The sequence below is a fragment of the Tursiops truncatus genome, chromosome 13 (assembly GCF_011762595.2).
Source record: "Tursiops truncatus isolate mTurTru1 chromosome 13, mTurTru1.mat.Y, whole genome shotgun sequence".
In the NCBI taxonomy this organism is placed as follows: domain Eukaryota; kingdom Metazoa; phylum Chordata; class Mammalia; order Artiodactyla; family Delphinidae; genus Tursiops; species Tursiops truncatus.
In genome coordinates, this window is record NC_047046.1 from 69,003,863 (window position 1) to 69,148,041 (window position 144,179).

Consider the following 144,179-nt stretch of genomic DNA (forward strand, 5'->3'; position numbering starts at 1 on the left):
ACAAGGATATATTGTACAACAGGAGAAATATATCCAATATTTTATAACTATAAATGAAGTATAACCTTTAAAAATTGTGGTTCACTATATTGTACCCCTGTAATATATAATATTGTACGGCAACTATACTTCAATTAAAAAATAATTTAAAAAATTTTTTTAAGAAAAAAATCATCCTAGCTAAAACGGAAAAATACCTGCCACCCACACATGACTCGCCCTACGCATTCTTGCCTGTGGCTATGCATAGTGAGCGGAATTTCCAGAGAGAGACCTGCGGGAGGAGCTCTTGGAACTCTCGCGAGAGCCAAACCCCAAACGGTGCGCCGGAAGTCCACGTCGCTCCCTGTTCCCTGGCCCGCGGTGCGAAAGCAGCACGATGCTTAGTGACTCTGAGAGGCCCGCGGAAGTCCGTCAGAGCCCTAGCAGCCTTCCTGAAGGTCCAGGAGGCCGAAAGTGCCTGAATGGGTGGGCGCTGTCAGCCGGCCAGGCCTAAAGCGCTTGCTCCCGACCATGAGAACTGGTTCTGCACACCGCGTGTCACCTGTCCCTCCGGGGCAGCGCTGGGGCGGGTCCGTGACCGAGTTGCAGCGGGGCGGCCGCAGGGAGGCGGCGTCCTGCCTCAGCCCAGGCTCCAAGAGCGTGGCCTGTGGTCCTCCCAGCCCCGGAGGCGCCGAAAATGGTGGAAAAGGCCCGAGGTGGGGTCTGCAGACTGACATCGCGGGAACAGAGAGGTCTGGATGGGCTCGCCGGGTAAGGTGATGGCTGACGACAAGGAGCATTCCGGTAAGTGATGCTGGGTTAGTAAATTGCCTTATTCGTTAAAAAAAAAAGAGAAAAGAAAAAGAAGGAATAGCTGGGTTCAAGTATATGTCCTTAAATTTTTGCCAGCTATTGCCAAACTACCATCCAGAAAGATTCTTCTAGTTCACAGTTTCACCAACAGTGTGTTAATTTCTTTCTCCAAACCCTTGATAACACTGTCTTATTAAAAAAAATATCTTTGCCACTCCTATAGGCCAACAATTATGTTATTACCGTTTTAGCTTATGTATCTTTGGTTACTGTTGAGGATGAACATCTTTATTGATAATCTGTGATTTTTACTTTTATGAATTGTTCTTTGTTTTTTTAAATTGGCAAATTATGAAAACTCTTTATGCATTAACCATTTCCTAGCGTTTCACGTTGCACCCGGTTTACTTTTTATCTTTTTTTATGGTGTTTTTCTGGTCATGTGAAAATTTTAAGTGTTTAGAGAGTTAATTCTATCCACCTTTTCTTTTATGGGATCTAGTTTTGCTTAAAAAAGTATCTCTCCCTCCTCTTCATATGAATATTTATCCGTATTTTCATCTAAGTTTTCTGTGGTTTTATCATTTCACAGAGATCATTATATATTCTGGAGTTTATTCAGGTTTAATAGGTGTGATAGGTCGCAAAAATAGCTACAGTTCTCCATGCTTCTCAGTACCACCCCTCTCTGCAATGTCAAGTTGAGCTCTGCCCGTGAGGAGGTGGAATCTGTTTCCCTACCTCTGAAGTCTGGCCTTGTGACTTGCTTTGACCAATAGAATGGAATGGGAGTGACAATGTGTATCCAAAGCTAGACCTTAAGAAACCCTTTGTGCTCCTGCTTGCTCTCTGGGAACCTTCCTGGGCCACACATGAACAAGCCTGCTGGGTGATGAGATGCACGGGGCCTTGTTGCTCTCGATCACTCCAGTTGACATCAAGTCAGCTTACAGAGATGTGAGTGAGGTCATCTTAGACCCGTTGGTCCCTAGCCAAGATATCAGCTGAGCAATAGCTGAGGGCAGCAGAGCCAAGACCTGAAGAAGAGCTGCTCTGCTGAGTCCATCCCAAGTTGCTGACCCACAGAAAAATGAACTAAATAAATGGAGGTTGTTTTTAAGTCCCTAAGGTTTGGAGATTGCCTGGTTATATAGCAAAAGGTAACTGATGTATGAAGTAGGGAATCCTATTTTATTTATCAAGGGTTAGCATATGGTCTAATATCATCACTGAATAGTTCATCTTCTCCCCACTGATTTGAAATGTCACTTTTATTCCAAATACATTGTCTTGGTTCTGCCTCTGGGTTCTCCATTATGTTCTGTTGATTTGTTTCTCCTTTGTTTAATAGCCTTGCTCAGTTATATGTTTCAATATCTGGAAGGATAGGTCTCACTTCATTATTCTTTTCTCCTACAATTCTTAGCTATTCTTGTATTTTTATTCTTCCAGATGAGCTTGGTATTATTTTTTCATATCACAAAAATATATATGTTGGGCTTTTGTTTGGGTGTTATTAAACATAAAATTTGAAAAGTATTGACATTTTAAAAATATTGAGCTATCTAGAAATACAATATTTTGAATAATTTATTGTCATATTTTATATATTTCAGAAGAATTTTATAGTTTTCCTTATGTAGCTTTCTCATATCTCATATTAAATTGATGCTTGGGTATTTTATATTAAAAGTAGGATTGTTTCATTATATTTTATAGCTGATTACTTTAAATTTTTAGGAAAACTATCGACCTTGATATATTAATTTTGTAATTGACCCCCTTACTGAACTCTCTATTTCTAGAAAAATGTTTAAAATTGGGTTATTTAGCTATGCAAATCATAGCATTGCAAATAATGATGACTTTTTCTCCTTTCCTATGTTTTTTCCCTTTATTTTGTCGTTGCATCTTATTGCTTTGGTTAGCACTTTCAGAATAATGTTAAAGAATAGTGGTGATGAGGTCATCCTTTTCTGAATCTTGCCTGTATTGTTTCCTTTAAACAAGATAATAACTCTTTGAGAGCAGACTCCATGTCTTGTTCTTTTATTCTTTCTCTCTTGATTCATAGCACAGCGCCTTGCTTATATTTGGCAATAAGCAAATATTTAGTAATTTAAGGGGCAAACACTTATTGCAGATCTTCTTTGTGTTGGAAGTTGTAGAAGGAACTGGGTGTACAAAGATTAAGATAAGGTTCCCCAGCTTCAGGGACTTTTAAGTCCATTCATATTGTACGGACTTTGTAGTTGGAGAGAACCAGGGGCAAACCTTGGCTTTATGTCCTACCTGTTGTGGGACTTTGAAAAATTTACGTCACCTTTCTAAATTTCAGTTTTATCCCCTTGAAAATCTGGAAATTAATCGTAACCCTCTTACAAGTTTCTTGGGAAGATTGGACAATACATGTATAAGAGCATTTAGAAGAATTTCTGAGTAAATGAACAGAAACAGGAAATACAGGAAGAAGAGCTGTGGTAGATGGGGGAGAACACAGGCTCAGATTTGGACATGCTGAGTTGAGAAAGTCTGTGGAACTCTAAATGGAGTTGTATGTTGGGCAGTTGATTATACAGATCTGGAATTTGGAGAGATTTCGATTTATGAATATGTTACTTAGGTCCTTAATGTTTCAAGGCCCAGAAGAATCACTCTGGTCACTATAAAGAGGTTTTTTTGTGGGGTGAGTGGGTGGCAGGAGAGGGGAAATACATATGAAGCTAAACTGAAAATGGAAAGCCACCAGAATGGAGACAGCTCAAGGATGAGAGTTATCAGGAGAGGCAAGTGCCACAGAGTGGTCCAGTGAGCTGGGGATGGAAAAGTGCACTGATGTTAGCTATTAGGTCTCTGGTGTCCTCTCAGGAGCAGCTCCATCACTGGAGGGTGGGAGAGGAGGGCTGACGGCAGTGCAAGTGGGAGGTGAGAAGGGAGAAAGCAGCTCTGCAGGGAGGATAGAGATGAGCGCCATGCTATCTGTTGGCTTGGTGGGTGATTCGTAGCTCAAAGCCACGCAATATCCATGGCTGGGGTTCAGATATATCTCTGGAAAACTCTTCTGTGGATGACCACATCTGAGCCTATTTCTGTTGAGGGCTGAGATACTCCCTTGGCAGGCAGTCAACAGAGTGTAACCCCAACGAGGATCTCCCCACTTGGAGATGGAATGCAAGGTGGCTTTGACACACTGAGGATTCCAGAGAATGCAGAGTACCTTTGGCTTCTCAGTGGCTCTAGAACATTAGCACAGTGGACAAGGTGTTTATCAGGCTGCAGTGCTTGGCAAATGGGACAGTACCTGGCAGAAGAAGCAGGTTCCAGGCATGGCCATGCTGTTCAGTGACAGCAGCAGTGGCTGGAGGATGCAGTGGTACCTGGAGGAGATGACATAGGTGCTTCCCAAAGCAGGCAGGTTCCAAAGGTGTGGTGGTACCTTATGTCACCAGAGGAGATGGGGGCTTGGGGGCTCCACCTGATACCTGACTAGGCTTTCCTGTGAGTACATATAAGAAAGGGCTTGGGGATTCTCAGAAATACACAACGGGGCCTTGAGGGGTTTAGGGTATTGTGTGGTAGTTAAGTATAAGAGCCAGCAAAATGTGGGTGATGAGTAATTCCTATGATCCCTTGTGCCCCTATGAGCTAGGCTGTACGTGACGCAACATGGTTACCAGGTGAAGAAATTGTTCCTAAATAGGCCACAGGAGCCCTAGCAGGTCAACCATTTGCTACTGTCTCTGGGGTTGTCTCTGCATGGAAAGTGTTTTAGCAGGACATGCACACACACGAGTCCTAGGGTGAAATAATCTGGGAAAGTGAGTTAAAGAACATTGAACAGGTTTTCGTATATAGATTCTTTTATTAAGGGTCTCTGGTGTCCTGATCCATTCAAGTTATATTCATTGAGCACCTGCTAGGTATCAGGTGAACTAGGTACAGTGAACACCACAGGCATGGTCCTGGTGGTCTAGAAGGGCAGACAATGCTAATATAGACTGTGAATCTCTAGGAGGAAGGGTAGAGTATTCAGCATTCCCCATATTTATGCCATGAATCCTTTCTGGAGGAACACCCTTCGTGTTTGGGATACTGCAATATCAAAGGAAAAGAAGTAGGAGGAAAGCTGGCAGGTGAGGTATGACTATTTGGTCTCTGACTAAAGGACATAAAACAAGTTGAAACAAAGACAAAGAAAGAAACAATGCACACCATAGAAGGTGTTTATAAATCAACAATAAAGACCAAATGGGGGTGAGGTGAGAGAGAGAGATTCTGAATTGCTCCCACCCTCCAGAGCCCTTCTCTCTCTCACTCTCTTTCTGCTTGAATTGCCTCCAAATCATTTGAAAACCTCTGTCTCCCCTCTCACATATATACTTGATATTTCAACATTTTAATCATAAGCTTAAGTAGTTATAAATGTGCAGTTACCAGGTTATTGCATGTGTGCCTCAAATGTATTTTTGAAGCTGTAGATTTGAGTTATCTAGTCATAAAATATGCCCACCGTGTAATTAACCCACAAAACTATTCCTCATTTTCAGCCCGAACAGCCAAATCTTTCTGAAAAAAAAAAGTTCTTCATGTTTTTCAGATACATTCCTTTGACAGCCATTCCTCTTCTGAATTCTTGTCCTAAAGTGGAGGGAGCAATATTGCACACAGCACTGCACACAGCAATAGAAGACAAAGGCTTAGAGACTGCCATCAGTGTGTCACTGAGATGAAATGAGCGTTACCTCCTTCAGTATTTCCTACCTGACTTGCTCTGCTTTGCCCTCAAGGGAGATGCTTTCTCAAACTGTCCATGGGTTTAGTGACCTGGAGGTTTTCCCGACCTGGGGCACTGCTCCAAAGTCAGACTGGGTGAAGGCTGAGTCTTTCCTTTGTGAGGAGGGAGACTTCTTGTGAAAGGGGAGGTGGCAGGTGCCCCTGCCCCCCATCAGAGCCTGTGTGGGGCAGTCACTTTTAGGAAAAGACACGGAAACTGAGGATCTCGTGTCCATGCCCATGTGTCCCGCGAAAGCCGTTCTATGTCCTAACACACTTGTACCCAGTTAAAACACTACTGGTGAACTAGCTGGAGAGTAATGGAAAGAAGCCGCTTCTGATTAAGCTCATGGTCAGTGCAGAGGCTTGGGGGCTTTATTCCTTCTCCTAAATTCAAAGCCCAGTTCAGCCCCCACTTGGGGGGATGCATTTGCTGGACGAGGAACCCAGTGCTGGAAGTCACAGACATTTGGGTTGGGAGGGAGGGGCCCCATCATCAGCACCTGGGGTTTTATCCTGTTACAAAAGAAATTCTTATTGTGTCTGAGTTGCATTCTTCTGCTTTCCCCTTCTCTCTGTTATCAGGTTCCCCTACCTTCCCCAGTCCCCAGGTTTCAGCGTAGCAGGCTGATCTGTACCTGCACCAGTCTTCCCCTTGCTGAGCCCACCAGTCTCAAGGAGAGGCATCCCACCCACCCTGTCCCCCACCCCAGGGCAGCCGTTGCCCAGGCGATCTGATATCCACATTTCATAAAACCTCCCAGATCCTCTTAGCCTTTCAGCTATAAGAGAGTGGATCATTATCTGAATATTCCCCCGGCTTCCTTCAATTCCCTCTTATAGTCAACTTGTAATGTTGACTTTTCCCCCCTAAGTTGTCAAGATGTTTTATCTCTACTGCAAGAGTGGAACTTCCTAGGGGCAAGGCTTTTTTCTCCTTGCTCATTTTTGTTTCCTCTGAAGTACCAAGAATGGGGTGTCACACACGGTCGGTGCTTAACAAATATTAGTTGAATCAGTGAAATTGGAGGTGACATAATATACATATATGAGCTATGCCTTGATAAGACTCAGGTCACAAATATAGAATGAAATTCATATAAAGAAAAATATGAAGACCAAGTTTACAGCTGAGGTTTTTAGTGGTTATAGTGGCTATTACTGGCTATGCATTATTGACAAGAAAATCCATGGAATCTGAGTGCGTGGCTCCTTATCTTGATAACCACATTTTGTGATTAGGATGTCAAGCCTGAAACTAGAGACTGAAGCCACCCCTGCCTCTGGGCAGCAGATGGCGCTCGCACACCATTAGAGAAGTTTTTGCAAACTGCCTCAGTCTGAAGTTTCTGTTTTATCAAAGGGGAGGGCTGTGGCTTTCCGCAAAAAATTGCAACAAATTGATTTCCTGCAGTCTTCTGGGCCAGAGGTCAGTTCTCCAAAGTGGGGGTTTAATACACACACGCGAAAACCTGATTGTAAAGCACCCAGCTCAGGCTGTATTGAAGGCCAAATCCTGTTTCTGTCAGTGCAGCGACACTGTCTCTTCTTGCTTGGTCTTTGTGCCTTTTAAACAGCTTTCTTAGCGAGAACGAAAAGACCAGACGAAAAGCAGAGAAAGAGAGCTAGAGAGAGAGGTATTGTCTGGACTCGGGGATCACTGCTGACCTATAGAGAAACCCAGAGTGCAAGTACTTTGGACAAATCACTTGCCCTGAGCAAGCCTGCATTTCATCATATAGGTAACGATGAGGACGCTGCCTCAGTGCTTTCGGATCTTTGGGGAGGTGAATTTTTACTGTGTTTTGTCAGCTCTTATCTCCTTACTCTGCAAGAACTCTGGTGCCTTGATCTCTCTCCTCCCGCTTTCTCTCCTCCACTATTCCTGGAATCTTCATGATCAGTCTACAGGGAGGAAGTGGTTAAGGCAAAACACAACACAACACAGCGAAGCAGCCTGTGTCACTCACCATCTGAGGCAGTGTCTTCCCTGAGCCTCAGTTTACGTATCTGTAAAATGAGGATAATATGTACTTGGAAAAGTTGTTTTTATAAGAATTGAACAAAATAATGGATATGTGGTGAAACATTTGTTTTCTTATACCTCTGAATAAACAACAAATACAGACTAACACTAACCAAGAATTTGAGTCTAAAATCTTCACTAATTCATTTTTAGTCCATTACTTCTAAGCCATCTCATTAGTTTCTCTTCACTTAGGCTGGTTCTTTATGACATGACTGGTTTTCCATTCATTCTTTTATGAAACAAACATTTATTGAACACCTAATGTACCCCAGGCACTTTACTAGGTACTGCTGAGTATACGACAACAAGGACAAAATCCCTGACCTCATGGAATGCATGTTTAGTGGCAGAATAAATAATAATAAGTAATAAACAAGTAAACAAATAATATGTAATTACAAATATTTACTGTGAAGGAAAAAAAAACTAGTGTTTTGGTTTAAAAAAAATAACAATGGGGCTTCCCTGGTGGTGCAGTGGTTGAGAGTCCGCCTGCCGATGCAGGGGACATGGGTTCGTGCCCCGCTCCGGGAAGATCCCACATGCCGCGGAGCGGCTGGGCCCGTGAGCCACGGCCGCTGGGCCTGCGCATCTGGAGCCTGTGCTCCGCAATGGGAGAGGCCCCAACAGGGAGACGCCCGCGTACCGCCAAAAAAAAAAAAAAAAAACAGTGAGGGGAGGGATATCTTAGGATGGTCAGGGGAGGCCTTTTTGGGGAGGTGAACTTAAAATACAGAGGAAATAGAGATGAAAGTGAATACTTTCCTATGGAATAGGCTAGGAAAAAATCCAGGGACACCTGAAAGATTTTATTTTTATTGTCCTTAAATAATAAATACAATTATGTTTATAATCATGTAATAAAACTATCCATTCTATAGCATTTTGCAGTTTATATAAACATATTTCTTTGGGAGATTTCATCAAGTGTATCTTTTACCCTACTGCTTTACTTTCAGCCTGGTCCATAGTAGGTACCCAATAAATGCTTGTTGAATGAATAAATGGTTATAAAAATCCGCCAGTGTAGGCAAGGCAGGGGTTACTGCACCATTTCAGGGATGTTGAATGACTTGTCCCTGGCCTAATGGTTCAGAAGGGAATGGAACTAGAGCTAGAATCCTGACTTTTTTTTGACCTTTGGCAATTTTTTCAATATTTTAGTCTTTAAAATTAAAGTCTCATCTTACATTTATGGAATTTCTCTTCAATATATTAGAGTGTTTAGGTGAGATACAGTCCATATGTCTGATGGAAAACCAGTGCAATCTTGTGGGGGATAAATTGTTTATAGATAACACTGATGTTAATCCAAGTGAAGTTGTCCACACCACCTATCCTCCACCCATAAAATCCTGGACAGGTTTAACCTGCCAATTGCTGATTCTTGAGTGTGTTTCACAAGCCCATGATTAGCTCCAAAATACTAATGTTTCTATGAATTGTTATGAAAGGATGATTCCAAAGCTTCAGGAAGGGTGTGGTGGCAGAATTGTGCATATTGTAGAAAGTCCGTATTTCAGGAATGCGAATGGATCTCTTCACATTCCCATTTATATTCACCCCTCCTCTGTAGGAGGTGAAGTTCAGAGAGATCTTATGGGTATCTCATGTGTTGGTGGATTAGTAGATAACTAAAGAAGTGCTTGAATAGGGACTTCCCTGGTGGGGCAGTGGTTAATAATCTGCCTGCCAATGCAGGGCACACGGATTCGAGCCCTGGCCCGGGAAGATCCCACATGCCACGGAGCAACTAAGCCCGTGAGCCACAACTACTGAGCCTGCGCTCTAGAGCCCGTGAGCCACAACTACTGAGCCCACGTGCCACAACTACCGAAGCCCGCGCACCTAGAGCCCATGCTCCTCAACAAGGGAAGCCACCGCAATGAGAAGCCCGTGCACTGCAATGAAGGGTAGCCCCTGCTCACCACAACTAGAGAAAGCCTGCGTGCAGCAACGAAGACCCAATGCAGCCAAAAAAAAAAAAAAAAAAAAAAAAAAAAGCCTGAATAGAGCGTCTTGAAGGTAAGATCTCTGATCAAAAAAAAAAAAAATCTCGTGGGGATCTGGAATGCCACCCAATGGCTTTGTTTCCTCATTTTAGGTAGAATCTTTGCCTGCAGTCTTTCTTTGAATACAGATCTACGAATCACTGCTAGGTTCTGGGAGAGGTGCAAAGAAGAATAGAAGTGTTTTTCCACCCAGTAAATAATTTTTTTTCTCCCTCCCTCCTTCCTTCCACGAGTATTTCCTGAGCACACACTATATGCCAGATACTGTGCTAGGCTCTGGATGAATCAAACAGCTAACGTTTTGAATGCTCACTGTGGACAGACACTGACTGTTTAAAGTGCTTTTTATGAGTTAACTCATAGACTCACAACCTCCCTTGATAAATCAGAAAGGGAGGTCCAGAGAGGTTAGGTGATTTAACCTGAAGTTACACTGCTAGAGAATAGCAGTGACAGGATTCAAACTTAGGTGTTCTGGCTCCAGAACCCGGGCCTTCACAGGATCCCTGCCCTAAGCTCCTAGCCTAGTTGGAGGGACAGAAATGTAAAGAGATTTGTAACTAGAGTCCAGCAGGGCTGTGATGGAAGGGGAAACAGAGAGGACTCCTGGAGCTGGCTGCCTGGAGGAGCTGGGAGCCATCACCAGGCATCAGATAGTAACTCTGGAGCCGTAGCTTAGTCACAAACAATCAAAACACAAAAAAGCACCTCTTGTCTTCCTCAGTGACTCGCTTTGCTGTTAAGGTGTATCACTCCACTGAGGTTACTTCGGTAATGCAATTTTTAATTCTTTTAAAAGTAATACAAATCAAGTACTGGTTGAAGCAATGAGCGCCATTTGGGTTTGTGAGACTTGGCAGGTATCCCATGTGTAAAGAGTCACTTTGTGCTCTTGCTTTTGTCTCTCAGCCTCTTTTGTTCTCTGGGTCGGGTGGGGGGTTGAGCCAGGGTGGAAATCTTGAGACACTGTTCTCTCTCCCAGGACCGCATGGACGTGACTAAAACCACCAGAACTGGAAAGGGAAATTGAAGGGGAAAGGGGATGGATAAATTCAGCCACGCCATTGTGAGACTTTAATCTGTTCATTCTCTGCGCGCTCACTGTCCCTCAAAACCTTGCATCTTCCGTCTCCTTTCCCTGAAGTACAATGTCATCTCTTATTCCTGCCTGTCTGTGGTCCCGAAAGATGCGGCTCATAGCCTGCCTCTTCAAAAAGCCTCCCTAACCTCCAGCGCCATCTCCCTCACGCCACACTCCTGTGGTGCTTAAGGTACACACCACTCGTCTCACTAGTGAACAGACGTTGCTTTGGAACAGCTGGTATTTTCATATTATGGCATCATATTTCATATCTCTTCAAATTCAACTCAGTACCCTTTTTCTTGAACAGAAGATTCTAGTTAACTATACATCTAGGGTAGGTCTTCCTTTTAAAGCCGAGGAAATCTTGATTGTGTACCTGTAAATTTCTCTCCTTTTAGGCTTGTCAGCAGGTCAGTTTTCCTAATCCTATTTTGCTTAAAAATCAGTTCCTCTTGTGGTGGACTCCTAACACTTTTGCATAAACTTTATTTATATAGAAGTTACAAAAATTTATAGGTATCAGCATGGTTGTTGCCTTTTTTTGAGAATATTGCATTGTTTTACGTACACTTAAAATTTTTTTCTCATAAAATACGCATAGCATACAATTTACCATCTTAACCATTTGTCTATCCTTTTAAAATCTCCAAGGTTTTGAGCTAAATAATCTGAATACATTTATTTCTTTTTATATTTCTGATATTTCATAAATGTATAGAGCTCCGTGTATCAATCATTAAGTATATCCTACTGGAACATTCTTGTTTCCTTCTTGCTGTTTTGTGATAGAAGTGAAAACACATATAAGGAATATATTTACATAATAAATTCACTACACTTTAATTTTTGTGTTCCTAATTAATTTTGGGTCCTGCAAGTTGAATTGATAAGTTCCCAGTTATAGACAACTGCATCAGGCTCATCACACTCTTGCTTTTTACCTCCACACTTTTTTAGGTTTCAAATATTGTCAATACTTATAGCTGCGATTGAATTATTTTTGATATTACATTGAATATTGTGATTTTAAATGTAAATAACACTAATAATATGAATACTACTACTAATAGTAGCTAACACTTTGTCAAGTACTTACTGTGTTGCCAGGGATTTTTTAAAGTGATTACACAGATTGACTTAGGCACTCAAAACATTAATTCCAGTCAATTCCTGTGCTGAGTAACACTTTATACCGTCTCATGAAGTTAGACCAACGATAGATGCAGGTGTCTCTTGTCCTCTTCTGGGTTTGCTCTTGGGATATAAGGCACAAATATTAAAGTTCACCAAGAAGGGAGTAGCAAACTATACTAGATTGGAAATTCCTAGAATTATTTATTTTTGATATCCCAAGTTATTATTTGGCATACAAATGTTTGAGAAATAAATTAATGAATATTATTTCATTAGAGCCCAGTAAAGTATAGGATCATGATGGGCTTTGAAATGGCAGGGGAAACAGCTGTGCGGGGAGCTGAGTTTTCAGCTAGAACTTACCTGCTGTTAGGGAGGTAAGTCAAGGAAAACATCTATTCCTGTCAAGGCGAAATTTAAAGTACATGGTATTGGCTTCATGGATGATTGCAAATGTCAAAATTCCATTAATTTGATTTTTAAAGTTTAAGGTATTCTGCCATTTGGTTACTCAGTATATGAATAGAATGACATTTATTCTACTTGGCTCTCTGTAAGCTGCACATGCACATTTGTTTGAAGGGTATAATTTATCCCCTTAATGAGTATTTTAGGAGCACACCACGTTGGGCTAAATAGGATGTGTGAACTGCAGGAAAGGGACTCTGATACTTAGACTCTAATGGAAGACAGACCTGCTGGACATGAAAGTCTTAAGTTATAATGAAAACCAGTGTGGGATTAAGTGGCAGTGAGTGATACAGACAAGATGATACATCTACATATATTTCAGAGAAGGGAGAGGATGGTCAGCTAAGGCCTGATGAGGAAGGTAGGATTCTGTTTGGACTTGAATTGCAGGGAAGGGAAGAAGAACTTCCTTTAGAAGTGGAGGTGTGTTGTGACCCAAAGCAGGAATTCATAATGTCTGTTTTTGAGGTCATATAATGATTTTTTCCTGGCTGGAGTTTTTCTTTTCTTTTTTTTCTTTTAAGGTCATTCATTGGGCACTTACTACATGCCAGGCATTGTGTCATGTATTAAGGTGCATCGTTTAACTTAATCCATCTTACGCCCTATGAAATAGCTATTACTAAATCCAGAGAGGACACTCAGGTAAGGGAGGTCAAGTCACTTGCCCAAAGTCAGCAACAGATCTCAAGTCTCTCCCTCACAAAAGTTTGTGCACTAACCCATGTGCTCCCATCCCAATTTGTTCAAAACGAAATATAGCCCAAGTGTCAGTCTCTCTCGAAGACTTCTCTTCCTTTAGTGTATTTGGGGATAGGTGGTCTTATCTCATGTTTCCCCTGAGTTATTTCCCCGTAGCACACGTTCCCGCTCACTTCTTTCAGCTTGGCCCTGAGGTTCTGCTTACTTCACGGGTGGTCACTGTTTGGACACTACAGCCATTGTCCTCATGATATGGTGCTGCTGCCATTGTGCTGGCTTCAGCTGAATGGTGGTGTGGAGAAGGACACAGTATCTTTTCCTGCTCTGTTGCTTAATTCTTCACTATATCACCAGCACGAAACATCACTGAAGGAATAAACTGGAGGTTATCTTAGTTTGGATGTAGGTTTAATCATAGAAACAGAGACCCGCCATTAGTAATGGCTTGACTATGGTGGGAGTTTCTCTACCGTATGAAAGTCTGAGGCGTTAGGGTTGCTCTCCTTCATGACAGGGATAGGGGCCCAGACTTCCACCTTGTTGCTGTGCCATCGTAAGGCAGCTGCATGTAAGGTCCAGTGTGGTGCATCATCATGTCTATATCCTACTAGTCTTTTCAAGGAATGGCCTGGAAGTTGGACACATCACTTTCACAACCATCCTGTTGGCCAAAACTTAGTCACATGGTCCTGCCTAGCTGCAAGGGAGGCTGGGGAATGCTGTCTGTATTCTGGGTGGCCAAGTAGCCAGCTGAAACTCAAAGGTTCTATTACTATGAAAAGAGGAGAATGAATATTGAGGGATAGTTAGCAATCTCTGCCACAGAGGGAATGATTACAAACGAAAACTGTGAAAAGACCAAACTGTTAAAATCTTTGGATTTGGGAGGGATGCAGTCCTCTAATAGACATTGTCTAGGTACAGTCTTTGCTCTCAGGTGTGACTTCTTTCAGAGAGAGAGAGAAAGAGTGAGAGAGAGGGAGGTCCTAAGTACATCTTCATTCTTCTAAAGGACTCTGGGCACTCCTTCTTCCACAGAAGTAGTTCTCACCCTTGGATCTCTCCTCCAGCACTATCCTTAGACACGACAACCTGCAGCCATACCTTTGCCAAATTCTGTTTCTTTTTTATCTAGAGTTACCCGTAAGGGACATGAGCGGAAACCCCCAGATGTTATAGAAGAGTGTTACAAATGCAGCCAAAGTGGCTTTTTGCTTCACATCATTGGTGGGATTTTTTTCCAGAAACAAAGTAGAAATGAATGTCTACCTCGCTTAGCTTCTACCAGCAGGTTCTGAGTCTCCACACAATGGTTCTCAAATATGGCCATCGACTGGGACCACTGAGGGAATGTTTAGAAATGTCAGTGCCTGAGTGTCTCTCCCAGGGCTTCTAAGTTAATTGGTCCTGATCATGGCCTGGGCCTCAGGATTTAATAGGCGATTTTAGTGCACAGCTGCTGTTGGAAATCTGTTCTCTGCCTTTTCATAGGGATATTTCCTGAAGGATTCAATTCTGAGTTAGTGACTTATTTTAAAATGGTTCTGGGACTTCCCTGGTGGTGCAGGGGATGGGACTCCATGCTCCCAATGCAGTGGGCCGGGGTTTGATCCCTGGTTGGGGAACAGGATCTCATGTGCCTGCCACAACTGAGAGTTCGCATGCCCCAACTAAGGAGCCCGAGCTGCAACCAATATATATATAAAAAATGGTTCTAAAAGCACTTATACTTGGCTGGTAGAGAGAACAATTAGTGAGCAGCATTGAGAATTGGGTAGAATTAGAAATAAAGTTGAGATTCCAAATCCTCTGGATCCAAAGTGAAGTGACACATAGTTGCACGATGGGTGGGAGACAAGGTGACTGAACCAGGCAAGATCAGAGTGAGAGCACATTGCAGTGAGGCAGATGTAGGGGCGGATGTAGGAGGGAAAGGGTGAAGGGGTAGGCTCTGCTACTCCGGTCTTTTGAGGTAAAATTCTAACCAGGAGGATTTAGATTGCCGATGGGCTTTGGAAAAGTGCACAGGAAAGCAGGAATCCCAAGTGTGAGAGTAGAATGAGAATTCCCCTCTGCCAAGCATCCCTCTTTCAGAGCTGCTTGGCTGGTCCTGTGAGCACTGAGGGGCTGAGAAAATGAAGGTTGAACGCACCCTCCCTCTCCCATCCCCTCATCTCTACAAGCTTCTCTGCCAGGGGACTGTGGACAATTCCTACTCAGAGCAGGGGGATTTACCTTTGACTTGGAATTGTAAAATTTCCAAAATCACTGTTTACAGCTCTGCCCTGTTGGTTCAGTTCATTTCTGCAATTCAGGGGTTTTAAGGGGAGCTTTTAAAAATGGGACAGGAAGGGGAAGTTGAGGAATAGGAGAGAAAATTCAAATTGGTCACTTTTGACCTATTAAAATTTGGAGACATGAAGCCAGGTGGTGATGCCTGGATTAGCAGTGTTAGTCTTGCTTCACTTGCGTCCTCAAAGTTATTTTTGCTCTTTGTAGATACATTTTTCAGGGGTTGAACCCGTGTCCCCTGCATTGGCAGGCGGATTCTTTTTTTCTTCTTTTTTTAATAAATTTATTTATTTTATTATTATTATTATTTTGGCTGAGTTGGGTCTTCGTTGCTTCACGCGGGCTTTTCTCTGGTTGCGGCGAGCTGGGGCTACTCTTTGTTGTGGTATGTGGGCTTCTCATTGTGGTGGCTTCTCTTGTTGTGGAGCATGGGCTCTAGGCACATGGGCTTCAGTAGTTGTGGCACGTGGGCTCTAGAGCGCAGGCTCAGTAGTTGTGGCTCACGGGCTTAGTTGCTCCGCGGCATGTGGGATCTTCCCGGATCAGGTCTCAAACCCGTGTCCCCTGCATTGGCAGGCGTATTCTTAACCACTGCGCCACCAGGGGAGCCCGCTCTTTGTAGACGTTTATTTGGTGTTTTTCTGCATCTCCTTGCTCTTTGATAATGGGTAAGATCTGATATATGTCCAGATAGAATAATATTAAATGACTATGTTTTGGCTCATATTACATTTTACATTTCTGCCTTGTAATAGTCTGCTTTAGTAGAATATCAGATTTTTCATTTCAGTGCAATGCAACCATCGAGTTTGGCTTTTCTCCAGTTTTTTCTGTTGGACACTAGTGGCAACAGTGTGTAAAATTTATACTTGCCTTGGACCCCTGTAGTTAAGGGTTCAAATCATTCTTTTTGAAAAATTACTTAAGATCTCTGAGCCTCAGTTTCTCTTTTATAAAATGGGGATAATAATAGTCTCTATTTTATAGAGTTGCCTTTTATACTGCTGTTTAAAAAATTATTAATATTATTTGGTTTTTACAAAAACCTGTTTTAGGACTTCCCTGGTGGCACAGTGGTTAAGAATCTGCCTGCCAATGCAGGGGACATGGGTTTGAGCCCCGGTCTGGGAAGATCCCACATGCTGCGGAGCAACTAAGCCCGTGCACCACAACGACTGAAGCCCATGCGCCTAGAGCCTGTGCTCTGCAACAAGAGAAGCCACCACAATGAGAAGCCCACACACCGCAATGAAGAGTAGCCCCCGCTCGCCACAACTAGAGAAAGCCTGCGCACAGCAACAAAGACCCAACGCAGCCAAAAGTAGATAAATAAGTAAATAAATAAATAAACTTATAAAACAAAACCAAAAAACTTGTTTTACAATGCTGGAACAGTTTAGGCAATGACTAATAAAATAATATTGAACTAAAACTCAAAGTATAAAATAAATAAAATACCAATACTGATGTAATACATGATTGATTAATTAATAAATGGAGGGAGACTGAGCAAATCTGTGCAGAATTGCAAGTAATTCCGAAGTCCAATCCATTTTTCAATCCCAGGTCAAAACCAAAGTGTCTGATGGTAAACAAAAAACGTTAATTTGAAAAAAAACCTGGGATATCCTCAAGAAATCTTAACACCTAATGATGACAAGTTAAACATGGAGAAGTCAGGGATGTTAGAGGGAACCATTCTCTCTTCAAAAACTATAAAAACAATGCCAGTAACTTTCTACTCTGAAAAACTTGAAGTTTTTTCACGTTTGTTTTAAGTGATTTTAAGTTCGCAAGCCTTTAATACAGTGTGTTGACTGATCCTTTAGAGTCATTATTTTTTACTTTTACTTAGAAAAATGAGGCTGGAGTAGTTGTGTTTTTCTGGTGTCAAAGAGAGTAGACTTTGACGATGTCATTCCTCCTCTTTCTCTGCGTCCCCTACTCTCCCCATCCAACACCACGCCCCCCAACCAGAGTATTATTTTATGGTTATTCACCAACTCTTCCTTTAGCTAAAGAAAATATTTTTGGAAAAGTGAAAGATACATGCTATTCTCCAAAGTTTATTTCTGTTTCCATTTTGGACAGCCCTAGAAAAGATGGGTATATTTGAAGGTGTGAAAGGCATCAAGAGAGGATCTGGGAGAAGGCGGCAGTTGGTGTGTCAGGGGTTTGCACTCTTGTTAAGCAAGGTCTCAGCCAACACTGCTTCTGACCTGCGTCCCTCCCAAAAGAGGTTGTGTTTGTCTGACAGCTTTGCGCCATGTCTGCAGGGCGTGTTGGAAGTTTGTATTTCCATAATGCTTCTTAATGAGTGCTTTCAACAATGCTCACTGTCATAGTTTTGAGGAACCAGTCTTGTTAATTCTTGTTTCATGTGAAATAGTTTAACATCAATGCCTTACTTACGTCAAAGACCTTGGAGCAAAAAAACTGTAACGAGATAATTTACTGAAATATTAGCTGATTGTTTTCTCCTGTTATTTCCCCTCTTCTTTATTTGAGGAATATAGCCTGGTCTAGATTTTGTTGTTGTTATTGTTTTTTGGCTCAGAGATTTTTGTTGGATAGAAAGGAGAAGCAACGTTTCCTTCCTTCCTTCTTTCCTCCTTCCTTTCTTCCTTAGCTAATGGCCAGAACAGGGAAATATAAACGTTATTTTGTAATAACGATAAATGGAATATAATCTATAAAAATATTGAATCACTATGTTGTATACCTGAAACTAATATAATATTGTAAATCAACTATATTTCAATTAAAAAAGAGCTAATGGTAATGTCCTATGAGGAAAAGGGAAATAGATAAGGCCTTTAAGGGCTTGGAGAAATCGAGGCAGAAGATTCTCCCCAAACTCATAATTAAGAGAGTTGAGGTCTCATGGGGGAATAAACGCATTGCTTAGGAGGGGCAATAGCTGAGGAGTTGGGAAGAGCCCAGAAAAATGGCACCTAGGGGAGAAGAGACATTAAGCATGAGGGTTGCCAGTCCAGGTAAAGATCCCTAGTGCCCACGTATGGCAAGGAGGCCAACTCTCCTGCCCTTGTAGGACCACTCCGGGCTCGGAGGATGTTCACCCAAAGTTCTTCCTGCCTTCTCTGCATTCCAAGTGACCCCGTCAATCTGGTGCAGCCTGGGAATGGAAGGGGTGCTCCTCATGACGGGGATGAAATGCAGGCTTGCTGCCATATTAAGTTGGTTAAAAGGCAATAAAACAGCAATATTTCTTGAGCACCTGAGCTGTGGACTGAGATTCATATCTGCTACACTAGAATTAATTCATGGCTAATTGATTTGAGGGGAAAATATTGATCTTTCACACCAAAGGCAAATGTTTGAGTAAGCCCCGACAAAAGCAGGAATTGTATTAATTTCATGTATTAAGGGGGAAGAGAAGGAAAAAGCATAAGTAAATATATAGGGTTTGTTTTTCTGTAAAAACTCAGGGCTCCAAAACCCTAGTCAGAGTTTCTTTTACAGAATATACACATTTTTATTTTATTTTATTTTTGTTTGTTTGTTTTTTTACGGTACGCGGGCCTCTCACTGTTGTGGCCTCTCCCGTTGTGGAGCACAGGCTCCGGACGCGCAGGCTCAGCGGCCATGGCTCACGGGCCCCGCCGCTCCGCGGCCTGTGGGATCTTCCCGGACCGGGGCACGAACCCGTGTCCCCTGCATCGGCAGGCGGAGTCTCAATCACTGCGCCACCAGGGAAGCCCCCTCACATTTTTGAATTCTAGGGATTTGCAATCATTTTGGGCACGTTTTAGGTGTGAATGGGGAGGGAGTCATTGACTTACTTCCCGATTGGTTGTCCTTTCCCTTCCATTTCCAGCTAATGCACTTTCTCATCTCTGGAAAGAGCACTGGACTGGGAGTCAGGACACTGAATCCCAAACCTTGGTCTTGGGTGAGCCATTTTACCCTGAAATATGTGAAACCGAGGGTCTTGGTGTACATGGGAGTTCCCACTTGTTGGGATTGAGGATGGGGAGTCAGCTGTGGGGAAATGCATAGAGCGAAGAGCACTGGACTTGTTCTGAGGACCGAAACTCAAAGTTCGGCTTTTAATACTTACTAGCTTTTATGACTTTTGGCAAATTATTTAATTTTTCTCAACCCCAGTTTCCTAAACTGGAAAATGATCCTTATTTTTTGTGTGTGTGAGGATGAAATGAAATGCTGTATGCTGGAGTACTTTGTAAATTATGAAGTACGATACAAATTTAAGGCCTTATTAGCAGTCAATCAACATAGGTTTTTGAGAGCCTGAAATATGTTGCTTGGCTCTAGAGGAGAGATGAGAGGAGCCTCAAACGACTTCAGGTCTCAGTGAACTTTTCGTTCAGTTGAGGACAGGAAACAATCAGAGGACACTTAGCAAAGGAAAACTTTTAAAACAGTTTTATTGGGGCAGGATGAGAAAATAGCTGGGGCATATTATTAAAAAATTATGACATTAAAGTAAATAAAGGCTAAATTATTTGCCAAGCCTTCTAAAATTTGCCAAAACAAACCCAGATGATCTTTCATTTTTAAAAAATTTAATTTTTTTCCTGGAACTTTATATATCATAGCAGCAAACAATTCCCATCCTAGTCAGAAAATGCAGAAAGCTTCTCTGGGTGAGAATCTCCATGCCTGTTAAATCCCAGATCAGTAAAGATTCTTACCTTTTTGATTTCTTGAAAGTGGCTTGCCTGCCAGCAGTGTGTATTTCTGGAAGAAATGATAGTAAGTTCAGGTGTCCCCATGCTTTACATAAATTAGTCTGTTTAATCCTCACAACAGTCTTATGAGTTAGGCACCACCATTACCACCAGTACCCCTGCTTTATAGAGAGGAAACTGAGGCACAGAGGAATTTACAAGCAGTTGAGCCTGAACATGAACCTGGGCAGCCTGATTCCAGGGCCAGTATTCTATGCATTAACCAGTATTCCACGTTGCTGCCGAAACACAGCATCATCTCTGATCTTAACTTTTGCTAACAATGAAATTTTTGTTTTGTAGAGTGTAGAATACCCAAAGTTCTCAAAGGCAGTTTTTTTTGAAACATTGTTTTATTTCATTTAAAGTGAGAATATCTATGACAATCTGTTTGTTCATTGTTGGCGCCATCAGTGAAGACAATATCCCAGGAAGATTAGTACTTTCCTTTGTGCTAAGGATTCTCTAGAGTGATGATACTGAGATCGTGAGTCCTAAACTCACATATAAGTGACAGTTAGAAGAGAAAAAATTAAACAAAGAAAAAAATGGAAACAACAGAATGAGATCTTGAAAAGACAGAGTAGAAAAACAACATATGTCAGATTTATTTTAACACAACTCACTTGAATTCAATGCATATTGTGAACAGTTTTGACTGAGATATTTGAATTCCCAGAGAATTTTTTCTTTCTATTAGTACATCCTTTAATTTTAGGTTATGTATTTGCATATCCAGATACTTATCCTTAGGGCAAAAGTAATTACCTATGTCCTTAAAAAATAAATTATTTGTATGGTAAACATGCTGAATAAAAAATATTAGGTCTCCAGGCAGAGGATTCTATTCATGCATAATTCCTATTTATTATCAAACACATGTGTAATTATAAATCTTTTTGAAAAAATATGGAGAGCTGTAGTAAAGCTATTATATGAGCAACAATAAAAAATTTTACAATTGTGGTGGAAAATTGGTTTGGGTGTTTTACCTCTACATTAAGCCCTACATACCTTCAAACATTTAGGGCGCTTCTGAGGAATGAGGAAGAAATTGGTGAACTCCTAATGGTAATTATATTAAATTGCCAACACCTATTTGATTGTAATACTGAAAAAATAAACATGATACTAGGTAGCAAGTTTAAATAGAGAAACTGGAGCTTACATAAGGAGAAGGAGACAGATGTTCAGAAAATTTGAGAAATCGGGCAGTAAAAATTCCCATTGTGTAATTTCTTCCTAAAGACACACATTAAAAAAACAGTTTTATCCCCTTACCTTTCTCCTCCTTTCCTTCCCTCCCTTTTTTCTTCTCTCTCTTCCTTTCATTCTTTCTCGCATATTTATTGGGTGTTTATTTTATTCCAGTCATTGTTCCCACTCAGAGTGCAACAAGACAGATGTGATCAAGACAGATGAGGTTCCTGCCCTCCTGGGGCTTACGTTCTAATCAGTATCTCTCCCATGCTGTTTCCATTTTCTTCACTATCACTGCCATCCCTCATTAATAAATGTGAGCTATTGTAGCTAGACTTCTAACTGGTTACCTGGTTTCAACTTTCTTTCCTTACTCTGTTTAGCATACTGCAACCAAATAAATCTTTGCAGTATGTTGCTTGGTTGAATTCGCCACAGAGTGAGGACCAGAAAACTACCATCTGGTTAAATGAAACTTTCAGGTAAAGATTTAGCACAGTAAGTCCCCATTAAATATTGGTCCATGCTGTTATTCTAGAGCCTCCATTGGCTTCTCCCTCTCCAGGAGGGAAAGGTTAGCCTCTCATCCATCATTTGCATGCCTCCAAGATTTTGGTTAGGGCTTGAATATAACATATTAGGCAGTTCTGTTTGGTTTACAGTTTGTGGGATAGTGAGGGTCAGGTTGGGTTTATGATACACACTTAAAAGTGATTCAGTCCCCAAAGTGATGACCATTCAGGGGTAACAGTAGAGAGAGAGTATTTGTCTAGAGCACCTTTCAGTATTTCAAATTCTACCCTGTCAGCCTATGCTCAGCCCCTGTAACAATGTAGGATATTGTTATTTTTACTAAATTATACTGATAACTTCTACATGTCTAAAACAGAACTCATGGTTTCCCCTCCCTATTGCTCCCCCTCCCCCGCCCCATTGGTAAATGGTACCGCCAAGGCACCCGCTTGCTTAGTCAAGAGATCCTGGAATCATCCCTGATTTCTTTCTTCCTCTATTACCCCACACTGAGTTCCTGAATAAAGCCTGGGGGCTCTAATTTCAAAATGTATCCCCACCCCAACCCTATCTCCTCTACTCTCTGGTCCAGAGCATCAACTTCTCCTCCCTAGGTTCCCCCAAGAGCCTTCTTCCGTGGTGTTTTGCCTCTCTTGCCGTCTACAGTCTATTCCCACACGGCAGCCAGAGTGATTCTTCTGAAACATGAAATTACATTAAGAACCTAAGTCCTTTGCTCCTCCAGCGACTTCTCATCTCCTTTAGAATCAAGGCAGATACCTTGCAGAGGCCCTCCCTGACCTGGCTCCTGGCCTGTCTTTAGTCTCGTTTTCTACCCCTGTCACCTCTTGCTCACAGCTCTCCCGCTTCACTGGCCGCCTTGCTGCTCCTCTGACTGACTGTCTCCTAAGCAGCTTAACCTCCTGAAGCTCCTTCTGTTTCCATTGTACAAAGGAGATATTTGCATAGTTGAGATTTTTTGTCTCATGTTGCTTGGGAAGATTACAATGGATTAGGCTTGTAGAGTGTTGTGCCTTGTGCCTAGCATACAGCAATTCATTAATAAATGTTTACTATTGTTTCTCTTTTAATACTACTCTGAGTTTTCCAGATGTCCTAGATGTCTCACTGGCAAATCAAATTCGATATTTCCAACCTGAACTCATAAACGCTTCCCAACAAACCAACTCTTTTTTTTGGCACTTCTGTTCAGGTGTCAGGACATCACCGTTTTTCAGGATCCCTGTCCTGACACCTGTGCCCTGACTCTTGCTTAGATATCACCTCTAATTAGTCACCAAGTTCTGTTGTTTCTAAAAATTTCCATCGATCTCCCTCTTTGCTTAATGCCAGCAAACCAAACTCTCATAGTAACTTCCTAACTGACCATCCTGCTTCTGGTTTCTCCTTTCTAAAGGATCCCGTTTTCCACTCTCAGACTCCTGCAGTCCAGCTCGGCCCTGGTCATGCCACTCCTGGACTCAGAAGTCTTTAAAATCTTCCCGTCACCTACAGAAGAAAGGCTCTGTGACCTGGCCTGTTATTTAAGGCCTCTGTATTTGTCAGTATTTTCCAGAGAAACAGAACCAATACCATATGTGTGTGTGTATATGATTATGACTATATATATTATATATATATGATTTATTCCATAGAATTGGCTTACATATTAATGGGAGCTGGCAAGTCTAAAACCTGCAGGGTGGGCCAGCAGGCTGCCATTGCTGCAATTCCAGTGGGAAGACTGGCAGTCTGGAGACCAAGGAGAGCAGATGTTCCAGTTTGAACGCATTCTGCTGTAGAAGGCTGTAGGAAGAGCCGTCGTCGCTGATGAAGTCTGAAGGCAGTGTGCTGGAGAATTCTCTCTTGCTCAGAGGATGCTGGTCTTTTTGTCCTATTCTGATGGTTGGAGGAGACCCACTCACATTGTGGAGGGCAGTCTACTCGAAGTGCATGGATTTGAATGTTAATCTAATCCCAAGACAGCCAGAATAATGTTTGACCAAATATCTGGGCACCCTGTAGCCCAGATATTTGGTTAAGTTAAGTTGACGCATAAAGTTAAAAGCTAATATCTTAACCAGCCTCCTTTGTGTAGGCCAGTACTTGCTGTTTATTGATGACTCTTATTTAGCTTATTTTGGAGTTTAAATCAGCAACCTGCTGTGATTCTTGGTTTTTTTTTTTTTTTAGAGTTATTTATTCATTTATTTATGGCTGCGTTGGGTCTTCGTTGCTGTGCGCGGGCTTTCTCTAGTTGCAGCGAGCGGGGGCTGCTCTTCTTTGAGGTGCGTGGGCTTCTCATTGCTGTGGCTTCTCTTGTTGCAGAGCACGGGCTCTAGGCGTGCGGGCTTCAGTAGTTGTGGCTCCCACGCTCAGTAGTTGTGGCTCAGGGGCTCTACAGCACAGGCTCAGTAGTTGTGGTGCATGGGCTTAGTTGCTCCGCAGCATGTGGGATCTTCCCCTACCAGGGCTCAAACCCGTGTTCCCTGCATTGGCAGGCGGATTCTTAACCACTGTGTTACCAGGGAAACACTGTGCTTCTTGATTTTTAAAAAAGTTAAAAAAAAATGTTAAATTTAATTAAAACAATTTATTGTGCATAGAGGGATTTAGAACAACTGTTGGCCTTGTTCTTTTCATTTCAGTTCCCAGGCAGCAAAGGCTGCTGAGTATGAACTGTCCATAGTCACCAGGAAGCCCTCTGAAACCCCCAAACCCAATAGCAATCCAGCAAAAAAAACAAAAACAAAAGCAAAAATCTATCATTTATTGAACTGAACATGAACTGCCTACTAAGGTGACACCAAATAGGCCTGAATGATAGTTTTTAGTCTTCCCATTTTGCAGCTGACAAGACTAAGGCTCAGGGAGACTGAGAGGGTTTAGGTAACTTTCCTGAAGACACACTATAAATGGGTAAATTGGGATTCATCCTAGGAAATTAAAAAAAAATACACACCTAGATTTATTCCTACTAGTGAAAGATTTTAAGAAGTGGGGCCTGGAGGGCTGCATTTTTTTTTTTTTTTTTTTTTGCGGTACGCGGGCCTCTCACTGTTGTGGCCTCTCCCGTTGTGGAGCACAGGCTCCGGATGCGCAGGCTCAGCGGCCATGGCTCACGGGCCCAGCCGCTCCGCGGCATGTGGAATCTTCCCGGACCGGGGCACGAACCCGTGTCCCCTGCATTGGCAGGTGGACTCTCAACCACTGTGCCACCAGGGAAGCCCGGTCTGCATTTTTAATGAACTCACCAGGAGATTCTGGTATGTGGACCACTCTTTGAGAAACACTGACCAATGGGAATGAGCTTGTGAACATGAAGAAATGAGCTCACGGACATGGCACTGCTGTGGGATAGTGTTCAGTTCTCTCAAACCAGCCATTTGATATTTCAGATAAATTGAAAGTAATACAGTAGAATTCAGTTATGGGACTCACAGAAGAGGAGCTCAGTGCAACGTGAGGTGCATACTTCTCCAGTGGACAGATATGGAATAGCTTACAGTAGAGAGGCCCTGAGCTGAAGACCAGTTGAGGAGTGGAATTAACTGGGTTACCTAGACATGTTAGGATTCCGTGTTCCTGAAAAGAGAGAAGCCAGTGTCAGCTCAGACTCCACCTGGAAGAGATCTGGGGGCGACTGTTTCCTTGGTCCCCAAAATACAACACATATGGGGAGGATTCATTGTTTTCCATTTAAAGAGAAAATGGCCCACCTTGGTTCTGAATAAGCAGTGGGAGGTATTTGAGTGTGATTTCTGGAGAATGTAAACTGTCCCCCAAATCACTTACAGATAATGACTCCAAATGAGCTTTGAGCAAATTCATGAAAAGCTAAGTGTTTTTTGTCTGTTGTAATAAGCGTCCTAATACAAGATCAAAACATGCAAGTTCAGAACTGAGCCACACAGCAGGAAAACATTTACAGAACCCAGTAAAGGAGGAGTCCAGAGTCCCAACAGCCAAGATGTTGTCTTGGTTCTCACCAGAAACTAGACCCTCTGAATCACATTCATAATATATGTAAATATAGCATAAGTTAACTGCTTCGTAAATTTATATATTTAATATTCTAGGATAGTATATTTTCCATTTATTTCTATATAATCCATTTGTGGTCTTCAAAAACTCTGAGTTTGAGTTCCTTCAAGTATTGTAATGGATTACCAATTATGTCTAAACATAAATATGTTATAATACAAAAATATAAAAGTGAAAATGCCTTATTAGTAATTGCTTCATTTCATTTAAAAAAGCACAAAGAAATAAAGAATCACGGAAAGTAGGTTTTGCTTATCTTAAATACTGAAAACAAAACCGAAGGGGAGTATAAAGTACAAAGGCAAATTTCTGAGTTTACCTACAGCAACGATATAAACTGCATCCTAAGTAATCATATTTCCCATTTTAAAAACAGTATATATTTTCAAGTTCTAAAGTGAATGTTACCTATTTAAAGTTACAAAATAGACATCAGCTTATTTAAAACAAAAGCAGGATGACAGATTCTACCCATGAGAATTTTTAGCAATACTACCGAATTCTAACATTCGTTTTTGCATATCAGGGATTTTTTTGGCAACAAAGAGCACAATGAAGCAGGAACATATTAAGGAATTCATCTATAAACTGACTGTAGTCTTGCAAATGTCAAAGGCTTACCTAAGGTGTTTGATATTTCACAGAGCTGCTGAAAGGATTAGCTTTCTTCCTTTCTCTCGGTTCTTTCATTCTGTTCCTGCACTAGGACAGCTTCTCAGAAATCAGACCTTGCCAGGCTGTATCATCTTTTATTTGTCTCAGTTTCCAGAAATGCTGTTCCTGCATTAATAAATAGTTAATGCTATATCGTCTTTTTTTCTTTTTTTTAAATAGAAGTCAGATTAAAAAATACTCATTTGGGGCTTCCCTGGTGGTGCAGTGGTTGAGAGTCCGCCTGCCGATGCAGGGGACACGGGTTCGTGCCCCGGTCTGGAAAAATCCCACATGCCGCGGAGCGGCTGGGCCCGTGAGCCATGGCCGCTGAGCCTGCGCGTCCGGAGCCTGTGCTCCGCAACAGGAGAGGCCACAACAGTGAGAGGCCCACGTACCGCAAAAAAAAAAAAAAAGAAAAAAAAATACTCGTTTGAAGAATGACTCAATTAAAAAACTAGTCAAAGATATTTTATTCCATAAGCCTATTAGAAAGATTGAAATAATGTTTGTTCTTCTTAAAAGGAAATAGATGTATTCTGCCAAGGCCAGGGCCTAGCACAGAGTGGATACTCACTAAATGGTAGTAATTTAAGAAAATCTCTTTCAAGAGTTACTGTCAGAAAAATATTTGACTCTTCTGAGGAACTTGTTTGCTTTTTAATGGAATGAATGATGAGAATTATATTCTCACTTGTTTACCTATTTTCTATAACTGATAGAAACTCGAAACTAAATTTAGTGCTTAACTTCCATAATCATCGTATTCTAGATACTTAACGCATCTATTTCGAGTCATTTTACAATTGTAAAAAATTAGCTATCTTATTTTATTTGGACTTTAACATTCTGATCACCTTCAAGTGGTTTTTAGAAGATGAGAATAATGAAAACAAAACAGTAACAAGAAAGAATGCTGCAAGCCTCCAACTCCTAAGATTTTTCATAGACATTAGGATGCATCCAAACAAAATGATTTTATTTTTATGACATAAATCATGTCAATTTATGTTATGTATTATTTATGTTTTTACTGTAGTGTCGAGTGTTTAAAATATTTCAAATATCACAGGAAAAATAGCCTGGATGACTGATTCATGCCGCACTTAAAAAATAAAATAAAACAAAAACCAGTGTTTTATAAAATTTAGAACTTTTCTGTTTTCTAAAGAGAAGTCTGAGAGAAGCAAAATATTAACTTATGCTGTGTTTTAACACTTTAAAGCATCGTGGTGTATACATGGTTATATGGACAGAATCCCACAGACTCATGATCTGATCCAGTTGCTGCTGCTTCCTCCTGGGTGATCTTTGCAGAGTTAATCAACCCTCTGTGTCTGTTTCCCTATCTGTAAAATTAAAAAAAACCAATTCCTACCATTCATAGTTGTAAGGATTTATGACAGTTTATGCAGCTTGCCTGAGACAAAGCCTGGTACCCATTAAGTATTCCATAATTGGTAGCTGTTGAATTAGTAACAAAACCAACACTATATGCTCTGCTTGCCTAGAAGGGTGCTGAACATGAATCCTCAAAGGACCTTTGGTAAGTTGCATTGAGAAAAAGAGTAATACTGACAGCAAAACAAGCTGGCTCTTCCTTCTAGGATGCTTCTGGCTTGACTGACTTTCTCTCTGATTGATGAAGCTGGATGTAAAGATGGGGACTGGAGTCTATTTTTAATAGCAAGAGTTATTAAATATTGTTTTTCACTTATATCAAATATCAAAAGTAACAACACTAAGAAAATAACATTGTGTTGTTGACATAGTTATACTTCTTTTTTTCATAAGGAAGAGAGAAAAATATCTTAATCACTTATAATAATCGTGTTGAACATGTTTTTCAGGCCATGGGGCTTTTTCCTGTAACACCCTGGAATAATTATTTACTTTTGTCCCAAGTCTGTTTTTGATTGTGTACAATTTCTTTTGATTATCTTAGAGGTGCGCTAAGATTCCAGAAGGCTGAATTTTGCCCGTAACATAATGCACCAGTTGAATCTGGAAATTGTGCCTGTTGGAAAATAGATGCTGACTCACATGGTGGACTATAGCATGACTACATGTAGTAGTAGTAGTAGTCACGTAGTCACGTACATGTAGTCACGTACATGCTCTTTCATCTGTTAGAGCTCCTGCTGTCATAATTGTAATTTTTTTGCTCTGGAAGAAACTGATAATACGATTCTCAGTTTGTCAGAGCTGTAGAATTCCACTAATGTAACAATTTGGCTTTGGTATTCAACATTTTTGCAGCTTTTTGTATTGGTAAAACTGAACTAAGCAGAGAATCATGAATTAAGTGTGTACCAATTTTGACCCTTTAACTTTGTTTTCTCTAGGAAGATATAAAAACAAACAAAAAACTTTACCTGCCAATTGGTAAACTTTATAGTGTAGCTGTGAAGTTTAGAAGCACACCATGTTTGCCTCTATCAAGACACGCAGTAATTACTGCATTGGGGAAAAAGTTCCTGCTTTTCTGCTGGGGGAAAGTTGGGGGAAAGTTCCCTGGAGTTGTTTAAGGGACTGGTGGGATGATGTCTGCCAAAACTGTACTGGAATATGTGGCTGTGTGCAGTGGGATGCATGCTCCTCAGACGTGAAGCTCATGGTTATTTCTTCCAGGGTAGGCAAAAGGCACAGTTTTATTTAAAATAAACAGCAAAGGTACACATCATCTGAGGCAACACATTATAGATGTGTATGTGTACCTGTATGCAGGGATTGATGGAAATCCTGCATTTAATATACTACATTCATTGCTGTTTTGCGTACTATAGTGAGATATGCATTGCTAATGAGGGGCAATGCTTTGAACTTTCATGTATGCATTGAGCACCCCATGTACTTCAATGCAATATCACCAAATAAGTATACATTTGCCTGTGTTTTCAAAATAAATGGTCAAATAAATATATAGCTCTCTAATCCCTGAGTAGCACAGTGACTAGGGTGACCAACCATCCTTGTTTGCCTGGGCCTGAGTTTCTCAAGATCAGGACTTCCAGTTTTAAAATCAGGAAAGTTCCAGGAAAAGTTGGACCAGTTGGTCACCTTAATGGTGACATACCAAGATGTGAAAAAGTTGGTCAATATGTTCTACCTCCAATACTAATATAGGAAGTGTGAAATCAACTGAACGTTAAACTCTAATGTTAATTTACACAAAAGGGCAGTAGCTACGCTGTCTACCATAAGACCTGTGGTTGCTCTAGGTCTCAGGACTATTTTCATCATTATCCCCTGCCTGGTATTTATAATACACATGATAACTACTGACCAAGATTTTGTGGACTGACTCAGCTAGCCACATCACGTCCCAGCATGGAGCCAGAGAGGTGCAATGTATCTAAATAAAAGCAGAATTAATTAATACTGCAAGGATTTGCAAAGCTTTTCCTCAAACTTAGAGGGACATTTTTAGGAAATATTAAACTAGAAGGGCTGGAAGAAAGGGAAGTATAATTCACCGTAATAAAGAATCTTTCCGGCTTGCTGTTTCTCATGCAGCTGTCTTAATGAGATTGAGAGGAACAAGGAAAAGAGCAAGGGCTCTGGAGTCAGGCAGGACTGGGAAGGAATCCTACCTCCAGGACACCTTGGCTGTGTAATCTTGATCAAGTTACTTAACCTCTGTAGTCTCATCTCTGAAATGAGAAATGCATAGTCTAAATCATTTTCCTTTGTCATATGCTTTCAGAGAATTATATTTCTTTTCGTTAGAGCACTGAGCTTAATGGTGATTATTTGCTGTGTCGATCTCCCTGTGAGTTCTACGAGAGGAGTGGCCATCTCTCTTTTTATTTTAACTGCATTGTCATAGTGGGCATTCAGTCATTTTTTGTTGAATGGAAGAATGAAGAATTTTTGTGAGGATTACATGAAATAACTTACATGTAGGGTTCCTGGAACCTTCTTTTCTTCTTGTCTGCCCAATCAAACCCACTGAAATTACAGTCTTGCTTTTGTATTTGTAGAAAAAGATTTAGTTAATAGATATTTTGTAAATATGTAGAAAAACTGAAAATCCAAAGATCAGATGGTATATCTGCATGTTCATCCAATCTGCATATTTGGTCCAAATGCCAATTCCTGTCCAGTTATTTGGGGTAATGTCCATGCAAGTTTAGGTTATGGCTAAGGACTGTGACCACAGAGAACTGGAGTTTATTTTGTTGTGATTAGTGGTCCCTATTTCTATAGTGAGGGTACACTGATAACCAACAATTTAGATGGATTGCATACATTTTCAAATATCTTTTTATGCCAATTTTGAGCCCAGGTATTGCATTCCAGGTAAGAATTGTGTCTGAGCAGACAGTGAAAAGTGAGTACTAGCAGGAAGTTTATTTTCTTTTATCCAATCAATATTTCAGCTGTATGTGATTTTCTGTCCAAATTATGTAGTTGATTGCTTCAATTTTGTACTTCCTTCTGCATGTCTAGACACATCATTAAAACTGACAAAGAGAATTTAAGTGGCATGCCAGTCTCTGTAGCACAGGACCTTATGAGAAGGATAATCCTTGGAACTACTCCTTTCCAAAACAATTCATGTTTTGGAAACAATTCATTCAGGCCATATCATTTATTTGTAGAAGGAACACTATTCAGCTTATCAATAAGTTAATATGGGGTAGATAGAACAAATTCAGTTGTATCATATTTTTATAGTGGGCTTATTCCACTATAAAATTCCAATACCCTTTCAGGGAATCCTTTAATTTTGTGTGTGTGTTTTGAAGAGTTATCTAGATATAACAATTCAAAAATTTTAATGGTTGTTCTATGATTTGATCCCTAAAAATCAACAATGGATGGTGTACCCTCACCATTTTTGTTCAGAATAGTCTTGTTATTGCCATTTTCTTACCTCACCACATACTCTGCTCTTCCCGTACTCTCAGTCATACTTTCTTAAAGATTGGAAGTAAGGATGAAATTAAAAACATACAAACCAAATAAATAAAAAACCTTGTGAATAATTATTTTATGCATAAACCTAATAAGAATACAAAATATAGGTTGTTGCCTACACAAAAATCCTTGGGGTTTGCCACAAATGCCATTTTAGTTTCTACATAGTTGATGTTGATGGGGAGGGGAACATCTCTTCTACGCATCTTGGGTTCTCTAGCTGTGGCCTTGTAAATTAGACTGGCCAAAGGCAGATTAACAAGGGAAAAACAAACAGATGGTTATTAACATGTGCACCATGCATGTATCACATGGGAGTACCGGAGATGAGTAACTCAAAGGTTTTGTTAGCATTTTAGCAGAGGAGCAAAACATTTTTAGAGATATGACAAGGAAAAGGAAAAGGACCTTGAGTCTCTAGGGATAGCAAATAGTGGAAAGGCAAATATATGAGAAACTAATGGAAGACAAGGACTAGCTAGTAAAATTTGTTATATAGATTCCTCTGGTGCCATCTCTAGGCTGATGAGGATCTAAATATGTCTCTTGTGATTAACTTTTGTCCTTCCTGGTAGAGAGAGGGAGGAGGGACACTTTTGTACATTTATGTTCTGTTTTAGGCAAACAGGAGGGCAGAAAGCTTTTCCTGTATCTGCTTTTTCTCAATTGCCTTCCGCTCAAAAATAATCCTTATGCCAAAGTGACACACAGTTGGCCTATCCACGGGTTCCAGATCCAGGGTTTCGACTAACCCCGGAACCTGCAGATATGGAGGGCAGAGTGTGCAATGCTGTTTTACATAAAGGACTTGAGCGTCTGTGGATTTTGAGGGGCATCCTGGAACTAATTCCCTCCCAATACCGAGGGACGACTGTATTTTGGGATGATATGTTTTGCTGCCCTACAATGTCATTGCCCTTTTCTTATGCTGCTTGTGTGTGTGTGTGTGTGTGTGTGTGTGTGTGTGTGTGTGTTGCTTTCTTTTTAAGCTATAAGATGAAACTGATAAAATTAAGGACATATGTGATAGTAATCTCTATATAGCACTCATCGGCATATTCAGGGTTCTAATTAGATACATTTACTTTGTAGAGATCAATTACATGATATAATGTGACTAAGTGACTTTTTAAAATAGAAAAGGATACCAAGGTCACCTTTTTTACTCACTTTATCAGTTCATTCTCATAGTTTAGGACGAAATTTAACAATACTGTTAGGCAAATAAAATTTTTAGAATAAAAATTTGGGAACATTGCACTCTCCCAAGTCCAAAATTTTATAAACTACATGGGAGGGGCACATTACAACATGTTTGCCCAGTGTTTTACAACAGAATTTATTCTCTCATTCAGAAACATTTACTGAGTGCCTCCTATTTCCCAGGTGCTAGTGCTGTGCTGCCAGTTTTAGGAAATAGGAAGCAAACAAGACATTGTTCCAGCCCCAGGGGAGCTTACCAAGTGTCAGACAAATCGATGGGTCATTTTTACATTGTGTGATGAGTGCTTTGATAAAGACAAGTGCCGTGTTGCCCTTCCATTCCCCTTAGAGGTAGGTTCTCTGTCAAAGTGATAACTAATGAGGCTGCTGAGTTCATCAGTGATCTGTGAGGTTAATCATGGAGTGGGCTAAGTGGGATCATGAAGGCGTGTAAGGAGGTAGGTTGGGAGACCACAAACTTTTTTTTTTTTTTTTTTTTTTTTTTTTGCGGTACGCGGGCCTCTCACTGTTGTGACCTCTCCCGTTGCGGAGCACAGGCTCCGGACGCGCAGGCTCAGCGGCCATGGCTCACGGGCCCAGCCGCTCCGTGGCGTGTGGGATCTTCCTGGACCGGGGCACGAACCCGTGTCCCCTGCATCGGCAGGCGGACTCTCAACCACTGCGCCACCAGGGAAGCCCGACCACAGCCTTCTTAATGTGAAATCGTTTGAAAGGACACTTCTCTGACTTCTAGGAAGTACTTACAGCTATGATAGAGATGAGTTATCATGGTAGACTTTCTAAAAAATCAAAAACAAATTTCTGGGTCTCTTTCAGGGTCTGCTAGTGTTCTTGCACACTCTGTCTCACTTACACAGGACGTTTTCCTGCACACAGAAAGTCAGTTGTATTTTACCACTTAACAAGATTTATATAAAAACAAAATAATGAATACTGCTTGCGTTATTAGTTGCAACTAGTCGCAACCCCAAATATGTTGTTAAGTCTTCCTGCAGTGGAGCCCATCTTCCCTTCATTGTTAATCAGTCTTTTTAAGCACGTGGTTGGCTTTATCACACTAGAGTTTCTAATTAACTCAGAAGTCTGTACAGTCCTGTTGTCAAATATGTCCTGTTTGGTTCAAAAAATTCATTTGCCAAATCTGGGTCATTTGATGAAATCAGGTGATTTTTCCTACTGTATAAAATCCCCTTATTAATGTTTTAGTAATGTCTCCAGATATGTATATTTAAACTAATTTAGGGAGAGAGAAAAATATTAGAAAATTGGATTGACAATGAAACTTGAAAGATTGAAATCTGAAGAAGGAAATAACTTCCTTTGCAACAAGCTGTAGACACTGTATGGACACTGTATGAAGAAAAATGATTTCTTATTCTCTATCTTCTCCATGAGAAGAAATATATTAGTTCTGTAGGAGGTGAAATGTAAGTAAAAATTCCTGGAGAATAACATCCTCTAGAATGTTTAAATACAGTGGAACTGGTCAACATGGAAATTTCCATAATGTCCTTTTTGACTTTTCAGAGGCGGCTATTCGAGGCACTGTGGAATACGGTGGTGACTGAGGCGGTCAAGTCACTCTGGGTTCTTGTTTTGGGCAGGGGCACCTTTCTCTGGGGCCAGTGCAAGTGGCAGCAGATGCCTCCTCTGCACAGAAACAATGCCCTTCATTCCTTTATGTTCCGAAAATAATATAAAGGTCTGCCTGGGAGGTTTCTGTTCTATATATACCCTTTTACTCCTCCCCTATCAAATGTTTGGGTGGTATTTTATGCAGACTCATGTTTAAACATTTATTTTTTCTGACTTCAAGTTTTTAAGTTCGAATGTTTACAATCTCTTATCAAGGGAAACCAGGCTGCTTACTCTTGTCAGTGTCACACAGGGATGTGGGCAGCCTTTTGGGTACGAGTCATCCACAATAGCCAGAAAGATGGAGGCAAAAGACAAAACCATATCTGAAGAAGACATCCAGGTTCGAAACTAGATTTGCCAAATTGGTTGTCAGTGAGGAGTGGGATGGTGGAGGGGGCAAATGTGGGGAATTTTCTAGAGTTCTGTAACTAGAAGAAAAAGCATAAAGCAGAAATGAGATGACAGAGGTCAAGACATTGGTCGTAAGTAGGGATGGGTGTTGACTGCATGATGTATGTGTGTGTCATTTGGGTCATTTGGCACAGGGTTTAGTTTGGAATTAACATATACACACTACTGTATATAAAATAGGCAAACAAGGACCTACTGTATAGCACAGGGAACTATATTCAATATATTGTAATAACCTATAATGGAAAAGAATCTGAGAGAGAATATACATATATCTGAATCACTTTGCTGTACACCTGAAACTAACACAACATTGTAAATTAACTATACTTGAATAAAAAAAGATTGAAAAAAAATAAAATAAAAAAGGAAGGCACAGGGTTTAAGGGCCTGAGTAAGGGATTTAAAGCATGTGTTAAATTTTTTTTAAATTTATGCTTATATATATATAATTATTTTTAATTTATTTGTTTTATTTATTTATTTTTGGCTGCATTGGATCTTTGTTGCGGTGCGCGGGCTTCTCATTGCAGGCTCGGTAGTTGTGGCGCAGGGGCTTGGTTGCTCTGCGGCATGTGGGATCTTCCCGGACTAGGGATGGAACCCGTGTCCCCTGCACTGGCAGGCGAGTTCTTAACCACTGTGCCACCAGGGAAGCCCTGTGTTAAATTTTATACTCACTGAGTAATTAAAGTTATTCATTCTTACCTAGAGATGAAGTCAGTGCCTTCTTTGTTTCTTACTTCTAAAAATTTGCCAGGCAGGATATGACTTCTCCTTTTCGAAAAGAAGGAATCCTCTCTTAAATATTCATTGCCACTTACCATAATAGAAGGAACAGACTGGAAATGAGAAAGAGAACAAGAAGAAAAGGGGAGATATAAATGACAAATATTTAATATATGTGCATTTATGAAATGTATTATAAAAATGTAAAATATGTATTATCACCCAGATAACTAAAGTGACTTAAATATCTTACATTTATATTGTTTGTGGGACTAACAAGACAGGAATTATGTCCCTACTTCTTTAATCTGGAGGAAGAACTTGAAAAAATCTAGGGCTTTTCAATATCTATAAAATTTTCAAATTTAAAAGTGATAAATATATAAAAAAGAGTTTCTTCCCCAATTGGGTTTTTTTTTTTTTTAAGGGATTATTTTATTTTATTTTATTTTTTGGCCGTGCCACACGGCATGCAGGATCTTAGTTCCAGGGATCAAACCTGTGCCCCGTGCAGTGGAAGCACGGAGTCCTAACCACTGGACTGCCAGGGAATTCCCCCCAATTAGTTTTGACTTCAGTTCAACAGAACATGAATGGAATACTCACAATTTCATATGACACACCATCCTGGGTTTTGTTTTGTGCCCTGGTGCAAAAGAATAAGATGAAGTTGTAGAAAAATCTCAGCTCTTGCATCATGCAGTCATATTGTTTCTCCACAGACTTGTCAACATGAAAAAAGTCTATGTTATGGCTAACAGTTATGCTTGAACAATGTGTTAATACGGTCTTTCTCAGAATTGAGAAATACATGGAGCCTTTTTAATGGAAAAAAATTCCAATCCTTTGAATGTTGAAAAAATATTTTTATTGTAATGTTACTTGAAATGTACAAATATACAAGGATGTATACAACATGGGGAAAATAGCCAGTATTTTGTAATAATTGTAAATGGAGTGAATCCTTTAAAAATTATATAAAAATGTATAAATATAACACTAATTATATACTCTTAGCTATTAAACAAATATAAGACCAAAATAAATTTACAAATTAAGTAAAAACAATACGTTAAAACCAACAAAATCCAATTTAATATGATTAATTTAATGTGGTGGATGATGTTGTATTACTGAAATTAAATCACCTCTTGTAACAGGAACTCTGTTACCTGTACCTTCAGACCCCAGGTACACAGATCTTGGCTGAGGAATGCCCTACAATAATGCTATGACCCTCTTTACATCATCCTAAGGAAGAGTATGGTCTAGTAGATAACCATGTGGGATTTAGGGGCAATCAAACTTCAGTTTGAATACCTGCTCTGATTTCTTTTCCTGTAAGCAATGTAACCTTGGACAAGTTTATTTAATTTCTTAAGCCTCATTTTTCTCATCTGTGAAATGGGTGGGTGGGTGTAATACCCCCCTCCCAGGTATTGTTTTGAGGATTTAATGAGATCATTTAGGATGCCTGTCACATAGAAGGTATTCTATAACTATTAGTTCCTCTCTTTCCTTGATTAATCTAGTTTTTTTTTTAAAGTTCCTCACAAGTTTGGACTTCCAAAAAGAATTACAGCCTATCAGACTGTATGAAAAACCAACTAGCTAAGACAATTTTTGGAGTCACAAGAATAATAAAAACTCATCACCCTCCCCCTGCCCCCCACTTTTTTTTCTCCATGATTGCTTATGCTTTCTTCCTCCATTCATATGTCCTTCTAGACATTATCACATGTCCAAATCCAACTCAGAATTTAAGGTCCGGATCAAGTGCACTGCAGTCCAGAAAGCTTTTCTAAATTCTTGGCTAGAGTCATCACTCACTTCTTATAACGCCCAAAACACTTAATCTCTACCTCTCATGTGTTACTCAAATTTGAGTAAGACAGCTGAATATGACTTACACAATGGCAGAGCCTTGAGGATGGGCTTGGAGAACAGCTTTGTCATAACACAGCCCAGCCAAGGACTGCTGGGAAACAACTGCAGACGGACCCACCCCACCGGAGCAGTGACAGCTGCGCCCCTCAGCACTCTAGTTGGGTGGGCTGCATCAGAGCTGTGAAAGGGTCTTTTGTTCTGAGGGTTACTGGCCTCCCATTAGCCCTTTCAGCCAGTCACGCACAGCGAGCAGTCCTGTCAGCAGCCTCATTTCTTTAGAGGAAAGGAAGTGGTAAATCAGTGTGTGGTGAGGATCGTGGAACATCGGTTGGAAGAAGCTGCGTTTCTGGAAGCTTCTCTGCTGGCAAGTAGACACTGCTCAGTGGCTGAACTGCTGCTGATTTGGACAGGAAGCTGAGTCAGCTTGTGGGTCAGCCTCTGAGGAGGAGGTTGTGAGGGAGATTCATGCACTAGGGTCCAGGGAGAGATGGAACAGACCAGAAAATAAGGCCACTGCATAAAGTAGACTCAACCATAGATAGGGGAGGTGAGGTCAGCTGAGGAAGGAAAGCTGTCAGGCCAAAGGTGTGGTTTCTGCTGCCTATGGTGAGGACAACCAAACAGAGATAACCAAATGTACGTGCCAAAAAAGGTCCAAGGTGCACCACGTTTGGAATAGAATAGGCCTGTCCCCAGGCAGAAGCCCTGCCCTTGTCTTGGTTAATCTTAATATCTGAAAACACAGTAGTGACTGAGAACAAATATTTCTCTTTATAAGGGATATATGCAATAGTGTTAGTCAGCATTTCTCAAACTGACCCAATCATAAAAATCACCTGGTGAGGTTTCTAAAAAGATACAAATTTCCAGGCTCCATCTCAGATAGACCCGCGGAATCAGAATCATCAGGGAGAAGGCTGGTCTGGAATTCAGAATTTTTTTCTAGGCTTCTCAGGGGATTCTTAAAATCAGGCCAGTTTAGGATGCCCTTTTGTGCCTGGAAGGGCTCACAAATGGGAATCAGAAAGTCTGAGTTTGAATCCAGGCTTTACCGCTCACTCATTGAGAGGTCTTGTGTGAACAGCATAACTTCTGTGAACCTGTTTCCTCAAATGAAAAAAGGGCATCCCTTTCCTCCCTACGTCACTGGCTTGTGAGGCTCAAAGGCCTTCATGTGTATGATAGTACATAGTAAATTCAACCTGTTTTCCCCAAACTGTCTATAAAATACATTGCTCATGTATTACAAAAGTTTTCCATTGATTTGCAGCGTATTTTGGAAGAAGTATACATTTAGGTAAAATCAATTACAGGATGACAGTGGAGGCTTTAGTCTCCTCTGTCTGGCTTGCTCATCCCCCCATTCAGCATGCATTGGGTGAGCAAGTTATATTTCTTTGGAGACTGCTTGGGTTATCATTGCTGCTTTCATTGCCTTCTCGGGGGTTTGTGAAACATGACAGGTCAACCCCAGACTCCAAGGAGAATAGTTGTGTTTGTCTTCCTCTGAAGGTGGGATGGGAGCAGACTATGGGATGCAGAATGGAGTGAGACCACACGGTGGTCAGCTATGTTTCTTCCAGAAGCAAGGGAAGATAATGATCAGGAAATCTGAGCATATAGATATGTGTGTAAATATGCTACTCACACACACACATATATGTAAACATATACATACATATAAATATACACATAAATACATACAGGTATTAAAAATATAAAAAGTAAAATTGGGATTAAAAAACCACCTCATTTGTTTTTCAGTTCATACAGTCTTGATAGCTTTCCATCTTAATAAATACAGATGCATAACATGATTTTTTTTTTTTTTCGGTACGCGGGCCTCTCACTGTTGTGGCCTCTCCCGTTGCGGAGCACAGGCTCCGGACGCGCAGGCTCAGCGGCCATGGCTCACGGGCCCAGCCGCTCCGCGGCATGTGGGATCTTCCCGGACCGGGGCACGAACCCGTGTCCCCTGCATCGGCAGACGGACTCTCAACCACTGCGCCACCAGGGAAGCACCCCCATAACATGATTTTTAATGGTTGACTACTAACAAATTAATTGATGTGTCATAACTTACTTAACCAGTCCCTACTAGTGAATACCTGGAATGTTTTCCAAATATTTGCTAGCATAAATGTTGCCTCCTACATATGTCTTTGCCTAATTGTCCAAATATTTCCTTAGGAAAAATACCTAGAAATTGAATTGCTGGGTCACGATTATGCACATTTAAAAAAGACTTTTGATCTATTAGTTCAAGTGATTTTCCAGAAAACTTGTATCAATTTATATTCACACCAATACCTTCTATGTGCTAGCCCCTACCCTCAAGGAAACCACAGTCTAACTCTTTATTCTTTAGGATATTAACCATTTGTCTACCTTATGTATTTGGAAATATTTTCTGGTGTTTTATGCTCTTTTTTCCCTCTGATTGGACTGGGTAAATCCTTGAGGTTTGCTTAAATTTCATAGTGTAATTCGTGGTTTGAAAAGAGATTAAAAACTGTCCTCACTTTGATCAAACATAAGTAGGAGGCTAAGGTTATTGTTGCCACTTACAAATATGTTTATGTAATGTCAGATACTCAAATTCAATCTGGCTTTGTTGGCTGGACCATCGATTCATTTATTCATTTCATCAAACATTTATTGAGTGTCTTAAAAATTTCTAGGACCTTTCAGTCAAACGTGAACTCTAACTCTGAGGAAGCTGATGATCTAGTAGAGAAGACAGACAAATAAATCCATACTGATAGTGTGACATGCAGTGTGATACGTGCTATGATATTAGAATACACAGACTGCTCTGAGAACGCAGAGTAAGGAAATCTCTAATGAGGTGGGAAGGCACTTGGGCCATTTTGAAATTTTAGTAGGTATTTGGTGGATATAGGCATGGAAGGGCATTCTGTGCAAAAGGAACAGTATGATTGAAGGTGCAGAGACATGATATACATTGAAACATTTAGGAAATATGCAGTGTTTTTGTTTCTCTGGATTAAAGAGCATTGGAGAGCCTGCCGCTCTCCAATGCTCTTTAATCCAGAGAAAGTTAGAGGGAAGTTAGAGATGAAGTTGGGGCCAAGATAAAATGGGCCTTCTGAAGGCTAAGATAAGAATGATGAATTTTACTTAGAAAATTTTGGGAGAAAAGAGGAAGAGGAGTGGGATTGCAGAGGGAAGAGTGGAACTTTACTTGTAGTGTTTCTTCTTTTTTTCTTTCCTTAAGAGATAATTTTAGATTTAGAGTTGCAAAAATGAGTTCCCACATGCCCTTTAACCAACTTTTGCTTATGTTCACCTTACCTAACCATAAAACATTTATCTAAACTAAGAAATTAACCTTGGTTAATTAATAATACTATTGATTATAGAACAGAACTTTATACAGTTTCACCAGTTTTTCTACTAACGTTCCTTGTCCGCTCCAGAATCCAATCTGGGATCCCACATTGTCTTCAGTTCTTATATTGCCTTGGTCTGTGATAGTTCCTCAGTTTTCCTTGTCTCTCATTGTTACTGAACCAAGTTTGAGTCCGCTGGCTCTCATGCGGTAAAGCCGCTCTACTGACACTGGGTTGTGGCGAAGCAAAGTGCAGCGCACCAAGCAAGGAGTCCAGGACAGCTAGTGCTTAAAGCACCTGAACTCCCCATGGGTCTCATTCAGCAAATCATTTTTAAAGGCAAGGTGAGGGAGGGGCATCCCAGGGTATGTGATCAGCTCATGCACCATTCCCTGATTGGTTGATGGTGAGGTAATAGGGTGGTGTCACAAGGGTGAATATTATCAATTCTTTAGGTGCCAGTAGGTATAGGGGCTACGTGCTCACGATCATCAAGTAGTTAATTTCTTACATTTGGTGGTGGTTTTAGCATCTGTAATACAACTCAGGAAATGTGCATCCGATACTGTAATCTAGGTACTTCAGAGAGAATTTGAAAGAATACTAGTCAGTTGTTTTGTAGCATGTTCCTCAGTTTGAATTTGTCTGTTTTCTCATGATTAGACTAAGGTTATACATTTTTGGGGAAGGATAACTCAGAAACGACGTGCCCTTCTCAGTTTGTCATATCATGGTGAACACTGATTTTTTATTGCTATCTGGAAATGTTAACCTTGATCACTTGGCTAAGGCAGTGCTTGCCAGGATTCTCCACCATAAACTTAATATTTTTTCCTTTTTAATTACTTAATATCTTCAGAATGTCAACTAAAAATCTGGAAGAACATCTTCTTGGTGATTTGGAGACATCTAAGAAATAATATCAATATTATAATTATAATAATAATTATATATTATTAGTATTTTTGAGAGACCTGCCTTCTGAGCTGGTAGTCTCTGTCTCATTAAAGCTCTAAGCCTTCTTGACAAACCAATCAGTAATAGTTCAGACATTACTGCTCAGTAAAGACTAACTTAGCTTCATCTCGCGACAGATATTGACATCCCCCCATGTGTATTTATTCTACCAGCCAAGTTGCCTAGATCCTTAAGCCCTACCCCCCTCTTCCTCTCTTTCTCAAATGTCTCATTCCCTTCAGCACACACATTTTCTCAAGTCTCTTCCACGTTAAAAAAATACGTATATATACATAAAACCCCTCAATATCTTCCTCTGACCCTGTGACTGTCTCCCTAACCACCACCCTTTCCACATACTTCCTTCACAGTAAGTTTCCAGAGTATGTCATTTACACTCTACATCCGCGTTCTGTAATTAGCCCAGCCCATGGCATTCTTCTTTTGCTCCATCAAACAATTAACATTACTCTTATTAAAGTCAACACAACCTTTCATTTGGCACTTTTCAGTAATTACCTTACTTTACTTCCTGCGGCATTTGACGTTGCTCACCATGGACTTGTTCCTGAAATGCTTCCATCTTTCTTGGCTACATTGGTAATACTCTTTCAGGGTTTTCTTTCTGTCTCTCTGGTTGTTCCTCCTTTATTTTTCTCTGTCATATTTTAAATCCGCCTGCGTCTGAATGATGTAAGACTCACGCTTCCAAAGACTAGAGGGAAAAACAGTAAATTTACAGGGAAGAACTTGCCAGACACTACTTAAGCCTTGAGGTTAATATCCCTAGTGATGTCACGTGGTATCAGGTACCCCTGGCATGCTGTGATGAGAAGGGTACTTTTCCTCTGTGGTATTCTTTCAAAAAACCCACAAACCAAGTCAAGAGGAGTTGACCAAGGTGGTGACGTAGGAGGCTCCTGAGCTCCCCTCCTCCCACGTGCACACCAAACGCACAGCCACATGTGGAGCATTTTCCCTTTGAAAAGGATCCAGAAACTGGCTGAAGGACTCCTACTCATCAGACGAATGAGGAAACATCCACATCAAAACAGGCAGGAAAGGCTGAGACACACTGTCACCATAAACCCCACCCCTGACACAGCACCATACAAGGGGGAGGGAAGCCCCAACTCTTAGCTTTTCCTTAAAGAGAAAAGGGTTTGAGCCCCACGTCTACCACCCCAACATTTGAGACTCCCAGGGAGGGTCAGGCTCCCAAAACATCTAGCTCTGAAAGCCAGTGGGACTTGTTTTCACAAGACTCACAAGACTATAGCAAAATAAGAAGCAATTCTTTTTTTTTTTGTCTTTATCTGACATTTTTTAACACCTTTATTGGTGTATAATTGCTTTACAATGGTGTGTTAGTTTCTGCTGTATAACAAAGTGAATCAGCTATACGTGTACATATATCCCCATATCTCCGCCCTTTTGCGTCTCCCTCCCATTCTCCCTATCCCACCCCTCTAGTTGGACACAAAGCACCCAGCTCATCTCCCTGTGCTATGCGGCTGAGAAGCAATTCTTAAAGGGTGAGTGAACACTCACCAAGGCTATCACCCCAGCGTTCAGTGCAGAGGGAGAGGGCAAAATAGCCCTTCTGCCAGTCTTGCCCTCAAAGAGATTTATCTGCGTACTTTAAAAGCTGCTGCCTGAGGGCCAGCCGTCTAATTGAGCAGGCGCTAGAGGCTGGCTGTAATCCTCCCTAGAGCCCAGAGAAGCTGGAGGACACCTCTGCCACCTGCTCCTTCCTACCTGCGCCAAGTCACCAGTTTCTCCGTGGAAGGAACTTGTATGCATGTCTGTGCCCCAGCTTTTATGGCTGCTGCAGAAAGGACTGACTGGATCACCTACCTCTGATAGCTGAAGGGGCTTCCATTCCCAGGTTGGAAGTGAATGAAAGGAGGTAGATATAATTGCTAGGAAAGTAACTGGGATGATGTCTATGGTAAGACTAACTGGTAGGTGACAATAAGCTGTATGAGTGTGTTGGACAGGCTTCACAGGTGAGAGGTAAATGATGGGTTTTAGTTTATAAAACGTATTTTGCTTATATGATCAGTTCTTTAGTTACTCCCTGCAGTGACTCTATGAGATATTATTATACAATATTTTCATTTTCCACATGAGCAAGCTGAGGTAAAACAGCTTATGCAGGCTCACACCAAGGGCCAGAGTCTGCTCAGAATGTTGCTATTTCCAGCTGTGCTGATCACTGGAAAAAAAATTGGGGGGAGGTGTGTTAGTTCATTTTGCTAAAAAGGAAACTGCTTTGAGTAGGTTTGGCTAAAGCAAGATGTGTGACAAAAAATGCTGCTTGTTCCAGGTCTTATTCTGTGCTTTGGTGATGCAGTGCTGAGTAGGCTTGATTGAGCTGCTCAAATTCCCTAAGCGTTCTAAGCGAGCGGCAGGGAGACGCAGAGATGTGGGTGATCATTTTCATTGAGCCTCATGCTGTTTGATGGTGTATTTATTTTCCTCATCTTCCTTAGGATGTTCTGATTTTTTTTGTTTTTTTTTTGGTTAAGTCTCTCATAGTAACAACTCCTATTTAAGAAGAGCTCAACACATTTAAGAGGCAAATATGACAAGATCTTGGACTTTTTGTAATGCCTTTTGAAAATTTCAAATAGTCCAAATGACCAAGTTTCTTTATATGATTTAGATTAGAGCTATCAGCTTCTCCAGATAATACATTTTTTTCATAAAAAGGTACTGTTTAGAGGATCAGAGCTTTTGGGCTTATTAAATACATTGCACATCTTTATGATAAAAATTTTTACTTTTTATAATTTAGTTAATTCATATAGTAGAATTTAATAGTCTAAATTCTACAGGGTAAACCCATGCAAAATTTTCCCCTTTCCTGGATTTAGGAAACATTCTTTTGGATGACTTTTTTCCACTGCAAGTATTTTTGGTCTCTTGTGTATAACAGCTAAATGTACAGTAAATATCCCTGTTCCCAGGCCAATATGAGAGGCAAAACATGTAGAAAAAAAGCATACAAAACAGTATAGGGTACATGTCTGATGATAGGCACTGACAGCAAGAACTACTGAAATTTAGAGAAGAGAGAGCTTAGGATTCATTAAGAGCAGTTAGGAGAAATGTTGCAGGAAAAAAAAAAGAGAGACTTAAAGATTGAAGGGTCTTGGAAACAGCCTAATTGAAGATTATGTAAGTGAGTTGGAGGAAAGAATAACTAAACTCCATACTGATGGAAAATATGAGTATCTCATGAATTTATGATCCAAATCCCAGGAAGAGGCATTCTTGAAAAAATTATTCTTGTGAGAAGAGTGAGAGAAAAGGGAGCATAGATGGGGATGTGTATGCAGACTGCCTATGGGCAGCCCTTTCAGATCTCTGTGGTTCCTTCCCTAGTCGTACAGTGGATGAACGCTATACTTCGTGTCTGTCCTTCGTGATCACTTACCCAAGATCTTCAGGAATTTGTTCCTCAGGCCCAGCTGAGGAAAGCCTTTTTAGATTGTGTGAGATCAAGACAGCCAGCCAGACTACAGGAAAGATGTTCTTTTTGTTCTGCAGAGGTCCTTGCACTTACAACGATTTACACAGGTGTGGTATAAATTGTTCTCTGAACCAGTAAACTAAGAAAGCGTTATAGCAGGATGAATTCCTTATTTGTTTTCTGTTCATTGTTGAAGGGGTTATATTACTTTAGAAAAATGGAGTGATTTTTCAGAGGACATAAAATTATCTAAACTCACAGGGACCAAGAGGTATCTAATTTGTGGCCAAGCTCTGAGTGAAAGTTTATCTTTTACATGGTACAATGTAAGCGAAAATTGATTCTTTGGACAGTTATTGCTTGGAGTGTAACTTCCATTCCAATTATCCAGGAATTCTGACTCCCTTTTGAAAATAATAGCATCTTGATGTTTGATGTTATTTTATTTTGAAGAATTCAAAGGCTTTTATTTTTCACAGTTTTATTTTGATAAATATACATTATTAGAATATTCATATTTTATTTGATAACCCAATTAGAATTTTATAAAATATGCAGTTAAAATTTCTGAATGATTTAAGTAATGGTTTTGAAAGGTAAACTTGACTTCGTATCATTAAGTGAGGTCAATAATTATGCTATTATACATTCACTTCAAATTAGTTGAGTCAGCCTGGATTTTATGATGTTAGACCAGTAAGATATCAGAAGTCCAAGGATATAAACAACAAAAAGATAATAATGACATATATATCATTAATAATTGAGAAATTTTTTGAAGTTATTTCTCAGGTAAACTGCTTAAACTGTCATGAAGGTAAATTAAGTTAGATGCATCTAGTTTAGGCTCCAGATCTCAGAATATTTCATACATAATTTTACCAAACATTCCACTTAATTAACTATTTTTCTTAGCCAAAGAAAATCCATATAAAGTGAAATACATTAATGAAAGAATGATTTAAAAACACACAGTATTCAAATAAGTGTAAAATTAAAATTGATTTTAATTTTACACTTATTTAAGTTGATGTAGTTTTCCAAGATTTAAAAATGATTTTAGTGAAATTTTAATAGGTACCCAAGTGGAGAGAAGAAAACACTTCTGGATTCTGGGTTTTGAACTATCTGAAATTCAGCAGTAATGAAAATTATTTCAGGTTTAACTCAATCAAAGCTTGGCAAAGTTTTTGCCTGGATAAAATAGTTATTAATAAACATTAAATTGGAGAACAATTATTTAAACTACCCTTGAGTAAGCTATAGTTATTTTATTTAATAGAAAACTTTTTGTCTCCTTTCTTTATCTCTTGCTGAAAGAGTGCCAGAAACCATTTAGGAGTGTTCACTTGAAGTAAAATGAGAAATAAGCAAAAAGGGATAAGGAAACAGGGCAATAAGGAAAAATGTCTGATCTTCAGTGTGCAAATCTATTGGGAAAACAGTATTTTTCCTTTTGCCAAGCATTTATTGAAGTTTAAATAGCAGAATAAAAGTCTTTTCTTGGGAAGAAATGGCACTCATACCGTACGAAAATTGAAACGTTGAGGTATCATAATATACTTTCCTTTGTAGTGCATTTTTAAATTAAATTAAAAAAATTTTAAAAACTAAAAATTGTACATATTTAAGGTATACAAAATAATGTTTTGATATACATGCATCGTGAAACGATTACTGCAGTCAAGCTAATCAATCCATCTCCTCACATGGTTATCTTTTTTGTGTGTGGTGAAAGCACCTGAGTTCTTTCTACTCTCTTAGTGAGTTTCCAGGTAAACTACAGTATTATTATTAACTATAGTCACCAAGCTGTACATTAGATTTCTAGAATTCACTCATCCTACATAACTGTAATTTTGTACCCTTTGACAAACATCTCTCCATTTCTCCCACCTCCCTGCTCCGACGTTTTTAGATTCTGCATGTAAGTGAGATCATGCAGTATTTTTCTTTCTGTGTCTTGCTTACTTCACTTAGCAGGATATACTCAAGGTTCATCCATGTTTTTACAAATGGCAGGACTTCCATCTTTACTGTAGCTGAATAATATTCCATTGTATGTATATAACACATTTTCTTTATCCGTTCATCCACTGATGGACACCTAGTTTGTTTCTATATCTTGACTATTGTGCATGACACTGCAGTGAACATGGGAGTGCATATATTTCCTCGAGTAACTGATTTCCTTTGTAGTGTTTATTACAAATGTTATTAAACATTTATTTGTATGTGTTTTTTGCTAAGCTCTAGGCTCCCTGAGAGAAAAGACTGAATCTCTGGTCCCCTACTTACTTTCAAAGACTCAGCATAGTGGCTGACACCTACTAAGACACAGGAAATAGTTATTGCATGAATGAATGTTACAAATAAAATGAAAAACTGAACCCACAAGGGAAGTTAAAAGAGGAAGTTTGATTATTTTAGTCATTAAGAAGAGACTAATCCAAGATTTTATGGAGATAAACGAAGACCACCGTGTGAGAATAAACAGAGGCTCTTCATTCAGAACTCACTATATAGCAAGGGTGTCAGCCACCATCACTTGTGTTTGGTAGAGACTCAGAGGATGTAGGGGAGTGGGAAAGCTTTATAGTGGGAAAAAAAGGAAGGCTTCAGGTGAACCTGAAGGCTGTTGGCATGCTGAAGCTACAGGTAGGAAAACTAGAATCAGGTCACCTTATATGGTTGGTTTGGGGAGCATATTTGGCCTTCGCTGAATGATCCTGAGTTGGGAGAGGGGGCAAAAATTAGGAAAGCTGTCAGTCATTGGCCAAGTCCTGCCCATTCCAGGCTGATTGTGGTTTGCCTTTCCTGGCTAGTTGTTGCTGGAAGTTGTGGGTCAGAGTTCTACTGAGATGTAAAGTTTGACACGTTCCATTTGTATATTCAATCTTTCAATTTAGTGTTTCTCAAATATGTGACAGGTTGAGAGCCTCATTTGATAGTTTCCTTCTCTCTGGTAAAAGATGGTGGGTGCTTAGTAACTATTTGTGGGATGGTGAGAAATGGGAAGAGAAGAAGGCTGAAGTTCTTTCTCTGCTGCATCCCAAGACTGTACTATGCAGTGCAATAGCCACTAGACACACATAACTGGTGAGCACCTGAAATGTAGCTAGTTTGAATTGAGATGTGTTTTAAATGTTAAATATACAAATGTCCAAATCTTCATATGAATGAAAGAATGCAAACTATCTCATTAACAATTTTTTTTCCTACTTTTATTTTTATTTGCATTTTTTTTTGGGGGGGTGGCATTTGTTCCCGGGCCATAAGTTTTTGTTTCTTCAGTTTCTTCTGGGGTATCTTTTTCTTCTGTGCAACCTCCTTTTCTGATTTAAGATCAATCTATTCTTTTTCAGTAAGGATCATCTCAGTGTGGCAGGGAGAGCTCATGAATGGGTTGATCTGACCATGAGCTCTGTAAGTCCTGTGCCGTATCTCGGGGGCTTTGTTCACCTGGATGTGCTCAATATCCAGAGAATCTACATCTAAACCCTTAAGTTCAGCATTACTCTCTGCATTTCCGAGCATGTGCAATAAAAATTCAGCAATCTTTTTGGGCCACCGACTCTTGAGGCCAGCCCCACTGTTTGGCCTGGGCACACCTACCAACTCCACCATTGTAACGACTGAATGGCACACATCGCTTCTGTAAAGTGACATCCTTCAGATACTCGGTGGCATTTAGGATATGCATACCGTTAATGGCCTGGGAAGTTTCGCGAGTGTTCTTAAAGTGAACACGAAGGTTTGAACCTCTTGATTTGCGTGTTTGTGGGGTTTTCTGGGTCAAGTGAATGGTGAACCATTTTTAGAGGTCACCTCAGGCCGCTTACTGGAAAAAGCTCATTAACAATTTAAAAAATATGTATGAGATATTCAAATGATAATATTTGGATATAATTAGGTCAAATAAATATGTTGTTTAAATTAATTTCACTGTTTTTAAAAAATGTTTTTAAAAATGTGGTTACTAAAAAATCTAAGATTATGTATGTGGCTTGGATTACATCTCTACTGAACAATGCTGACCCAGAGTGACACTTTTTATGCATAAATTTTCTCTTCAATAAAATAAAGGAAATAATTTCTATAGCATGTCCCTTTTACATTGCCTCAATATAAAGGTATTTGAAAAGGCTGGAAACAAATTTGCATTCATTTATTCATTCATCAAGATATGTGATGTATTTACTATGTCCCAGACATAAAACTAGACATTCCTGAATAACTCCCAGTCCTTGCCTTTGGCAACTTGTGGACAGAGAGACTTAAAGGGTGATTTGTTTGGTAGGCATACAAAACTACTTAAACCCGAGAAAACTTCATGGGAAATGCTCTTGCAGCCTAATTCTCACAATGGTGTATCAATAATGTAATAATTTACGTCTCTAAAAAAAGTAAAACCAGGGCTTCCCTGGTGGCGCAGTGGTTGAGAGTCTGCCTGCCGATGCAGGGGACACGGGTTCGTGCCCCGGTCCCAGAGGATCCCACGTGCCGCGGAGCGGCTGGAACCGTGAGCCATGGCCGCTGAGCCTGCGCGTCCGGAGCCTGTGCTCTGCAACGGGAGAGGCCACAGCAGTGAGAGGCCCACGTACCGAAAAAAAAAAAAAAAAAAAGTAAAACCAGCACAAAAAACATCTGAAAATTCACCTTAGGAAGATCTTTGTTTAACATGTTTTCATGAACCAAGAGGCGTTTCAGTTCTGATTTTTTTTCCCCGCTTACAAGCTGTGTGACCTTGATAAGCCCCTGAACCCTATGGGAATCATAATCTCTCCCCCATAAACTGGATTTACCTCATTAGATTGCTCTGAGGATCAAACAAGATAATATGTGTGAAAAACTAATATAAATATGAAGGATAATTATAATTATTAGAAACAATTATGACCATTAAGTTAAAATGAAGGTACTGAGAAAAGAGCAGTTTGGGGACCCACAAAATAAATTTTGGCTTATATAGATTCTTCTTTTTTTTGGCTGTGTTGGGTCTTTGTTGCTGCGTGGACTTTCTCTCATTGCCGCAAGTGGGGGCTACTCTTGGTTGCGGTGCGCGGGCTTCTCATTGCGGTGGCTTCTCTTGTTGCGGAGCACAGGCTCTAGGCACACGAGCTTCAGTAGTTGCAGCACGCGGGCTCAGTAGTTGCGGCTCATGAGCTCTAGGGCGCGGGGGCTTCAGTAGTTGTGGCTCACAGGCTTAGTTGCTCCACAGCATGTGGGATCTTCCCGGACCAGGGATCGAACCTGTGTCCCCTGCACTGGCAGGTGGATTCTTAACCACTGCGCCACCAGGGAAGTCCATATAGAGACTACAAGAAGCCAAATAAAGAAGCATAAAGATGCAAAGTATAATACATGATATTAAGATCTAACCCTTCATATGCTTCTAAATCATTAGAAAAAAATTGCCTTCAAGAATGAAATGAATTCCTTTGCTGTGCAGAAGCTTTTAAGTTTCATTAGGTCCCATTTGTTAATTTTTATTTCCATTTCTCTAGGAGGTGGGTCAAAAAGGATCTTGCTGTGATTTTTGTCATAGAGTGTTCTGCTTATGTTTTTCTCTAAAGACTTTTATAGTGTCTGGCGTTACATTTAGGTCTTTAATCCATTTTGAGTTTATTTTTGTGTATGGTGTTAGGGAGTGTTCTAATTTCCTTCTTTTACATGTAGCTGTCCAGTTTTCCCAGCACCACTTATTGAAGAGACTGTCTTTTCTCCATTGTATATCCTTGCCTCCTTTATCAAAAATAAGGTGACCATATGTGCATGGGTTTATCTCTGGGCTTTCTATCCTGTTCCATTGATATCTATATTTCTGTTTTTGTGCCAGTACCATACTGTCTTGATTACTGTAACTTTGTACAAGATGAAAAGACAGCCCTCAGAATGGGAGAAAATATTTGCAAATGAAGCAACCGACAAAGGATTAATCTGCAGAATTTACAAGCAGCTCATGCGGCTCAATATCAAAAAAACAAACAACCCAATCCAAAAATGGGCAGAAGACCTAAATAGACATTTCTCCATGGAAGATATACAGATTGCCAACATGAAAGGATGCTCAACATCACTAATCATTAGAGAAATGCAAATCAAAACTACAATGAGGTATCACCTCACACCAGTCAGAATGGCCATCATCAAAAAATCTACAAACAATAAATGCTGGAGAGGGTGTGGAGAAAAGGGAACCCTCTTGCACTGTTGGTGGGAATGTAAATTGATACCGCTACTATGGAGAACAGTATGGAGGTTCCTTAAAAAACTAAAAATAGAACTACCATATGACCTAGCAATCCCACTACTGGGCATATATCCTGAGAAAACCATAAGTCAAAGAGAGTCATGTACCACAATGTTCATTGCAGCACTATTTACAATAGTTGAGACATGGAAGCAACCTAAGTGTCCATCAACAGATGAATGGATAAAGAAGATTTGGCACATATATACAATGGAATATTATTCAGCCATAAAAAGAAACGAAACTGAGTTATTTGTAGTGAGGTGGATGGACCCAGAGTCTGTCATACAGAGTGAACTAAGTCAGAAAAAGAAAAACAAATACCGTATCCTAACACATATATATGGAATCAAAAAAAAAAAAAAGGTTCTGAAGAACCTAGGGGCAGGTCAGGAATAAAGATGCAGATGTAGAGAATGGACTTGAGGACACGGGGAGGGGGAAGTGTAAGTTGAGATGAACTGAGAGAGTGGCATTGACATATATACACTACCAAATGTAAAATAGATAGCTAGTGGGAAGCAGCCACATAGCACAGGGAGATCAGCTCGGTGCTTTGTGACCACCTAGAAGGGTGGGATAGGGAGGGTGGAAGGGAGATGCAAGAGGGAGGTGATATGGGGATATATGTATATGTATAGCTGATTCACTTTGTTATAAAGCAGAAACTAACACACCATTGTAAAGCAATTATACTCCAATAAAGATGTTAACAAAGGAAAGAGAAGGACTCTGTACTTCCACTGCAGGGGGTGTGGGTTCGATCCCTGTAGAGGAACTAATATCTTGCATGCCATGTGGCCAAAAAATATATATATATAAAGAACAAAAAGTATAAACTGTGAAAAATCCAAACATTAAAAATGTGTTTCTTGCAAATAAAAATAAAATAAAATATGTTTCTTGCAAATAAAATAAAAATAAAATAAAATGTTTTAAAAAAAAGAATGAAATGAACAGAAAGCTCTTGGAGGAAACTGCTTGGGGGCTATATTTTTGATTAAAAGTTTGGCCTAAGGCCTTATTCTTTGTAGCAATCTAAAAGAAAAAATAAAAGATAGTGCTTCTTGTTAACTCTTGTGGCCTTTTGATAAATTTTAGTTCTGTCTCTTCACCTAGCCCTATAAAGATAATAACATCCTTGGCTATATCACTGGATTACAAAAGGAGAAATGTAAATGACTAGTCTAGGGCTGCATAAAGGGAATAGCTTCCTTCTAGATCTCCACAGTCCAATATGGTAGCCATGTGTGGCTGTTGGACACTTGATATGCAGTAAGTGTAAAATACAGGTTTTGAAGATTTAGTATGAAAAAGAAGAGTGAAAAATATTTCATTATTAATTTTTTATATTGTCTACATGTTGGAATAATGTTTTTGTATATATTGAGTTAGGTAAAATCTCTTATTAAAATTAATTTCACTTTTATTTCTATTGTGCCTTCTGGAAAATTTTAAATTACACACGTGCCTCACATTTGTGGCTTACATTATATTTCTATTGGATAGTACTCCCCAAGACCCTTCCTAGTGCATTTTAAGTTTATTTATTTATTTATTTATTTATATTTTTGGCTGCATTGGGTCTTCATTGCTGCGTGCGGGCTTTCTCCAGTTGTGGTGAACAGGGGCTACTGTTCACCGCAGTGCGCGGCCTTCTTATTGTGGTGGCTTCTCTTGTTGCGAAGCACAGGCTCTAGGCACACAGGCTTCAGTAGTTGTGGCACACAGGCTCAGTAGTTGTGGCTCGTGGGCTCTGGAGTGCAGACTCAGTAGTTGTGGCGCATCAGCTCAGCAGCTCCGCAGCATGTGGGATCTTCCCGGCCCAGGGCTCAAACCCATGTGCCCTGCATTGGCAGGCAGATTCTTAACCACTGTGCCACCAGGGAAGCCCCCTAGTGCATTTTAAAAGCTCAAGTTCTGGGACTTCCCTGGTGGTCCAATGGCTAAGACTCCGCATTCGTTGGGCCTGGGTTTGATCCCTGGTCAGGGAACTAGATCCCACATGCCGCAACTAAAGATCCCCTGTGCCGCAACTAAGACCTGGCACAGCCTAAACAAACAAACAAACAAATAAATAAAAATTTTTTTTTTTTAAAAAAGCTCAAGTTCTTGTCTGGATGGATTTGGGAATACTTCTCCTCTCTCCACATCCATCCTTTCCTGTCCTTCCTTCTAGCAGGCATGAACTAAGCTGCCAAAGCAGAGATCTAGGTTAATTACCTGAAAAATAAGACCCCCAAAATGTTCTTTCCTCTTGTTCTTGATGGTTTTCTTCACTCTTTTTTTTCCTAGTTGAAGAGGAGAAAAACTTTGGTTGGAAATGACTCAGGCAGAGTTCCTGTAAAAATTCCTTCCATTAACAAAGAGTTGGAAACCATAAAATGATTTCTCTTTGCCAGTCAGTGGCTTTCAGTTTAGTCTGACGTCATCTGTCTCTGCTCATATATGCAACGAATACAATTCGTTAGTACTTTTCCTGGACTAATTTTCTCTCCCACTAGACATTCCACTGAAGTACCTCATCTGACCACAGATCTGCACCAAGAAGGGAGTCTCATGACAGAAACAAACACTTTTTATTCTCCCACTCCTTTACTGGGAAAAAGCAATAGAAGTAGAAGAAGAGCAGAGATTTATGGTATCATGTTTAAAAGTCAATAGAAGGAAGAGAGATATTCAAGATTATTTAGAATTCCTGCAAGTGAAATTCTCAATTTACAGGGTTTTGTGCACACAATGTGCCAGGAATGGTGGTGGGCACTGGTAATACAGACAAAAATTCCTTCCCTCATTCAGCTTATAGTCTAAGGTGAGGAGACAGGCAATAAACAAAGTGTTAAAGTATAATTTTCAAGAGGATCTTGTAATGACTTTCTTGCAACTATAAAATGGACACGTGTCAAAGATTATATTCACCTCATTAATAAGGGAACGAGTAAGATATTAAAACAACTTTAAAGATCATTTGAGAAGTTAGGTATTTATAGTCAATGTTAGGACAAGTTTGCTGGATTAGATACAAAACTGGTTAATGACCAATGGGGACATAAACCATAAACTTTGTTTTCATCTGTCCCACTAGACCAGAAGTTACTTGCATCTTTACCAGTCAAAAATCTACAAGTTAGCCTCTGCTAACAAATTTTACCTATTTAAAAGTTTTGGATAATTTTCTGATAGAAGTAACTAAGTAAAATATATAGTATTTTGGATGGTGGTAATTGCTTTAGAGAAAAATAAAGGAGATAAACAGATGAGGGGGCTAGTATGTGTTTGTGTGCTCAATTTTAAATCAGGAGATTAGAGAAGTCCTCTCTGAGAAACTGACCTTTGAATAAAGATCTGAAGGAAGTGAGAAAGTGGTAATTATATCTGGTGGAAAAGGATAACAAGGTAGATGGAATAGTGAGTGCAACATTCCTAAGATGGAAATGTGATTGGCAGTGGTTTCTGAGCATCTAGGAGGCCAATGTGGATGGAGTGCCTTGACTGTCTGGGACAGATATAGGAGCTGATGTCAGAGAATTTATGGTAGGGGGTGGGCCAGATCCCACAGAGCCTTGTAAACCATTGTAGTGACTTTGAGTTCCTCTTTGAGGGAGATGGGGAAACGATCAGGGCCTTTGAGCAGAGGAATGATATGATATGACTTCCATATTAATAAAGTCTCTCTGGCTGCTATATTGAGAACAGACTGAGGGAAGCTAAGATTGAAAGCAGGACAGCCAGTGAGAAATGATGGTGTCTTGAACCATGTTGGTGGTGTACGGCTGTGAGAAGTGAGATTGCATTTTAGATATGTTTGGAAGGAAGAACCAACAGTATTTGCTCGTGGATCACATATGGGGTGTGATTGAAATTGAGGAGTCGATGATACCAGGGTTTTTGGCCTGAGCACCTGGAAGGCTAGGGCTACCATTAGTTGTCATGTGAAGCAATGTCCTGAGCTGAGAGCCATGTTAAGATTCTGAAATAATAACTAACCAGTGATTTTTTTGCTTATTCTGTCTGAGAAATACAAAATGTAGGTTCACGAATTTTGTTAAGCCAAAGTCTTCAAGGGAATTAGTTTTTGCTTGTTCTTCATTTTTTTGTGTTTTGTTTTGTTTTGCTTAGTCATCTTTCAAAAGCCAAAATGAACAGAGGTCTAATATCAAAGAGATGATGTCCCCTTAGGCTCGGAGAACAAGGGGAAGAGGATGGGAAGGAAGAATTCAAATTCTGGTTACTCATGTACATTACCACATAAGTAACTTGTATTAAAAAACACTATATACTCATTATAATTCGGGAAGTAATGCAGAGTGGGATTTCTTAAAAAAAAAAAATTAAGGACCATCTTCCACACTTCCACCCTATTGGGTAAACTGTTAACCATCTGTTGTGTATTCTACACCTTTCTCCATGCTTATATAAACGCTTTTGTAAATTTTCAAACATATACGCATTAAAAATGGAATAATATTCTAGATTTTAAGCAGAATAACATTCTTTTAGTTTTTACTTAATATATCATGGACATCTTTCCCAGGCCATATGCAAAGCTAGATAGAGTCAGTACACGCCTATGGCCAGTGGAGAGCTGGAGCCATCTCCTGCTAGCTCACGAGACCCGTCGGCATGTCTTCCCAGCTCTGCACTCAGCAACATCACACTGGCAAATTGAAACTGACCATGGTGGGAATATTTACACTCTTTAAATTGTCAGACGCTACAAATCAGGCCCCCTCTTCCGAGAGCCAGTTGTTAAACACATACTATCATACCTGACCAAGATGGCCTCAGTATTCCCCTCAGCTGACTAAATTTTAGACAAACTTCCTGCCTATTGGTCCCTGACCTCCCCTTTTTTAGAGATTTTCTTTAGAGAACTTTCAATTTTAAATATTTTCTCTGTCCCTTTGAGATGTTCTCCCAGCCTCTTGCCAGCTGCACAACCCAGGACTGTCTTTCGCAAGGACCTGGGATCCATACATCCATACCTTTAAATGTAACCATCAAGGAAGACAGTGCCTACTACCTACCAGTCTCTGTGGGAGGGCAGGAGCCTAACTTCACTTACCGCCAATTAGCAAACACAGATGACCTAATCACACTGACCAGTCTCCCCCCCATTTTAGAGGAACCTCAGTCCTATATCCCACCTTGGGCCTTCACTTTGATCCCTCTGAGGCCATTAAAACCCAAGATGATGTCTTCACTGAAGCTGTGACTTTAGTGCGTGTTTTTAACACTGGTCTTGAGACTCCTTCCTTCACCACTCCCATGTTATATATATCATTTTCGATGTTTTGCAGTGGGAAGGATTTTCTGAGTTATATGGTCAGCCATGTGGGTACAAATGGGTGCCGTCTCTCTTGCGTAGGCCTAAAATTTCTTCCAGTAATTTCCTTCTTTGTATTTAGTTTTGCAACTGAGCTGATCTATTTTAGCATATGATATATGGTAAGAATTTCATTTATTTTTCCAAGCAGTTATCTATTGAAATAAAACCATTTGTGATTACCTGTTTGTCACATACTAAATTATGTACACTTAGGTCTATTCCTGGACTTCATTCTTTTCTATTAAATATATCTCTGTGTTTGGGAGCAAGTAACACACTTAAAATATTTTCTAAATTGTGGCTTCATAATACTTTTATTAACTATTAAAAAAATTTTTGAAACTTTAATGCTCTTCTAATTCATTTATTCCTCCAGATACATTTATGTTCTGAAATGTGTATTATATCATAAATTAATTTGAAATATTGATATCTTCTTAATAGGTACTCCAGAATTATGTTAAAACTCTATTCAAGCATATAGAACATTTAAGCTAAGTGATTATTTTAGAGATACACATTTTAGGTAGCTTAACCCTGAATAATCAGGGTGGTAGAGATATTTTACAAGGATGGGTTTTCTACATCTTCTAGTGAAGTGTTGCTGTTTATTTATTTAGTATAAAGATTAGAGAGGAAAAGAGGAGGGAAGGAGATGGCAGGGAAGGAAGTAGTTAGGTAAATCAACATTGGTTGATGGCTTCTAACTCCTACTTTCAGTTTCTAATTTTAGTCCCATTAAATTCTTATAAAAGCAGCTTTTAAGTAATACATGTGACTGATGCTAACATTACAGTCTCTTCTCTTCCCTCTCTTTGTCTTGGTGGGGGAGGAGGACTGTGGAAGAGTCTGAGCAGTCATCAATCTGGGTAGCTGACCCTGGAATTATCATGATTTCACTCAGTACTGCTAGGGTTTTAGTATCCAGTGTGATGAGCTGGTGATAGTTCTTTAGTAGTACCCCAATGACAGGGGTCTTCATAAGAGAATAGGCTTTTGGTCAAATGATTCAATTATAAGTTTGATATTGATAACTTATGGGGGCCTTCTAGTAGTTAATATGATCTAAGTTAATTTTTGGAAAATGATTGTGTGCATGGCTCTGATTTTTAACTCATGAATGAGGTTTGTAGGGCCCCTCTATTGCAGCTTATGATCCATCCCAAACTATCCAGGAGCTTTCTGAAGTACCAAATACTCACCCTTTTGTTGTTTTACTCTCAGACAATAACCATGAGGCTGCACTCCACCACTCCATCCCAGAAGTTCAGCTTACCAGCTAAACATGTCTGTTGTTACCTTGAAGATTATTCTATGGTCCTCCGCTGTGTTTGAAGTTAAGGGGAATATATATTGCTCTGTTAATTGTATAATATAAAAGAGAGGAAAGGTGTTCTAAACTTCATCCTCCACTGGCCCTGCCATAGTTACTCTTACTTCTTTGTATGAAGGTAGCAAGACCCTTAAAACAAAGATTTTGAGGAGAAAGAGAACATCATCTTACTGTATTAGAGAATGAGGAAAAATGGAAGAATCAACTTGAATATCCTGTTTTGTCCTCTGAGATCCTATCAGTTCTTTAGAACCCCTCTCTAGTCCTCTCCCCACCCCTCTGGTGTTTTCCTTGGCTACCCCACTCCCAGTGTGTCTGCTCTCCTCTGACTCTCACAGCATTTAGTTTGAGGGATTCATCAGGCATAGGGACTCAGTAAGTCCTCATTATTCCTGGTCTCTATATTTGCAAACTTACTTGCTCACCAACATCAGTACTTGAGGAATTTTTACAGTCATTTGTGGATATGAACAGAATGGAAAAAATTTGAAAAAATTGAGTCTCTCATCATGCATATTTGTAACTGAGATTGAACAAAGAGACACTTCACCTTCCTGTTTCATCTCTCCTATTGTTGTGTACTTTTCACAGTCTATTTAACTCCATGCTCTTTTTTGCACTTTTGTGCTTTTTGTTGGTAATTACATAGTTTAAAATAACCTCCAAGTGTAGTGCTAAAGTGCTATTTAGTATTCTTAAGCTCAAGAAGGCTGTGATGTGTTTTATGCAGAAAATACATGTGTTAGAGAAGCTTTGTTTAAGCATGAGTGCCATTGGAAACAAGTCCAGTGTTAATGAATCAACAATATATATTATGTAAGATATCTCTAAACAGAAACACACATAAAACAAGGTGATATACTGATCAGTTGATGAAAGTGTTGTGATCAGAGGCTTGCAGAAACCTAACCCTTTATTTCTTCTAGGAGCAGTGGTTCGGTATTTTCTTTCTTTTTTTTTTTAACATCTTTATTGGAGTATAATTGCTTTACAATGGTGTGTTAGTTTCTGCTTTATAACAAAGTGAATCAGTTATACATATACACATATCCCTGTATCTCTTCCCTCTTGCATCGCTCTCCCTCCCACCCTCCCTATCCCACCCCTCTAGGTGGTCACAAAGCACCAAGCTGATCTCCCTGTGCTATGCGGCTGCCTCCCACTAGCTATCTATTTTACATTTGGTAGTGTATATATGTCCATGCCACTCTCTCACTTTGTCCCAGCTTACCCTTCCCCCTCCCCATATCCTCAAGTCCATTCTCTAGTAATCTGTGTCTTTATTCCCGTCTTGTCCCTACGTTCTTCATGACCATTTTTTTTTCTTAGATTCCATATATATGTGTTAGCATACAGCATTTGTTTTTCTCTTTCTGACTTACTTTGCTCTGTATGACAGATTCTAGGTCCATCCACCTTACTACAAATAACTCAATTTCATTTCTTTTTATGGCTAATATTCCATTGTATATATGGGCCACATCTTCTTTATCCATTCATCTGTTGATGGACATTTAGGTTGCTTCCATGTCCTGGCTATTGTAAATAGAGCCGCAGTGAACATTGTGGTACATGACTCTTTTTGAATTATGGTTTTCTCAGGGTATATGCCCAGTAGTGGGATTGCTGGGTTGTATGGTAGTTCTATTTTTATTTTTTAAGGAACCTCCATACTGTTCTCCATAGTGGCTATACCAATTTACATTCCCACCAACAGTGTAAGAGGGTTCCCTTTTCTCCACACCTTCTCCAGCATTTACTGTTTGTAGAATTTTTGATGATGGCCATTCCGAACAGTGTGAGATGATATCTCATTGTAGTTTTGATTTGCATTTCTCTAAAATTACTGATGTTGAGCATTCTTTCACGTGCTTGCTTGCAATCTGTATATCTTCTTTGGAGAAATGTCTATTTAGGTCTGCCCATTTTTGGACTGGGTTGTTTGTTTTTTTGATATTGAGCTGCATGAGTTGCTTGTATGTTTTGGAGATTAATCCTTTGTCAGTTGCTTCATTCGCAAATATTCTCTCCCATTCTGAGGGTTGTCTTTTCGTCTTGTTTATGGTTGCCTTTGCTATGCAAAAGCTTTTAAGTTTCATTAAGTCCCATTTGTTTATTTTTCTTTTTATTTCCATTTCTCTAGGAGGTGGGTCAAAAAGGATCTTGCTGTGATTTACGTCATAGACTGTTCTGCCTATCTTTTCCTCTAAGAGTTTGATGGTGTCTGGCCTTACATTTAGGTCTTTAATCCATTTTGAGTTTATTTTTGTGTATGGTGTTAGGGAGTGTTCTAATTTCCTTCTTTTACATGTAGCTGTCCAGTTATCCCAGCACCACTTATTGAAGAGGCTGTCTTTTCTCCACTATATGTACTTGCCTCCCTTATCAAAGATAAGGTGACCATATGTCATGGGTTTATCTCTGGGCTTTCTATCCTGTTCCATTGATCTATATTTCTGTTTTTGTGCCAGTACCATACTGTCTTGATTACTGTAGCTTTGTAGTATAATCTGAAGTCAGGGATCCTGATACCTCCAGCTTTTTTTTTCACTCAAGACTGCTTTGGCTATTCAGGGTCTTTTGTGTTTCCATACAAACTGTGAAATTTTTTGCTCTAGTTCTGTGAAAAATGCCAGCGGTAGTTTGATAAGGATTGCATTGAACCTGTAGATTGCTTTGGGTATTACAGTCATTTTCACAATGTTGATTCTTCCAATCCAAGAACATGGTATATCTCTCCATCTGTTTGTATCATCTTTAATTTCTCTCATCAGTGTCTTATAATTTTCTGTATACAGGTCTTTTGTCTCCTTAGGTAGGTTTACTCCTACATATTTTATTCTTTTTGTTGCAATGGTAAATGGGAGTGTTTTCTTAATTTCTCTCTCAGATTTTTCATCATTAGTGTAAAGGAATGCAAGCGATTTCTGTGCATTAATTTTGTATCCTGCTACTTTACCAAATTCATTGATTAGCTCTAGTAGTTTTCTGGTAGCATCTTTAGGATTCTCTATGTATAGTATCATGTCATCTGTAAACAGTGACAGCTTTACTTCTTCTTTTCTGATTTGGATTCCTTTTATTTCTTTTTCTTCTCTGATTGCTGTGGCTAAAACTTCCAAAACTATGTTGAATAATAGTGGTGAGAGTGGGCAACCTTGTCTTCTTCCTGATCTTAGTGGAAATGGTTTCAGTTTTTCCCATTGAGAACGATGTTGGCTGTGGGTTTGTCATATGTGGCCTTTATATTGTTGAGGTAAGTTCCCTCTATGTCTACTTTCTGGAGGGTTTTTATTGTAAATGGGTGTTGCATATTGTCAAAAGCTTTTTCTGCATCTATTGAGATGATCATATAGTTTTTCTCCTTCAATTTGTTAATATGGTGTATCACACTGATTGATTTGCATATATTGAAGAATCCTTGCATTCCTGGTACAAACCCCACTTGATCATGGTGTATGATTCTTTTAATGTGCTGTTGAATTCTGTTTGCTAGTATTTTGTTGAGGATTTTTGCATCTATGTTCATCAGTGATATTGGCCTGTAGTTTTCTTTCTTTGTGACATCTTTGTCTGGTTTTGGTATCAGGGTGATGGTGGCCTTGTAGAATGAGTTTGGGAGTGTTCCTCCCTCTGCTATATTTTGGATGAGTTTCAGAAGGATAGGTGTTAGCTCTTCTCTAAATGTTTGATAGAATTCGCCTGTGAAGCCATCTGGTCCTGGGCTTTTGTTTGTTGGAAGATTTTTAATCACAGTTTCAATTTCAGTGCTCGTGATTGGTCTGTTCATATTTTCTGTTTCTTCCTGGTTCAGTCTCAGAAGCTTGCGCATTTCTAAGAATTTGTCCATTTCTTGTAGGTTGTCCATTTTATTGGCATATAATTGCTTGTAGTAATCTCTCATGATCCTTTGTATTTCTGCATTTTCAGTTGTTACTTCTCCTTTTTCATTTCTAATTCTATTGATTTGAGTCTTCTTTTTTTTCTTCTTCAGTCTGGCTAATGGTTTATCAATTTTGTTTATCTTCGCAAAGAACCAGCTTTTAGTTTTATTGGTCTTTGCTATCGTTTCCTTCGTTTCTTTTTCATTTATTTCTATTCTGATCTTTTTTTTTTTTCTTTTGGTGGTACGCGGGCCTCTCACTGTTGTGGCCTCTCCCGTTGCGGAGCACAGGCTCCGGATGCGCAGGCTCAGCGGCCATGGCCCACGGGCCCAGCCGCTCTGCGGCATGTGGGATCCTCTCAGACCAGGGCACGAACTCGTGTCCCCTGCATCGGCAGGCGGACTCTCAACCACTGCACCACCAGGGAAGCCCTATTCTGATCTTTATGATTACTTTCCTTCTGCTAACTTTGGGGGGTTTTTTGTTCTTCTTTCTCTAATTGCTTTAGGTGTAAAGTTAGGTTGTTTATTTGAGATGTTTCTTGTTTCTTAAGGGAGGATCGTATTGCTATAAACTTCTCTTAGAACTGCTTTTATTGCATCCCATAGGTTTTGGGTCGTCGTGTTTTCATTGTCATTTGTTTCTAGGTATTTTTTGATTTCCTCTTTGATATCTTCAGTGATCTCTTGGTTATTAAGTAGTGTGTTGTTTAGCCTCCATGTATTTGTATATTGTCCAGATTTTTTCCTGTAATTGATATCTAGTCTCCCAGCGTTGTGGTCGGAAAATGTACTTGATACGATTTCAGTTTTCTTAAATTTACCAGTGCTTGATTTGTGACCCAAGATATGATCTCTCCTGGAGAATGTTCCATGAGCACTTGAGAAGAAAGTGTATTCTGTTGTTTTGGATGGAATGTCCTATAAATGTCTATTAAGTCCACCTTGCTTAATGTATCATTTAAAGCTTGTGTTTCCTTATTTATTTTAATTTTGGATGATCTGTCCATTGGTGAAAGTGGGGTGTTAAAGTCCCCTAATATGAATGTGTTACTGTCGTTGTCCCCTTTTATGGCTGTTCGTATCTGCCTTATATATTGAGGTGCTCCTATGTTGGGTGCATAAATATTTACAATTGTTATATCTTCTTCTTGGATCGATCCCTTGATTGTTATGTAGTGTCCTTCTTTGTCTCTTGTAATAATCTTTGTTTTAAAGTCTGTTTTGTCTGATATGAGAATTGCTACTCCAGGTTTCTTTTGATTTCCATTTGCATGGAATATCTTTTTCCATCCCCTCACTTTCATTCTGTATGTGTCCCTAGGTCTGACGTGGGTCTCTTGTAGACAGCATATATATGGGGTCTTGTTTTTGTATCCATTCAGCCAGTCTATGTCTTTTGGTTGGAGCATTTAATCCATTTACATTTAAGGTAGTTATCAATATGTACGTTCCTATAACCATTTTCTTAACTGTTTTGGGTTTGTTATTGTAGATCTTTTCCTTCTCTTGTGTTTCCTGCCTAGAGAAGTTCCTTTAGCATTTGTTGTAAAGCTGGTTTTGTGGTCCTGAATTCTCTTAGCTTTTGCTTTTCTGTAAAGGATTTTTTTTTTTTTTTTTTTTTTTTTGCGGTACGCAGGCCTCTCACTGTTGTGGCCTCTCCTGTTGCAGAGCACAGATTCCGGATGCGCGGGGTCAGCGGCCATGGCTCACGGACCTAGCCACTCCGTGACATGTGGGATCTTCCCAGACTGTGGCACGAACCCATGTCCCCTGCATCGGCAAGTGGACTCTCAGCCACTGTGCCACCAGGGAAGCCCTGTAAAGGTTTTAATTTCTTTGTCAAATCTGAATGAGATCCTTGCTGGGTAGAATAACCTTGGTTGTAGGTTTTTCCCTTTCATCACTTTAAATATGTCCTGCCACTCCCTTCTGGCTTGCAGAGTTTCTGCTGAAAGATCAGCTGTTAAGTTTATGGGGATTCCCTTCTGTGTTATTTTTTATTTTTCCCTTGCTGCTTTTAATATTTTTTCTTTGTATTTAATTTTTGATAGTGTGATTAATATGTGTCTTGGTATGTTTTTCCTTGGATTTACCCTGTATGGGACTCTCTGTGCCTCCTGGACTTGATTAACTATTTCCTTTCCCATATTAGGGAAGTTTTCAACCATAATCTCTTAAAATATTTTCTCAGTCCCTTTCTTTTTCTCATCTTCTTCTGGGGCCCCTATAATTCGAATGTTGGTGCATTTAATGATGTCCCAGAGGTCTCTGAGACTGTCCTCAATTCTTTTCATTCTTTTTTCTTTATTCTTCTGTGCAGTAGTTATTTCTACTATTTTATCTTCCAGGTCACTTATCCGTTCTTCTGCCTCAGTTATTCTGCTATTGATCCCTTCTAGAGAATTTTTAATTTCATTTATTGTGTTGTTCATCCCTGTTTGTTTGCTCTTTAGTTCTTTTAGGTCCTTGTTAAACATTTCTTTTATTTCTTCCACTCTTTGCAATATTTTGAATCATCTTTACTATCATTATTCTGAATTCTTTTTCAGGTAGACTGCCTATTTCCTCTTCTTTTGTTAGGTGTGATGGGTTTTTACTTTGCTTTTTCATCTGCTGTGTATTTCTCTGTCTTCTCATTTTGCTTAACTTTCTGTTTGGGGTCTCCTTTTCGGAGGTTCATAGTTCCCGTTGTTTTTGGTGTCTGTCCCCAGTGGCTAAGGTTGTTTCAGTGGGTTGTGTAGGCTTCCTGGTGGAGGGGACTAGTGCCTGTGTTCTGGTGGATGAGGCTGGATCTTGTCTTTCTGGTGGGCAGGTCTACGTCTGGTGGTATTTTTTTGGGTGTCTGTGGCCTTATTATGATTTTAGGCAGCCTCTCTGCTAATGGGTGGGGTTGTGTTCCTGTCTTGCTAGTTGTCTGGCATAGGGTGTCCAGCACTGTAGCTTGCTGGTCATTGAGTGGAGCTGGGTGTTGGTGTTGAGATGGAGATCTCTGGGGGATTTTCGCCGTTTGATATTATGTGGAGCTGGGAGGTCTCTTGTGGACCAGTGCCCTGAACTTGGCTCTCCCACCTCAGAAGCACAGCCCTGATGCCTGGCTGGAGCACCTAGAGCCTGTAGCTTAGAGACCTCTTTAAATTTTCCAAAGCACTTTCACAAGAAGAGACTGTCACAGCTTGGGGATCCAAAACCCCAGACTCAGCGGCCAGCACCCGGGGTCCGTCCTCCAGTCATTGCTGCCGAATCCTTCCCGTCATCCTCCCAGTAGTTTCTAATTCAGTGTTTGCAGTGACTTTATAGACTGTAACTACTGTGAAGAACAATAATTAACTGCATATTTTTGTATCTCCAGGGCCTGAAGAATGTAAATCTCAATGCATGTGTATTTAGTGGAGTAGTGAGTAGCTACTAAATATTTGCCACGTCAGTGAACCCTAGGGATGTGGGACAAGGTGTGGAACAGGGAAGAGCGCTGTTAGGCCACAGCTTGGGGTCTGTTTGTTGGTTGGGGCAGTCACTGCACGTCAGGGAGGCCCTGTGCAACTAGCCAGGTGATCCTCCCCAGCAAGGCAAGGGGCCAATCCCAAATACAGCACAGACCTTGGGTAGTCAGGTGGAAATGAGCTGGAATGAAGGGGCTGGACTCCTGTTTGGTTCTGCTACTACTGAAATGTATAACTTAGGGAGAATAAGTTGACCTCGCTCCATCTCCCTTTCCTTATAAGCAGAATGAGGCAGTTGGGCTAGGTTACCGTGTGAGGCCTGGTGAATATGTGAAAAGAGGGAGCTGGCACTTTCTGGGATGCAAAGAAAGCTTAAAGCCCACATCATATTCTTTCCATAATTCCCAAAGGCAGAAATACAGATAATCACAGATGTTTCAGTGTATGAATTCTGCCCTCAACTGAATGCCACCTTGTTCTGACAATCTCGTTGACAAGTTCTGTAGAACATGTGTTCTGATCATACCTTTTGACACAAGAAAGAATTGCTTCTGCAGACCTCTTGGCAAGATCTGTGTGGTGCTTTCAGTCATATTCAACTTGAAGTTCGTAGTTAGGTCAAGTGAAATATTTTCAAAGCTCAATATGTATCCCAAAACAGCAATAAATCACTCAGAAAGTTATGTGCTCATTTGCACATGGCTTCAAATTCTGAGCTAGCCAGCTGAGGGCACATATTATGGTTTTTCACCATATAATTTTTTTTATTTCTGGTGTTCTGATCATCCAGTAATTAGTGGATACAGATGAAATTACAAGCTGCTGCCATTGCCTCAGATGGTCAGGTTTTCAGGATGACAACTCCCAGCTCCTCTGGAGTTGACATAAATATTATGGAAGCAGAAAATTACAGTCATTTGCAGGGAAATCATGCGTTTAATTGCCAAGTGAAGCAGAGGAAAAATAGCAGAAGCACACCTCATGTATCAGTTAATGTGAGTGCATTTTTGCATGTTGCAAAGGGGTCTGAAAGGACTTTTCAATAGCAAAATGAAAACAAAACTGTTATAAAAAATGCCATCTGCACAGTGGTTAGGAATCCGCCTGCCAATGCAGGAGACACGGTTTGAGCCCTGGTCTGGGACGATCCCACGTTCCACGGTGCAACTAAGCCCATGTGCCACAACTACTGAGCTTGTGCTCTAGAACCCGTGAGCCACGACTACTGAGCCCGTGCGCCTAGAGCCTGTGCTCTGCAACAAGAGAAGCCACTGCAAGGAGAAGCCCATGCACCGCAATGAAGAGTAGCCCCCGCCTGCGGAAACTAGAGAAAGCCCGTGCTCAGCAATGAAGACCCAATGCAGCCAAAAAAAAAAAAAAAAAAAAGCTGGCTCATTTCCTTTAAACATAGTCCCTGCATTCCAAAAGCTGATAATAGTGAATGGAAATAACTGCAGAGTACAAATGGACTATGGCTGATGGAGGGAGACTTAATGTTAAGGATTAGTTGCTACTGAAATCAACACGGAGAAGAATGTTCCACATACACATTTTGTGCAGATATTTCAATGTTTGCTGCAGGTGGCACTTTAACACAACATAAGACTCCTCATATCCTACACACAGGGGAATTATTTTGATAATTCATTGCAAGCTCAGAATTTACTTGTAAAAATTTATTTGTAAATAAATATTATTTATAAAAATTTTATTGGTTTTCTGTTTTCCCATTTTGTTATTTGGTAGACTTGTCATCATAGGAAAGATAATTGATGACCATGTAAGATTTTATAGGGGGCCAAAAATTAATCTAACTTGGAAATACTGTTGTTACATTTCTGTATTGGAAACCAATCACCACAACCAATCACCAATCACAATCACAGAAAACTTAAACCTAGTAATATGGCACATGTTTTATTCCTCTTTTTAAATTACATGTAAAATTGGAGACTTCATCTATTATTTTAAAACCAAAAATAAAAAACTCTCATGGGTTCTATCTATCACTGTCAAGCGATCAACACAGTATAGTGGTTAAGGTCACGAACTCTGGAATCAGATTCTATGGTTTTAATTTCTGTTCTGCCACTTACCAACATGTGACCTTGGGCACGTTTTACATTTATATATACCTCAGTATCTTCGTCTATAAAATTGAGATAATATCGGTACCTACCTCATAGGTGTTGAGAATTACATGAGACCATATGCATGAAGCAGTTAGTTTGATCTCAGGCATGTATGAAATGCTCAAGAAGTATAAGTTCTCACCATTATTTAAGTAGCAGCTGCAGAAACATCCAGCCAGAAGCTAAGTGGTAACATTCTCTGTTATTTAACAATTTTTAGGGAAGATGATTAAAAGGCCTGTTATATTATGAGGATCTATTACTGTCCTATTGTTTTATTTAATCTCCTCAATAAATCTATAATGTAGGTTTCATCATTTCATTCTATAGATGAGGAAACTGAGATTAATTGAGGCTAACAATCATGTCTTTTGAAACAAAATAATAACTAGGGCTTATTGAGTGATGGCTATGTGCCAGGCATTGTTAAATCACTTTCAACTGTAGTCGCTCAATTCTCAACAACATTCTAGGAGGTAAGTATTCTTAATATCAATATTTGCATAAGAAGGGACATAGGCACAGGAAGATTAAGTAACTGGTACAAGAGCACATAATTAAAAAGTGTCAGAAGTCAGATTTTATTCCATCAGTTTAATTTCAGAATCCTTGTTCTCAACCACTATGCTGAAAGAAAAGAAAAAGGATTCACAGCCACGTAAAAAAGTTACTTATAATAAGTAATAAAAGAAATAAATGATAGACATGTGGGAAAAGTATATAAACAGACAATTTACAGTGGAAGAAATAACAAATGGCCAATATATCCATATGATATTGCTGTTGCCAATTTCTCTAAAAAAGACACAAATTAACATTATAAAGATAATATGATTTTTCACCCATCAGATTTGCAAAATATGAAAAGATTGATACTGCTGTTGATATAAACTCTATAAAAGTCAATTCAGTGGGACCTGTAAAAAATGGGAAATGCACATACTCTGTTCTAGCAATTTAACTTGTAGAAATATATTTTAAACAAATATTGATGTTCATTGTATTGCTATTTGTAATAGTGAAAAATTGAAAATAACCACAGTATATCAACGGAATGTTTTTGATAAACTGTAGATTTTTCATGCTTTTGAATATTATGTAGCACTCAAAATACAGGAATGAAGTAGATCTATAAGAAATGTTATATAAAGAAGTCTACCACATTCTGTTCATGGTAAAAATCAAGTTGCCTTATGTTATATATTTGGTATAATTATTTTTTGGGTAAAAAACCTATTCATTTACCTTCTATATTTGTATATTTATAGAAGAAAGACTGGAAAGAAATACATAAAATATTAATGTTATTTCTTAGGAGTATTCATGGATGGAAATTTATAACAGGAGAAAGATTTCGATTTTACTTAACACTTTAGTATTATTTAATATATACTATAATGATATATAATATGTATTATAATGATCATATCCCATCATAACGTAAAGAATACAGTAAAAGTATAATGTAAAAATAAAACAAAAAAGAAAAAGGAAAGTAAGAACTATATCAAAGTTACAGAGCTCATAAATGGCAGACGTATAATTCAAACCAAGCTTGTGTGCCTCCAAATTTGTCTGTCTTCTCCACTATTCCAGTCTCTAGGATAATAGAGCATTATTGAACATTGCTCCTGCTTTCCTATATATTATGTGAAATTATATATAATTTGCTTTCCTTACAACTTGTCAGGAAGGAGAGGAGACTTTGTTAGCTTATTTAAAAATATATATATTTATTTGGTTCTGCTAGGTCTTAGTTGCGGCAGGTGGGCTCGTTAGTTGCAGCTCGTGGGCTCCTTAGTTGTGGAATGCGAACTCTTAGTTGTGGTATGCATGTGGGATCTAGTTCCCCGACCAGGGATTGAACCCAGGCCCCCTGCATTGGGAGCGCGGAGTCTTAACCACTGCACCACCAGGGAAGTCCCTTTCCAGCTTATTTTTATTCCTAGATTCTTATCAGATCTTGGTCATGCAGTGGAATGGAACAGGGTAAAGCTTTTTAATGAAGGCTGAAAAAGTTCTGCTCTTTCTTTTGTACACTTGTGTAGCGACAAGTTTATAGACCTTCAGTGAGTACTCACCTGTACTTTGCCTCAATTTATGAATGATAAATGGATGTAGAGACTGTCTTACAGAGTGAAGTAAGTCAGAAAGAGAAAAACAAATATTGTATATTAATGCATATATGTGGAACCTAGAAAAATAGTACAGATGAACCGGTTTGCAGGGCAGAAATAGAGACACAGATGTAGAGAACAAACGTATGGACACCAAGCGGGGAAAGCGGTGGGGGTGGTGGTGGTGGGGGTGGGATGAATTGGGCGATTGGGATTGACATGTATACACTGATGTGTATAAAATTGATGACTAATAAGAACCTGCTGTATATAAAATGTATATATATATTATTTTTTTAAAAATTGCCCATAATAAGTTTTTATTCTTTTTAGTAAGAAGCAATCCAGAGCTGCATCAGGTAAAAAAGTTGTTAGTAATACAGAAAACAAAGAAGAAAATGTGCTGATGGAACAGAAACTGCATTTCAGATATTTTTAGGAGGATATCAGAGGAATGGTGCTGACCACTGGGATTTTGGGTGTCTTTTGGGTCAGCTGGTGTCCTATGGAGCAGAGTGGCTGAGGATATGTTCTCACAGTCTTCCAGGCTTCCTGAGCACATCAGCCTTTGCAAGCTGATCACAGCTGAAGGCCTGTCCTGAATCTATCATCCAGCAAATTGTTAAAAGAGGTAATGACAACAAAAAAATTTCATTCAAGTTGTTTACTGGAATAAAGACAAGTTAGGAGATAGAGAGGAAGGCAAAACATTGGGGCAGAAGATAGTGTATGTTAGTGAATCCAGACGCAAAGGATGCATTGAAATTCAGCTCTGCTTTCAGGACCTACTGGCCCATCGTGACACAGCCCATTCATTCATTCTAAGTTATAGTCTCCCATTATGCATGCTATGTTCAGATGTCACTATGTTCTGGAAATGACTTTGGATGAAGTAGTCTTTTGTATAAATTGCATTTAGAACATGCTGGTAATAAATTACAGTCTATCAGACAACCAAATTACTTATTAAGAATGTCCTATAGATTTTAAAAAGTTAATCAGCATTAATTGTTCCTTGTGAATATGGAAGCTCTATAATTTTAACTTTGCCCTAAACAGAATAAGAATATAGTTATTAATTGGAAATTTTTGATGTAAAACTTAGAAAATCTAATTCAGAAAATAAAATATTCTTAAAAGTCTGGATAAGTTTTATCTTCTTTCATTTTGATTAACTTTGTTTAGCGAATGGAAATGATAGAGGAGAAATATTGGGTTGGCCAAAAAGTGCCTTTGGTTTTTAAGTAAAAATAAAAGACACATTTTTCATTTGCACCAAAAACTTTATTGGACAATGTATTCCCCCTTTTGTTCCACTACCTTCTGCCATTTTTCAGGCAACTTCATAATTCCATCTTCCCAAAACTTTTTATCTTTTTGAACAAAGAACTGTTCCAGGTGCCTTATATGGTCTTTCAGGGAATGGAAATATTTTCCATTTAGAGAATTTTATAAAGACCGAAATAAATGGAAATCTGAAGGTGCAATGTCTGATGAATATAGCGGATGAATCAGAACTTCCCAGCTAAGCTGTAACAGTTTTTGCCTGGTTATCAAAGAAACACGTGGTCTTGCATTATCCTGATGGAAGATTATGCGTTTTCTGTTGACTAATTCTGGACACTTTTCGTCGAGTGCCACTTTCAGTTGGTCTAATTGGGAGCAGTACTTGTTGGAATTAATTGTTTGGTTTTCCGGAAGGAGCTCATAATAAAGGACTCCCTTCCAATTCCACCTTATACACAACATCACCTTCTTTGGATGAAGACCAGTCTTTGGTGTGGTTAGTGGTGGTTCATTTCACTTGCCCAATGATTTCTTCCATTCCAGATTATTGTACAGTAAAGTAATTTTATTTATTTGAGTCCTCTCCGTTCTTTCTAATGGTTCATCAATTTTGTTTATCTTGTCAAAGAACCGGCTTTTAGTTTTATTGATCTTTGCTATTATTTTCTTTGTTTCTTTCCATTTTTTTCTGCTGTGATCTTTATGATTTCTTTCCTTCTGCTAACCTGGGGTTTTGTTTGTCCTTCTTTCTCTGGTTCCTTTAGGTGTAAGGTTAGATTGCTTATTTGAGATTTTTCTTCTTTCTTGAGGTAGGCTTGTATAGCTATAAACTTCCCTCTTAGAACTGCTTTTGCTGCATCCCATCGGTTTTGGAACGTCGTGCTTTCATTGTCATTTGTCTCTAGGTATTTTTTGATTTCCTCTTTGATTTCTTCATGATCTCTTAGTTATTTAGTAACGTATTGTTTAGCCTCCATGTGTTTGTTTTTTTTTACGTTTTTCCCCCTGTAATTCATTTCTAATCTCTTAGCTTGTGGTCAGAAAAGATGCTTGATATGATTCCAATTTTTTTTAATTTCCTGAGGCTTGATTTGTGACCCAAGATGTGATCTATCCTGGAGAATGTTCCATGCGCACTTGAGAAGAAAGTGTAATCTGGTATTTTGGGGTGGAATGTCATATAAATATCAATCAAATCTATCCGGTCTATTGTGTCACTTAAAGCTTGTGTTTCCTTATTTATTTTCATTTTGGATGATCTGTCCATTGGTGTAAGTGAGGTGTTAAATCCCCCACTAATATTGTGCTACTGTCGATTTCTTCTTTTATAACTGTTGGCAGTTGCCTTATGTATTGAGGTGCTCCTATGTTGGGTGCATATATATTTATAATTGTTATATCTTCTTCTTGGATTGATCCCTTGATCATTATGCAGTGTCCTTCCTTGTCTCTTGTAACATTCTTTATTGTAAAGTCTATTTTATCTGATATGAGTATTGCTACTCCAGGTTTCTTTTGATTTCCATTTGCAGGGAATATCTTTTTTCCATCCCCTCACTTTCGGTCTGTATGTGTCCCTAGGTCTGAATTGGGTCTCTTGTAGACAGCATATATATGGGTCTTGTTTTTGCATCCATTCAGCAAGCCTGTGTCTTTTGGTTGGAGCATTTAATCCCTTCACATTTAAGGTAATTATCGATATGTATTTTCCTATGACCATTTTCTTAATGGTTTTGGGTTTGTTTTTGTAGGTCCTTTTCTTCTCTTTTATTTCCCACTTAGAGTAGTTCCTTTCACATTTGTTGTAGATCTGGTTTGGTGATGCTGAATTCTCTTAGCTTTTGCTTGTCTGTAAAGCTTTTGATTTCTCCATTGAATCTGAATGAGATCTTTGCTTGGTAGAGTAATCTTGGTTGTAGTTTCTTCCCTTTCATCACTTTAAGTGTATCATGCCACTCCCTTCTGGCTTGTAGTGTTTTGCTGAGAAATCAGCTGTTAACCTTATCAGAGTTTCCTTGTGTATTATTTGTCATTTTTCCCTTGCTGCTTTCAATAATTTTTCTTTGTCTTTAATTTTTTCCAATTTGATTACTATGTGTCTCAGTGTGTTTCTCCTTTGGTTTATGCTGTATGGGACTCTCTGTGCTTCCTGGACGTGGGTGGCCATTTCCTTTCCCATGTTAGGGAAGTTTTCGATTATAATCTCTTCAAATATTTTCTCTTGTCCTTTCTCTCTCTCTTCTCCTTCTTGGACCCCTATAACATGAATGTTGTTGCTTTTAATGTTATCCCAGAGGTCTCTTAGGCTGTCTTCATTTCTTTTCTTTTCTTTTTTTCTTTATTCTGTTCCACAGTAGTGAATTCCACCATTCTGTCTTCCAGGTGACTTTTCCGTTCTTCTGCCTCAGTTATTCTGCTATTGATTCCTTCTAGGATAGTTTTCATTTCAATTATTGTACTGTTCATCTCTGTTTGTTTGTTGTTTAATTCTTCTAGATCTTTGTTAAACATTTGTTTCATCTTCTCTTTGCCTCCATTGTTTTTCCAAGGTCCTGGGTCATCTTCACTATCATTATTCTGAATTCTTTTTCTGGAAGGTTGCCTATCTCCACTTCATTTAGTTGTTTTTTGGGGGTTTTATCTTGTTCCTTCATCTGGTACATAGCCCCTTACCTTTTCATCTTGTCTATCTTTCTGTGAATATGGTTTTTGTTCCACAGGCTGCTGGATTGTACTTCTTCTTGCTTCTGCTGTCTGCCCTCTGGTGGATGAGGCTGTCTAAGAGGGTTGTGCAAGTTTCCTGATGGGAGGGACTGGTGGTGGGTAGAGCTGGCTGTTGCTCTGGTGGGCAGAGCTCAGTAACACTTTAATCCACTTGACTGTTGATGGGTGGGGCTGGGTTCCCTCCCTGTTGGTTGTTTGGCCTGAGTCAACCCAGCACTGGATACTACCTGGGCTCTTTGTTGGGGCTAGTGGTGGACTCTAGGAGGGCTCACGCCAAGGAGTGCTTCCCAGAACTTCTGCTACCAGTGTCTGGGAAGCCACAACCACCTCCTGCCTTTGCAGGAGACCCTCCAACACTAGCATGTAGGTCTGGTTCAGTCTCCCCTGGGGTCACTGCTCATTCCCCTGGGTCCCGATGTGCACACTACTTTATGTGTGCCCTCTAAGAGTGGAGTCTCTGTTTCCACCAGTCCTGTCAAAGTCCTGCAATCAAATCCCTCAAGCCTTCGAAGTCTGATTCTCTAGGAATTCCTCCTCCTGTTGCCGGACCCCCATGTTGGGAAGCCTGATGTGGGGCTCAGAGCCTTCACTGCAGTGTGTGTCCTCCAGTCTGTGAGTCACCCACCCAGCAGTTATGGGATTTGATTCTACTGTGCTTGTGCCCCTCCTGCCGTCTCACTGTGGCTTCTCCTTTGTCTTTTGATTTTGGGTATCTTTTTTGGTGAGTTACAGTGTCTTCCTGTCGATGATTGCCCAGCAACTAGTTGTGATTCTGGTGTTCTCACAAGAGAGAGTGAGAGCACATCCTTCTAGTCCGCCATCTTGGTTCAGAGCCATCCAAGAAATCGGTGTTTCGATTAATATCAGATCACGGTGAAATTTCAGTCATGGAAGTATTTGAAGTGGGTGACTTGATCAATAAATTAATTTTGTTGTAATCTTTAAGACTACAGTGTGGTTCATTTTATAACAGATGACAGTGTAACAGGCTCTGCATTCTTTGGCCAAAAAAAAATTACCAGTTGTTAAAAGACCATCAACCACTCTCAATTAATACAGACTTCCACATTTTTTTGACTCAACATTATGCAGATATCAAAGAGCTTTTCTAGGAGATATTCAGCATACCAATGAGAGTTGCCTGTATTTCTTTGCCTGTTGTAGTAATCCAGGTGTGCCGCTCTCTAGCTGTTGGTTTGTGATGTGAAAAAAGCACAAAAAGTATTCTTTGGGAAAATAAAGTTCTAAATTTATGCTGAAGATTTAAGTGCATAGCGATTTACTTTGGCTCTTGAAACAGTTCATCAACTAATGACAATGAGGGTGGGACTTTGATGATATTTTGTCAGTGACTTAATGATACACACTCTGGAATTTTACCTTCTCAGGGGTTCTGGAACTCCAGGGCAGAATATAAATGTGTGTGTGTTAGTACTGCAACACCATACTAGATTTTTTTAAAGCCCAAGTAAACTATGTATTCTAATCGAATATTTGTTCACTAGAGATATTGAATCAATTTTTAAATGCATTGACTTATCCAGTGGTCATGGTTAGTACTAGTGAATCTCCTAACTCACATGGGTTCTTTATTGCTAAGTGACCACATGTCCTGGTTTACATGGGATAGTGTTGTCTCTGTAAAATTAAATTATTAATACTGCTTCCTTTTGCTCTCAGAAGTATTTTGGTTTGGAGTGATAAACTACATGATCCCTCTACTTCTATTGTCACAGAAGCCATAGTTTCACTGCCTTAGTTTCACTATGGAGGGGTAAAGCGTTGTCTTTTACTCTTTCCTAGAATAAATCCCTTCCCTAATTTTTTCACACCTTTTTTATTCTCTAGATCTAAAGGCCATTTTACTTTGCTTCCATGGATTCCAATGGAAACTTTTAGCTAAAGAATGCATCTATAAGAGAACTTTAGAAATGATCAAAAAATATTTTAAGACATAATTCAGTATACGTTTTACTCCAAGAGAGCAGGAATCTTGACTCTTTCATTCACCATTGAGCACTCAGCCTCTTGCACAATGCTTGGGTATAACAGAGACTCAGTAGTGCTTATTGAAGGAATAAGCAATTAAAAACTTACCATTTTTTTAATTTGAGAAAATTGTAGTTTCTTTACACACACAATTTTATTCCCTAAAGATATGAAGACACTGCATGTGCATGCTTGGGATCATTGGTTAGCAAACTATTTCTCAAACATGTTTGAATAAAGATTACTTGACATTTGGCCAAAAAGTCAGGCTCCCAGACTTTGCCCCTGAAAGTTCAGTAAGTCTCAGATGGCTTCAGGCATCATATCTAGGATCTTTTCCAAATCCAGGTCTTTGATATCTTTGTTTCACTTTGTTTTCAAAAGACATTTGCTTGACTTCCTACTAGGCTGTCCATCTTTCTACAAAGTCACTGTTAATAAGCTAATTATAGAGATGGTATTAGACTGAAAGGAAACTGGGTTCTACCACCCAGCTGATTTTATCGCTTCCCCTCTTTGGACACAAATTCCCTCAATCTTAAAATGACAAGGCTGAGTTAACTCCAAGAGTTAACTCCCAGCCCTCTTGCAGCTCTATTATCAGGTAATTCTTATCTTTGAAACCTGATAGATATCTGGCCAGTTAAAAAGTGCTACATGAGACATTTTCAACAAAAAGTATAAGTATTTTGTCTTTGTTGCTTCATTTGTAATAAATTAACTAGGGACTAATTACAAATTGAAGAGATATTTAAAAACTTTTAGGTTATTTAAGCACCATTCTTCATAAATAATTTTCTATACCAGTTTTATTTGGGATTCCTTGGGTACGTGTGTTGGGAGCTGATTGATAACTTTTTATTTGAGGTTAAAAATGATTCCTTAAAAAAAATGATTTCTTAACTCTTGTCAATTTTCTTTTAGATCCCTCCAAAGATATATCTACAGATAAGAAAAAAGTCCTTTGCTTTTGAGTATAATTTTCAGAAGTTAGAAAAGCCCCACCTGCCCAAGTGTCTTGTTACTAAACTGTAAGCAAAATCAGAAGTAATCTTCTGGGTAACTATGCCAAATAGATCTCACAAAAAACGAAGAGAAGGGGATCTTGGTGAATATATTCACAGAGATTTGTTTATCAGATTAACCGTCTGTATCAGTCTGGGGCTTGGAGACATGTAAGCCAAGTTGTATTATTTTTTTCCAGAAGTATAAATCCAGTTAGATTAACATTTTCTAGAAGCAGAGAAAAATAGTAGATTGGAAAAGTTTTAAAGGTGAGGAGGAACCCAAGAAGGTCAAGACTTGATGAGCAGAGGGTCAAGTGTGCCTAAAGGTTGTTGCCAGTAAGAGCGGAAAGATGTTCCTGTCTATTTGGAAAAGAAGCAACAGCAACATTCACGTATTTCAGAATTCTATCTTGAGCTGTTCCTGAAGTCAGAAGGAAGAGTTCTGTGAAATGATGTGATAGGAGAGAGAAGGAAGAATTGTATAATTGCAGTTTCATTCTACCAGGAAGCTGCCTGGTGGCATAGTATTGAGGGTGTCATCACAGAGGTGGGATTGGTTTTCTTATATCCTCATGTAATTTCTTAACACCCACTTCTTCCTCTAAGGTGGATCCCACATAAAGAATAATTATTATTTAGTCTAATCCACACTAGCAGTGATGTCTCATAGTGGATATTAATCAACTCAATTATCGCTCAAGTTTGCAGGTATAAAGAGCAATGAACAGGCTGAAGAACATTTCTGGAGTTAAGCTTGTGCTTCAAGAATGGACAGAAAATGTGGGAAATACGTAGTGATGGAACAGTCTGGAAACCAGCCGATGAATATTGGTGGCACCACCGTGGTATGTTCTGATAGTTCAGAGTCTTGTTTTCAATAATAATACAACTCTGATTTTTTTTTTTATTACAACATGGTTCTTCCCAAAAAGCAATTTTTGTGTGTGTGTGTGTGGTACGCGGGCCTCTCACTGCTGTGGCCTCTCCCGTTGCGGAGCACAGGCTCTGGGTGCGCAGGCTCAGCGGCCATGGCGCCCAGCTGCTCCGCGGCATGTGGGATCCTCCCAGACCGGGGCACGAACCTGCATCCCCTGCATCGGCAGGCGGACTCTCAACCACTGCGCCACCAGGGAGGCCCCCAAAAAGCAATTTTTAATCAGAATTCTACATGAAAGACAATTTTTAGCTATTCTATGACTACTTGTTAATTAGAAAACTTGTATTTTTTTCTGTATATCAATATATGCATTATTAATAAATTTATTTTAATACTCAGTAATCTAAGATATTAGCAATTTGGGGAGTAACAATTTAATAAGCTGTTCAAATAATTCTCTACAGTTACCATAATTAGAGTATAAGATGACAAATCTGTGGTTGATTGCATTAACAATTTATGTTTTTAAAATGTGATATATAGATTTTTGTGTTAATTGCCTGGATTTTAGTGTAATGTGTAGATTTGTCAGAACTCAAAGATTTCATACGTTTTTGAACGTCAGAACATCATCTTGTAAGTGAATTCTAGACCTAGGAAGCAAATTATCTAACAAGTCTTTTAGATTAGCCTCTGCTTAACTACATACGAGTTCCTTTTTTAGTAAAGAATTGTATTCAAGGGAATATTAGAGTTCAATTATATACAATATTATTTGACTATTGCTTATGTTTTTAGAAGAAATAATTTAGTACTGTGTGTTTTGGGATTGCCTTTTATGTAACTTTGTCTCTGACTAGAGCCCTTGATACTGGAAACGTGGAAATGTGTTGAATGAAATCAGTATAAGTTTGAATGGACAGTTACATTCTGTGAGGAAAAATATTTTTGTCCCCTGCACTAACAAGGAAGGTACAAGGCAGAGAAATTGTTCTCTTGATTCTAGATCAGCACTCCTTTCCCCTAAAGATGTTCTTTATGGTTCTTCTAGCCTTGCAGCTATGTCATTAGGTCTTCACAGTGTCAAGATACTCAGATAAAAAGGTCCCTTTACTAAGGAATTATTCATCTTGAAGATTTCCCTAGATAATAATGAGAGTTTTCAAATAAAGGGCATGTATCTTCATCACTGACTATCTCACTTTACATCTGGATATTTGGATATAATCGTACAGAAATTTCTTTTTAATTGATGGCCATTTTCACCAGTGGATTATAGTAGCAGTTGAAGTCTACGTAAAAAAGAGAAATTTAGGAGTTTGTTTTCCCCTCTTAGGAAACATGAAATGGTAATCTCTTAAGTTATGAGCATAGAATTTAAAATTTTATTCTATGAACATAGCTAGTGCATATTGGGTATATGTAATGGAGATTATTGGCTTCTACCAAGAGCTAATTAACTATAATTCATAGCCCCCCAACTTCTCAAAATTTTAACTTTAGAGACTACTGTGCTCTCAGTGCAATCACTCACCATCTTTCTTCCCTTAAATATTTTTAATTCTGGTAAGTTGGTCTTGCCAGTGAATTTTTATTTAATTACGAAAGTTCAGAAAAATATTCAAGTTCATCAGCCATAAACGAACTGGATAGCTGAAGAATAACGATAGTAATAATACAAAGAAACACAAAGCTTTTATAAAATATAAATGTGTGATTTTCTCAAAGCTACCTATTTAAAAACAGATGGAAATTCTTAAAGTGCTTGTGTGTATTATATCTTCTTTTATTTGGTATCACTGCATAGCTATTCTCTTTACTTCTTTGGCGTGATATTACACCTTTAGAAAAACAGAACTTGACTAATTTTTTTTTGCCTGAGTGTATTCCTTCTTGACTATATTTAATCATATTTATACTCTCTTTTATTCTTAGTTATAGTTGCTCAGTGGCCACCGTCTGCACACATATGTAGCTTGATTGTTTTAATAGAAATTCGAGATTGAGCCAGCAATGTCAATAGCATTTTTAATAACCATTTAGGATTGGTTATTTAATCAATGTAGTTGAGAGAGTACATTTAAATAATGCTCTTGCTGTCCTATGAGTAAAAATTAGATAATTCTATAATGTTTTTGAGCTATAACAAATTTATACATAACAATTTACACTCCCGTAAGAATATAACACAGATTGCTCTCTATCTTTTTCTTAAAACTGTATCTGGAGTTATTTCTCTGTCTCTCCTTTTTTTTTTTTTTTAGTTGAAGAAATAATCTTCTATTGTTAGAAAATAACATTTATTCAAATAAATAGAGCTAATATATTTTAACATAGTAAGTTTATAAAATGTTATAGATGGTGCTGTTGAGGAAATGTCTTAGACTGACTTCAAGAAAAACCTAACCACCAAAACCTTTCATATTTGAACCCATCCTTTTAATTCATTTACTTTAAAAAATTCAACATGTATTTAAAAGACTTCAAGAATAATGTAATAGGCATGTATGTACCAAACACCAAGTTTAAGAAATAAACCATTACAGATATAGTTGAAGTCTTTGTTTTTTATTGGATATATTTGACACATAACATTGTAAATTTAAGGTGTACAATGTGCTACTTTGACGTTATTATATATTGTAATATGATTAGCTGTAGCAATATTTATCACATTACATAACTATAGTACAAGAATATTGTCTACATTCATTATTCTATGTATTAGATAACTACTTGTTGCAAGTTTGTGAAATCTTTTGTTTATATCTTCCCAACACCCTTCCCTTCCTCCTTTGTGCTACCCACCCCATAAAGACTATGGTGAATATGTTTGTACCCAAACATTTTCCAGCTTCTAATCCTTATCATATTTATCTGCACATATTTTATCGAATTCAAACAAGCCTCTTGTGCTTCACCAATGGAGCATAAGATCTGTAAGAGTAGAAAAATCAAATAGAAACTAGGAAATGCGTGTTGAGAGATTACTAAATGACTTGTCTTCCATAGGTCTTTCATGGACTGCCTAGTTCTGTTGAAAAATGAGGATGGCATTAATAATGTTAAGGCTACAAGACCCATTCTGGTATGAGGAATTTCAGTTAGTAGGTTGTGGACAGATGGCTACTGGTCTTATTAGACTTAGAAATCCTGGGCAGTAGAACCTGAAAAATGTAACTTTGTTATTGTTTTGAAAACCTTTATTTTTAAAAATAGTTGTAGTCTTATAGAAAACTGCAAACATAGTACAGAGAATTCCCATATACCTAGAACCTAATTTCCTCTATTTTTTCTTCCAGCTTTATTGGGATATAATTGACATATAACACTGTATAAATTTAAGTTGTATGGCATAAATTTTGTGTGTAGTTGTATGGCATGATTTTACTTACATACATTATTAAATGATTATCACAGTAAGTTTAGTGAACATTCGTAATCTCATATAGATACAAAATTAAATAGAATTTTTTGTGATAAGATCTCAGGATTTACTTTCTTAACTTTCATATATAACATGCAGCAATGTTAATTATATGTATCATGTTGCACATTACATCCCTAGTACTCCTTTATCTTATAACTGGAAGTTTCTTCCTTTTGATTGCCTTCATCCAATTACCCCTTGCCTCCATGGACCCCACCTCTGATAACCACAAATCTGATCTCTTTTTCTATGAGTTTGTTTGTTTGTTTTTGAAATTTAATTGACCTACAGCACTATATTACTTTCTGTTATACAACATAGTGATTTGATGTTGCTATACGTTTCAAAATGATCACCACGGTAACTGTAGTTATGATGTTACCATACAAAGATATTATATAGTTAATGACTGCACATTTCATTCCTGTGACTCATTTATTTTGCAACTGGAATTTTGTACCTCTTAATCTCCTTCATCTATTTACCTCAACAGTTTCCCATATATTAACATCTTACATTAATATGGTACCTTTGTTACAATTAATGAACCAAGGTTGATATATTATTGTTTTAAAAAGTCCATACTTTATTCAGACTTTTTAGTTTTTACTTACTGCCCCTTTTCTGTTCCAGGATCCCATCACAGCTACCAAATTAGGTTTAGCCATCATGACTCCTTAGGCTTCTATTGGCTGTGACAGTTTCTCAGACTTTCCTTGGTTTTGATGACCTTGATAGTTTTGACAAATACTAGTCAGATATTTGGTAGAATTTCCCTCAATAGGAATTTGTCTGATTTTTTTTTATCATTAGCCTGGGGCTCTGTATTTTTTTGTTTTGTTTTGTTTGTTTCTTTTCCTTTTAGGGAAGACCATGGAAGCAAAGTGCCATTCTCATCACATCAGATCAACAGTACCTATTATAATTTATTTATTTATTTATTGCGGTACACGGGCCTCTCACTGCTGTGGCCTCTCCCGTTGCGGAGCACAGGCTCCCGACGCGCAGGCTCAGCGGCCACGGCTCACAGGCCCAGCCGCTCCGCGGCATGTGGGATCTTCCCGGACCGGGGCACGAACCCGCGTCCGCTGCATCGGCAGGCGGACTCTCAACCACTGCGCCACCAGGGAAGCCCAACAGTACCTATTATTAACATGATTTATTGTTGTTGATGTTGACTTTGATCACCTGGATGAGGTAATACTTAACAAGGTTCTTAAAGTTGTTCTCCACTCGTCCCTTTCCAAACTATATTCTTTGGAAGTTGCTGTGCTTAGCCCACTCTTAAAGAGTGGGGAGTTATGTTCCGTGAGAGTGTAGTATCTATGTCAATCATTTGGGATTCTTCTGCATAGGAGATTTACCTCTTCCTCCTCATTCACTTATTTGTTCAATCATTTATATCAGTATTGACTCCCAGATGTTTATTTTGTACTTTGGGTTATAATCCAATACCACTTTAAGTTTTTTGCTCCAATTGTTATAGATTTGGCTATCGAGAGCTCTTTCAGCTGGTTCCTGTGTCACTTTGACATACTGACATACCTCTATCATTGTTATTATTATTATTTTTTTTTGGTGAAGCATGGAGGATTTCCTTAATCTCTGGTGCTACAAGATGCTCCAGGCTCATCTTGTATATTTCCACACCCAGCCCTATAATCAGCCATTTCTCCAAGGATCCTTGGTTCCTTTCGCTAGAGAATGGTATCAGAAACCAATGTCTGGGTACTTGTTCCTGCTAGTGTGTTGTTGCTTCTAGGTCCTCTCAGCTGACAAAGCAAGGAAATATGTGTGTATATTAACCAGTGTATACACATGCATCTATAAATATTTCTATATGCAATCATCTGCATTTATATTAAGCTAAACATGAATTCATACTGATAGCTCCAACTTTTTAAATTTTTTTATATTTATCTGTATTCAGTGATCTCATTAATTCACTTATTCTAACGTTCTGTCTATAGATTCTTTTGGATTTTTTTTGAATTTTTGAATATTAATTTATTTTTCTATACAGCAGGTTCTTATTAGTTATCCATTTAATACATATTAGTGTATACATGTCAATTCCAATCTCCCAATTCATCACACCGCCCCCACCACGCCACCGCTTTCCCCCCTTGGTGTCCATACGTTTGTTCTCTACATCTGTGTCTCAATTTCTGCCCTGAAAACCGGTTCATCTGCACCATTTTTCTAGGTTCCACATATATGATTTAATATACAATATTTGTTTTTCTCTTTCTGACTTACTTCACTCTGTATGACAGTCTCTAGATGCATCCACGTCTCTACAAATGACCCAATTTCGTTCCTTTTTATGGCTGAGTAATATTCCATTGTATATATGTACCACATCTTCTTTATCCATTCCTCTGTCGATGGGCATTTAGGTTGCTTCCATGACCTGGCTATTGTAAATAGTGCTGCAATGAAAAATGGGATGCATGTGTCTTACTGAATTATGGTTTTCTCTGGGTATATGCCCAGTAGTGGGATTGGTGGGTCATATGGTAAATCTATTTTTAGTTTTTTAAGGAACTTCCATACTGTTCTCCATAGTGGCTGTATCAGTTTACATTCCCACCAACAGTGCAAGAGGGTTCCCTTTTCTCCACACCCTCTCCAGCATTCGTTGTTTGTAGATTTTCTGATGATGCCCATTCTGACTGGTGTGAGGTGATACCTCACTGTAGTTTTGATTTGCATTTCTCTAATAATTAGTGATGTTGAGCAGCTTTTCATGTGCTTCCTGGCCATCTGTATGTCTTCTTTGGAAAATGTCTATTTAAGTCTTCTGCCCATTTTGGATTGGGTTGTTTGTTTCTTTAATATTGACCTGCATGAGCTCTTTATATATTTTGGAGATTAATCCTTTCTCCATTGATTCATTTGCAAATATTTTCTCCCATTTTGAGGGTTTTCTTTTCGTCTTGTTTATGCTTTCCTTTGCTGTGCAAAAGCTTTTAAGTTTCATTAGGTCCCATTTGTTTATTTTTGTTTTTATTTCCATTACTCTAGGAGATGGGTCAAAAAAGATCTTGTTGTGATTTATGTCAAAGAGTGTTCTTCCTATGTTTTCCTCCAAGAGTTTTATAGTGTCCAGTCTTACAGTTAGGTCTCTAATCCAGTTTGAGTTTATTTTTGTGTATGGTGTTAGGTAGTGTTCTAATTTTATTCTTTTACATGTAACTGTCCAGTTTTCCCAGCACCACTTATTGAAGAGACCGTCTTTTCTCCATTATATGTCCTTGCCTCCTTTGTCATAGATTAGTTGACCATAGGTGCGTGCATTTATCTCCGGCTTTCTATCTTTTTCCATTGATCTATGTTTCTGTTTTTGTGCCAGTACCATATTGTCTTGATTACTGTAGCTTTGTAGTATAGTCTGAAGTGAAGGAGTCTGATTCCTCCAGGTCCGTTTTTTTCCCTCAAGACTGCTCTAGCTATTTGGGGTCTTTTTTATCTCCATACAAATTTAAAATTTTTTGTTCTAGTTCCGTATAAACTGCCATTGGTAATTTGATGGGGATTGCATTGAATCTGTAGATTGCTTTGGGTAGTATAGTCATTTCCACAACGTTGATTCTTCCAATACAAGAACATGGTATATCTCTACATCTGTTGGTATAATCTTTAATTTCTTTCATCAGTGTCTTACAGTTTTCTGCATACAGAGCTTTTGTCTCCCTAGGTAGGTTTATTCCTAGGTATTTTATTCTTTTTGTTGCAGTGGTAAATGGGAGTATTTCCTTAATTTCTCTTTCATATTTTTCATCATTAGTGTATAGGAATGCAAGAGATTTCTGTGCATTAATTTTGTATCCTGCAACTCTACCAAATTCATTGATTAGCTCTAATAGTTTTCTGGTGGCATCTTTAGGATTCTCTATGTATAGTATCATGTCATCTGCAAACAGTGACAGTTTTACTTCTTCTTTTCCAATTTCTATTCCTTTTATTCCTTTTTCTCTGATTGCCATGGCTAGGACTTCCAAAACTATGTTGAATAATAGTCGTGAGAGTGGACTTCCTTTTATTGTTCCTGATCTTAGAGGAAATGCTTTCAATTTTTCACCATTGAGAATGATGTTTGCTGTGGGTTTGTCATATATGGCCTTTATTATGTTGAGGTAGGTTCCCTCTGTGCCCACTTTCTGGAAACTTTTTGTCATAAATGGGTGTTTAACTTTGTCAAAAGCTTTTTCTGCATCTATTGAGATGATCATATGGTTTTTCTTCTTCAATGTGTTAATATGGTGTTATCACATTGATTGATTTGTGTACATTGAAGAATCCTTGCATCCCTGGGATAAATCTCACTTGATCATTGTGTATGATCCTTTTAATGTGTTGTTGGATTCTGTTTGCTAGTACTTTGTTGAGGACTTTTGCATCTATATTCATCAGTGATACTGGTCTATAATTTTCTTTTTATGTAGTATCTTTGTCTGGTTTTGTTATCAGGGTGATAGTGGCCTCATAGAATGAGTTTGAGAGTATTCCCCCCTCTGCAATTTTTTGGAAGAGTTTGAGAAGGATGGGTGTTAGCTCTTCTCTAAGTGTTCGATAGAATTCACCTGTGAAGCCATCTGTTCCTGGTCTTTTGTTTGTTGGAAGATTTTAATCACAGTTTCAATTTCATTACTTGTGATTGGTCTGTTCATATTTTCTGTTTCTTCCTGGTTCAGTCTTGGTAGGTTATACCTTTGTAAGAATTTGTCTATTTTTTCCAGGTTGTCCATTTTATTGGCATAGAGTTTCTTGTAGTAGTCTCTTAGGATGCTTTGTATTTCTGTGGTGTCTGTTGTAACATCTCCTTTTTCATTTCTAATTTTATTTATTTGAGTCCTCTCCCTCTTTTTCTTGATGAGTCTGGCTAATGGTTTCTCAATTTTGTTTATCTTCTCAAAGAACCATCTTTTAGTTTTCTTGATCTTTGCTATTGTTTTCTTTGTTTCTATTTCATTTATTTCTGCTCTGATCTTTATGAGTTCTTTCCTTCTGCTAACTCTGGGTTTTGCTTATTCTTCTTTCTCTAGTTCCTTTAGGTGTAAGGTTACATTGTTTATTTGAGATGTTTCTTGAGATAGGCTTGTATTGCTATAAACTTCCCTCTTAGAACTGCTTTTGCTGCATCCCATAGGTTTTGGATCATTGTGTTTTCATTGTCATTTGTTACTAGGTATTTTTTGATTTTCTCTTTGATTTTTTCAGTGATCTCTTGGTTATTTAGTAATGTTTTGTTTAGCCTCCATATGTTTGTGTTTTTTACGGTTTTTTTTTTTCCTGTAATTGATTTCTAATCTCATAGCGTTGTGGTCAGAAAAGATGCTTGATATGATTTCAATTTTCTTAAGTTTCCTGAGTCTTGATTTGTGACCCAAGATATGATCTATGCTGGAGAATATTCCATGTGCACTTGAGAAGAAAGTGTAATCTGCTGTTTTTGGATGGAATGTCCTATGAATATCAATTAAATCTATCTGGTGTATTGTGTCATTTGAAGCTTGTGTTTCCTTATTAATTTTCTGTTTGTATGATCTGTCCATTGGTGTAAGTGAGGTGTTAAATCCCCCACTATTATTGTGTTACTGTCAATTTCCTCTTTTATAGCTGTTGGCAGTTGCCTTATGTATTGAGGTGCTCCTATATTGGGTGCATATATATTTATAATTATATCTTCTTCTTGGATTGATCCCTTGATCATTATGTAGTGTCCTTCCTTGTCTCTAGTAACATTCTTTATTTTAAAGTCTATTTTATCTGATATGAGTATTGCTACTCCAGGTTTCTTTTGATTTCCATTTGCAGGGAATATCTTTTTCCATCCCCTCACTTTCGGTCTGTATGTGTCCCTAGGTCTGAATTGGGTCTCTTGTAGACAGCATATATATGGGTCTTGTTTTTGCATCCATTCAGCAAGCCTGTGTCTTTTGGTTGGAGCATTTAATCCCTTCACGTTTAAGGTAATTATCGATATGTATTTTCCTGTGACCATTTTCTTAATGGTTTTGGGTTTGTTTTTGTAGGTCCTTTTCTTCTCTTTTATTTCCCACTTAGAGTAGTTCCTTTCGCATTTGTTGTAGATCTGGTTTGGTGATGCTGAATTCTCTTAGCTTTTGCTTGTCTGTAAAGCTTTTGATTTCTCCATTGAATCTGAATGAGATCTTTGCTTGGTAGAGTAATCTTGGTTGTAGGTTCTTCCCTTTCATCACTTTAAGTGTATCATGCCACTCCCTTCTGGCTTGTAGTGTTTTGCTGAGAAATCAGCTGTTAACCTTATCAGAGTTTCCTTGTGTATTATTTGTCATTTTTCCCTTGCTGCTTTCAATAATTTTTCTTTGTCTTTAATTTTTTCCAATTTGATTACTATGTGTCTCAGTGTGTTTCTCCTTTGGTTTATGCTGTATGGGACTCTCTGTGCTTCCTGGACTTGGGTGGCCATTTCCTTTCCCATGTTAGGGAAGTTTTCGATTATAATCTCTTCAAATATTTTCTTGGGTCCTTTCTCTCTTCTCCTTCTGGGACCCTATAGTGTGAACGTTGTTGCATTTAATGTTGTCCCAGAGGTCTCTTAGGTTGTCTTCATTTCTTTTCTTTTTTTTTTTCTTTATTCTGTTCCACAGCAGTGAATTCCACCATTCTGTCTTCCAGGTGACTTTTCCGTTCTTCTGCCTCAGTTATTCTGCTATTGATTCCTTCTAGTGTATTTTTCATTTCAGTTATTGTATTGTTCAACTCTGTTTGTTTGTTGTTTAATTCTTCTAGATCTTTGTTAAACATTTCTTGCATCTTCTCGATCTTTGCCTCCATTCTTTTCCCGAGGTCCTGGATCATCTCCACTGTCATTATTCTGAATTCTTTTTTTGGAAGGTTGCCTATCTCCACATCGTTTAGTTGTTTTTCGGGGGTTTTATCTTGTTCCTTCATCTGGTACATAACCCTCTGCCTTTTCATCTTTTCTATTTTTCTGTGAACGTGTTTTTTGTTCCACAGGCTGCAGGATTGTAGTTCTTCTTGCTTCTGTTGTCTGCCCTCTGGGGGATGAGTTTATCTAAGAGGCTTGTGCAAGTTTTGTGATGGGAGGGACTGGTGGTGGGTAGAGCTGACTGTTGCTCTGGTGGGCAGAGTTCGGTAAAACTTTAATCCACTTGACTGCTGTTGGCTGGGGCTGTGTCCCCTCCCTGTTGGTGGTTTGGCCTGAGGCAACCCAACATGGGAGCCTACCTGGGCTCTTTGGTGTTGCTAATGGCGGAGTCTGGGAGGGCTTACAGCAAGGAATACTTCCCAGAACTTCTGCTCTGCTGCCAGTGTTCTTGTCCTCACGGTGAGACAGAGCCACCACTGCCTCTGCAGAACATCCTCCAACACTAGCAGGTAGGTCTGGTTCAGTCTCCCCTGGGGTCACTGCTCCTTCCCCTGGGTCCCGATGCGCACACTACTTTGTGTGTGCCTTCCAGGAGTGGAGTCTGTTTCCCCCTGTCCTGTCAAAGTCCTGCAATCAAATTCCACTAGCCTTCAAAGTCTGATTCTCTAGGAATTCCTACTCCCGTTACCAGACCCCCATGTTTGGAAGCCTGACGTGGGGCTCAAAACTTTAATCCAGTGGGTGGACTTCTGTGGTATAAGTGTTCTCTAGTTTGTGAGTCACCCACCCAGCAGTATGGGAATTGATTTTATTATGATTGCACCCCTCCTACCATCTCACTGTTGCTTCTCCTTTGTCTTTGGATGTGGGGTATCTTTTTTGGTGAGTTCCAGTGTCTTCCTGTCGATGATTGTTCAGCAGTTAGTTGTGATTCTGGTGTTCTCTCAAGAGGGAGTGAGAGCACGTCCTTCTTCTCTGCCATCTTGGACCCTCTTTTGGATTTTCTATAAACCCAATCATGTCTTTGTTTTTTCATATTTTATAACTTTATTTTTGTTTTTCTAACAATGCACTGGCTACAACCTCCAATGTAATGTTGAATGGAAGTGGTGAAAGTGAACATTTTGTGTTGTTCCCAAATTCAGGGGGAAACATGAAATATTTCACCATTAATTATGATGTTAGCTTAGGTTTTATGGAGCTATCCTTTATCAGATTATGGAAAATCTCTTCTATTACTAGTTTGCTCAGAAATTTTATCACAGATGGTTGTTGAATTTTGCCAGAAGTCTTTCTGCATTTTTTTGATATATTCACATGTGTTTTTCTCCTTTATTTCTGTTAATGTGGTGAATTATATTAGCTGTTTTGAATGTTAAACTAACTTTCATTCTAAGTTAGTTTAGGTAGCTGGGTAGACCTCTCTTGGTTATGAGTTTTTACCATTTTGATATATTTTTGGATTTAATTTACTATTATTTTGTTTATAATGTTTGTATGTATATTCTTCAGAGATTGACCTTCAGAGATTTCAAGGTCAGCTCTTTAACATCCTATGCCAGGCAGCCTCAAAGTATGGCAGATGTCCTTAGGGGGAAACCAGTCTTGTGTTTAAGTCCCTTTCTGATAGCAGGATTTTATCTCCTAATCACTATGATACTGCCGAAGACTTTACTCTGCCTTTCCATCCTGACTTCCAGCCTCCTGAGCTATTCCAGAACATTACAAAGGCCTTGTGTTTGGGGATCCCCTATTTTCCAGTCTGTTATGCCAGACTCACATGAACAGCAAAAGTTTTGCTGACTCTTTTGTTAGTCAGAACCTCAACTCATACTCAGAATCAACAAATGCTCCCAGAAAATAAAATGGCCTATGATTATTAGATCACTTTGGAAAAGCTCTTTCTTCCTCTAAATTTTAAGTAATCTGATTTTCACTTCTTTGAAAGCCCTTCAATTTTATTGATTGTTTGATTGATTGACTGCAGTGGGAGAAGTGTCCTATTGCAATTTACTATACCTAGACTCTCACTTCACCTCTTTAGATTTGATTTTCTCATTATGAATAAGACCACAAAGTGTTGTTCTTTATAAGCCTTGAAGTCTCTAGAATTTTCATTTTGGGACTTTTAAATTCTATTTTATTAAAAAAAATTTTTTCTGGAAAGAAATTTATTATTCCATACTAGCTGAAGCACACAAATTTATGGCCATGTAGAATTACACAGAAGTATGTAATTTTTTTATTGAATAAAAGATTCTTTAAATCCTATAGTTCTTTACAATTTTCAGAAGTTTCATACATATGATTTTATATATTCTCATAATAACCCTTTCCCCACCCATCCTCCTTCCCCTTTCCTCTCCCCACTGGTAATCAATAGTTTGTTCTCTGTATTTGTGAGTCTGCTTCTTTTCTGTTTTATTCACTAGTTTGTTGTATTTTTTATTTTACAGTATTTGTCTTTCTCTGTCTGACTTATTTCACTTAGCATAATGCACTCCAACTCCATCCATGTTGCTGCAAATGGCAAGAATTCATTCTTCTTTATGGCTGAGTAGGATTCCACTGTAGATATATATCACATCTTCTTTATCCATTCATCTGTTGATGAACACTTAGGTTGCTTCCATACTTTGGCAATTGTAAATAATGCTGCTATGAACATTGGGGTGCACGTATCTCTTTGAATTAGTGTTTTTGTTTTTTTCAATTATATTCCCAGGAGTGGAATTGCTGGGTCATATGATAATTCTATTTTTAGTTTTTTGAGAATCCTCCATACTATTTTCCACAGTGGCTGCACCAATTTACATTCCCACCAACAGAGTAGGAGTGTTCCCTTTTCTCCACATCCTATTATGGGACTTTTAAAAATATCTCTCTACATCAGCTTGCCACATAATGATATTTAACAAATCCTTTAGATATGATGAAGGTAAAAGATAATGTCTGAATTTTAATGTGAATAATTATATAAAATAATCAAATGTAATTTATGATGACCTAGTTAGATTTTCTTATTTTGAGAAGAAATACAATAAATGTATTTATTTATTCCTCAGGTTTCAAATGATCTTATTTGATCAAATAAGCCATAATATGACATAATCTAATTTATATTTGTCCGAATTGTATTACTTTAGACACAAAATACAATAGCATCTTATTTTTCTCCCATTCTTTTCTGTACACAGCCATTCCCGAACCTTGGAAATGATGAAGCTCAGAGTTCAGCCTGTAAGTTTGCAACATCAATTGATGTAACTGGCGATGCTGGTCCCAATTTAAATGACATCTGCATCAACAGAGGGACCCTTGGACTTCCAAATTTTCCAAACAGAGAATCCCAACATTTTCAGGTAATGTCTGGGGTGACACTGTTTCTCTGGGTTATGATGTAATCCACATGGAAGTGTTTTTGATCTAATATTAGAGAAAAAACATTCAATCAATTAACATTGTTCTTTTGAAAATCTACAGCATCCTTTGAACATGTCAAATCACTGAGAGGGAATGCAGAAGAGGTAGATTTATGGGACTCTTAATTTAAGGAGCTAATGATCTTGATGGAAAGAAAAAACACCTATAAAGTTTAGGGAAAATATATAAGCATCAAAAAAAAAGCAAAGTTTTGGGTTCCTTTTTTTGGAGGACCGAGTAGCTGATGACAGCAAATGCATTGACAGTGAATGACATTGTAACCCTTGCTCAGTGGAAGGTGAAGTCACGTGTTAAAGCCCTGGGGCCCTAGTCTGTGGGTGATCTGGCTCACTCTCCTTCCCTTCCTGCTTCTGAGCATAACTGTGGGCCTTCTGTTAGCCTCCTGTTTCTGACCTCGTGTGTCTTCAACCTTGACTTAGACAATATTTAGCCTTGCCTTGGTTTGGTGCCCGGAAGCAGATTTCCGGTGTTCTTTACGCTGTTTCTCATCATTCTGTTTTCTTCACCTTGAGACCTGATCTCCGAGTCCTTCCTCCATTCCACTCCCTACTCCAGGTGAAAACTTGATTTTGACTGATTGCTACTGATGCCTGGCAGTTTGGTTCGATTCTTCTGGCCCTGGACTACACCCCTCCTCTGATTAATCCTGCTATAGAGAGAGTTTGGAAAGACTTTGATAAGAGAAGAGAGGATAAACTCTTAATGACAAGAAACACTGTGGAAGAAGGCTTTTGATAGAATTATTTAGAGAATATATCTCTGATGACCTCAAACAAACCAGACCAATCAGAGAGCTGAAAGTTATTTTAGATGCCTTTACTTAGCCACAGATGGACAACATCGTGGTCTAGGAGGTTTAGATTGTTTGTAAGAATTCACACATCTAGATAGTAGCAGTAATAGCACTTGAGCACGGGTCTCAGGTTAGGTTAAGATGAGTTTTTATTAATCTTGCTCCTCTTTTTAAAAATTCAAACAAAAAATGAGGGTAATTTTCCTCGGAGGTGTGAGTATCGTCCTTCCTCTCCTCCCGCTTTGATTTCCTTTCTAAGGCCTAGATGACATGGGGCAGGAGGCGCCATTAGTCACTGGGCTCTCTTAGTTGGTGCCACAAATTCCCTTAGCCTTGGTACCCAATGCCCTTGAACTGCTTGTGATTGCCTAGTGGGTGTCACTCTCAACACCCAAATTGTGGTTTATTGTCTGAGACAGTGTCCACTATTTTGGAAAATTGAAGAGTTACCCTACATGCTCCAATGACATATGTACTCTTTGTTTCCTTTAGTGATTGTTTTCAGTCATAAGAAAATAGATAAGAATGAGCTAATTAGTGAAATCAAATGTTTTTTGAGTACTTAGAAAGTGCTAGGACAACGTTATTCATACTGTTTCCTTATTTACTGTTTAGCTTTATTAAATAGGTGATATTATCCATGCAAGGGAATTGAGGCTTTGCAAGACATGGCAAATTTCCACATACCACCATCTATCTAGTAAAAGGTGGATTTAAAATTTAAACCTAAATCTGTTAGATTCCAATGGCTATGCCCTTAATTACTATAAAGCCCCGCCTTCTGCAAAAATCTAATTTGAAGGATGTTTCTTATTCTAATTTTCTCAATAACATTTGGAGGTAGATATTATTATCCCCACTTTTGATACAAGGCAAGTTGAGAATTAGGCAAGTTAAGAAACTTGCTCAGAATATTAATGGTATGGAATTCAAATTCAAGACTCTCTTGTCTCAAGGCTTACATGTTTTATACTATGCAATGTTTCCTCTACAATAACAGATTAGAGAGATATTACAAAGTAATATTACTGACATTAATCCCTATTCTAATCTTATAGATTTTTATGGATGAAAAAATAAGATCAAAGAGGTTAACATCTTACACAGTGAAAATAGCTGGTGGCAGCACAAGATGGATTTCAACAAATGTATTCAACTCTGATTTTCATGCTGCCATTACTAACCTGTATGAACACCTAGCTAGAATATTTGATAGGCCATTAATTAATGCATTTAAAATGGAAGGCTATAAAACAGACACAAATCTGATAGTTGATAGGCCAATGAAGGGAGAAGATTTTATCAGGTGATATTTTGGGTCCCTCAAATCTCTGTATGCAGCAGTCAGACACACATGTGTAGATACTTCATTTGATGGTGGGAGGAATAAACAGTTTCTAAGATGACATTTAGTATTTCTTTTAGCTTTAAATACATATGAAAAGAAAGCAGACAGATCAGTGGATATTCCTTTATTCCTATTACAAAGAACAAGCCTTTCCCAAATGAAACATTAAACTTGAGCCAATATTTATTACTACAGGCTATTAAGGTATTTTTTATGTTTATACATTCTTCCACTGAAGTAATCTATATATAAAAAGATTATAAATGACATTTTTCTTGCAACATTTGGTTTCAACTTCAGTAATTATATTTAAATCCTTTTCAGGTGACACGAAATTTGTTTAGTGGCTGGTCTCTGTGGAAGATATTCCTGGCTTGTCTCTTAGCTTCTGTGATAACAGTGGCAATTGGAGTACTCATAGTGTCTCTGGTGTATAATGGGAAAAATAATAATGCCCCCATTTTTATACAACTTACTCAAAACCAGGGGACAATCTCATTGACTGAAACAAGCTCATCTGATAGTTCCAAAACTACAGTTGCCACTAGCACAACAGATTCTACCACAACATCCAGTACCATGACTACCATCACTGAGCACACTTCAACGGAACCTACAAGTATACCAACCACTGATTCCACAGAAACCACAATTGCAACAGACACCACTTCAACTGAAAAAACGATCACAGATAAAACTGAGGGTACGACCAAAACAGCCACCACTGCTTCCACCACTTCTACTGAGACTATGACTACCACAGTTGCCACCACCACACCTCAACCAACTACCACGACAATGGCTGGCACTACCACTGAGGCTGCAACCACAACAGACACAACTGATCCTTCCACTCCCACTCCTGCTTAGACTACAACTACCACAGTGGCCACCACCACACCTCAACCAACTACCACGACAACGGCCGGCACTACCACTGAGGCTGAAACCACAACAGACACAACTGATTCTTCCACTTCTACTTCAACTACAACTACCACAGTGGCCACCACCACACCTCAACCAACTACCATGACAACGGCCGGCACTACCACTGAGGCTGAAACCACAACAGACACAACTGATTCTTCCACTTCTACTTAGACTACAACTACCACAGTGGCCACCACCACACCTCAACCAACTACCACAACAATGGCCGGCACTACCACTGAGGGTACAACCACAACAGACACAACTGATTCTCCCCCTTCTACTGAGACCACGACTACCACAGTGGCCACCACCACAACTCAACCAACTACCACAACAACGGCCAGCACTACCACTGAGGGTACGACCACAACAGACAAAACTGCTTCCACCACTTCTACTGAGAGTATGACTACCACAGTTGCCACCACTTCAGCTGAACCAACTAGCACAACTACTATTAGTACCATGGGTGATTCCAATGTCAGTAACTGCCAGCATAAAGCTACAGTGACCAAAATAACCACTTCTAAAACAAGATTACTTAATGACCAATTCAACTAACACTAAAATGATAGTGAATTCATCCATAAGACAACATTTAGATGTAACAGTACCGTATATTAGACCTGACCATTTAATGTGGATAGTCTCTACTTTGTGAGGTTTTTGATAATATAATTTTCATACAAAGTAAATCCAATCCATTTACTTATGCTGGAAAGCTGTTACGATTAAATAGAAAGTTACCAAATGTGATTACAGTCTTTTATTATTATAAAGTTGTAGTCTCTAATACACTAATTCCATATGTAATAAGGAAAATACATTCTATATGGTAAGGGTGTTTTAAATAGATTTACATATTACCACATCTTCTTTTTAGATTGTGCCAACATTATTTTCATTTCATTTTCTCTTTAAATCATTTTGATATATAAGTAAAATTTTAAATGTGTTATCACTATTTTCAGTTAATAATTTTGTTTTCTACTACTTTTTGCAGTAATCTTATAAAGCATTCAATTAAATACTTTCGATAAATATTTACTTATGCCTGCTATCTGCTGAAATACCAGAGAAAATTCAGAAAAAGAAAATAGCAATGCTGAGAGTAATAAACTTACAAATTTGGATTCTGTTACTTAGAATTCTTGGTAATTCACAGGTTTAAATCAATGTTGATGGTACACGCACTCTACTGCAGTCCTACTGAATCAGAATCCTCAAGGGTGATCCAGAAATCTATATTTTTCAAAAAGTGTGCAAACAGGACTGATAACCGCTACTTGAAGCAGTGAATTCAGAAGGGCATTGTGACCTGTATCTTTGATGTTAGTGAGATTGATATAAATCAGTAAATATTCTTTAAAGCACTAACAAAAGTCAATTCCATTTGTTGGTGTTAATTTTACCTATAAACAAAGGATGCTGAATAGCATATAGACATGTGAGCACATGGTAGGGACTGGGTATGGAAATGCTTTCCTAACCCAAAAGGAAAAATGTGTTTTCCAGTAATTTAAAACAAATATTTTAGTGGTCACTATGCTAATAAGAAATAATTTTTAACTATCCTTCCAAGTCAGCCTTACAGAGTTACTTTCCCCCTGTATTGCCAACCTACTTACTGTAACTATATGCAATTAATGTAATAAAACTTTATTAGAACACTCTAATTCTGTTTCCTTCATTATTTTTGTTTTGTTTTTGTTTTGCGTTATGTGGGCCTCTCACTGTTGTGGCTTCTCCCGTTGCGGAGCACAGGCTCTGGACGCGCAGGCTCAGCGGCCATGGCTCACGGGCCCAGCCGCTCTGCAGCATGTGGGATCTTCCCGGACCGGGGCACGAACCCGTGTCCCCTGCATCGGCAGGCGGACTCTCAACCACTGTGCCACCAGGGAAGCCCCATTATTTTTTTAATTAGTGATACTGTATATTATTTATTAAATGTATCACTGACTGAACTTTTCTTTTTTTGTTAAAGAAGACGCAACTTTTACCATTTTCCAGCTCTACATCTCTTCATTTCATCAGGATGAGACATGTTCTGCAGTAGGTCCATTGTGTAAATAAATACAAGTTTGCTCTGTAAAGGATGGAAGATTTTTCCCAGTTTAACACATTGTGGGTGCTCAATGGATTTTTCTTTAATAAATGTTCATCACAGCAACAGTATATTAGGTAAGCTTCCTGAAGGCAGGAACCTGGCCCCTATGTTTAACCAATGTGTGTACCTGGCAACTAACAGGTAATAAATATTTTGCTCAATAAATTAAAATAGCAAAAAGTATAAGAATTTATTATTAAATGAAGAAGATTTTAGAATTGGAATTATACTGTTAAATCATCTTTTTTTTTTTTTTTTTTTTGCGGTACGCAGGCCTCTCACTGCTGTGGCCTCTCCCTTTGCGGAGCACAGGCTCCGGACGCGCAGGCTCAGCGGCCATGGCTCACGGGCCCAGCCGCCCCGTGGCATGTGGGATCTTCCCAGACCGGGGCACGAACCCGCGTCCCCTGCATCGGCAGGCGGACTCTCAACCACTGTGCCACCAGGGAAGCCCCTAAATCATCTTTTAATATACTTTTAATGTTAAGCTATTCTAATTAGTATCATTTTTCTAAAACGTTTTTTAGTTGAAATACACATATGTGCAGAAAATGCACATATCATAAGGTACAGCTCAATGAGTTTTCACCGAGTGAACACACCCATACCCCAATCAAGAAACAGAACCTTACCAGCTCTTCAGAAGCCTGCCATGTGCCCACACCCAAACACCACCTCCTTTTTCCTTCCCCCAAAGTAAACACTGTTCTGATTTCTAACACCGCGGACCACTCTGTCTGATTGCAAACATAGCAGGAATGGAATTGGTATAGTGTGTACTCTTTTGTGTCTGACTTCTTCGGCTCAGCTTTTTACTTGTGAGATTCATACATGTTTTATAATGATTTGTCTCTGAGGATGAGTGATAGAGTATATATGGGTGTTCCATGTAAAATTCTTTATATCTCTTTGTATATTTGAAATATTTCCTAATTTTCCAAAAGCAGTATGGCTAGGACACAGCAAGTGTTGTCTGCATGAATGCACAATGAAGTCAGCTGGGGCTAACTTACTTTAGATCTTATACGTTTTGCTAAGTTTTAGTGATTTTCCTTTCCCCAGAGGAATGCCATTGAGGGGTTTTGAGCCGGAAAGTGACATATCTTATTTAATTTTAGGTGGAACAATGTGAATGCCTTGCAGAAAAGGGATTGGAGGACTGAAAAAGTAGAAATAGAAAAATTAGATTTTTGCAATGGGTTCGGTAAAAGGAGATACAGAAATACATCCTTTCTGAACATGTCTCTAGTCCTCCCAGCTAAGTCCACCAAACCTTCCAACCTGTAGCCCCTGTTTTACCTCTGTTTCTGCCCAAGTTCCAGAACTGACCATAACAGAGAAAAAAATTATTGAAGTGCTGGGCAGGCATGCTTCATATGCTCATCTTCTGACACTTTCAACCCAGATTAGGTGAACCAGTATCAAATCTCAAGCTCTGAACACTCTGACAACAGTGTCCTGCAGTAAACACTTGTTGCGGACCTGAGCAGGGGTTTGATGCTTGCTTATAAGCCCTTATCTGTGAGCTAGTTTGTAGCCTCTGATAAGGTGAAGGTCCCTTTTGAGTTGCTGATTAGCATCTAGTTGATTCCCTTTTGTATCCCAGTAGTGCTTGCAGTTTTACAATACCTAGTTCTTTTTTTTTTTTTGTGGTACATGGGCCTCACTGTTGTGGCCTCTCCCGCTGCAGAGCATAGGCCCCAGACGTGCAGGTTCGGCGGCCATGGCTCACGGGCCCAGCTGCTCCGCGGCATGTGGGCTCTTCCCAGACTGGGGCACGAACCCGTGTTCCCTGCATCAGCAGGCGGACTCTCAACCACTGCGCCACCAGGGAAGCCCCAGGACCTAGTTCTTTTAAGGTCCCATTCCTGAAGACTGGGTCTTTCCCAGGAACTTTAGCTCCAAGTGCTAGGGCCCTATTGACTCCTGGCAGATCTTGACAGACTGCAAAACTGCAGAGCTCTTAACAGATTTCTAATTTCTGTACTCGGGACACCTGTTGGAAAGTTAAACTTCTCCAATGTGGACACCTGAGTGCTAATCATCTATCTGCCTAAATCCCAGTCAGGGACTGTAGAGTTTGTATGATTAGAAGGCTGGCAACCTTGGCTGAATTTGCTAAGCCCTTTCTATGTTTTAGAAATAGATTCTTGCATTTCCTGTCCCCACGGGTAGTCTATTTCCAGCCCTCAACACCATCCCTGTCTTGTTAACATCCAGGCCTCCCTGATGCCTCTTGAGGTAACTTACCAGCATGTTTATTATTCTTTTCAATAGTTTGCTTGATCTCTTTGACTGATTCACTTCTAAATATTTTTTACTCCACTCCCTCTACCTCCCTGCTATTAATCTTTTCTTCTAATAGCTTTATTGAGGTATAATTCAGATTATAAGATTTACCCATTTAAATGTATAATTTCTCTCTCCCCATTATTCTTAACGAAAATGTACAATAATTATAGAATGACCTTAATTAAATGATTGTTGGGGCTTCCCTGGTGGCACAGTGGTTGAGAGTCCGCCTGCCGATGCAGGGGACGCAGGTTCATGCCCTGGTCCGGGAGGATCCCACGTGCCGCGGAGCGGCTGGGCCCGTGAGCCATGGCCGCTGAACCTGCGCGTCCGGAGCCTGTGCTCCGCAACGGGAGAGGCCACAACAGTGAGAGGCCTGCGTACAAAAAAAAAAAAAAAAAAAGCAAAAGAAATGATTGTTGGATGAGTGTCTGGGGAAACCTCAGGTTCACACACTAAACTTAGCTTGGGACTCATTAAGTGTTTCTTTAAGATTTGATGGCTCATCAAGGACGTGGGGATAATAACACTTAATTCTTGAGAGGTTATGAAGATCAACTTATGGTCAGAGGAGTGCACCCACTTATAAAGCCACATCTCTCCGTAGTATATGTCAGTAATTGTCCTGGAAAGGACTTAACATCCGGGTGTTAAGGCCCATTTAGGGGGCTGCAGTGACATTTTGCAACAACAGATGGTGCTGTGGTGCTATTTTCTTCCTCCCTCCCTCCTTCCTTCCTTCCTCCCTTCCTCCTTACTTCCCTCCTTCCCTCCCTCCCTCCCTCCTCCCTCCTTCCTTCCTTCCTTTTCTTCTCTCTCTCTCTCTCTCTCTCTCTCTCTCTCTCTCTCTCTCTCTCTCGCTCCCTCCGTCCCTCCCTCCCTTCCTTCCTTCCTTCCACCCATTAAAAATACTAATAGGACTTACATAAAATTCAAGTGAGTCACTTTTGTCTTTTAAGGAGCAGATTTTTTAAAAAAATCTTGAATAATGAGGGACACAGTTGTAGTGCCAAAATAATTGACCTACTATTTAAGAGAAGAATTTTGTTAATTTTGTATATCTTTCTAGAAAACAGAACCTGGGTAAACAGGTTGAAGTTACTGAGATGAAGTCTTCAACTCAACATAGGGAGGAAAGATCTAGCAGGAGAGTCAACCCAGAAAGGAATACTGAACCCTAGAAAACAGACGAGCTCCCAGTCACGGCACGTAGCACAGAGAGGCTGGCATAAGGGTTCACTTCATTCACTGGCGTTTGACCTGAATGTTTAGAATCCTTTTAACTCAAACATAATTACATCCATTTATAAAAGCAGAGCATTTCCCACAATAAAACACAACTACTATTTAAACAAAGTTTAAAATTTATAATCAAAGGTAAAATGTTACATGCATTGTGAACTGTAATAAGGCTGGAATATAAACTCCAACAGGACAAGTGCTTGCCTATTTTATTTATTGCTGTATAAATCCCCATTGCCCAGAAAAATACCTGATATGTTTTCATCAATTCACTTGACAAATGAATAAAAAAACCTCAATATTCTATCAATAAAAACACATTTGACATTTTAAAGTAGACTTAGAATGGAATCTAGTGTAATGTGAAATTAGAAAAAAATCACTGATACGGATCAAACAGTTGCTTGCTCCCAATTTGAGTAGTACTAATTATTGTTGATCCAAGATGTTACCTAAATAATAGTTCATTATTTTAAATTTGCTGAAATAACATTTTGTCACAGAATTCTGTCCTAGATTTTGGGAATTGAATTCGTAAAAAAAAAATTCTTTTATGATAATCACGTAAGAAAATGTACAAAATTTTCCTTTTTTTAACTTCTATATTTACAGATTTTGTGCAAAGCACTAACTGAATACATACCAGTTCTGAAAGGGCTTTTGAAAAGTTCTTTGCACATTTGTGTATGTTATAATGATTTTTTTCATGCATTTAAATTAGTTGAATAATACTAATTAACACTAACCACTATATTTTTAAACCTCTTGTTTGGCTTGTTAGTTACTATGTCAAACAATAAAAATGATGAACTAAAATAATCGCTTTGGCTAAAAATTACTCCAAATCAGGGAACAGGAGCTGTCCTACTGGTCTCAGCCAGTTAGTGGACCAAACTTGATTTAACTGTCAGACTATGGTGTAATTTAAACCCAGGAGCTTTTTTTGTGTGTGGATAAAAATATAAAACAATTTGACAGAGCATTAGTAGGTGAATTTGAAAGAGACCACCAAATTCTTTTGGCTAAAGAATGGCCAAATACAAAGCACCTTTACTGTTTCACTAACAAAGTTTTCCAATTCTTTTGGCTAAAAATTCACCAGAGATCGAAGAGTCCTTATAGGGAATCCTGACTTAACTGTGAAATATACCCAGGTATAGAATGTCTGACTATGAAGATAGTTGGAAACACTATAAGGGTCACCAATTTCGTAACCTAGGATGCAAAAAGCACCCCCAGGGTTGGGCAAAGTGGCAATCCCGGATTTACCCATATCCATGTTAATCCAGGTGTGTTCTACTCTGTCCTGTTGAGTAATGTAGTAATACCTGTATTAAACTGTTCTTTGACAAAATAGAGATCATATGAATTTCACAGTAACATACTTTCTTCAGTACTTTGCAATTTGGTTTTGCAACTCTTTAATTAATCAGGCATTTTGAAAGTGTGATTACTTGTGCAGTTACTGCACAAGTATCAAATTATTTATTCCTCTGTAGGCTACCAAAAAAAGGTATAGATGCAAATGAATGCCTGTGAAATTTTATCTACTCTGTGGTTATGGTGCTCCAGGGTCAAATTAAGATAGTGTCTTCCTACCATCATAAGATAGTATATTACTAAGAATGCAATCCAGCTGTTATAGAATTTTAGGGGCTGCAGCAGCTCTTCGTTATTAAAAATTTAGAGGTTAGCCTTCTTCCAGTTGTCTGTTCCACTGTTCATAGGATATTGCTCTAATCTCTGTGTTACAGGATGGCTCACCCACTGATCTGCTTTTGAATGAAAAGGAAGGGCATATTCCTTGCTCTTAAGTAGACAACCAGAAGTTGCACGTCTACCTTCTTTTCTCATGCCATGGGCCAGGATTTAGTCATATGGCCACACCTTGCTACCTGGGCAGTTGGGCAGGATAGCCTTTATTGTTGGCAGGCATGTACCCAGCTAAATATTCTGGGGTTTGCTTACTATGAAAGTGAAAGAGAGGCTGATTATTAGGGAAAGCGAGCAGTGTGTCAAACATGTAGCCAGCCTGGAAAAAAAGCCCAGTTTGTAGTCATTTCGAGTGCGATTGATGCTGATGTTATTATCAGTGTTCAATACTATTGAAACATTTCATTCACATGGATTCTTAGAGCCTACAGGCCCAAGTCATTTCTTGGGGGGCATTGTGTTATACTGCTTTTCGAAACAAATCACTCTCTCCCTCTCTCCCCTCTTCCATAAATTTTTCATTGCCTACTTATTTTGGAAGCCGAGGCAATGACATTCTGTTTCAGTTGATTCCAATTAGAACTCTTAAGCTAAAAATGGTGAATACATTTATAAGAAGACTTTTGAAAGGGTTAAACTACACACACACACAAAATACTTCTTCCTAAATATTTCAGGGAATTCCATCACTTTTCTTTACAACATTTTCTAAGTTAGTGCTTCTCAGACTTTGGTGTGCATTAGAGTCATCTAAGCAGAGTACAAAACTCCCTTTAGGTTTAGTGAGGCCCAGGAGTAAGCATTCCAAAGAAGTCTCCCCAATCCTTTCCAACTCTGGAACTTGAATATTTGCTTTTTTTTTTTTTTTTTTTTAAGAAAAGGAAAGCTAATGAACTCTCTAATGGATTGTATGCCTTTCTTCATCCTGATCTGGGACATACGGGTGGCTACTAGTCTGAAAGACAGCAGGAGGTTCTGGCCACGATGATTAAACTGGTTTTGTCAGTTCTCCTCTTGGGGCCTCAATGTTTTCAATTGCAAATTGGCAGGGTTGGAATAGATGGTTTACATGTTATTGGTAGATTGAGATGTATTAAATTAGATGAATCTCTAGCTAGTCAATTAGTGCTCGTGATATATTTATCATTAAAGACCATTATTTTTGAATTAGCTTTTGATTACTTACTGTATGAGTCATTTTTTTAAAACTTACATTATTCAAGTACCATTCTTCACCAGAACTTTCTGTGCCACTTTTGTGAAGATCTCTCAGGACATATGTGTTGGATACTAATTGCTAACTTCTAGATTGATAGTTATTTCTAAACTCCAGCCTATTGCAATTTAGATTTTGCTGAGTCACAGTGACATTTTCTACCTGTGTAAAGCAGAGGCTGCCTCAGCAGTTAAATATGAAGACGTTGGAAGAAACTTGTTGAATCAATTCCCTTTAACTAAATTTCCTAGTGCCCTTCTGAAAGATGGAAGACCTTGGTGAATACATTTTTAGATCAGATTTACCAGCTCTCAGAGTTGGAGCTCTGAGGAAGTGAGCTCAGGATAGACACATTTTTCTGGAAGCTGAGGGAGGAGTACTGGAAAGTTTCAGAGCATGGGAGGAGAGCCTGAAAGTGTTAAAGCCTAGGGAGGAGAGAGCTATGCACCTAAAAGAGGAGGTGCCGACGAGGGGAGAGAAGATGGCCATGCTTAGTTGGAAAGAAAGCAATGGCAAATATCACCTGCTCCAGAATTTTACCAGGGAGACAGCCCCAAAGTCAGGAGGAAGGGTAAATGAGAGAGACGTTGCTAAAAGTTAAGACAATGTAACATGACTTACAATTTGAGAATTTTTTTTTTCTCTTTGGAGAGCCAGGAGGGAATAGCTCCCGTAGGCAAGATTGGTTTTTTGTTTGTTGTATTAATTACTACCTTACTTTTTCCTCTAAGGTGGATCCTATATTGGGGAATGATAGCTTATTACTTAATTTAGTTCATACCTGCACTGATGCATCATAGTTCATAACATGGTAGCATCAATCAACTCAATTATTTCTGAAAATTCCAGGTATAAAGGCCACTGTTCAAAATAAAAATTGTTCCTGGAGTTAAGCGTGTGGTAGAAAATGGAGAAAAAGCATGGAAAATGTATTGTGAATGTTGAACCCCCTGGAAAACAGCCAGGGAGTATTTATTTTTCCATTTTGACAGCTTGCTTATGTGAGTCTTATACGCAGTCTTTACAGAAAATTCTAGTAGTTTTTGTAATCTTCAAGAAAAGGAATGAATACTTCTAGTTATTGAGGAAAAGTCAATTTATTAACTTTTCAACCACTCATTGTCAATCAGAAATCTTATATTTTTATTCATACATTATGTCACTCCATGCATAGTTTAAAAACTATTTCAAATACTTATTCATCTCCAACAGGTGCAATTTTCTGTCAATACGAATTAATCAAATTTTGAAATGTCCTATAGTCATAATTCAAAATAATTATGTAATTTTGGCTCTAACTTCTTCAATTTGATTTGCTTTTAAGTTTGATGTCCAGATTTTATTATATAATTAATAGATTTTTCCTTTGGCACAAATTTTAGACCTGTCAGAACTCAAATATTTCCAAAATCCTTGAAAATCAGGAGCTAATCCTGGATATGGTTCCTAGATCTAAGAGGAATCCTCTCTAAAAATTCTGTTTTATTTATGTGCAATTTGTTAAGATGATTGTTTATGTTTTAATAGCAATGTTAGCCATGTGCTAGATGATATTTACAATAGCATTTTTTTTTTTTTTTTTGGTAAATAGGCAAATCTAATCAAATTGCCCTTGGCATTAAAAAAATGTAAAACTGGATGGAATAATAAAAGTACAGTTTGAAATAAACAGTCCAAAGGAAAAAAAAAGGCATGGAGTAACATATTTATGCACTGAAGAGACAGGTCAAAGAAGACAGTCATGTTGCTTAATAAATATCTGCTGAATGAACGATTTTTTAAAAATTTTTCATTGGAGTATAGTTGATTTACAATGTTGTGTTACTTTCTGCTGTACAGCAAAGTGAATCAGTTATACATACACATATATCCACTCTTTTTTAGATTCTTTTCCCATATAAGTCATTACAGAGTATTTAGTAGAGTTCCCTGTGCTATACAGTAGGTCCTTATTAGTTATCTGTTTTATATATAGTAGTGTGTATATGTCAATCCCTATCTCCCAATTTATCCCTCTCCCTTTTTCCCCCCTGGTAACCATAAGATTGTTTTCTACATCTGTGACTCTATTTCTGTTTTGTGAATAAGTTCATTTGTCCCATCTTTTTAGATTCCACATATAAGTGGTATCATTCGGTATTTGTCCTTCTCTGTCTGAATTACTTCACTCAGTGTAACAATCTCTGGGTCCATCCATGTTGCTGCAAATGGCATTATTTCGTTCATTTTATAGCTGAATAATATTCCGTTGTATGTATGTACCACATCTTTATCCATTCCTCTGTCAATGGACATTTAGGTTGCTTCCATGTCCTGGTTTTTGTAAATAGTGCTACAGTGAACATTGGGGTGCATGTATCTTTTTTGCTGAATGAAAGATTTTTAAGGAAGACAATTCTGCCTCAAAAGCAAGAGATTTTTTCTCTTGATCCAGGGTAATGAGACCCCTTACCCGACATACACACAAATCATTTCCAGATTCGTTGTGATTTTTTTACTTCACTATGATGCCAAAACACTCTAATTAAAATTACATTCTTTTTATGAAGCTAATCATTAGCTAATGTTATGGTTTCTCCAAATAATGCCAAACTTACAAATGTTTCCAAAAGCTATTTAAAATAAGATTTAGAATATATATTTCTCTTTTCAACTAGATATTTGAACAGTTATGGAGAGAGAGTTTTTCTATTGAGGGAGAGTTTGACAAATGGAATAAAATATCAACTGAAGATTATAGGCAAAAAAAAGTATATATATATATATAAAGACAGGTTCAGTGGTTTTATTTTTCCTCTTAGGGAATATATAATATGCTAATCTTTTTCAATGTATAAACAGAGAACATAAAACTTTATTTAATAGACATAGCTAATGCATTTGAGTTTTACTTTGTGGCCATTATTGGTGAACACTGATGAGCTAGTTAATGTTCTATCCAATGCTGCAAGAGCTTAAATTAAAAAATTCAGATCCAAAGCAACCTAACACACACAAATTACTTCTTGGGCTTTTGTGTTTGTGATCAAAGCCACAACCAATAGCTAGGTCTGACCCCCTGTCACAGATACTATCTTGGAGTGGAAACTATCCATCATTTTCTAGTGAGAGGACTGGGTTTCCAACAAGGCAAGAAGACTGGATAATTGGCCTGGTGGGTCAGTTTTATTTTGCTTATAAACTGTATTCAAATTGTCTAGTTAATCAGCCCTGGCAAATTGAGTAATAACTGAAGACCAAGCAGTTATATCAACATAAGAGAAACCATATGAATCCTGATTTCGTCAATTTTCTAGTGAATAGAAATGGAATTTTGTTGAAAATGCTAGGATATATCAGGCCTTCCCTTATTCAGTGACAATGTATAACTGTTATTTTCATTTCTTTCAAGTAGTATTATACTATATGAACATTTGCATTGTCTAACTGTCCGCAATTTTTATATCATGTTTTCTTTATTTAATTACAGTCATATTTGCTTTTAATCTTAGTGATGATCACCCAGTGGGCCATTGTTTACACATATAGCTAGTTTTGATATAACCGATTGTTATCTGATCAGCAAAGCAGTAGATGTAAGGAAAGTTTTTCCTTGAATTTCTAATAAACTTCCTGACTTTAACACTGTATCTCAGGTTTCTCCTTTCTTTTTGTTTGTTTGTTTTTTGGGTTTTTTTGTTTGTTTGTTTTTGTTTGTTTTTTGTTTTTAAGGTGTTTATTTTATTTCTTTAATGTTTTTTAAATTGTGGTAAAAGTCACATAATATAAAACAAACTATTTTAACCGTATTTAGCTGTACAGTTCAGTGGCACTAAGTACGTTCCCATTGTTGTGCAATTCTCACCATCATCCATCTTCTGAATTTTTCACCTTCCTAAATTGAGGCTCTGTCCCCATTAAACACTAACTCCCCATTCCCCCTCCCCACCCCCAGACCCCCCTGACCCCTGGCATCTACCAATGTACTTTCTGACTCTATGAATTTGGCTATTCTAGGTACCTCGTATAAGTGGAATCAAACAGTATTTGTCTGCATCTAGTGTATATTGGAATGCATTTTTAAGTTTCACTTAATATATGTCCTGCAAACATGCAAACAGGATCTTTAACCTGTTTTGAAGAAGCCTGTCCCCTCAAGACTTTCTTCATTGATCCCTCCCTTTTATTATTTTAACAAGTATTTATGAAATAGTTCAGACATTCAAGTATAAAGAGTAAGAACATTATCATACCATGCATTAAATACCCAACTTAAGAAATAAAACATCATGAAACATGTCATTTCCATCCTCTTCAGCACTTTCCTGTTCACATTTTAGCCACTATCCTCAATTTGTCTAAACTCAGATTTCTTTACCTCCCTTACTGTCACTTCACTCATAACAATGCTTTATTATTTCTGTATTTACATAATCTTATTTATTGTATGCAGAGCTCCTTGAGGTGAGATAGAGACTGAGAAATGCATGTTGATGGACTACAAAATGCTTGGTCTTTCTTAGCTCTGCCTTGGACTCAGACTCGTATTCTGTTAGACAGAGCACTGAGTTACTGTTAACACAGGGTATATCTTTGTCTAAGGGGTTTTTAAAGTGGTGGTTTTAATTGCAGGGATCCCCAGGCTCAGAAGGAGAAAATTGGATTGTTAGTACTTCCTAAATTGTGTTAATAAGGGCAAGTCTATGCACCACTATTATTCTCAGTATTCTTATTTCTAAAGTAACTGGTAGAGGGTGATTTTGGTAAGCAGTCAGTTCCCTTTTAGTTCTGATAATGTATAAACATTTATTTTTATGTCTCATAAAAGCTCTGTGGTGGTGTATCTTCATAGGATGCACCTATATATATGCTTGAAACGTGGGGATATTTAATAAAGGAATAGCATATTATGATGATAATTGATGGTGTATAATCTTGACCCCCAAACATTAATAAAGTATTTACAATAATAAAAGATAATGATTCAACCACAGTTAATTATTTTGAGAGAAAATATTATTTGAAAAATTTATTCATTAAATAAAATAAAACATTTGATTCATTCAGTAGTGAAGTCTTATTTTAAATACTCATCTCCTACTAACAATCTCATGACATGTTACCAGCTGGTTTAGAATTTTCAGAATAATTTCACTTCAAAATTCAACATGGTGACTTCCTTTTTTTTAAATTAGTCCTGTTGTTTTGTTCCTGTAGACATTCCAGAGTCCAGATGACCATGAAGTTCAGAGTTCAGCATGTCAATTTCCACCATCAGTGGATGTCAATGGTGAGGTTTGTACCAATGTCACTGCTGCCTGCATCAGTCCAGAGAGACAATTCCAATATAGAGAGGTAATGTTTGTGACAACACTGCTTGGTTCTCCAGTGTTACCCCCACGGCAGTGCTCTTGGCTCAGTATGTACTGATATATATGTGTGTGTGTGTGTGTGTGTATATATATATATAGAGAGAGAGAGAGAGAGAGAGAGAGAGAGAAAGAGAGAGGGAGAGAGAGATGGGCGTGGAATGGGATATATGGTTCATATATAATACACAGTTACATATAGTGAGGTATATCTATATCTATATCTATATATCTCTCATAGATAGATAGGGAATGGGCCAGTAAACAGCTCAAGTGGTACAGTGGAGGTGTGTGTTCAGCGCTCCAGGTCTCAAGGGCTCTGTTCTGTGGGGACGTGCCACACGTCTGACCCTGATCCATCCTGAGGCTGAGTCTGCCTGGATGCCATTTCTTTAGCCCTCTGAACTCTGACCTTCTTAGGGAAAATTTAAGCCAAAACAAAAGTAGAGAGAAGAGTATAAAAATAACCAATATTTGAATCACCCAGCTTCAACACGTATCAACATTTTCCCAAACACATTTTGTCAACATGCATTGTCATTTTACCTGCAAATAGCTCATCATGCTTCTCTATCAAATAAGGACATTTTTAGTAACATAGCTACCTTCCTGTTACCAAAACAAAATTAAAAGTAATTCCTTAGTATCATTTAATATCAAGGCCATGTTCAGATTGCCCTTCTATCTCAAAAATTATAATTGGTTTTAATTAGGATCCACGTAAAGTGTACATGTTGCTTGGATTGTTATGTGTCTACATCTCTTTTAGCCCAAAACAGTTCCCCACACCCCCGCTCCTTTTTTTAGATGTCACTGATTTGTTGAAGAAACTAGGTCATTTGCCGTATAGAATGCCCCACATTCAGGATTGGATTGGTTGCTTCTTCATGATAGTTTTTGATTTGTTCCTTTATCCTGCTGTGCTCCTGCTGTATTCCTCTGTATTTCCTGATGCTGTGTGCATTTTACTGCATAAAATCATGTATCATATAAAGTCTGGTTTTCCTACTTTTTGTGATGCTGAGATTGCTTACAGATTCAGATGGTATCAAGCTGATATCTCTATCATATTTCTCCTCAACTCTTCACCTAATGGCTTTAATATCTATTGATAATCTTTGCCTAAATCCACTTTTCTTCATTATGGGTTGGTAAATGGTGATTTTTTATTTTTTTATTTCCCTCTACATTATAGCTGAAGCTCTTTGGCAAAGATGAACCAATTGAATTGAATTGAATACAGATTGAATTGAATTGAATGAAATACAATTCTCAGAGAAATGAGAGCATAAATATTGTATTTTTCACTTATTTATTAATTTTTTAAAAAATGAATTGGTTGGTGACCAATGAATATTTTTCCTGAATCAATTTTTGATGCTTGGATTTTTCTTTTAGGCCAGTTGGGAATGCTTTCAAGTTGGCTCTTGTGTCTTCTTGAGAAAGCCTGATTAGTCTTTGGCAGATTCATTGTATTTTGGCATAATAAGATGTCCTAGGAATATCATTTTGCTTTCCCTGACCCAGACTTAGAATTAACTATTCCTCCAAGGATCCCTATTCCTCCAAGGATCCCTGGTTTCTTTCAGTCAAGAGTATTAGAGACCACAATCTGTTTTTAGCTCTCCTGCTTCTGATCTTAGTGTTTTTAACCTTTACTTAGAAACCTCTCTTGATGTCCCAGTGTTTTGCCCCTTAATTTGTTGCCCAGGCTCCGATCTTCCCTATTTCTGAGCTCTTGTCATGCTTACTATATTCACTTCCTCTCTTAGAATGATTTCTAAGCCCTCAACCCTGGCAGAAAGTTGACATTTTTTGACGGTGACATACTTAATATTGGGGCTGGGCTGTTATTCTGGCTCTGAATCTGCCTCTGCTCTGTTTCTTGCCACTGTGGAGCATCTTGTGGAGGATCTGAGCCCTGGTCCTTGAAACAAAACTGTGAAGTGTCAACTCTGGCAGGGCTGAGGCAACGCATTAGGAGGGGTGATCTTAAAAGGGAAGAAGCAAGAGGATTTTCTCCTTGCTTGCAAAGGTAAAATAAAGCAGTTAAATTTCAGAGATGAGAGTGGTTTTAGATACCATTTAATCCCATCCAATCTCTTCACTTATTGACTGAAAAAAATTATTCAGGAAAGTTGAAACTTTTGCCAGAATTTATACAGCTATTAATTGGCTGAGATGGGACGAGATCAGGCAAATGAAGAAACTTCTACTAGATCTCATAATTTTGAGACTTACACCCAAGAATCCTTGATACAAAAGCCTATTCTTTTCCCACTGTCATGTTGTCATCCAACCACCATGTATTCAGCCTCTCACTTGCATAGCACTTTATAATTTACGAAGCAGTTTAACCTCCATTAATCTTTATGCCAGTACTCTAAGTCATGTGCTCCTATTAGTAGCATTTTACAGATGAGGACTTGAGCTCAGAGAGGATAAGCAATTTTCCAAGTGAAAATAGCTGGTAGCTTGCAGAAGCTGGTCTGTCTGAAAAATTTCATGCTGATAAATACTAACTGAGCTGAAGATTAGCAGAAGGGTGTGAAATAATTAAAATGCACATTGCAGGGGAATTGGGTATTAGGTTCAGAAAGGAGGAAATCCTAACCAGGAGAATTTGAGGGGTCCTTACTTGTACTATACAGTCAGCAACCTACCTGTATACTCATCTTTATCTGGGTATTTGGGGTAGGTCTTGAGTTTTTAGCATTTTTTTTTCACCTTTAAAAGATTCAGACATAAGAATGAAAAAGAGTGATAATTGTGTACATATTTCTTTCCTCCAATTACTATCCATATACCTCTGAATGATGGGGAACCTATAATAATCATCCCTAGAACAACCTCATTGCCTATTTTTCAACCTACAGTCACCAGTACAACTACTATGATCACAGCAAAGGAACCTACAACCACCACAGCAGACAACTCCACCACTTATGGCAACTGAACCTGTTGCCATAAAGCCCACTACCACCATGTCCCCTGAACCTGCAACCAACACAGTTTCAGCTGAACCTACAGACACCAACTGCCACAACCTCCACTTCAGCTGAAGCTGCTACCATAATGGAAACAACCAGCAGCATTTCAACTGAACCACCTACCATGAGGGACACTACCACCCCTCTGACTGAACCTGCCACTTTGATTGAGCATAATACCACCACAAGAGCTATAACCACGTCAACAGAAGTCATACTCAGCGTTACCCCCACAGACCTGACAACCATAACCACTCCAACAGAACATGTAACTCCTGTACCTGCGACCATCACAACCTCTTCTGAACGTGCCTCAACAGCCATCCTGACTTCTAGTAAATCTATAAGTATCACCTCCTCAATCGATCCCCAAACCCATTCGACTACAGGTACTTCAACTGAACTTATGACCACAACAGAAATGATCACTTCCACTGAATCTGAAAATACAATTGCTACTGAACCTACTACTTTTACAAATATAACAACCTCTTCATTTGAAATTACAACAAATGCAGTCGATACCACCTCATTCATTGAACCTGAAAGCCCTACAATTTCTACTGAACCTACTACATTTAGAGATATAATAACCACTTCAGCTGAAACTACAAATATAATAACTCAAACTTCCACTTCTACTAAACCCTCTACCACAGCACCAACTATCCTTGAAGTAACCCTAAAGCTCCTACCAATTCTATTGAACCTCCAGCCAAAAAAGTCACTCCCATTTAAATTTAATTTCCAAATACCACTAAATGTACAAAATGTACAGGTACAAAAGCAAGAACCAAAACTTCATTCATAAACACTCATCATTTTTTTCAGAAGCTACTATTAAAATAACAAAACACTTCAATAGAATTTATAACACTTCAAATGAGTCTACAACCCCTCAGCTTTAACCACTTTAACCACAATGGGAACCAATACTTCAGCGGAATTTATAACCACCACTATCCTACTACCAGGACAGCCGCCACCACTCCCACTTTATCTCAACTCTCTATAGCCAGTACTTGAAGTGAACCTATCATGTGTCCAACTTTGAATTTGCAACCATATCAACCATTGCTACTTATTCAATGAAACTCATCTCTCTCACAATACAGCCACCTCAATATCATGCATTCACTCTGCCCCACATTTACCACCAATGCTAGTTAATTGAGATGACAACAAGTAACATCCAGGTAACAAAGGCCACAACTACCAAAGCTGCCATTGCTTCTAATGAACCAACAAGCACAGTAGGCCATCTTCACTATTTTAGCGGAATCAAAAAGCACCATATGTTCTATATAATTTTACTACCATAAAGACACTATAATAATTTCAGTTGAAGCTATGACCACCATTACTTTCACTAAATTCATAACCATCAAGAAACCAATACAACAATGGAAGTAACAGCTACCACAAGAAATGATGCCATAGATTTGTCTGAAATGGTGGGACTAGTTTTGATTGTTGTGGGATCAAATGATGTGATATGTTTCAGTTGAGCCTGAAACCACCACAGCTACAACCACTATGTTACGTTAATTGACTACCATAACTGTTCCCAGCACTACTTAAAAAATAAAACAAAACAGAAAAACATTGCAACAACACAATGATTTCCTCATAGCAAAAGAATTCTTAGTTATTATCTCTAATTATCCCATCATCTATTTCCCCCTACCATCTCTCATGTTAAATTTATATCTATAACTATTGTAGGTGATTCTCTAACCAACAGCAATACTTCATTGGAAGTTTATCACCCTCTCAAGGACAAAAGACAACCATTTAGCCCATCACTAATCCATCACTGTATTACATAAAACCCACACTGTCTTCCACACTTATTAGATCACCATTTTACAAGAACTGAAATTTTAACTTAAAAAGTTTATCAGTTTTCCTAAAAGTTATAGATCATATAATTTGCATAAAAGTGAACCTAATTTGTTACTGAAAAAGCCTCATCTAAGAAATGTATGATAAAATCTCATAGTAAAATTACTATTAATATCTGTTGTTAACTACCAGTGTGTTTAAAGGCTGAACATTAAATATAGAAGTACGTTAAATAAACTTACATAGAACAATTTTAATTATTATATTTTGTTTCCTATGTATGCCATACAAAAATGTGGTTATTTTTCTCCTCAAATTGTTTTGTCTTTAGCATACTGGCTGCTATTAACATTACTATAAATTTGTTTTTGCTATTTCAAATGGAAGCACTAACTAAATACTGAAGAAGATTCCAAGGAAGAAAATAACTGTGCAAGATTATTAATAAAATTTTTAATTTGGACTTTGTTTATAATTTCTGCTAATTGATGAAGTTTAAATTGAGGCTTACAATGACCAGGCTGCACTGGAAATTACTGGAGCAGAATCAGTGAGGGAGCCAAGAATATATATTTTACAAATCAGTATACATTGAAAAATTATTTTAAAAATTTAGTTCTTGAGACTGTCTTAGTCCAGTCAGGCTGCAATAACATAATACCACAGACTGAGTGGCTTATAAACAACAGAAATTAATTTCTCGTAGTGGGAAGGCTGGGAAGTTCAAGAATAAGATGCGAGCAGATTTAGTATCTAGTGAGAGTTTCCTGGTTCATCAACAGCTGCCTTTTCTCTGTGGCTTCACATGGTGAAAGGGGAAGGCAGCTCTCTGGGGTCTTTTTTATAAGGGCACTAACCCTATGCATGAGGGCTTCACCTTTATAACCTAATTACCTTCCAAAGACCCTGCCTCCAAATTCCATCATATTGGGGGTAGGATTTAACATATAAATTTGGGGGACACAAATATTCAGTCTATTTCACACACTATAAAAAATGTTAGCTTCATTCAAACCTATAAAGAATGGGCTGCTATTTATTATATGATGACATTCTGGCAAGGGTGAGGAGGGAATATCTTGCTTACCAAATGGGAAAGAAAGGATGTATGTTTAAGCAAAAAATTTTAAATAAACATTTCAGTACGGACCATGCTAATTAGAAATAATTTAAAAATTACTGCAACAGTAATATTTTTAGTACGTTAACCTATTTACCATAAATTCTACATACTTAAAAATGAAATACTTGTATTTGAATACTTTAATTTGGACTATAGTTACACAAGTTGAAATTCCTTTCTCTTCAAGTCATTTCAGTTAAACACACACACACACACACAAACTTACTTTTTAAAATGATAGTAAGATTTTTTTCCAGCTCAAGGTATAGTAGGTGCTCAATAAATATCTGTTGCATAAATATATAAATAGATAAATGTTAATTGACTTGCGTGTTAGTTTCCTAATGGTGCCAAATTACCAAAAATTTAAGGACTTAAAAATGCAATTTTACTATCTTGGGGCTTCCCTGGTGGCGCAGTGGTTGAGAGTCCGCCTGGCGATGCAGGGGACACGGGTTCGTGCCCCGGTCTGGGAAGATCCCACATGCCACGGAGCGACTGGGCCCGTGAGCCATGGCCGCTGAGCCTGCGGAGCCTGTGCTTCGCAATGGGAGAGGCCATGACAGTGAGAGGCCTGCGTACCGCAAAAAAAAAAAAAAAAAAAAAAAGCAATTTTACTATTTTTTAAATAAAATAGAGATAATAACAATAATTATCTCTGGGGGAGAGTTGTTTTTTTTGTCTTAATTAGCTTCTAGAGGATGCCTGCATTCCTTGGCCCATGGCCCCTTCTTTACATCACTTCAACCTCTGCTTTTGTCATCACACCTCTCTCTCTCTTTCACTGATCCTCTTGCTTTTCTTGTATAACTAACCTTGTGGCTACATTTGGTTCATCTTGATAATTCAAGATGATTTCCCATCTCAAGGTTTTTAATTTAATGACATCTGCAAAGTCTCTTTTGCCATGTAAGATAAGATGGGGATTAAGATGTGTACATTTTGGGGGGCATTATTTAGGCTAACATTGTTCATTTTCTGGCCCCCCAAAGATTCTTATCCATCCAAATATAAAATACATTCACTCTATCTCAAACTCCCAGTCTCAGCCCATTACAGCATCAACTCCAGTCCAAAATATCTAAGCTCCATGAACCTAAAAGTCCCCAATTTCATCATCTAAATCATCTTAAAATTAGGCAGGAATGAAGTTCTGGATATAATGCATTCTGGGACAAAATAGCTTTTCATCTGTGGACCTGCGGAACTAGAAAACAAGTTATCTGCTTCAGAAGTATAATGGTGAGACAGGCGTAACATAACATTTATAGATAGTCCCATTCCAAAAAGGAGAAAATGAAAGAGAGAATTAGCCACCGGTCCCAAGCAATTTAGAGATCCAGACAGAAAAACAACATTAGGTTTCAAGGCCTGGAAATAGCCCTCTGGCTTGAGGCTTCAACTTTTTGGGTCTTCTGCTTCATCCTTTTACTTGAAAAGCAGTCATTCTTCCTTTTCTTGAAAAGTAGCGTATGTTTGCAGCTGAGTAGTGTTGTCAGCCTGTTTCCCGCCTGAAGAGTTTTGAGAGTCCAAGTAACTTCTTTTATTTCATCCTGTCTCTCTCCCTTGCATTCCAAGCTGGCAGTGTTTCTGCTGGTATAAAATTCTCAAGGACCTTGTGGTCCCCTGTGTATGTCACTTCATTGAACAAGATATTCCTCCACAGATCTTTCCTGGAAAAATTCCATCTCTATTCCTGGCTTCTGCTGAGATGACTGAGGGAATCCATGAATCACAAGCTCTTCAAAGAGCTGTCTCTATTATTGAATACTCTGACTTTTTATCCTTCCAAGGCACTAGTAAAAGGTTGTCCAACCACACTCCTGGCTCTCTCCCTAGCATGCTTTCCTAACAGTGAATCTCCTATTTTTAGCATCTTCTGCAATCTGGATAGGCTGAGAATTTCCCAAATCATCAAGTCCTCATTTTTTTATGCATAACAGTTCTTCCCTAAATTTATCTGTTTCCTCTTGCATTTTACTATAAATAACAAGAACAAACCAGTTCACACCTTCAACACTTTGCTTGGAAATCTCTTCAGCTAAATGTCCAAGTTCATTGCTTACAAGTCCACTTTCCACATAACTAAATGATGAAGGACACCATTCAGCTAAGTTTATGCCTTTATATAACAAGGATCCAATTTCCACTACTTTCCAATAACATGTTTCTCATTTTCACCTGAGCCCTCACCAGCAGCACCTTTAACATCCATGTTTCTACCAACAGTCTGTTTATGATGATTTAGTTATTCTCTAAGACAATATAGGCCTCCTCTACCATGCTTCTCACTTTCTTCTGAAACTGCAATAGCAGAGTTATTAACATCCATATAGATGGCTATTAACCATATATCATCTGAGACCTGTTGAAGGCAATCTCGGCTTTTTGTATCACGCACCTCAGAAATTTTCCAACCTCTTTTCATTGCCCAATTCTAAAGCCACTTCCACTTATTTAGATATTTGTTATCACAGAACCTTCCAGGACCCAATATCTGTATTAGTTTCCTATTGCTGCACCACAAACTTTGTGGCTTAAAGCAGCACAAATTTATTGAATTACAGTTTTAGAAGTTAGAATTCCTGAGTGGGTGAATCAATTTATAGTTTTCTCACTCTACAATAAGTGAATACGTATTTTTCTCAAGCTCACACAGAACATATGCAAAAAATTGACCATATATATAAAATAATTCTCAATAAATTTCAGAATTGGTATTATTCCAATCATTTTCTCTTATCATAAACAATTGAAATTAGAAGCAAAATTTAAAAGATGATTAGAAGAGCCCTAACACTGGAGAATATTTTAGAAACTTAAAAATAAATTATGAGTCAAATAAAAAATGGAAATTAGAAAATTCTAAGAACTTCATAATGAAAATATTATATTCCTTCTAGATGAATTTGGAAGAAAATTTATATTTTTGCTAAGTTTATATTGAAAAATGTAATGCTAAAAGTTAATGAGTTAAGCATTATCTTAAAATTATAAAGAAAAACAGAATAAAGTCCAAGTGTAATATTTTATTTTTATGTTTCTCTCCTTTTTATTAATTTTTCAATAAATTTTTATACATATATGTATATATCTAGATTAAGATATAAAACATGTCCATCACCCTAGAAATTCCTTATTCCTAATACCAGTGCCCCATTTCCCCAGAGGTAACCATCATTCTGAATTCTGTCACCATAGATTAATTTTGACTGTCCTTTATTCACATAAATATAATTGCATAGTATATATGCTTTTGAACATGGCTTCTTTCAATCAACAAAATGTCTATGTCATGTATTGGCGGGTAAGCATATGTTTAGCTTTAGTTATCCAAATATAGTTTTCACATTATTTTCCTGTTTAAAATGTTGCTGTTTGGCTTGCCATTTCTACATAAAATATCAAAAGTCTCATACTGTCATTTAATTCTATTTTCCTGTAGTTATTTGGTATCATTTCTCTCTGCTGTTCACTCAGACCTCTCTCTATCAATCTCTGTCCTTCCCTTTGATGCCTTCCCTTTCTACTTTCCTACAAAGCCCTCCTTTTTCTCCTCTACTAGCCTTGCTTATCATGATCTTTAAGAGCTGGGCCAGAACTTGACTCCTACGTGCAATGGCCAGATTCAAACTATTTCTTCGCTTTCTTTATATTTTTAATGACATCAGTTCAATCCCGCTTATTGTCAGCCCCATCTCACTATCCCTGACTGAGCCAACCTCAGGTCTTCCCCACTCAATCCCATCAACCTCCCCCAACACAACGTGTAGCCTTAGTTCCTGCCTCAGTTCCAGACCTAACTACAATTGAGAAAGGAGTTATATTTATCATGCCACTGTGATAAATCTGAAAACATATCACCAGAGTCTTGTTTATATTCATTATTGTTGTTTGGCCTTTACAATAGATTTAATCTATTAAATGTCCTTCTCCCCATTCCCACCATAATTTTCCATCTTAGCACTTAGTGATGTCTAGTTAATGGAGGTGGCATTCTAAATATACCTTGGAATGCAAAAAGTATTTCTTGAAACATTGATATCCCGTAAGTAGAAGCAATAATACTTCATGCATGGAGGATTGTAATTAGAATAAGATTATGATCACATAGTATACTCATTGATAAAGGCATACACACCTTTCCATACTAAATGTCACTAATATTAATGGCAAACTGCATCTGAGTCAAGCACTTAACCAGGGGTACTATCCACTAAGTGTGATTCAGTGACATTTGATAATAAAGAGAGTGATTCTTTTCTCCACCACTTTCATATTTTAAAAGAAGTTTGCATATCAGACTTAAGTAAAAGTCAAATGACCAATTTTAGCCTTTAAGAAATAGTATTTTTATAGTAAAACTATATTTGTCCTTAAATGCTTGAAGTTATTTAGAGGAAAACTTATTTCTAGAAAAAAGAAATAGGGAATATAAGTTAAAGTTACAAAGAAGAATATTTCAACATAGCATGAGAACATTTTTCTGACAATAAGTATCATTAGAAAATAAAATGCCAAAATTCTAGAAAATTCATGAACTCTAGTCACTGGCACTCATCTCAGGAGGTTGAATGATGCAGTTGGCCTTCATTCAATGGAGGACTGAATTAGAAATCGAGGGTCTTAAAAAATTTACACATATAAACTTACAGATAACAAAACAATGTTATCCTTGATATATCAAAATACTACAATTTAAAAAATCTTTGAAAGTTATCATCTAAATTCCAATACGTCATTTATTAATGAGATGAGCATACAGTCTCAGATTACATTGATTGTGCCAGAATAATACTAATAGTTCTTTCACTCTGAAAAGTGTCTTGGGTAAGATGGTAAAATATATGGTCACCCAATTTATAAACAAAGACTAGATTGTAAACTCTGTGATAGCAGGGATCTTATCTGTGTTATTCACTGTGCCCGAAAGAGTGACTGGCACAAGTTAGCTGCTCAATAAACCTTTGTTGAGTAAAATGAGTGTCTGTTGTGTAAATGGAAAGACACTATTCCCTCAATAAAAAACATCTATACACGTTTTAAGCCAACATGGATTAGGGCTCTTGAATAATTTGGAATTAGAAAAATCACTGAATTGCAACTAAACTAATACTAAAAAGTTGATTAAGCTTCTATTTTGATTTAGTGCCACTAATTATAGTACCACAGTGTTCCTTAAATAATTTTTAGCTGCTTTTACTTCAGTGAAAGAACACTCTCCTCCAGATACTAGGACCAGAACTAGGAAAAATAAAATTAAAAACAAAATTTTTAAAAGATAATCATATATATTAACATAACAGACTTATATGATTTAAAAGAAATATATTTTATGTAATGAAATAAATGCACTAATAATAATTCTAATATTGTTCATGAAAGTTTCTTTTGTATCTTCTGTGAGTTTTTCACAATAATATTCTTACACATTAGAACTATTCAGATGATTTGGGAACTTCAAATAGCAATTGTAGTAAACTTTGAAATCTGATATCTGGCTGGTTAATTACTATATCAACTACATAAGAAAACACGATGAATATAATAATCTCTTTGCTTAACTGATTGCCAATGATCAGAGAGCTTGAGCCGTCTACTAGTTCTCAGCCGTCGGCAATAGAGAAAAGGAAGAATGCACAGATATTTTAATTATCATCATGATGCTAATGGTCAAATTTCATCCACAAAAGTATATGATATGGATAAAATTTTTAAAAAGTCAATGTTGACCTAGAATTTAAGATAATAGTGGTGTTCACTTCCTGTTAATAGATGACATCAAAATAGTCCACTGCTGACAAACTTGGCTAATAAAAACTCAAATATCAATGCTCTTAGTTACTCTGTTACACAAGAAAGTATACAACTAATATTTTTGGCTAAATGGTCTGCTTAAGTTAAAGAGCTTTCATGGGAGAGTATGATAAATAATGAGATATATCCATATCCTTTTTATACATCTTCTCATTCAATTAGTTTGATCTATGGAATAAGAAATGCACAAGATACGTGGGTTTAAAAAACCCCAAATATCTGCACATCACAATACATGATTTTACATGATTTTTAAAAATGTTTAGTTTTATATTTTCTTTGGAACTTAGTTATTGGGTCGTGTAGGATTTGAGGGTGGGAATTAAAAGTTTCTGCAGAAGCGATAGAATGATGTAACACTTTCCAGGCTACTGGATAGCACAGAGGTACAATCAAATGCTTATGGAATCTCATTTGCTCTATGGTTATGGTACCCCGGTGCCAAATTAAGATGTGTATCTCAGTATCATAGTAAGGCAGTATTTTAGGTTGCTCTTGAGTTTTGCTATATGGAATTGGTCCAGGGTCTTCTCACCTTGTCTCCTGTTGCTCCACCATCCTTAGTGTGTTATCCTTAAACACAGCATCTGAAATGATATACCTGCACGTCCACATTCCAGCTGTCCAGAAGTGAAAAAAAGAAAGGGGGCATATATGCCCCTCCCTTTTAAATGATTAACTTCGTTGCTGCTGACTTAACTTAGCTGATATCTCATTATACAGAACTTAGTCATATGGCTGCATCTGGCATCAAAGGGGACCGGCAAAGGCAGGCTTTATTCTGGGTGTCCATGAGCCAACTCAAAATATGGAGGTTCTCTTACAATGAAAATGAAGGCAAGAATGATTATTTAGAATAATTTGTACTTCTGAAATGTGTACCCATATTTTAAAGACAATCCAGCTTAATTTCTATTCTACTTAAAGTCCATAAATTTGGTTTGCTAATGATAACCTACGGATTTTCAGTTGAATTAAATTCAATGTTTATTGTTATGGAAACTTTCACATCACTTGGGCCCCTTACAATTCCCTTGCCCAGAGGCCACACAGTGGCATCATGGGTTAGTTTTACTGCTGAGCAGACATCATGTTTTCATTGCTCTGTGGAACAAATCCTTTCCTTACCTTCTCCTTCCTTCCATGGAGTTTTCATGCTCACTGTGTTCTAGTTTCTCAGCCTTGGCTCTATTAATATTTTGGGTACAACGACTCTTTGTTATCAGGGGATGTTTAGCAGCATTCCTGGCCTCTACGCAGTAGATGCCACTAGCAACCCCTCCTTACAGTTGTAACAATTAAAAGTGTCCCTCAACATTGCCAGATGACCCCTGGGGAACCTTCTTTTTGAGAAGAATTCTCTCTTTAGAGACTTTAAGCTGTGTTATTTTGCTTCCATTTGTTACAGTAGAATGAATATACTTGAGAAGGGAAAGGCAATTTATTAAATTTTCAACGATTACCTGTAAATCAGAAATCTGATATTTTTTGTGCTATCTGTAAGTATAGTTAAAATTTTTATTCTATGTATTATTAATCTAAAATATTAGTATTTTCCTAGGAATATATAACTATAATTATAATATTATAATATGCAGTTATAATCATGCATACAGTAAATGGGACCTAATTAAACTTAAAAGCTTGTGCATAGCAAAGGAAACCATAAACAAGACAAAAAGACAACCCACAGAATGGGAGAAAATATTTGCAAATGAAGCAAGGGACAAAGGATTAATCTCCAAAATATACAGACAGCTCATGCAGCTCAATATCAAAAAAACAAACAACCCAATCCAAGAATGGGCAGAAGACCTAAATAGACATTTCACAAAAGAAGACATACAGATGGCCAAGAGGCACATGAAAAGATGCTCAGCATCAACTAATTATTAGAGAAATGCAAATCAGAACTACAATGAGGTATCACCTCACACCGGGCAGAATGGCCATCATCAGAAAGTCTACACACAAGTGCTGGAGAGGGTGTGGAGAAAAGGGAACTGTTGCACTGTTGCACTGCTGGTGGGAACGTAAATTGGTACAGCCACTATGGAGAACAGTATGGAGGTTCCTTGAAAAACTAAAAATAGAACTACCATATGACCCAGCAATCCCACTACTGGGCATATACCCCTGAGAAAACTATAATTCAAAAAGAGACATGTACCCCAATATTCATTGCAGCACTATTTATAAGAGCTAGGACATGGAAATAACCTAAATGTCCATCGACAGATGAATGGATAAAGAAGATATGGTACATATATATTATGAAATATTACATAAAAGAAGTGAAATTGGGTCATTTGTAGAGATATGGATGGACCTAGAGTCTGTCATACAGTGTATAAGTCAGAAAGAGAAAAACAGATATCGTATATTAATACATATATGTGGAATCTAGAAAAATGGTACAGATGAACCTATTTTCAGGGCAGGAATAGAAATGCAGATGTATAGAACAGATGTGTGGACACGGGGGACAAGGGGAGGGTGGGATGAACTGGGAGATTAGGTTTGACATAAATACACTACCATGTGTAAAGTAGATAGCTAGTGGGAACCTGCTGTGTAGCACAGGGACCTTGGTGCTCTGTGATGACTTGGAGGGGTGGGATGGGGGTGGGAGGGAGGTCCAAGAGGGAGGGGATATATGTGTACATGTAGCTGATTCACTTCATTGTACAGCAGAAATTAACACAACATTGTAAAGCAATTATACTCCAATAAAAAAATAACAAAACAAAAACCTATTGATTGTAGTTCATATGACTGTGAAAAACGGTCTCCAGATGTATCTGAATCCTCTGAACTGGATCTTCATTATGTTAAAATACTAAGGTTAAAACAAAAAGTAGTTACCTTTACTAAGGCATTAGTTAATCAAGGTGATGGTTTTTCTAGAAAATAACAAAATTAGAAATGTTTCAAATCCTATAAAAAACAAGGTGTAGGATATATATATAGATATAGATAGATATAGATATAGATAGATATATAGATATAGATAGATATAGATAGATATAGATATAGATATAGATATAGATCTGACTGGAAATTTACTTTCATGTGGATATTCTGTCATAGTAATTGGGAAACCTTTTCCATGTAAGGACAATTTATTTTATTTTTTAATTTTTTGTAAGGACAATTTAGAACAATGGAGAAAATGTTACTTGAAGGTTATACTTTTTCTTCTCTTGGCAAAATATTACATCTTAAATTATAATACCATACATTTTCAATAAATGTGCCAAATACATTTCAGTTGCAATGACTAGCATTGTTGAGAAATTCTGATTAGCTGATTAAAATTATCCTCAGCTCTCCATCTATTCAAAATTGAAAATTGAGAGTCAATGTAGAGCCAGAGCAAAACAACAATGAAAATTACGATTTGAATTTCAGTGTTGGTGACAAAATCCAACATTCGCCTCTAGTGCAGTCTGGCTCCAGGATTACTGGTTTCTCATCACTGATAAAGACATCACCTGTCATCTTCCTTCCTAGAAAGAGCTGGGTGTCTAACGGGAGAAGGAGTTTCAGGAAGCTGACCTGATGAGTGAGTTTTGATTCGGTTTGATTACAGAGTGCGTTAATGGTTCAGGTTTATCAGCCTCAGGCTAACCGAACAGTGACTGAAGACTAAATGATGGTATCAGCACATTTTAAAAAAGCACAGCTGTTTATAGAAATGAACAGAGATTTCCTCAGTGCTTCTCAGTTATTAGCAGAATTTTGCTGAAAGTTTACATATTCTATTGCAATTGTTATCTTTCAAAGTGCACTTGCAATATTTTACCTAAGAAGTATACTTGTCTACATTTAATTACAATAATATCTTTATTTTTAGTGATGGTGTCTCAATGGACCAGTCTCCTACCCACACAAACAATTTAGCTATTTAACATTGTTGATCAGCAAATTTAATAACCATGTAGGAATTTCAAGATCTAGAGAGAGAGCATATAAATAGCACATTTACTATCCCCTTATGAGGAAAGTCCTAGATTATTCTACTGTGTTTTAGAGGTAACAAAATGTCCCCCCAGATTCTGATATAAATGATTCTACTCCTCTTTAAAACAATATATTGAATTTGTCTCTTCTTCTAAGCCTATTTCAAAAAAATCGCTTTTTTCTAAAGAACTTTCTAATTTTTTTCTTTAAAAATTAAGTATAAAATGTTTCAGATATTAAAAAAGCTATAAAGAGGAATATAACATCCTGCATCCACCACTCAGCTTAAGGAAAAAAAACATTACAGAACTCTTAAAGTTGATGACGATTGGGGTGTGCTTGATAGGTGTCTTGAACCAGATTTCTTAGGAAAGAATTTCAAAGGAGGTACCAAAGAGTTTGCCAGGATCCAGCAAGGTCAGCCTTCCTCTGGGAAGAGACATGGGGGCAGCAGTGTGTGGGGCCTGATTCTGCCTGTCTCTGACGCTCCCCTGACGGATGCACCCTCCATCAGGACCTGCACCCACTGCCCCCAACACCCCAGTGCCATAGAGGGCACCTGGAGAGCTCCACCTGCCTCCTTTTTGCCTTCCTGAGAATCCCTATACTCCACCCACCTGCAGCAGGCCCCTGACCAGGCTCCGAACCAGACCCACTGGCTTCCCCATGATGTTCAAAGAGAACATTTCCTGTTGGAGGGGTTTGGTGAAGGGGCCAGAAAAAAAAAAAGAATTAAAAACCAGGTGAAGGGACTTCCCTGTTGGCGCAGTGGTTAAGAATCCGCCTGCCAATGCAGGGGACACGGGTTCGATCCCTGGTCCTGGAAGATCCCACATGCCACGGAGCAACTAAGCCCGTGCACCACCACTACTGAGCCTGCACTCTAGAGCCCACGAGCCACAACTACTGAAGCCTGTGCGCCCTAGAGCCTGCGCGCTGCAGCTACTGAGTCCATGCGCCACAACTACTGAAGCCCGTGTGCTGTAGGGCCTGCATGCGTGCTGCAACTACTGAGCCCACGTGCTGCAACTACTGAGCCTGCATGCTGCAACTACTGAAGCCCGCATGCCTAGAACCTGTGCTCCGCAACAAGAGAAGCTACTGCAATGAGAAGCCCGTGCACCGCAGCGAAGAGTAGCCCCCGCTCACTGCAACTAGTGAAAGCCTGCACGCAGCAACAAAGACCCGACGCAGCCAGAAACAAACAAACAAAAAAAAACAGGTGGGAACAATGACCTGACAGACTCTGATGATGGGTGGGACTTCACTTGATGAGTTGGAAGATTTTTTGACTTGGGTCTATAGTAACTTTGCATGGCATGTAAACTGGTTTGCTGAGGCTCAGATAGTAGGTGTCCTCTAATCAATCATATATTGTACAGTATAGTTCTCTCAATTGCAATTGCTGTTATCAATCTGGTTGACACCAAACCTTTTCTAGTCCTTAATTCCTCCTTTCCACTAAATATCTTGGTACTACTGCATATATACATATACATAATATATATTGCATATATATACTTCTGCACATATATAATACTTCTGCATATATATAATACTTCTGTCTATATTTTATTAATTTGAAATGAAAAAATCATTGACTTTTTGTTTTTACAAAATCGCTGTCCTCCCCTCCTGCCTCTGAGACTGACTGAGGCCCTTCTTTTAAGCCCTTTGTCTGGACTCCCCTTACCCCCTGGTTTTTCCTCTTTGCCTAGTGACTTGATTCAGATCTGTGTTCCTGATGGCATATTCACCTCACTTGACGCCTTATCTCTGAGTCGTCACCTCCAGGGAGAACTCTGATTTTGACTAATTATTGATTATTTGGCTGTTTAGTTGGGTGTTCTGGGTTCCAGCATTCATCCCACACTGTACTCCACCCCTGCTTAGAGGCTCATTAAGGAGGGTCTGAACTTAACTCTTGAAGCAAAAAAAGAGAGTCTTACTGTTAGGTCTGAGAGCAAAGACCTGGATCTGGTGGAGTTACTTAAAGTAACTTTTCTTGCTTGCAAATTTATTTACCATTGAACAGAAGGAGATTGTAGGTACCATCTGGTCTTAACACATTATTTAACAGATGGGGAAAATATTGTTCTGGGAGGGCCACATTTTTGCACGAATTCACATGGCTAAGTTAGTGGTAGACTCAGCCTGTGTGCTCAGTTCTGTTGTAACATTCCAATCTGCCTGCACTTCATCCTTCTGGTTTTGATTCAAACCCAAGTGAAAATATGTCTATTCTGAATTGTGAGGGCAGCCATTTATTTTGCTCCTTCTTCAAGCTTCCTTTAGCCAAAGCCTAGACTACAGTGTGGTACAAGGTGACATTGGGTGACCATTGGTGCCCCTTGTTTCCCTGGTTTTGTTGCTCAACGTCTTGTTCTTCTTGGTTTTCTGGGAACTGCCATCTGAGACTCCCAAACTGGGGTGTCCCTCCCAAGACTGGGGATCATATTTTCTACAGTGAGACACACTCCATTCCTTTCAAAGATATAAGATGTGTGCTCACCCCTACTTTTCCACTGACCTCAGCCATGAAAGCCTGAGTGACAATGAGCTTATCAGTAATCACAGATTTTAAAACTGAGCAAGTGTCAGGAATTGCACCAAGTACCTTAAATACTTTATTATCTTATTTAATCCTTACAATTATCCTTTGATATAGGTATACTCTTATGAAGACATAGAGGCTAGGACAAAAATTGCCAGATATTAGCCTGTTTATAAGTCAGAGATAAAATTTAACCCTGAATCTTTAGACTCCAAAGCTCTTAATCACTACGCTACACTGCTTCTGATAAAGACTAATATGAAAAATAAAATTACATCCTCTTTTTAATTCTTTCCCTAAAGACTACTTTAGTGTTATTACATTATTCACCACTTTAGGGATTAAAAAACCCTAAAGACTGAGAGGAGTTAAGAAACTTGCTTTAGATCTCAGGCATTTTGGATTTAAACTCAAATTTGACTCCAGAGATTGCATTCTTTATCTGTCCTGTTGCCTATTCAATAATACCAATCTACAACATTTGCTGCATCAACGCCACCATCATCATCATTATTATCATCATCATTATTGATTATCTCCCGGACTCTTACATAACATTTACTATATGACAAGCTGTGCTCTAACTACTTTGTACCTATTATGTTTGCTTCATAAAAATCCTGTTTTCCCATCATCCTGATTATACAGCTGAGGACTCACAGGGTCAGGGACTTTAATTAAGTTGCCCAAGCTCACACAGCAGTGTAGCTCCGGCATCTGGCATCTCACTTCAGTCCTGCATTTGCACAGTGCTTCATAAGTTGCAAAGCTATTTTTTTGTACTAATCCTTATATTAGTCCTATAAGTCAAGTGTCTTTATCTCCAGCATCTTACAGATAAGAAAATAGATACTCAGAAAGGATAAGCAATTCTCCAAGTGAAAATAGCCAACAGGAACTGAACTCCAACAAGGGCAGTCTCAGCCAGAATTTCATGCTGACAAATAGTAATCTAAATTGAATCATTAGCCAGAGAACGTGTGCGGATCAATACTTAGCCCCATTACAACACACACTGCTGGAAGGCTCTGAAGGAACATATTAATGGGACTTTCAGGTATAGTCAGAATCCAGGTTTAAATCAGTCTTTTAGTGTTTATCAGATATAAACAGCCCCTTGCATGTGTCTTGATTTCACTTGGGTAGAGGTAAATGTTTAACAAATTTCCATTGACTCCCTAAAAAAAATTATTATTTTTTTTTAACTTGAGAAGTCCAGATGTAAGAGTATCTGAGAAGTTGGTGGACATTTTTTCTTCTACTGTTAGGCGAAGTTTAAGAGCAATCCTTTCCTGGAATGGAGACTTAGAAATTAAACCCAAATTTATTATTAAAAGACTCTCTTCTAGGGCTTTCCTGGTGGCACAGTGGTTAAGAATCCTCCTGTCAATGCACGGGACATGGGTTCGATCCCTGGTCCAGGAAGATCCCACATGCCATGGAGCAACTAAGCCCGTGCACTACAACTACTGAGCCTGCACTCTAGAGCCCGTGAGCCACAACTACTGAAGCCTGCACGCCACAACTACTGAAGTCCGTGCACCTAGAACCCGTGCTCTGCAACAAGAGAAGCCACCGCAATGAGAAGCACGTGCACTGCAACGAAGCGTAGCCCCTGCTCAACTCAACTAGAGAAAAGCCTGCATGTAGCAATGAAGACCAAAAGCAGCCAAAAGAATAAATAAATAAAATAAATAAATTTATAAAAAAAGACTCTCAGGCTTCCCTGGTGGCGTAGTGGTTGAGAGTCTGCATGCCGATGCAGGGGATGCGGGTTCGTGCCCCGGTCTGGGAACATCCCACATGCCATGGAGCGGCTGGGCCCGTGAGCCATGGCTGCTGAGCCTGCGTGTCCGGAGCCTGTGCTCCGCAACGGGAGAGGCCACAACAGTGAGAGGCCCACGTACCAAAAAAAAAAAAAAAAAAAAAAAAAAAAAGACTCTCTTCTAATATTGATATGATATTGATGATTATATATTTTTCTGATAAATTATACTTCCAGTAAAATAAAACAAAGGATTAATGATCTTTGTTTTCTTTGAAATGTTTGGTTTTATCTTGGTATTTTCATTTATATTCCTGACAGATGAAACACAGTTTGTTTGTTTTTTTTAATTGAAGCATAGTTGATTTACAGTGTTGTGTTAGTTTCAGGTGTACAGAAAAATGATTCCATTATAGATACATATATATGTATATATGTATATATATATTTATATATATATATATTCTTCTTCAGATTCTTTTCCATTATAAATTATTGCAAGATATTGAATATAGTTCCCTGTGGGATACAGTAGGTCTTTGTTGTTTATCTATTTTATGTATGGTAGTGTGTATATGTTAATCCCAAACTCCTAATTTATCCCTTACCTCCCCCTTTCCCTTTTGGTAACCATAAATTTATTTTCCATGTCTATTTCTGTTTTGTAAGATTCCACATATAAGTGATATCCTATGATATTTGTCTGACTTATTTCACTTAATATGATAATCTCTAGGTCCATCCATGTTGCTGCAAATGGCATTATTTCATTCTTTTTTATGGCTGAGTAGTATTCCAGTGTGTGTGTGTGTGTGTGTGTGTGTGTGTGTGTGTGTGTATGCCACATCTTCTTTATCCGTTCATCTATTGATGGGCATTTAGGTTGCTTCCATGTCTTGGCTATTGTGAACAGTGCTGCTATGAACATTGGTGTGCATGTCTCTTTTCGAATTAGAGTTTTTGTCTTTTCCAGATATAAGCCCAGGAGTGGGATTGCTGGATCATATGGTAACTCTATTTTTGTTTTTTTAAGGAATCTCCATACAGTTTTCCATAGTGGCTGTACCAATTTACATTCCCACCAACATCGTAGGAGGGTTCCCTTGTCTCTACACCATTCCCAGCATTTATTATTTGTAGACTTTTTCATGATGGCCATTCTGACTGGTGTGAGGTGATACCTCATGGTAGTTTCGATATGCATTTCTCTAATAATTAGCGAAGTGAAGCATCTTTTCATGTGCCTATTTGCCATTTCTATGTCTTCTTTGGAGAAATGTCTGTTTAGGTCTTGTGACCATTTTTGATTGGTTCATTTGTTTGTTTGTTTTTGATATTGAGCTGTACGAGCTATTTGTATATTTTGGAAATTAGGCTCTTGTCGGCCACGTCGTTATGTAAAAACATGTAAAAATAGTACGTTGCCACCAAAATTCAGAAAAGTCCTACCAAGCAATATGCTACTGATTTGGTGAGCATGGGGGCAAGGGGTAAACGATGAAGCAACTCGCTTTTCACTTTAAAGTGTTAACCTACATTCATTTCCCCAACCTCCAGAGGACAGTGTCCAAAGAGCTTTCCATGGGTGGTGCTCTTTCCCTCATGCACTGTGTGATGTAGGGCTTTTCCTCTGGTCCTCCCAAGGGAAGCAGTCATGGGATGCGTGAGAAATTCACATATGACAAATCCAGTGCAACATTTTTTTTAATATATAAATTTATTTATTTATTTATGGCTGCGTTGGACCTTCGTTACTGCGTGCAGGCGTTCTCTAGTTGCAGCGAGCGGGGGCTGCTCATCGTTGCGGTGCGCTGGCTTTTCACTGCAGTGGCTTCTCTTGTTTCAGGGCACTGGCTCTAGGCGCGTGGGCTTCAGTAGTTGTGGCTCATGGGCTCTAGAGCGCAGGCCCAATAGTTGTGCCTCACAGGCTTAGTTGCTCTGCGACATGTGGGATCTTCCCGGACCAGAGCTCGGACCTGCCTCCCCTTCATTGGCAGGCGGATTCTTAATCACTGCACCACCAGGGAAGCCCCAGTGCAACATATTTATTCCTAACCTTGGAATTTTATTTTTTAAAATATTATATCAAAGAAGTTGTGTCATTATAGCTCCACTAAACATAATCCACCACCGTCCAGGTTTTATGCAATCAAAGGAGTAAATTTTGAGAGCTACTCCAAGTCCTGCAAGCTAGCATGTTGAATCCAGAACTTTGAGCAGGTGTCCCCATACCATTAAATTTGGTCCAATCCAATGTTATAATCCTTCTCTCTAGACCAGCACCCTCAGATTATATTCTCACATGTATTTCTTATCCTTCTTTCAATATTATCTGGCTGTTTAATCTTACTTTTTGAGAATCAGTCACTGGAAAATAGCTTGAAATATCGATAATAACACCTTCTGGTATTACTCATAATTGAAGACACACAAAAACTTAACAGGTCAGCTCAACTAATTCACACCTGACATAATGTCACACCTGACCCTGACACTAAATGTGTTGCTGTTTTTGAAAAGATTTTAAATTATTGGGACAAATCCATATGCTAAAATGATCAGTGAAAAAGAAGATACTATATGTGTATATGTGTATAATGTGGTTGTAATTCAACGGATGTATGACAAAAAGACAGAAGCTTTCTAATTCCTGTAGCATGAAAACATACTTAGTTCTGAACTTTCACACATTTATTTCTCAAATTCATACAGAACAAAACAAAGAGTAAACTAAACAAAAATTCCCACAGCAAACATCTGTTGTGTAATGCAGAAATGAAGATGCATATAAACTCCAACTTACATGTAAACAAGGATGAAGAAAAAAGGTGAAATCAGTATTTTTAATACCATATATGCTAGAAAAATTTAAAATTTGACCACACTAAGTGTTAGTACTTATGAAAAAGTGGGAATACAACTATGGGAGTGAACATTCATATGACCTTGGATACAATTTTGGGAATATATGGTATAATGAAAAAAACATACACTTGATGATCCAGGAATTTCACTCTTAATTATACATCTAGAGACATTTTAATGAATGTTCCCAAAAAGGCATATACTAGAATATTCATAGCATCATTGTTTATGATAGTAAAAAAAAATGGAACCAAACTCAATTTCTATAAATTATTAATAGATTAAAAATTGTGATGTATTCAATCAATGAAATGCTATAATATATTAAAAACAAATAAAATGGAGTTACAATTGTCAGTGTAGATGAAGCTTACAAATGTAATCTGGCCAAAAAAAGTACCCCATATTGTGAAAACATAAAGTATAATAGGTTTCATATAAAATTTAAAGCATGCAGGGCTTCCCTGGTGGTGCAGTGGTTGAGAGTCCACCTGCCGATGCAGGGGTCACGGGTTCGTGCCCCGGTCCGGGAAGATCCCACATGCCGCGGAGTGGCTGGGCCCGTGAGCCATGGCCGCTGAGCCTGCGCGTCCGGAGCCTGTGCTCCGCAACGGGAGAGGCCACAACAGTGAGAGGCCCACGTACCGCAAAAAAAAAAAAAGCCAGTTATATATACATTGCTATATTTAAAATAGATAACCAACAAGGACCTACTGTATAGCACAAGGAACTCCACTCAATATTCTATAATAACCTAAATGGGAAAAGAATTTGAAAAAGATTAGGTACCTGTATATGTATAACTGAATCACTTTGCTGTATACCTGAAACTAACACAACGTTGTTAATCAACTATACTTCAGTATAAAGTAAAATTAAAATGCCAGTTATGAGTCAGCCTACTAACTGAAGTCATTATGAAGTAGTTTCTCAGATCAGTTAAGAATAAGGAAAGACACATTAGTTGTCTTTAAAAAATTGAAAATTTCTACAAGCCTTTAGTCCCTCATATGAAGTGCTTGGGTGAGGTGTGCTTTATAAATGAGATTTTCTTTTAATTCTATAAAAGTAATACAATACATATGCTGTGTATTACACAAGACATGCAGCAGGATTGTGGTGGTAATCTGCAATAGACTTTCATATTTTTATAATTAAACATATAAATAATCATGTTAAATTTATTAAAGGCTAAAAGTAGCTTTATTAGTTCGAATTAATTTTTGCTGCCAAGTAAATTTGTGCTAAAAGTACAAATAATTTTTGGTCTTCGAAGCCTTTTGGATTTTGGAATTATACATCAGGGATCACAGACCCATATTCTGAAGAAAAAAATGGTTTCATTTTGGGTGTCTCCAGATACAGCAGGTCCAGAATGTAAATCAGCTGAAGGAACGAGAAAATGTTGGGGTTAATAGAAAAAAGAATTTTCAAACAGTTAAGGTCCCCCTAAAATGAACTACTAGTCCCTAGAAAAGTCATGAATTCCCAGTCACTGTGATCAAACAGAGATGAATTATGTAATTGCCCTTTATTCTGTAGAACCTGATAGACTTACCATTACGGAACCAATTTCCAGACATACAAAAAACACATATCTTTAAATAAATAAAAAAAGACCCTTCCCTTGGCTTAAATAAAATATTACATTTTAAACACATTTGAAAGTTAAAATCAAAGCCAAACATTCAATAAACAAAGAATAGAGTGTAAGCAGGGTTCTTGTCTGACTCAGCCAATGCTGTGCGGCTATCATGGCTTGATACATGCCACGGGAATGTTAGGTGCTCAATAAACAGTGGGGAATAAATTAATGAAAGACCATGTTCTGTCAGTATAAACATATTTAAAATTTGTAAGTACACTTTAAATTTGTAATTAGGAAATTCAATAATATGCATCAAAACATGTTTTTCCTCCTGAAGTTTCTATTTTAAGTATGGCTATTTATTGTAATCCCATTGTGTTACTGAAATACTTTTTAATTACTTTTTATTTAGTGAAGGAACATCTGCTGTTGGAATTGGTTCAGCTTTGTAAAAAATATAATAAAGAACACTCTGATAGTGTTATGATAACCATATATAAAATACAATTACAGAATGCTGCAGTATTTATTTTTTATTTTTATTTTTTTAAATTTTACTTTTAATAATTACTTTTAATAATTCATCGAATCTCTTTATTAGATGAATGAAAAATAACTTTTTTCCCCCAAGACTGGCCAGCTACCAAAGAATTCTCTCAACTACCTGTTAGCCAACAAAATCTTCAGATTTCTTTTTGACTGTAAATCCTGCTCAAGACAAAGATCTTATTTATTTATTTATTATTATTTTTAACATCTTTATTGGAGTATAATTGCTTTACAATGTTGTGTTAAGTTTCTCCTGTACAGCAAAGTGAATCAGCTATGTGTATACATATATCCCCATATCCCCTCCCTCTTGTGTCTCCCTCCACCCTCCCTATCCCACCCCTCTAGGTGGTCACAAAGCACCGAGCTGCTCTCCCTGTGCTATGCGGCTGCTTCCCACTAGCTATCTATTTTACATTTGGTAGTGTATACATGTCACTACCACTCTCTCACTTCGTCCCAGCTTACCCTTCCCCTTATCTGTGTCCTCAAGTCCATTCTCTACGTCTACGTCTTTATTCCTGTCCTGCCTCTAGGTTCTTCAGAACCTTTTTTTTTTTTTTCAGATTCCATATACATATGTTAGCATATGGTATTTGTTTTTCTCTTTCTGACTTACTTCACTCGTTTGACAGACTCTAGGTCCATCCACCTCACTACAAATAGTTCAATTTCATTTCTTTTTATGGCTGAGTAATATTCCATCGTATACATGTGCCACATCTTCTTTATCCATTCATCTGTTGATGGACACTTAGGTTGCTTCCATGTCTCAGCTATTGTAAATAGAGCTTCAGTGAACATTGTGGTACATGACTCTTTTTGAAATATGGTTTTCTCTGGGTATATGCCCAGTAGTGGGATTGCTGGGTCGTATGGTAATTCTATTTTTAGTTTTTTAAGGAACCTCCATACTGTTCTCCATAATGACTGTATATTCCCACCAACAGTGCAAGAGGGTTCCCTTTTCTCCACACCCTCTCCAGCATTTGTTGTTTGTAGATTTTTTGATGTTGGCCATTCTGACTGGTGTGAGACTGGTGGCCATTCTGACTGGTGATACCTCACTGTAGTTTTGATTTGCATTTCTCTAGTGATTAGTGATGTTGAGCATCTTTTCATGTGTTTGTTGGCAATCTGTATATCTTCTTTGGAGAAATGTCTATTTAGGTCTTGTGCCCATTGTTGGATTGGGTTGTTTGTTTTTTTGATATTAAGCTTCATGAGCAGCTTGTATATTTTGGAGATTAATCGTTAAGAAAAAGATCTTTCATAAGAGATTGTGACAAGACAATGAAAGACACCCATGCCCTCTGTTCATTAGAACAATCCAGGTATGTTCAGTTTTTTATTTTTTCTGTTGACCTTCAGGTTGAAGTACTCACAAGAATTGTCAATAATACATGCTGAAGTATTGTTCTTTGCCAAATAAAGAAAATTCTGATTTTCACATGGTAAATTTAGCCACAGAGCAATGTGTTGTTTAATTTTGTTGCTATTTTTAAAAATTTAATATTTTCTTCCAAAATATAGAAGAAGACTTGTGACTGAGTCTTCCGTTGCGGAGCACAGGCTCCGGACGCGCAGGCTCAGCGGCCATGGCTCACGGGCCCAGCCGCTCCGCGGCATGTGGGATGTTCCCGGACCGGGGCACGAACCCGTGTCCCCTGCATCGGCAGGCGGACTCTCAACCACTGTGCCACCAGGGAAGCCCGGGAAGCCCTATGGCTGAGTCTTTTGATTGCTAGGTCAATTAGAGATTGTGAGCAGGAGACTCAGTGCTGGAATAAAGTTTCCCTCTTTATACTATTGATAAAATGGGTGGGTGCTGTCAAAAATGATGAAGTTTTACTTATACCATGACTATGTTGCTCCAGTACCAAATTGAAATAAATGTCTCTGCAAAATAAAAATATAGTAATATTTTAAAGCAAATTAAGTAAAATTTATACCACATGTTTGATAATTATATCATTCTGATCTTCAAATAAATCACTTTATTAGAAGGGCATGCTTAATATTATTGATACCTTCAACCTATGCCTATCCCTTGAAGCCCATGGCCATAACAATGACATCACTGGTTTTGTTTCAACAGGAGTAAAAGTAAGTCATCATGTTTTTACTCCTTTTGAGGACAAATCCCTTCCCAGCTTTTCAATTATTTGGCAGTTTTTCTATGTTATTTATGTTCTAAGGCTTGAGACTATGCCATTTCAGTTGATCCAGTAAGACTCATTAAACTGATGGTGTTAAATACACTTAGAAGAGAAATTTCAGAGGATCAAACTTTTGGAAAAAAAATTCAGTATCTAAAAGTGTCAGATACAAAGAGGTCTGTTTTATTTGCTACTGAACTTTTTGCACTAGAAAATTCCTGGCACTTTTTAGAAACACAGTGTTCTCACTTGTTGAGTTAATAGATCTATAAAAGAGTTAATCCTTTTTCAATCTGAGACAAACTAGATTTCTTGACCAAAAAATGTTTTCCTCAAGATTTTCAATATTTCATCACTCCTTTGGCATTATTGCCTAGAAAATTGATTCTAATGGTTTTTATATGCATGTGAATTACTGATGAACTAAGTAGACTTCCAGGCACCAACCTTGAGACTGAAAAGATGAAGCCGCTCTAAGGCCATGGATGTTCGCAGGGCTGAGAAGGCATTCAATGGGTAGAGAGAAAACAATGACAAACTTCTACCTCATTTTTTCTTAGGTTGGTCCTAGAATAGAAGGCAGGTGTCTGAAAGATGGTGCCAAAAGGAAGAAGAGGAAGAACTGTGTAAGATTTTCAGAATCCCTTTGTGTCAGGGAGATTGTTGAGGGGGTAGTCATAGTAGCTCTCAGAAGCAGTATTTCTTGTGTCTTTCTCTCATTAATACCTCATTTCCTTCTCTAAGGTGGATCCTGTTTTAGTGGATAATTATTTATTATTCACACCGGCACTGATGTATCAGAGTTGATTTTCCACCATTTTAATTATTTCTCAGGGCTGCAGATATAAAGGGCAATGCACGAATTGAAACATATTTTTGGAGTTCAGCTTGTAGCACTGAAAGCTCAAGAATGGACAGAAAGCATGGAAAATATGTGGTGAATATTGAACACTCTGAAAACCCAGCAGTGAGTATTGTTGCTGTAGTTTAATATTTGCCTATATTGCAGTCTATCAGCATTTAACAGCAATCTAATCTTTTTACTGCAATATAGTTAATGTCATAATTTTGCATTCTTCTCCAAAAGGAAGAGTAGCCAGGTACTAATTTTTTCCTTCAACATTTCATGATATATTCTGCTCTATTATACTTTAGAAGTTATTTACTTATATACAGCATGACCACGTGATATAAAATAAATAAAACTTTCAATATTCACCATCATGTAAACATAAAGCTCCAAAGATGACTTTGGTTTAGTTTTGAAATTATATTTTTACAATTTCATTCTTAGATTTTATATATAATTTCTAAACCTGTCAAAACTCACATTTCTAAATATGTTGGAAATCCAGAAAATCCCTGAAAGATATCCTCTGAAAATCCCTACCTTGAATGAAAATACGATCATTCTGTCTATTTTAAAATCTTTTACACCAAGAATCAAGTCTTCACTATATAGTTATAAGAGGTCTCTTTAATACCAGAACAAAGGATGGAAATGTGCTAAAAATTGAAATGGTCAGTTAAAATTCACGCCAGAAGAATAAAGACAATATTTTGCCTTTGCAATTTGGAGCTGTGACAATCGGCCTGTATTAATCACCTACAAAATAAGCCAAAGAAGATCAGCTCCTGTTGTTCAGTAAGTGTTAGTTGAATAAGAGAATCCCACAGAGGATTCCTGGTTTACTGAAAGAAAAGGGGTTTGTCCCTCTGAGTCATCATACAAAGGACCCTCCTGAGGCTGTTCTCTTTGTCATTGGTCTCTGAATTTGACACTCTATAATTGGATCTTCGGGATGATGGAATATTCAGATGGAAAAAAAGAAATCCCTTTAGCCAAGTATTCATCATCTTGATAGTTTCTCTAGATAGCAACAAACTTGAAGATGTTTACAAATACTATCTTAAGCACATTTTAGAGCATATGTCTGCATAGCTGACAATATTTCAATTACCGTGGATAGTTAAGGCATAGTAATAAAAATATTTTTCTCTTAAGACCAAATTCAATAATAGAATTAAAAAATGAATTGAAAATCACAAAAAGGAAATAAATTTTGGTGTATTGTTTTTCTGTTGGGATATATGAGAACTTAAGTTAATCCTTATAAAGTTAGGGGAAAAGCTTATAGACCTTTCCTTGGTAACTATTGTTGCTGTACTCCAGTTGCCTATGGCCATTATTAGCTAAGGCTGACTCTCTGACTAAACGTTATTCACAGCTCTCCAACTATTCCAGTTTTGTATAGAGGCTTTCCTGTACTAAGTCAGAGGAACCCTGACCCAGCAAAGATTATTACTTGGGTTACAATATTACCCTGAAGCTGAGCCTAGTTCACAGGTTCTCCACCCTTGGTGTAAATGCCACCCATCATCTTCCTTCTTTGAAAGGGTTGGGATTCCACCAATGCCAGAAAATTCTGGAAAACTGGTCAGGTGAGTGAGTTGTGCTTTGTTTACCAAGCACATTAAAATATCCAAGTTCTTCAAAATATCCAGGTTCTTCAGCCACAGGCAAACTGAATAATAACTAAAGCAACAAAATCAGTACTTAGGAAAATAAGCAAGGTTGTTATTAAAGGTAAGGCCAACTTTGCTCAGGTTTACCTAGTGAATAACATGGACTTTGTTTAATCTTATTCAATAAAAGTGGAGATATTTTCTTTATTTCTTTGATATAACACTTATAGAAAAATCTAACTTAGTGAACTCTTTACTGCCAAGAGTATTCCATCTTGTCTATATTTAATAACAATCATTTAGTTTTGATATTGTTAATGATAGTTCCCAGTAGACCAATGACTTTTTACAATTCTAGTCTGACAGTTTTATGGAACTCATTGGTTGATGGGTCAGCAATTTTTATAGCTATTTAGTAATGGGTTTTAAATCAACATGGTAGGAGACAACTAGTATTTGTAGCAGGAGGAATAAAAACATTAATACGATATTAATGATAATGATAGCTAATACGTATTGAATGCATACTATATGCCAGACATCACTCTAACCCTTTTCATTAATCATGAATCCTCACAGCAAATCTATAAGTGTGGGTAGTCCTGGTAACCCTTTTTTGAGAATAAGCAAGAAGTGGCAGAGATGCCCTTGACTCACAGAAAACTTATATTATTATCCTATGAGATGAAGACCCCCAGACAATCCTATATTATTTTTGAGATTTGACAAAACATTTTGCCCAGATACATAAACTCCTGAACTTCCTGCTCTGCCATTTTCATTTTATCTTTTTCTTTCTCCTCTTTTAATGCACCTCTCCCCCCAGATCTTTCCCACTGAACTCACCCATTTTCAATCTTTATTACCCCCTTTTCTCAACAATGTTTAGCAATGACTGTATTTATTTAAATAATTATACACAAATATCTGTTTTCCTCTCTGTTATATTAGCATACAAACTCCCTAAGCGTAGAGACTTTTGTTGTTGTTGGGAACAGTTTTTACACTGCTCTGTGTCCAAGAGGAACCCAGCAAAGACATATCACAAACTGGACAAAAGACTCATCTTCTGTGTTCTTGTGACAGGCTTGCAAGTTCCATTGAGTAGAGCATCATGTGAATTATGCAAAGGAATCTCTTTGAGAATTTTTCACTAGTTTAGTGTAGTATAGTATACACTATATTAATATATTATTGTAGTTTAACATAATAACATGCCATATATACTTTAGTAGAGTGGAAATTACACTGGCCTTACCGCTGGAATGTCTGGGCACCAGTGCTTGCTCTTGGGTCATCATGAGATAATAATAGTACTACTATTATTACTACCAATAATAATAACTTCAACTCTTTTTGCTTCGATAGTCTCATTTCCAAAATGACCTGAACAGGTTGTACCTGATAAGCTGCAAGAACTTTTTCAGCTCTAACATTCTGTTCCTTATATGAATTGATGTTTCCTAATATATGCTCCACCGACAGCATCTTGCCACATAAGGGTATTTAATACATGCTTGTAATATGATAGAGAAGATGGATTCTATACATTCCTGATCTGGAACATTGATAACTTACAAAAATTAGTCAAAATGTACCATAGAATAACCTGTCTAGATTTTTTTGTCTTCAGAGGATAAGAAAACATTAATTTCTTTTAAAAGTTTCATTGTTATTTCTTTTAAAAGTCACAGTCTTGCTTATTTTTTTTTTAATTTTTTGCGGTACACAGGCTTCTCACTGTTGTGGCCTCTCCCATTGCGGAGCACAGGCTCTGGATGCGCAGGCTCAGCGGCCATGGCTCACGGGCCCAGCTGCTCCGCGGCATGTGGGATCCTCCCGGACCGGGGCACGAACCCGTGTCCCCTGCATCGGCAGGCGGACTCTCAACCACTGTGCCACCAGGGAAGCCCAGTCTTGCTTATTTTTGACTGAAGTGTTTAATTTTAGAAATTCAACACCACTGCTTCCTATTCACTTAACACTTCCAGTCATGTGTTCAAATGACCAAGAGGCTCCACCTTCAAGTGCCGTAACTGGTGATGTCCCTTCCAACTTAACTGGGGTCTGCATGAACCCAAGAGTCCTTGCACACTCAGAATGACAACACACAGACTTATCCCACGCACAGGTAACGTTTGGTATAGCAGCTTTTACCCAGGTTGGGATGTGCTCTATATGGGGATGTATATGGTCTAGTCTTTCCCAGGAAGTGCATTTAATTGTTTAATTCACCTACATTCATGTTAAGCATTTGCTGTGTTCTCAGTATAATTATAAGTCACTATGAGGTAATCTACTAGAAGGAGAGTATTTGATCGCCTCTGTTTTCAAGAGCTAATGTTCTTTGAGCACTGGGGGCTCCAATATTCTCATAGATAGAGAACACATATGAAAATAAAAGGAATAAATGTAAAGTACAAATGCAAGTTTGGGGAGGGGCAGGGGAGCAAATATGTCAGCAATGTAAAGATTAATTCACTAATTAGACTCTGATGAGACACTGGGTCATACTTGAAACTTCAAGGGTCCTACTCTATTGTGATCACCTTATTTTCTTATACTGTTCCAGCCTCTGAATCTGTATGTGACACTTTCTACAGCTCTCTTGGTTCTGACCTCTGGTGCATATAACCTTGACATAGAACCCTGCTTTGGATTTTCTCCCCTAGCTTTGAAGACTAGATTTAGCTCTCCTTGTTTCTTGATCTTGTCTGTTGGCTGAATGAACTTTACCTCAGGACTGTATCCCTGTATCTTCAGCCCTAGTGTAGAAACTTGACATTGACTATAAATTACTTACTCTGCTTGGCAGTTTGGTTGGGTTACCCTGACTCTGGAATCCCTATCCTCTGTTGCTTAATCTTGCTGTGGAGGTTCAGTAGAAAGAGTCTGAGCTTTGTTACTTGATTCTGGATAAAATATATAAACTATTGATACTGTTGCTAGGTCAATGTGAAAGAATAAATGAGTTAAAATGGGTGGAGACAGAAAATGTTTCTACTTGTTTGCAGAGGTAAAAAGCAGAACTGAAAGAGGTCTTAGATAACATATAATCTGGTGGTTCTTAACCCTCGCTGCATATTATAATCATCCAGGGATTGTTTAAGAAATATTGGTGGCTGAGCCCCACCCTAGATCAGTTAAATTAGAAACTCTGGGAGCGAGGCCCATGTAGCAATAGTTTTTAAAAGCTTCAGGTGAACTTAATGTGCAACTAATGATCAGACTATCTGATCTAGTCCCATTCCATCATTTAACAATCAAGGAAAATGTGGCCCAGGAAATTTAAGAGATTTTGCAGAACCCACATAGCTTTTGCCAGAAGTGGCTGAAGTAGGAGGAGAGCTTAGGTGTCCTATTGTCTGGCTATGTGCACTTTATTTCACTAAGCTGCTCTTTTATAATATTTTCTTAAGGTAGTATTATAGCTCCTCCCAGATGTGCATAAGTCTTTTGCCACATTCCTTTCTTGAGACTCCTTTGTATTACCTTCAATATAGGTAAAGAAGATGATATTTTTTCCTAGGTCTAACTTGGTCTTAGTGGCCCTTATTTCCTTGGCCTTGTGGACCTCGTCCTCATTCTGCTTCTGCTGCCTTGGAACTGCCACCATTTGCACAAAATCCTGACTTTTCTACAAATATCACAGCCCATATTTTGCAACATTTAAGACCTGCTCTATTCTGTCTGGAAGGCACAAGTGTTGTAGTTGTATTCCATTCTTCGAGGGTCTTGCTGTCATCCAAATGATAATGAAATCATTAATCATAATGGACGATTGAAAAATTATGTAGGTGTCACAGTGCCAGGAACTCTGCAAACATTATCTTATTTTCCCTCTCATCATTGGGAAGCTTCTGGGAGTTCTTTTCATTGTGCACTTTCAGGTATTTTAAGCCTTCGAAGGATATAATGCACTCAGGTAAATTCTCTGTGTCTCCCTAGTCATCCTAGGTCCCAGGCAGCTACTTAGATTCTGGATGATAGGAAGTTAAAAGGATTGTTACCAGGAGTTGATTCATCACTTGGTGACAGTATTTCTTAAAGGTTTAGGAATACACTAAGAACAATTTTGAAAAACCTCACAGTGTATCATTCCTCTCCTGATAACACAATCACTGACTGATACTCAGGTATGTATTGGGGCAAAAATAGGTGCATGAGGAGAACTTGCTGTGTTGAAGGTGAACCATGCAGCCTTCTGCCTGGTGAATGGAGGTTGGGAAAGGCATTCCCAATCAGCAGAACTGTTTGTGCCAAAGTCTTACCTTAGAAGTAAGCATGGTGCATTGAAGAAACAGTGGAGGCCAGTGTGGCCCCGGGCTATTGCACTAGTCCAGGACAGAGATAAAGGAAGCTTGGACTAAAGTGGTATCAATAGAGATAAAGTCACTAACATTGGGAGATGTTTAGCAGATAAAGTTAAAAGACCTTGGGAATAGATTGGGAGATTTCAAGGATAATCCCTTTGCTCCACTTTATGAAATTGAATCAAATGGATGGTAGTGCCATTTAGTGAGATGTGGAACCTGGCCAGGTTTCCCTAGCAAGATCATGACTTTGGGTTTGGACACAGTGAGACAACTCTGAGGCATCTGAGATGTGCTGTTGTGTAAGCATTTGAGGGCTAGAGGGAAGGGCTGGATTGGAGATAAACTTGAGAGTCATTTGCATGCAGATGGTGGTTAAATCTGGCCCACTGCTTATTTTTGTAAATAAAACTTTATTGGAACACAGCCATGCTCATTTGTTTACTCACTGTCTATCGCTGCTTTAACACTATAATGGCAGATTGGTACAGTTATGACAGAATCTGTATGGCTCACAAAGCTGAAAATATTTACTGTCTGGCCCTTTACAGAAAAAATTTGCTAACCCTAGACCTAGTGTGAAAAAAGACAAGGGCCAAAGAATGTCAAGCAAAGGGAGCAGATGGTTCAAGAGAGAAGAGGAATGAGCTTCAGTGGCAAATGCTACTGAGGGCTTAAGTAAGATGAGGGCTAAAATACATCAATTAGATTTTAGTGAATGCATGTCATTGGTGACTCTGTTAAGAGGTGTTTCAGAGGCATGGCAGAAGCAGACGCCAGACTGGATTAGGTTGAAGAGTGTGTAGATGGAGACGTTGCATTTAGACAACTCAGGAAATTTCATTTGCCAAATATAAAGAGAAGTAGCTAGATGGGCATTTGAAACCCGTGGGAGATTTTCTTGTTTAAGATGGGAGAGATTTGAGTGTGTTTAAACGTTGAAAGGAAGAAGTCATTTAAGGGGAAAATGGTGAAGTATTCAGTCCTGGAGGAAGGATAAATAAAAAAGTTGCTGAGGAGGTCAGAGGGGTTGGGATCCAAAGACAGATTGGCAGGTCAGCTTCAGGCAGAAGGAGGGATAGAATCTTTTGTGTCAATCAGGGAAAGAAGAGAGTGGACTTGCAGGTTTGGTACCTAGTGGGGGTTTGAAAGAGTTTCCATTTGATGGTTTCAAGTTTCTGGATGAAGTAGAAAGGAAGTAGAGTCATTTGATAGGAATGAGGAGGGACAATTTGTGTGTGAGAGTTGGTGGATGGAGGTTACAGGTATAAAGAGAGGGAAGAAGATTAAGGAAGTATTTTGAAAATGAGAGCATATCTTAATCAGAGAACTATCATAGGATGGTAGAGCAGCACAGAAAATCCATCTGAGGATGGTGGTCATACATTTATATTGAGTCTGACCTGCCCAGGTGCATGACTTTCCCCAACAGTGCGACTGTTCAAGGGAAGCTCCGGAGTAAGAAGTCACTTGTTTGCCAACTGGAAAAACGGAGAAGAGGGAAGTGCAAGAGATTTTAGGGAGTTAGTAAGTATATTGAAATAATGGGCCTTGGAACAAATGGTGGATATGGAGAGATGTGAGTGAAGCCAGGGCTGCTGGGCTGGATGTTTTAATAAAACTAAAGAAAGGTTGTTACAGGAATAATTGAACAAACAAGCTGGAAGGAGAGGACATGGTGGTTAGAGCACAGGATTCTTGAAGAAGTGATTCTGGAAGTGGAGCAGGTTGGGGTAATGACAATACCCAGGGGAAATTTGGGTGTATGGCAGAGAATTTACTATTAAAGTTTTGTTCTGCTTATGTGAAAAAACAAAAGGCCCCATATTCACCATTGGAAAATAGAATAAAAGAAGATGAGATATAGGCAGATTTTTATCTCTTCTAATGTTAGAGAAAGCATGCAGTTACTTCCATCGGGATAAAAATGTGGACTTTAAATTTCTTGAGAGATATATAGGGATTCAATGATGTTAATGCACTTGGTTATAAATAACACAAAAGAGATCATAAATGACAAGCATTTTTATCTTTCACTACTGATATTTTT

General features: G+C 38.4%; 2 protein-coding genes and 1 pseudogene across 2 annotated transcripts in view; 2 read left to right on the forward strand and 1 right to left on the reverse strand.

Annotated features, from left to right (window-relative positions):
- Nucleotides 1-373: 373 nt before the first annotated feature.
- On the forward strand, nucleotides 374-95,872 carry LOC141276208 (uncharacterized). Its single transcript, XM_073790744.1, has 4 exons — nucleotides 374-786; nucleotides 77,211-77,354; nucleotides 90,891-91,055; nucleotides 93,603-95,872. Exons 2-4 carry the CDS (start codon nucleotides 77,277-77,279, stop codon nucleotides 94,146-94,148), a joined length of 789 nt encoding a protein of 262 aa, XP_073646845.1. The 5' UTR covers nucleotides 374-786; nucleotides 77,211-77,276; the 3' UTR covers nucleotides 94,149-95,872.
- LOC101324293 (large ribosomal subunit protein uL22 pseudogene) lies at nucleotides 48,184-48,827 on the reverse strand (annotated as a pseudogene).
- Nucleotides 95,873-135,831: 39,959 nt separating the features above from the next.
- Nucleotides 135,832-144,179, forward strand: part of LOC109550190 (dynactin-associated protein) — an 8,540-nt gene continuing 192 nt past the window's right edge. The window contains exons 1-2 of the mRNA XM_019936384.1: nucleotides 135,832-135,866; nucleotides 136,185-136,317. Coding sequence (XP_019791943.1) covers nucleotides 135,832-135,866; nucleotides 136,185-136,317 — 168 coding nt within the window. The remainder of the gene's footprint in view (nucleotides 135,867-136,184; nucleotides 136,318-144,179) is intronic.

What these genes read in the sequence shown, in the direction of transcription:
- LOC141276208 (XM_073790744.1), top strand. Translation starts at nt 77,277, where the DNA reads ATGGACAGAAAATGTGGGAAATACGTAGTGATGGAACAGTCTGGAAAC. An exon ending in ATATTGGTGGCACCACCGTG is followed by an intron (nt 77,355 to 90,890) that starts GTATGTTCTGAT and finishes TTCTGTACACAG; the next exon opens with CCATTCCCGAACCTTGGAAA. An exon ending in GAGAATCCCAACATTTTCAG is followed by an intron (nt 91,056 to 93,602) that starts GTAATGTCTGGG and finishes AATCCTTTTCAG; the next exon opens with GTGACACGAAATTTGTTTAG.